The sequence below is a fragment of the Poecile atricapillus genome, chromosome Z, assembly GCF_030490865.1.
Source record: "Poecile atricapillus isolate bPoeAtr1 chromosome Z, bPoeAtr1.hap1, whole genome shotgun sequence".
Classification (NCBI taxonomy): domain Eukaryota; kingdom Metazoa; phylum Chordata; class Aves; order Passeriformes; family Paridae; genus Poecile; species Poecile atricapillus.
Window position 1 is genome coordinate 85,362,695 of NC_081289.1, and position 144,179 is coordinate 85,506,873.

Genomic DNA, 144,179 nt, shown 5'->3' on the forward strand with positions numbered 1-144,179 from the left:
GAGGTCCAGCTCTAAGAGAAATTATCTTAGGAGCCTAAACCTTACACTTAGCAAAGCAGGACATGTGTTTTCCTCACAATAGGTTTCTTCAGTCTGCACTGTGTAACTGCACTTATTACATTATCTTAACAAAATTATATATAAAAGAAAAATGTCCATGCATTCACTGCTACAAAATAGATCATGTCTTACAAGATGTGATTATCTTAAGAACCACTTAGGCTGTGTTCTTTTCTGAACATGATGTACCAGCCACCACTACCTAAGACAGCCCATCTAAAACCTTCAACATTTTATCTTTCACTTTTCCCCTGCCTCTGAGAATATATAGGCTTTATAGCTAACTTCCACTGGCTTTTTTAATGCTAGAAATTGGGCTGTTTAAGTATGTGGCTTTATGGACACCAGGAGACCACCTTTAATTTTTTTTATCCAAATGAATAAATTTTATTGAGATTTGTCTGTTGCACGTGCTATTTATTTCTTCTTTTTTTTTCCTGTTTATACTTTACTGACAGAAAAGCCTATATTTAAGTAGGCTTCATTCACAGTGGCTTCATTGCTTCTTTCTTTGCCCACTTCCCTAGCAAATAAGCAACTGCCTGTGAGAAGAGTGGGGTGAGTCAGTTTGATGCAGATTTTTGTGGGGGTTTATGGCACTAATGCACTAGGAAAGCATCTGGAAAGAAGAGATTCGCAGCTCATTAGGAGTTCCTTCATGTCATATGAAGACCTGTATGGGACAAGCCAGTTGTGTATTAAAGTGGTTGACTCCTAGAGTCCAAAACTTTCCATCATCACCAAATCTAGCAGTCTGATATTTTTCACTGTTAAATCTATTATTCAGAACTGTCCAAGATGACATTGCTTTGTCAATAAGAGACCACTTTTGAACACTCTATAGTCTATACAAAATTTTCAGTCCCATTTACTAAGAATTTTTAAACGGAGTATTTTTGAGGAATGCCAGCTGTCACTAGCATTAATTTTGATGGCTCCAGGTAACCATGCAATTCAGACAAACATCTCCTATGAACATCGATATGCTCTGTACAGAAGTTATTCATTGGAATCTGGCATTTTACTCCCTCAGGACTGCTTGCATGGTGTTACTGCTTAAACTTCCAGAAAACAGGGTTTCATCTGAAAGATGCACTTTGACTCTTCTATACTGAAAGAAAATGCACATCTTTAAAACTAATCTTTGTGTTGAGTGGTTCCTGGAATAAATTATTTTGAAGATGAGACTAGTAACAGTGGTATTCAGCCAGGAAAATGTAAAAGGAATGTGGGGATAGAAAAGAGAACATCAGTTTAGAGAAACCAGAAGTAAGTTAAATATTTAAAACTAAAGTTCTTACTGTATAAATAAGACGTCACATAATTAAACAAAAATATCTGTCTACTTTTTTGTGCTCTCTGTGAGAAATCTTGCTTCTTTAGTGCTGATGCACAAACTTTTGAATGTGTGTCATATGTGTGTGACAGTAAACTACAACCACCTGGTAAAATCCACACAAAGAGTACAGACAGATAATCACACATACATAGTAAAATATTTCCAGCCAAGATGCTGTGAAAAAAAATTATCTTGATGGTGAAAATGGTGAAAATTATGGAGAACTGGCTGAATGGTAGATGTCAAAGGCTGGTAATCAGTGGGACAGGGGAGAGTTGGAGGCCTGTGATTATAGGTATCAGTCACACTCCACTTTTGCACCCAGTGTCAATGTCTTTGATGAAGGGGCAGATGCCTCCTCAGCAAGTTCACTGATTACTCCAAGCTGGGAGAAGTGGCTGACACCCAAGTGCTTCAGAGGATCCTCAACAGGCAGGAGAGATGGGCAGAGAGGAACCTTCTGATATTCAGTGAGGGCAAATGCAGGATCCAGCATCTTGGGAGGAACTACTCCATGCACCAGGACAAGCTGGCGTGACCTGCTGGAGAGCAGCTCTGTGGAGAAGGACCTGGGGATCCTGGTGGACAACGAGCTGTCCATGAGCCAGCAGTGTGCCCTTGTGGCCAAGAGGGCCAGTGGTGTCCTGGGATACATCAGGAAGAACACTGCCAGCAGCTTGAGGGAGGTGATCCTGCCCCTCTGTTCAGCCCTGGTGAGGCTCATCTGCAGTGCTGTGTCCAGTTCTGGGCTCCTCAGCACAACAGGGACATGGAGCTCCTGGAATGGGTCCAGGGGAGCTGTACAAAGAGGATGAAGGGACCGGAGCATCTCTCTTATGAGGAAAAGCTGAGGGAGATGGGGCTGCTCAGCCTCAAGAAGAGGCACTGAGAGGGGCCTTATCAATGTCTGTAAGTAGTTGAAGGGAGGGTGCCAAGAGGATGGAGCCAGGCTTTTGTTGGGGGTGCTGAGCAAAGCAATAGGACAAAGGGGTAATGGGCAGAAACCGATGCACAGGAAGTTCCATTGGACCATAAAGGAATAGCTTGTGTAGGTGAACATCCAGTGGAACAGATTTCCCAGGGAGGCTGTGGAGTCTCCCTCACTGGAGGAAGACTGTTTAAGAACCATCTGGACACAGTCCTGTGCTGTGTGCTCTGGGATGACCCAGCCTGAGCAGGGAGATTCGACCAGGTGACCCACAGTGGTCTATTCCAGCCAGAACCATTCATGTGATTCTGTAATGCTGTGATTCTATGATGATGCTGAGTTTCATGTTCACACTTTCCCAAAATTTGTTTTCCTGATTTGCTGCAAGATTCCCATACTATTTTAGTTTTCTTGTGACTTACAAAAGATAAAACAAACTAACTCCACTCTGCATAGTGGCAGCTAGAGACAAGGCTACTTGGGTTTGTTCTGGTTTAGAAGTTGCCTGGAAGGAGTTTCCTGGTATACACTTATTTGTTGTAGTCAACTAAAAGACAAAGTGGGAATTGGATATACCATTGTTGTGCATGGCACCTGACTGTTCTGCCTTAGATTGAATTGACAACAGAAGCCTTTCTGCATTTTCATAATTGTTTTGTGTTAGAGAATGGAAATGTAAAGTCTGAAGTATTCTTGAACTTGTTCTCTCACAATGTGGAAAATGAAAGGATATGTGCCTTCATATACCTCCTGAAAGAGATGCCTCAGATATTTAAAACAATATTGTATCTACCTCCATGGACAGTTCATGTCAGGCAGGACAATCCCTCTTCCCTATTCTATCACTGCTTATAAAGGCTGTGGATTTTTCTTTAATCATATCTTTGCTTGCAACCTCTCATTCCTGTGGTATTTCAGCCATTACAGATTCATCATGACATGAATTCTTCGCAGAGCTGTTTGCTACCTCTGTACAAGGAGCTACAGTTCACAGTTTATCTGAACATCTTTGCTGTGCAAAAATGTTTCCCAAATTATCCTCCATAAGACTTATATAGCTGAAAGTTACTAGATATCTATACATTTATCCAGGAAAACAAAAATCAGTACTTAATCAATATATAGTTATTTTAAACAAGACATATAAAACTGAGGGCATTATTTTTTTGACCAAATAAAAGATTATGAAATGAAAATTTATTTTGATGAGTTTGGCGTTTGCCTTTTCTGTATATTTATAAATAATGTTTAAATCAGGCTTTTTGAACAAACATCACAAGTTGACAAATTTGTAGTGAGAGAATGATGGTTTGCTTTGGTCTGAAAAGTATCTATGGGTCAGATTATATGATTCAGCAATGTTGATTTAAAAGTAAAAATCAAAAAAACAGATTCCCAAGCAGTTACAGTACCAGTTATTATCTCTAAAAAACACATTAATACTGGAAAGGTTTTTTTCCCCTGAATTTTCCCATGCACTATTTCAGATGGCCTATCAATTTTTTATTTCTTTTAGATAGCCACAGAACAGCAAACATGTACCACTGGCATCAGCTGAAACATCATATCAGCAGACTTCTGGCACACTTCCACAAATTCCCAGTTGATCTGAAGTTATTAGCAGCCTTAATTCTGTTGACTTTTATGGGATCAAGAAGGAAGGATTTATTCTTTCCTAAGGCAATTACTCATACAGATGGTGGGAACTATATTATGTTGTTCTGACCTCTACTGGAGAGAAGACCAAGGCACATGTTATTATTATTATTAGTATTATTATTATTATTATTATTATTATTATTATTATTATTATTATTATTATCATCATCATCATCATCATCATCATCATCATCATCTTTTTTATGAGGCAAATGGAAGGAAAACAAAAATTGCTTTTTCTTCACTGTAAGCTTTAAAACCATTTCTTATTATGCATACAGGTAATAGCTTGATGCATATCTGATGGCCCATATCAATGTGAAACTAATGTTCAGTTACTCACACATCTAGATGCTCATTTATTAGTAGCTTCTAGTAAGATTTGGAGCAGTTTTGCAGTGGGAGCCTCACAAACAGATAAAAAGCCTAAGCTGCCTCAAAATGTTCACATGTAGTTCAGGACAGGATGTAGTCAGAAAATTTTACAGTGTTAAATGTTGGAAATAAAGAAGTGGCTAGGCAGATGAAGGTAATATGTTTCGGTTTTTTTAATAAAGTTAAATTCAAATTAAATTCAGCAGTTAATAAAGTGAGGACACCAGGCATCCTTCTGCAGTCAATGAATGTAAATACCGTACTATGATCTTTTTACCTTTATTTTTAAGTAATAGAGTGAATAGGGTAGAAACTAAACTAAAAGTGATGTCCACAGTTAGCTAGTAAGAAAGGCAAAAGAGCAAGACTTCAGGAGAGAGAGAAAGACAAGGAAGAATTGAGCGACAACTTCGTCAAGTTCATACACTAACAAGAAAAATGTGACAAATTTGTCCTTCAGTTAAAACTGATGAACTACTGAGACAAACTATTTCCTAGTTCAAACACTCTGGAATATAAAAATACAGAACGCATTCGCCAACCAAATTTAATTGAGGTGAGAGGCACCTTCAAATAAGGAGACAAGGTAAAGGTGGGATCCAAAGAGTTAATGAGTGTCTTTTAGAAAATGTTAGAAGTGTTAGAATGTTAGCTGTCAGGGTACCTTATAATCTTTAAAAGTAAACATAGCCAACCTGGGTTCACTCAGGCTAAATATCTAATCATCTAATCATCTGACATCTAACAATCACTAAATAACCATATGTATAACTTTTGACATCCTAGTGGTATTCTGCAAAATTGCATACGGAACTGAGTTTAGGACGAGATAGACCTATACATCAAGTAAGCAAATAAAATTTTAGCCTCTGACTTAATTAAGAGTAAAAGGAAGAGTGCTGGGACTTCTCTGATCTGTACATCAGAACAGGAAGCAAATTATGGAGCCCATGTGTAAAAGAAGAAGTCCTAGAGCCAGAAAAAGACTGCCTGGCTGGTCTGTGCTTTCAACAGCACTGGGTAAACACAGAGCCTCTCCTCCTGCCTCAGCCATGGCATGACCATCCCAACACAGTGTCTCTGGTGTAATATGCATTCCTAACACACAGGACTGCCAGTTTCACAGAAAGAGCATGGATATGTTTCATCAACTGAGAAGACAGGCAGATATGCTGTGCCTTTTCTGTCCCAGATATGGGGCATAAAGGAACAGCAGCAGCAGGTCTGGAAAAGGACGACAACCCTCTCATGCAAGCAGAGAGGGTGGCAGCTCAGGAAAAAAACAGATCCTGCTTCTGCAATGTCAGACTGGGACGTGAGACATAGATGGACCAGCTTGTCACCAGGGAAATGAAACTACAGCCACCACCACAATGCTGCACAGAAAAGGGAAAGAAAGTCACTTCCCTCTTACCAGTGTCTACTCTTCAATGATCTTGCTTCCATGGAAATGTTACTAAAAGCCTGATTCAAAGGGAAAGCAAACCAGAGACCAAGCCAAGGCTAGAGGCAGCTCTATACTGACAGTGACAGGTTTGTATTTGTGCTGAAGGAATCTGCAGGAGACAACCCAGAGATTTAAGTCCTCCTTGATTTCAGGCATTATTTAGAAGATGGGGGTGCACAGCCTATTGACCAGGATTCCGAGTGTCTTCAGCATGCTGATGTGGAGGGAATGGCTGGGATAGATGGGAAGATGCCTAAAGATGCCTTTTGCTTTTTATCTATTTTTTATGTATCTATAGTTTTATATATAACTGTATAGGTCTTAGTTCTTTCTTCCACTTTAGAATAGTAGGTTACTCCTTCTCACACATTTATGCCACCTTCCTGAAATTCTGTTCAGTCTTACTTTAAAAAAAAGAATTTCTAACAAGGAAGACCAGTCTTGCAGCAGCACTTAGAAGACATGACAAAATATGGGGTCTCTCCAATAGGGCAGGTCCAAGAGTGGGTTACCAGGACAATCTGTCTTCTATTGGATATACCTGCTAGATATACTAATTAATTAAACTCATTAAAAGCTTAAAGAAATCCAATACCGTGCATGCACAAACAGCTGTATTTTGTGCACCTGAAAGCTTTCATTAAAGAACTGCTCATTATATTACTACTTTAACGTTGTTTGGAAAGTTTATCTTGTGATTCCAGGCAACAGGACAATTGTGACAAAATCACAAGTTTTTCATTTTTTTGATCTAGGAGGCAACACTGACGAAGAAGAGGAGAGCAGATTTTTACGCATGCTTTGGGACTTAGGATATCAGCTGCTAGATGGATAGATAGATAGATAGATAGATAGATAGATAGATAGATAGATAGATAGATAGACAGATAGATATTTACTCCTAGTCTTGTCTGATGATGAGAGCAGCATCATATTATACAGGCACTAAAATTCTCTGGAAGCTGTTATTTATAGTAAATTGTCATCATGCCCTAGAGGATCTCAGTTCCAATACATGTGGTACCACTTCCCTCTGTTTCTGGAAATGACGGAATATTGGCTTTCCACTGTGCAGCAAAGTTCATTTGAGGATAGGAAACACCAAGTGCCAGATTTTGGCAGATTGTATTAGAGAGCAGAGTTTACAGAGAATGCCCATCTGCGTGAAGCACACAAGAGCAGCAGTGGCACTGACAGAACTGTCAGTCTGCTTTATGTGGCAGGATTGAGGCTGATATATTGACAGTAAGAAACTGCTTGTTAAAAAAAAAAAACAAGAAACAAACATTTATCTACTTTTATTCTAGTTGCAGCTGGATCATAGCTGATATATCACAGCTTCAGCATCATTGTTGTGTGTGGTCATCAGAGACATCAGAAGGTGCCAGAATGGTGCAATGCACTGACAACAAGAACATGCCTTTAAAAGGGTATAAGAGATTTTAGAGTCTTTCAGTGCTAGTTATTTATACATTAAGGACTTTAAAAACATGTTTTACATGTCTCAAAACACTGTCAAATCCACAGAAGGAGTGTGCCATAAGATAGACCACCACAGCAGGAACTTGGGATAAAAAATTATGACAGGAAGGTACTAATTCCAGGCCTGGGGAGGTGAGATCTAATTATCACATTATGGCTAACATATCTGGACAAAAATTCCCAGTGTGGCAGACTGTGGGAAAGGAAGCAACTGCTCATACACATACCACACCAAGTTACAAGAGCAGCATCTGCTACTACCCCACAGATACCCAAAACTTGGAATGTATAAAGGTGGCATCCCCTGAAGAACAGTTCTTGTTTCCCCACCACTGAGATGCCCAGGGTGAAGAAGAGCTGGTGGGATGCCCCTGGATCTATGGGTGGTGACTATCTTCATCCTGATCTCTCTGTCTTTCTCTCTCTCTCCCCATTTCCACCCCGACCACCTCTCTTCTATAAATTTTTATGTCTGTACCTTGTATTTAGTGTTCAATAAAGTCCATATTCTCAGCTTATTCTGTGATTCTGAGATCCTGTGATATTTCAACATATGGTCTCATTTGCGCTTTAATTGAGAAAGAGGCATCTCTCACTAGTCAGATCATAACAACCAGCTTACCAGGCTTACCAGCTTTTGGGAAAAATATTCTCAGTGTTTTAAATCCTTTAAACAAGGGAGTGTGCCTTGCAGACTTTCTAAAATTATCTTTTGTCCCAAATATCTGAACCCATGGCTCTATCTACAGAGCACATCTTAGGTGATATAATAAAAAAAGGTTTTGGAATATCACATTTATTTGCATCTAGGAAGAAATTAATCCCAAGTTAATTACAATGAAATTTTGTTACCTATTTTCACACCAGGATCAGATTGTTTCTTTATATAAGTTATGGTTTAGATTGATATCATCTTTCGAGAGGTTATTGGTATTTTGCTCAAAAACTGGCCTTCATACTTTGAGAACTTATCAAATTATTTTAGAAGATTTTGTTTCCTGTAATTATTATTGCATATCACCTTTTTATCTTTCTTCTACTAATTTTTTCAGGTCTTAAAAAAAATTATTTTTATTTATTTATGTGTAAAAACCCAAGACTCATTCCCTATCAGTGATGCAACCTAATTGTCCCAGTCTTCTGCTAGCCACTTCTGTCTCTTTTGGATAGCTCATTTAATAAAATAATTTTTAGCTTGCAGACTGATCACTTGAGATAACTGTGCAATGTTTTGTAGTCAGAAAGTTCAATATTTTAAAATGGAGTTTTGGTGGCTAAAATTGCTACTGATTGAAAACTATTGGCTCCAAGAATTATGGAAATTAAATATTTCCAATATAACTGTTATAACAGATGCAATATTTTGAGACAATTAGTTATAGCTATTATTGTCATCAAATTACAAAATGGATTTTTTTCTTATCTATTTCCAAAAAGAGATGAAAAAAATGTTCTTGATCTATTTTTTTATTAAGTTTTTCACAATGGATTAAGAATGTGAAATATTAAAACTCTCCACAACTGTGGAGAGTTGGCAAGGGCACAGAGAAAGGAGTCAAATGATAAGTGATGAACATTATTTACTGAACATATCATTAGTTGCGGATAATACCACTGCGCACATATAAGAATGGATCAAAGTGGAAAATCAACCACAGGTATTGGAAATTCTCTTTCATTTTGTAATTTCCAAACTAAATCACCAATATTTTTGAAAATTTACATACCTGTAATATTAAGAGCAGAGACTATTATGTAAAAATGCATAAAACATTTCAACAAAAAGTCAATGACCAGAAGAAGCCTCAAAGTGTGCAATGCTATTTTTTATTATTTTTCTAAAACTCCAACAGATGTGATTCATAACTTCCTATGACTATGCACTGCAAATGAGATATTATATCTCAAAAGAAAGCAAAATATTCTGATGTCATATACTAGATACCTTCTTTAAATTTTCATACTAAACAGAATAAAATAGTCCAACCTTTTAAGTGCAGATCATTACATTCAGTTGTTCCCCAAACACCTATGGAGATTATATTTATTTCTTCCTTGAATTATTAATTTGGAATATCTTTCAGCTTTTTACACTAATCTAAAACCTTCTAATAATGTAAGTACAAGCAAATACTTCACAGAGGATGTTTACATCCAAATATGACACCGGTAGTGTTTTTGCATCCTAACATTAGCAGTATTTCCATGCTGTACTGAAATCAAAGAGTCACAAAATAGAGAGATGAAATACCTCTACTTGCAAGTACCAAAGAATAAAAATAAATATCTCCTTTTCATTCACATCATCCTGATGAACAACATCTAGATTTGCTATTGTTATTCATATTGGCTATTACATGCTTATCTTGCTGAGAATCAGAGTAGTGTACAGACCTAACAGAAAACTCCCCAGGACAATTTCAGCTGGTGGATTCTTTGCTGTGTCTCTCTTCTGTTCACAATGTAAAGGAATCCCACAGAATAAATCCCACAGAATAAATCCCACTGAACTCATTAACAATGAGAAAGCCTTTAACATTAACAGAGAATTTTCACTCCTGACAGATCAAGGATTCCTTATTAAGGTCTGTATACGTGATATAAACATTGCTCTACATTTTAGGGAACTAAACTGCATCAAAAGTACTTTACAACTCTAATTTACTCCAACACTTCTTGAAAAAATCACCAAGATATAAAATATCTTTAAACTCAGTTTCTTCACCTTTCCTATAAAAAATCATTTATTTTCTGAGGAATATCCAGAATTTTCTTATTATGAAATGCTAACAAACAATGAACTAAAATCTCTGTGTAAATCAATATCTTCCTACAAGCCCAGAATGCAACATTTTTGTTGAAAGTATGAAAACATTACCATACCGGGTCCCACGCTTAGCTTCAGTAAGACAACTGACAATCTTTTGTTTCTGGGCTAGAGACACGTGCAGCTTAAAAATTAATCCTGTTGAAAATTTACTAAGTAATAAACAGTTTGAATTCATACTTTTTCCATGAGTCTGAAGTTCATAGATGAGGGAGAAAGATGAAACAACTTACGCTGAACTTCTCTGTAAGTTTTCTAACTTAAAATATAAGACTCACAGCACCCCAGCTGGAGATAAGGCTAGTGATTTAAAGACTGCTTGAGCTGAAAGTTGTATCTGGATCACTGTGGTTTATGGGGATACATAGACTATGCTGGGGGGTTTTGTGAGCTTTTTAATAAGATCCAAAATTTAATTAGGTGGAGGTTGTTTTGTGATGTCACAGATTAGTTTTTTACTAGAATAATTAAGATTTTCTAGTATACAAAATTAATCTGTTATACAGAAGGGCCTGAATGGAATTACATTTATTTTTTTGCAAGACAGTAAGTTGTTTAATTTTGTTGATATTAAGCTTGTGAGCCTTAAAATAATTATTAAGACCAATATTATGAAAAAGAAAATAAATCAGAACAAAAAAACCAACCTGTTTCATTGGATTAGGTAACATTAACTTGGCCCTGGGTTTATATCTATCCTGTGTTTCCACAAGACTTGTCAAACAAATAAACTATTACACTTTGGACTACACAGAGAATAATACAAGTATCCAGTCTTAAACTCACAGAGAAGATTGTGCAGTACATATTCTTACCCAATACGAAGTGTCTCTATATCACTAGGGCATTTAGGAGAAATAAATCAATTATTGTCTTACCTCTATTCCCCAAATAATGTTTTCCTGCACAGGAGATATTCCTTTACCGTTCTGATGTTTTAAATTTCTTTTTAGCCTTTAAGAATGTGATAAAACTATTACTTGCTGAAAGTGGTAGTGTAACAGGGGTTAAATTTTCTTCATAGTTACAGGTAAACTACTGCTTCTCTTTTTCCTTTTTAACACTTCTACAGAGACTTTAGATGGAATGGTGCAGCTTTCCCTAGTTTTGGTCCTAGCTGTCCCATGTATAGTCTGAAATCTTTGGCTAAGCACATCTGACCTGCAGAGGACAAGACATATGCAGGGTTTTACTGATTCTCATAAACTTTATACACAGCAGTGTTTTCAGTGAAATATTATTCTAAGGAAAAGGTATTAGGGACAAAATTTCAAGCGTTTAAGGAAAGTCAACTGAGTACAAATTGTTTTCCACTCTTCTAATAAGTATCCCCAATAAAAATATGCAATTTTAGCAATTTATTGATACAGACAACACATTTTCACAAAGCCTATAAACATGAGAAGGTGTATGCTATGTTTTCTTCTGAAGCTCCCATGCTGCAGAAAACTGACATGGGTAACATGTCAGTCAAAAGTAACATGGGTTACTTCCATGCAAGTGAAGATTTACAACAAACATTGGGAGGTTCTGCCTTTACAGGAGTGTGTTTGGGTTTAGGACAACGTCCTTCAGTGTCACATTATACTATTCTTAAGGCTCCTTATCTGTACATGGGAGGGCCCCTGGGCATTCCTGGATGCATCCCTGGGAGGCATGGATTTCCAGGTGGATAGCCTGGCACCCCAGGCCTCCTGGGCCCTGGTGGCCTTGTGACAGCTATGGATGGTGGAGGAAAGTTTCCTCCTCGGCTCTGTGGAGGATAGTGGCCATTCAGGACAGGGCCAGGATGCTGGAGCGTCTGAGAGGAGCTGGCTTCTTGTGGCTGGTCTTTCTTTGATCCATTGCCATCCTGTCCTTTCTTGCTGTCTGAAATGTGTTTGGAGGACAAAATTAACAAATGATCATGAAATTCCAAAGCTCTCTGACAGGGAAATCCAGCAGCTGCCTGACTGTCCTAGAGGTCAGAGTAGAAAGTCTGGGCCTCCCCTGCTCAGACCTGGGGTAATGCATCTTCATTGTGTTGTATTTTCCACCCATCTTTTCCTGTAAGTCTCCTATGACATGACAATTACATGGCTCTGGCAAAGACAGTCATCTGTCACCTGGGTTTCCCTCCTAGGCTTTTAGTGGCTGTAGGGCATGCGTGCACGATGAGGGAAAGGAAACAACCAGCAAAATCCCTTAGGACAGACTGACATCCACCTCCCCCAGCCAGGTTTTCTGATAAGAGTTGCTTACTGTGTTCCCACTACACCTTCCCTAGGTGAACCCAGCACGGGTGACAAATACTTTTCTGCTTATTTCTGGGTCAATAAAAAGCAACTGAAGGGTAAAAGATTTAGACTTTGACTGCTGAGTGATAGATAAGAGGGATTATTAACACTCAGATCAGGTTTTAATTGCATTTTTTCAGCAGGACTGTGACTTTCAGTTCATTATAGTTCAGCTTTTTACTTTGGTGCTGCCAGGTGTGGAATAATGTTGCAATATTTCTCAAACAAGCAAAAGACAGAAATGTGAACTTAGTAGCTGTGATTCAGTATTGTAAAGATGTTTCAGGACATTATAGCAGTGGAACAAGTCAAGGCAGTGAGGAAGACTAGGATCACACATACATGAATTCCTCATCATGAGACATTCAAACCAATTCTTACCTTTGTTTGGAGTGGATTCATCTTGCTTGTCTCCTTTAGGCTTTGCTGGTGGTGGTTCTGTCTCAAATGGATTTTCCTCTTGTTCATTTGATTTTTGTGCCTTTTGTTTATTTCTTCTTTTATTTTCTTCTGCTTGCTAATGATAGGGAAAGAGAAGGCATCTTTCAGTGATCCGAACAGTCTCTGTAATATTTAGTAAAATGCAAAAAATAAATAATTCTCTATTCTTACACTTTGTAACTTCTTTTTAAGTTCCAAGTTTGCTTCCTTGTAGGATTTGGATGTTGCGTTGAGATAATAAATGCTCAGGCTAAATTTAAAAAATAATAGTTTCTTGTTAGACAATTATATAAATATAAAGGCTCAGACCATTCCTTTAGCAACCATTACAGTTGTGATAATATAAGGCCTGTATCTTTTTCTCATTTAATGTGCTTAATCAGTACTAATATTTTGACAATGAACAAAGTGCTTCTTTACATTATGAAGAAGGCACTTTTATGTCGGGGGGGGGAGGAAATGAAAGAAATTGTTTTATCTATTAATATTCTACATTCAGTCTTATAATATTTAAGAAAGATGTTTCATTAAGTAGTGCTTAACTGTTAAGTGACTTCTATGGAATAAAAGTTGCATGACATACCTTTAAAATGAATAAATCATATTAATTAAAGCTTTCAAACAAATATAGTAAGCAATCTTAAATACTGTCAAGAAAACAATCAAAATAATATTCCTTTTTTTTAAATTATTACTTCCTTCTTCTACTAAGAAAAAACATAAGAAAATTTCCTTAAGTGTATAGAATTACTATTGTGACAACTCTATAAAATTAGTAATTTTCACTATCCTGATTTAATAACAAAAAATCTGCTATGAAGTCTTTAGTTGACATAAGCAGCAAATATTTAATCAGCATGTACTGTTTCCTTTGCCTTGCTTGATTTTGCCTTGCATTTTTCCTCCTTTTTTTTTTCTTCTATTAATTTCTAGTGTCCTTCTGCCCTTTATAACTAAGGGTTAAAATAGAATATGGCGTTAAGTCAACCTTGGCAAAATTTCATCTCAATATTTCATATTGCTCATATAAAATCCTTTCATAATTTCTATTGAGTTCTACAATCTTCCCTACATTTACTTGCAGTTCTGCAATGCAAAGTCAAATCCCATCTTACCTCCGTATAGAGTTAACTTTTAGTTCAGCAGTAAGCTAAATAACCCTATATAATAACCTAATCAAGCAGGTTAAAATGCATTGATAAAACAGGACTCAACACAATCTCTAAGAACAAGTATTCCAGGGTCATTTTTCTTTACCAGTTACTGAGCCACTCACAAAAACCTCTACTAGCCTTGTTTCACAAATTCTCCAAAACCATGTCTCACACTCCTGTCCCAATAATATTAAGTACGGTCTTTATCAATTAAAGGCACTGAATAGCAGATTCACTGAAAGTTACTGAGATTAACTCTGCTTCATGGTGTTCATGTTTCTAATGAACATGCTAAGGATTTATGATGTGCTGTTCTGCATACTGGACAAGCTGATCAATGTCATAGCATTACAGATTCCCTATGGGCCTTTTGTATGGTGATAGTTTTCTATCTTTCATGGCAGGAACATTTTTTAAAAGTATAACTAAACCAAAAAGAAAGCCATTGAACAAAAAAGATATCAACCTTTCTGCACACACACATTAAGTATGCTCAAAGAAAAGACTCATTAATTATTCAAGTCACTCATCACTGGACAACCAGCACTACCTTTCTCAGATATTCAGTGATGATTCAGAGTGAAAGAATCTTAGCAGATCTTAGATAGAGCAAGCATAGAGTTAAAATTCTATACGTACACCATCAGCAATATAAAGGGTAGGACAAGTCCAGGGTTAGTGGCATAACCAAATACCTTCCCAAACCAGGAAGGGAAGTCATGCTCCAGAGTTTCTGATATGACTTCAAACATTCTAGTCTTCCCACTATTAAACAGAAAAGTTGACAATGTATCACATACAAATATTATAAATATATAAGCTAATCACATCATGTCCAACCTGGAAAAAGGATAATATATGGTATGTTAACATTATTAAAACTGTACACTGAAGGGGATATTGTCTAAAGTAGTATTTATGTATTCCAAGGAGGGAAACAGACACCAAAATTCTCATTGTATGCTAATAGAATTTGCCAGGTTACCACCCAAATTACTCCTCAGTGAATCAGTGTATGAGTTGTGAACTCTATACCATCAACCAACAAATGAAGCATTATTTGTGATCTATGAATACATGGCAGGAAAATTCAATCCTGTTATTTTATGTTTGACGAGAAAAAAGTGGTCCACTTGCAATTGCATTTTGTTAAGCCAAATTCTCCTCTCTCTTTGGTGTGTATCAGTGCTACACAAGTCAGTGGTTGTGTTTCAGGATATTTTTGTTGTTGCAGCAATCTAGTCACCTCTACATGTAATTGCTCCAACTTATTTAGAAAGTTATTTTCTTCCTAGACTATTTTCCTTCAGAAGTGTATCAATAGATGTTCTAAAAACCCCTTTCTGTTTATCTTGCCTTCTGTGCCTCATGGCCCAGAAGTTTGTAATTTTTAACCGAGACAAGACTGGCAAAATGGGCCTCTGTGTATCAATTCTAATTAGCAGTTTTAATAAGCTGTAGGAATTGTCACCAAATTGCCACCTGATTGTCCAGTCATTGACATTTCCTGTCACTGCTTTTCAGTTATGGTAAAGAATTTCTTACAAATGGGTCTTTTTCTTAACTCATTGTCAATGTTTGCACCCTTTCAAGTAATACAAAAATTTTGGAGGCAGAATTCTTCAGACTTGTTCTTTCTCTCTAGTTGTCTTATCCACTCAAAATAGATGAAAAATTCCAACCTCTGCTTTCCTTATGCTCTCCAGTGCGCACAAAGTGCATATTGGATACTGCAATATTGATAATTCTGTCCCATCTTCCCCACTCCTCACAGGTCTCTGGTGAATTGTGTATGTTGCTTTAATGAATGAACTAAAATTAAACAAACAAAAACATAAAGGGGGGAACAAAAACAAACAAAAAATGAAACCCCAGAAGATTCATGAATTTCAAAAAGGATGGGACACTTTGTTGCCAAGAGGAAAATGTGTTTTTCAAACGTAGAGGCATACTCTACCAGTATTTATTCACTGGCTGTTCAAATGTAGCATTCATATTCAAATGTTACCTATGCTGCGGCTGAATGAACTTTCATCAGTCTGAAGTGCTCCCCATTGGAAGCTACATTGAAGGTTTCACTTTTTGATGAAGAACAACGTATCTCTGTACATGACAGAGAAAAAGTGGCAAACATCATCTTTCTCATTTTGAAGATCTCACCATTTAGTTAATACCCAATTCAATAACTGCTGCTACTCAGAACTGACCTCAAGTATTTCCCTCCATATGTTTTTGCTAGGATTCAAAAAAAAAAAAAATCTTCATTTATATCTCCTGTTTTGATATAAATTCTTCTGTAAATTCAAGCAATTTTCTGTCTCATCAGAATTTTTGTCATGTCATGTGAGTCTTCCTTGTATTCTACCTATGACTTCCGACTCATTCTACCTATGATTTTCGTGATGACAATCTCTGTCATTTTGCCTTTAGCCAAATTTAATGTGGAGAGACTTTTGCTCCTTTACAAACTGCACTGGGGATCATACAGATGTAGTTTTACTCACAAGAGTAATGTATTATTTAAACCCTTCAATGCAAACAGAATGTCTCTTCTACCATTCTCCTACTCTTGCATGGCTAATATTTTTGCTCAATAACAAGGGCTAGGGACTTTTAAAATTTTTAATTTCTTGTCTGTTGCTATGTGATAAAAGTCATATACTTGTATCTCATGCTACCTGGCAGGTAAAGATGATGAAAATTATCCTAGACTTTCCAGGTACTGCACACAAAAAGAGAAAGTGTGGCAAAGTCTAAACTACCTTTAGTGCAAGATGTGTTTGCAGGGCAGGCCTAGGTGTTTAGAAAAGATCAATGACTATGGAGGCCTTGAAGACTTCAGACACAAATTCAGATTCACAGTGGTAGTACAGAGACATGAAATTCTGTGAACTGGAGAGAGTCATGACATTCAAAGACTGAGCCACAGTATATTTATCACACCCTCACACATTCTGATCTGCCCTTCCTACAGGCCATATAGACATTTCCTGAAAGCAATCTCTTAAAAGCACAACTGGTCACTGCTCTACTCCTTAAAAATCATTTTTCTTTAGTGCAGCTGTAATGATATTTTTTTTTTCTATTGAATTTGACAAAAAGAAAATATTTTCTATTCTACATCTCAGATAAATCTTTCTAAAGAATCAGCCACTTGTCCAGGATTCCAGCTTTGGGAATTATCCACAATGAGAAATACATCACAATTAAACACTCAACATATCAGGTGTTAATTATAGAGGTACTTTTTCATTACTGCAACGTTCACTGTGATGTGCAGAAGCAGATCATTACAACAATTGCAAAAGATGGACGTAAAATGCAGACAACCTGAAAGGGCCACAGTCAAAAGATGGTGGGATGGAAACAATGGTGTACACAGCAGGCAGTGTGGAGAGAAAGAGGATGAAAAGCAGCATGGCCATGTAGAAGTTATTGGATCTGGAAGCCTTGAAGACCCGTTCTTGGGGGACATTGCAGCACATCACTGCCCAGCACTGCAGGTACATCGACGTGTGGAGGCGAAACACGTTGATTGCTGGGAGGCATGGAGCATAAAACGATCCCATCCTAGAAGTGAAGCAAATAAAAAAAAAATAACCACTATATTATAAAACTTCTATATTCTATAATGCCACACATTCCCTCCATCAATGTATTTTGCACACTGTGCACTCAGAAATCCATGTAGCAAACTTTATGGGTTTTTTTAACTCTTTTTTAAAAATGTTGAAGGTGTATGAAGAGAACTATCTGTATGAACTTTTTGTTTCACATTCCTCTTTCTCTGCATATTAAATGATGACTTGGTGAAAAGTTATTCACTTTCAATTTTTCCAGGTAGCATCTTGCTTGTGTTGTGTAGAATACGATAACCATAAAAGAAGTTATTACCAATTCCTACAGCTAGGTATAAACAAAATAATTTCATTCATAATTTGTTATTTTTTATTGATATTATAGCACATGTTTTAGGAAGGATATTTTTGCTTCAGTGACATTTATTTTAACTGCAGTTGCCAGGGTAATTTAGGGCTTCATGCCAACAATCTGTTTATTGTTTCTGTTATATTTAGTTTTTCCTTATTATATATGGTTACATTGTTATGACACCCAAATAGTTGGCAAGTTTTTATTTTTATCACACCTTGTTTCTTGTATCATGCTGACTGAAGAGCAGCTAAATTCATTTTCCTGGCCAAATGGTACAGAATACAAGAGATGAGGAACCTGCTTCTCTTTAATCCTTGCCCCTGTGGTCAGGTGACAAGGTGATCAAGCTAAGATGCTTTGCACCTGAGTGCCACAGACATTCTATTTAGAAACAGGAAATATATTTACATTAGTGTTGGAAAGATCTTCTGAGCACAGAAAAATTACAGGCTTTATTATATTAGTTTAGCTTCTTCCTCTTTTCGTGTATCTTAAATAAAAAGATAAAGGGCTTTACAGAAGTGATAGTTCTACCATACAAAAAGCCTGATCAGCCAAGTCATATTAAATGTAAAAATTAGGCCTTAGCAAAAACTGAGAAGTCAACAGTGCTTGTAGAGAACAGTTCCTGAGGAAGACTGAGCATCTTGAATGAGGACTCTACATGCTGGTGTTCTTTACCAGCCATGTAATGTCCAAAAAATAAATGAAAACCTTTTCTCCTCTACATCTGAGGACTAATGCTGCAACAGTAATATTGTTTACACATTCATTTAATTGCACAGATAAGGATAAATACATTTGCTTTAAGGTCTTTTTTTCAGGAACATGGGAAAAGAACAGTAAAGTATGCTGAAAGGCTAAATTTCAAAGCAAAACACTACAGCAAGAAGTCAGCATAAACCTATGCAGATTTTTACTGGTTGGTTTTACCAACTCAGTGCAAAATCCTGATGCATGTGGTCCAATAACCCCAGCCCATAATTAGTTTTGAATTTCTCCAACTGATTTCAGAGTACCACAGTTTGGTATATATTGCATATACTTCCATCAGATTAAAGAACTGGGACATGATCAGGATTTCAGAAAGGTCCTTCTCAGATGCAGATAAATCCCACCATCCTGCAGATACAACATGCTTTTCCCCACCTACCAGATCATGCCTTGGTTAAAGATCAGTCCCAGCACATTTCCACTTATATCAAACTCAGAATATGATGGCTGAAAGAAATGATATGGGTGTTCTCATTAGGTTGCACAAAGGGTTTTAAGATGAGTTAGAGTAGATGAAAACTAGTGGAGAACTACAAATCATTCTGGGTACTGGGTAAATTTAAAAGCAACAGTACAGAAAATTCCTATTTGAATGGCTAATTGATGTCAAGACATTGTGTCCTCCAGTACAGCACCAACAGTAAAATTTAATGTGATGAATGTAATTTAGTTGATTGAATACACAATTGAACTCTAGCATTATTTTTCTTTTTTTTCGTATTTTAGCTATTGCACTTTTGAAGTTTTCCTATCAACATTGATTGAGGTTGCCAATCATATTCTTTGTTTAATATGAAGATCTTATTTCTAATTTGAGTGGTTGATTCTAATTTTTCCTTTAAGATTCAGAACTTATAGAATGCCATGGAGTCTCGTTATGTCTTTGTTTGCTGAAGAAAGCCCTCTATCATACATTTTTATTTCCAGTGTAGACACATAAATACCACAAAAATTGTTTAGTCTTTTATTTCTGAACTTATAACTTGACCCTTCATTCTATTTTTTCAAATCTTTAATCACTTGCTGATCTCTTCTTTTACCTTAATTACTAGTTTATTATTTATGAACATTTCCATTTATAAACATAGAATACACTGAATTTAAGCAACAACAGAAAGGCAGCACATGCTAATTTGCGTTCATATGTACCAGATCAAAACATTCTCCTAAGAAATTGGTGATTTTAAACTACTTGTTTATACCTGAATATCTGTTTCATATATGTTATTTGTACATTTATAAATATTATTTATATATTTATACACAATAGCTGGTGTCTTGCACAATTTGCCATAATGATGGACAAAAAAACATGAATAATGCATATCTCCCAGGTAATAATTGTATCGATGAGGGCAAGAGGAACATGGGATGCAAAAATAACAATTCCCTTATGGCCAAAACAGGACAGTCATTCTACTGAAATCTTCAATTAAAGCCACAATTTTTGTACTGTGTTGTGCTTTTGGAATATTTCAAGTTCCTGCACTCTTTCTGTGCAACTTTATGCACATACACACACACACACACACACACACACACACACACACACACATATATGTATACATACATACATACATACATACATACATATATATATATATATATATATGTTTCCAGTGAATTGATATATTTTATGTCACATGTATTTATGAATCTGTTTACATAAGGGAAAAAATTAAATAGATTACTAATATTACACTTGAAAAACAGATGGCTAAAGAGATCTGTATAAGATAGAGTGTTAAAAGCAACAAAATATTAATAAGATCACACAGAATCAAATGGTGCATGACTGCTTTATGTAACATTGGTGCTAGCAATGACAGATAAAAAAAATCTGAAATGCAATTATTAAACAAATAAAAAAAGTCTTCCCACACAACATGCAAGTTAATCTCTGGAATTCTTCCCTATTTTGATCATCAAAAATATTTTTCTTGTAGCAAAAGGCTGGTAATTAATGGATATATATTCATGACCACTAACCACAGACACATAGGTATAGCTACTTCCTAAGGAATGTTTTCAGCTGAGCTGTTTCCAGAAATTTAGTGATTTCCAGTTTCAACTTCCAGCTTTTGTTTCAGGAAGTTTACTGGACCTGGGGACCGTAATTTACCAGACCATTACAGACATTCCTATATACTGCCAAATAAAAATGTCAATTATAAACTGGTTTCAGGATCTCCTACAAGCAGGTGTGTTGTTGTTAGTTTCTCTGTTCATGCTATATTCATACTGCTCCATTTGATTTTGATGTTGTATTTCTTCTTTCTTGATGTTCTTTCAAAACTGTTATTACCTGTTTGAACACAACCTGACTAACTAGTAGTGTTTGTCTCCACCCCTATACTAGTCCTGTTTGAGGCAGAATGTAAAAACTAGAAATAATGTTGAAATTTCATGGGAGTCAGCAAGACACAATGAGATTGCTGTACCAGAAACAAGAGGTTTTTAACAGAAAACCTGAAAACATTCATCTTCTCCAGAAAACTGGGATTTCCCAAAATGCAGTTCTTATCAATGCAAGACATGTCTACATGTATGAAGACAAAATTTTAATGAAAGAAGGTGAAAATAACAGCTACAATAGCTGCTTATGCAGGTGTACCCTTGATAGCCTTAAATCACATAGCTCTGTTCTGTACTTCTCAGGAAGTACAAAAGGAGTAAGTACTCAGTAAGTACTTCAGGAGCTTTACAAGCTTTAACAATACCATGACCACTACTTGAAAGATGAAAAACAGCATCACATCCCTGAAAACATAAGTAGCTGGCAAATTTAACCTGGATCAGGTGAGTGTGAGACTGGAAGTCCCAACTCCCAAGTGAAGAGCTCTGTGCCTGCTTATGTTATGGGCCTTACTAACTTCACATCAGCTAAAACAATTATATATATATGTATATGTGTGTGTGTGTGTGTGTGTGTGTACATAGTAATATTTCTAGAATAGGATTTTTCATATTTTTCTCCACATGAACTATGTGCTAGAAGACCCTATCCGATCAATGAGATTGTATTCTGTGAAATGGTCAAATAGTAAATGTGTGTTCTCACAAGAAAAATAAAATTTTCCCTTACAAAATAAAATAAATTAAAGAAGTCCTAAAGATACCAAAGCCCAAAGAAGAAGGCAAATATTAGGGCATAAGCAAAATGCGAGAAAAACTAACTTCAAGGGATTTTGAAGTTGGTGTATCTAACCTAAAGTTAACTCTGTAGCATTGAAAGCAAAATGAACATTGTTACTTACTTGTGAAGTGATGGATAGCAAAGACATTTAAAATAAGATACTTACAAATCCATACTCCAAGTCCCAGCACCAGCAGTAATTGAAAAACCTAACAAAGACAGCTCTCAAAAAATCGCCGATTAGAATTGTTATGTATGTTGTCATCATGTCAGAGACTGTCAGGCGCACAAATTCCTGTCAGAGCAATATTCTCTTTTAAGAATAAATTTAAGCAGTTAATAGTTACAATAATAATTAAACACTGTACTAGATCTGTAACTGTGCTTATCCTGCTTCAGCTTGGCCAAAATCAACCTTTCTACATTCACTGAGTCTGTAATGTGCCAGAACTACTGCCCTTTATTTTCTAGAGCTAATTCTAATTTAGAATTAAATAATAATCTAGAGTTCTAATTTGTGTTCATATTATCAGATGAAACTTCCAGAGTATGATTAAACATGATTAAACTGAGAAAGGCTTCTAGCCAAGATCACTGCTATAACAGAAATCTGTGATGATATCTTAAACTGCTTTTGATCCCTTTGATTTGAGAAGGCTATTAAGAAACAAACAAACAATGGTGAATGGCTTCTCTCAAGTAGTTTCAATGTCCAGTGGATAGAGAGGAAGGAAGAAAATCCTAATGCAAATAGTCATGACTCTACTTTTATTTTAGGCTTTTTATGTTTCACTAAAGCCTGTTATAACAGGCCTTACCCCAACAGCCCAGAAAGCTCTTACTTTCCCTGATATGAAATTAGGGGTAAAATTATTTCAGTTATGAGCTCTTGGTAGTCTCAGCATTTTATTTAGCATCAGTGAGAAGAGAGGGCTGATTTTTCTGCCTATATGCTCCCTGATGGTGGTTTATTCTTTCAGGAGGACAGATTGTCAGGGTGATGGAAGAACAACAAAATTGATTCAATATTGAAATTGTTGTCATGGACAAATCAACAGCAATGTAGTAGGATCAAATTGAGGGAAAGGGTATGTTAGAAAATTATTTGGAAACCACATTTTATGATGGTGGGTCAATAAGAATAAATGAGAATAAGAAAAATAGGAATCAAATAAAATATCTGTGCAGATTTTCCAGTAAACTTTTACTGTTCTTTTGCACTATTTTGCTTGGCTAAAGACAGAGATGCCTTCTCAAAAGCATACTGCTGTAAGAGCTGTCTTACATACATGTCCCTTCTGAGATAACACCTTTATTTTTCCAAAATAAGTAGACAAGGAAGGCAAAGATGACATCAGAAAGATAAATTAAGAGGATAGATAGAGGAAAGGAGAGGGGAAAAAGAAATGCTTTCAATTCTGTCAACTAACAGAAGAACGAATTTCCTGTTAGACAGGATTCAAAGAAAATAATTTTTTAAAAACTTTTATTCAAGAGAAAGTCACACATTTGCTTCTCCTCACACTTTCTCATGTAAATGACACTTGTTAGCCAAAATAAAGAGGATTTAGATACCATATCCTGTACGAGACTGTATGACCCATTTTCAAGTATGAGCTCCAAGCAGCTTCATTACCTGTCCTACCATTGTTTCCCAGCATGGCCCTCTGGGGACATCAGCAGGATCCACCTGTATTGGAGGAGCAGTTGAATTCTCTGGAATCGTACCATTGTACAGACTGGCTTCCCATATTGTCATGTTATATTTGACTATCTTTTCTTCTTCCAACTAAGGAAAGAAATAAATTGAGGGGGAAAAAGTCAACATGAGCCTGTTACCAACCTTTTGTCTATTCAAAAATTCCCATTGCTAGCTTAGGCATGGATGTAATTTACATCACAGAAAAAGAATGTCTTTCTCTGGTATGTCTGTGACTGGCTGGAGGTCCTCAGTGTTGTCCAGATACATGCTAAACATAGTGAAGGAAAGTAAATATCTTGCCTTGAGGTTGATTTCATCCATTAGGGCGATAATGAAAGTGTAGAGGTTGCCAAGAAAAAGAGCAAAGATTCTTCCCAGCTGCCATCTTAGAGCTATTCGAGGGTGGTAGTTTTCCAGAGAACTGATTACATCAAATAAAGTTGGGCAGAACATTCCTAAAAGTGACATAACTGTGTTCACCTGAGGAGGGGGGGGAAAATTTACAGTGAAATGTTAGAAATAAATTATTTTATTGATCTGGGTGAAAAATATATTTCCATTACTACTTTTTATTTGGCTTTTGATTTAATAAAAACCAAAATCCACTCTCAGTGTCTGTCACAAGTTGATGAAATCCACACACCATCCCCACTAATCTCCTTCTCTCCATGACACACTAAACAATTGTATCTGAACTGTGTTCAGACAGAACCAGGTACTGCTGATATGGAGAGGGAGACAAAAATTTAAACATTAAGAGAGAGAAGGAGGGTCAGAGAGAAAAAAGTTTTTTCCACAAAGTCATCAGCGGCTCTTTATTATGCCGTGAACTTCAGGAAGAGATGACAAAAAGTATATTTACCATGGATTTCTCTATCACATAATTGCATGTAAACAGTGTTCATCCCCTTAATGAATCTAGTCTAATGAAATTTTCTACAAAAGCAGCTTAATACTTTTAGGAATAATGTCAATTTTTAAATATTACTGCTTGTCTTGTAGGTAGAAGCTGCACTTTTCTTTAAGTTTTGTATTAGGTGCTGGGCATTTTTTTCTGAGCAAATCCTAAATTCATATACTAATGATGCAAACATAAGAAAATCTGACCTCCAAAATAAGAAAAATGTGTGAATTTCATTCAGAAGTCAAATATATTTGCTCAACTAAATATTAATATCCAATCGAGGGCAATTTTTTGTACTCACAAATATGTCAATTACCTGTCAATAGGAATCTTTTTTTAGCTAAATAATGTCAGTGTTGCTTTACCCACTCTCCTTTAGAGACACACTGCTCCAGATCTTAAAAGCATAGAAGCATAGACCTTAGAAGAACATTTTTATTACAGATATAAAAGTAAAATTATGAGCATAAAGACAAATGTTACCTACTTTCCAGATTATAACACAAACTTATAAAACAGCCTTTGGTAGCCCAGTTCTTATTAGTACAAATCTTATACCACACCTTTAAACTGAGAGAAAGCTCAATTCCTCCAAGCTCTGTTGTCTCAGAGCTTGTGCTGCCTTACATCAAGATGTTTTGTACACAATCTTTCCCATAAAACTAAAATGGGATAACAAGTAACTTAATTCACTCTCAACAGCCCTATTTTTCTGGATTCCAGAGGTGGATTATTTCACATTTTAATGTTACTTTCTCAGTCAGGCTTTGGTGTTGAAAATTCTGCATTTATTTTCCTTGTTCCATCATCACCATTATCAGCTGTATGAGGCTACCATATTTTTGCCTTATTTTAAGTGAGGTATGCACTTTACATTGCAGCTCAGAAGATGAGTTTGAAGTAACAAACTAGTTTTACAACATGCACAGTAGCATTTTTTGCTAAGAAAGTAAAACCTTCCCAGGCTTTCGTTTGGCACACTGACTTCAGGTGCATACTGTGCACTGTCATAGCAAACAAAACCACCATCTTCACTATACACCTCTGTCAGGCAGGCTGCATCTGCTTTTGAGGGCAGCATTAGGCACAAATTAGGCACAAACACTATGGCACAGGACTCTTGGAGAGGGCAAGTGGAGCTGGAAAGCATGAGTTTCAACCTGTTGCTACATCAGAGTTACATCAATGAGGTCCCAAATAACTTCCTCTGTGCCCAGAGAGCAACCACTCTGCTTGGGCCAGTCTCAGGAGAAAAGCAAGCAGAGAGTGGGTTCCATGAAGAGATCTCATGAAACCACAGTGTGTCTGGAAAACAATCCGAAGAGCACAGAGGAGGAAATGTAAAGGCCTCAAATGAAGCTAAATACTAAGGGATATTTGACAGAAGCAAAGAAATTTGATGAAGTAGGAATCAGAGAGACATAAGCAATTCTTTTGCTAAATATTTCCCACCCACACTCAGAGTATTTAAATTACCAGGGAAAAAAGGCAACATGCAAAGCAGAGGAACACAGTTTCAAACCACATCTATTATAGAAATGCACTAGCACGAACTTCATTTCTTTCCCACCACCCGTAGTTCTCCAGACCTTCCAAGGCAAATTTCTGGGATCTTCTGACAACAAAAAAGATGAGGTAGCCACTTCCAGCAAGTGTGCATAGGGCTAAGAAGTTAGCAAGAACCCTTAGGAATCGAGTCAAATGAATATTTTCTTCTTTTCGGCTCTCCTGCTCCTCCACAATTGCTTCCTGCGTTTGTTAGAAAGAAAAGAATATTATGAATACTTTAATGGTCAAGGCCCCACAGTGCTTCCCCAATTGTTAGAAGTCAGTTAAATAAATAACAAAGATGCAAATGGACATCTGGGGTTCATGTTTTGAGATGAATTTACATTATCTCATAAAATCTTGTTCAGGTCTTGACAGATTCTGGAGTTTTGGCTCCCCAGGGTTTCCTCAGCCTTTTTTGAGTGTGTCCCCAATGAGTCTTGTTACGCTTGTACTCATGTGTCAAAAAAAAGCTGCATGTTCCTTCAGCTTGCAAGGTGATATGAGGTTGAGTGATACAGCAGAATAAATGTGTGATTATCTGTCAGAAAAGGAAATGTCATGCTTCAAAAATGTGCATCTGTGAGAAATGAGGAAAGCATTTTACTCTGAAAGTCAGAAAAAAATTAAAAGATAGTTGAGATGTATGAATGCCAAAAAAAATTGGAACGTGAAGAGCTTCAGACTGCAGAACAAAATGTTTGCCCCACATTTACCCTTGATCATAACTGATGAATATTAAGACTCTAAGTCAACTATAAACTCCTGTTTTTACTTTTCTCAGGTGAAAGAGCTTTTGGTCTGGAATGTCTCCGTGAAAGGAAGTTTTGTTAGAGCTTCTGACTTTGGTATAGAGATCAGTTGTCCAGAGGGGAAGCTGAACTGCATTGTAATAATTGCTTTTTGCAGCTCTGCTCCTTTTACAGCATGTGTCTGTCACATAAATGACAGGAGACTGCAGCAGCTTTCAAACAAAACTTCCATGGCCTCACCCAAGTCAAGACTTCACTCTTTCTTTCTGGGGTTCCTTGCTTGTTTGCAAGGATTACAGTAAAGTTTCATAGGTTTATTTCTTGAAATTAAGCCTTTTTCTCAACTGATTTGTATTCTTCCCCAATTAGCTTTCAGCATCTGCTCTTAGGACGCAGGCAGAGAAGCTGATACAGATTCAGCACTTTCAACCCATGTCTCTCCACTATTTTTTTTTTTTTTTTTTTCTCTGTATGGCTTACACTTGAGGGCAGTTCTCTTCTATGTCTGCAGCTGAGGAGTGGGCAGGCTGAGGGGGTGTGCTGGCAGTTCCACCACTGAGGACAGGAAAGATAAAACTGAGCAGAGCAGGCAGTGTTTTGTGCTCCAGCTCCCATGGTGTCACACCTGCCAGTGTGACTGCAAGCCTAGCATCTTCTTCACTGCCTCACAACACTTCTTGGCCTGTCTATTCCCTGTACATCGAATGTTAAATCTTTCTTTGCCTGCTACACTGGTGTGTCCCAGCCACCCTAGAGCACAAACACATCCTTTAACATTCAACATACAGAATATATCCCCTTCACTGTTTTCACAGCCCTGAGTCTTAGGTCTTGTCCCAGATTCGTTACAAAATTACTCTTGAAATCAGAATTACTCTTGAAACCAACATACCCTATACACTGGAAAGAACACTGTCTTTCAAATTGGGCTATATTTTGTAATTAATTTGAAAATAAAAGCATTTTCTTACTGAAAAGTGAGTATAAACTCAAAATTCTGGGGCCAGTTCTTCTGATAAATAGCCCTATACAGATTATTCTATAACTTTGTCTTAATAATATCTCTTCTCTGCAAAAAGAAAAACTGACAATGTGAGGTTGGCAAAATGGGAGCAACATTTCAAAAAAAGGTTTTCAGACAAGCACCATAGAAACTGGAAGCCATCAGAGATGAGAAAAAGTAAAATATTATTTTTACAGTAGAATCAGTTTTCTAAAACTGGTACTGTCAGCACAGAGGATACAAAAGATGGTAATGTTATTTCTTTCAAGATTAAAAAGAAAAAAAATCTGATGGCAAAACACAGAGACCTAGAAGAGTGTACAGATGCCAGCAGGAGTATGAGCCTCAGCACATGTACTCTTGACCTTAATTTCATCTGATTCCCACCAGTGTGAAGGCCAAATCGTGGTTCCCTCTCCTTAGTAAACTCTGTTTTACCTTAAAGCTTGTTGTGATGGAGGCAAACTTGTTATCTGCTGTCTCAGGATTGCCAATCAGGTAGTCCCAGCTTGTGAACATTTTCCAGCTGAAATTAAAACTGGTGTCATCCCCGCCACCATCATCATTTGCATTCTTTGCCATTCTACAAAGACACAAAGACACAGGAAGACCTTGTTGGCAGTAGTTCTGCTTTGTGGGCATGACTTTTAAATGGCTCCTAAGTTCTAACATTTTTTCTAAAAAAAATTCTACATCATTCTTGCTGTCAATTATGCTTTACTAATTTTTTTTTCTGAAACAAGTGTATAAGATGGAGATTTTCATATTTAGGCACTTTGCGAGCTCACCATCCACATTTTGATGAGAAAGAATGAATTTACTTCATTAACCTCTCAGAGAAACCCTGCTGGATAAGAAGCTTAATAGAAAAACAATATCTAGAACATCTCTTAAATAGAAATGTGCAGGGCAACCTGAACTGTAATATACTTTATCAAAGAGTTCACAAATAGAAAAAGAAGAAAAAATCTAATAAGAAAAATATTCTAAAATAACAATAAACAAAATAAATACATAAATAAAACTAAAGAAATATAACAAAGAGTATAAGAAATATTCTAAAACAAGACAGAAGAAAACATGGTTGTAACATATAAAATAGCACTCATACAGCTATGTTCCCTATCATCTCCTATAAACATACAAAAATATTTACTACAGTGTCCAGAAACATCAGACTATTTCTTCAGAGAAGTATTTCTTCAGATTAAATTTAATCTTTAATCTTGTCTTCAAAGTTCTCTGTTTTAAAGGGATTTCATTCATGTAATAACTGTGGTATCGCTTTGCATACTTTGTCACCTAATTCAAGACATTAAACACAAGGAAAGAGTGTGCTGATAAGGTACAAATCACGTAGTCTTCAGTGTTTCTGGTCAGCAAAAAGGCAACACTTATTTTAAATCTCAATAATACAACAAAATTGTTATTAATATTAATATATTCTATGTACCACATTTTTAAAAGTCCAATAAAATGCATGCTCCGAAATCTAGGATGAGAACAGTAAGTAAATAATACAGAAAATCTTTCCGAGATGCCAAAAATCAATATCAGGGTTGTTCATATCCAGAGGAGTCAGAGATCTCAAGAGGCTCTTGGAAAAATCTGTCCTGCTTCTGGTTTATCGACTGAGACATTTCCTTCTCAAGAGTTTCTCATGAAATAATGAAGATCCTTGTGGTTAGAATATAATTTCTTTGAGATCAGAAACGTTTCAATTTTATGTTATACACTGCAGGAGCTGAAGAGACGAGACCTACATCTAAATATTTCCCCTAAATAAAATAATATTACTTATAATCCTCACAACCTCTTTCACATAGAACTTTCTCAATTCACAGTCAACAGCAGAAAAATAATAGAATCTCCTGTTAAATTGCTTTCAGTTTCTGTGCTCACTGTGCTTCTTTCTGGAAAAATAGAAAAGAATGAATGCAAGAATTCCCATATGATTACCTAAATATTGGTCATCATTAGTGTCATATGGCCAGATGGAAACTTAGAACATACAATGTATTTTTTTCTAAAGGATATTCCTTTGTTTTGGAATGTTTGGGTTTTTTTTTTGTCTGAGTGAGAGTCATTGAAATAAAATTGTCTAAGACTTTTCTAATCTTGGCAGTTGTTATTAAATTAAATATTAAAACTATTTTAAAATATAGTTTTCAACTAAATCAGTTGCTGTTTTATTGTACTAGTTTGTTTCCTCCCCAAAAATACATCTATGTGACTGAAGACTTTGGGTTTTTTTTCTCAAATGACTCTTGCCTTATGCAGGAGGCCAATTTGAAAGCAGAACATGAATTAATCTAGTGCTCATGTAAGAGAAAAATACTGGCTTCAGAACAAAACAAGGTAAATACACTTCTTTCTCTATGTTTAAAAGTGTCTTTGAATCTTGAACTGCAAGATTATTTTTTTTTGCTACCACTGCCGGAGCTGACTGTACTACTGTGTTAGGTGGTCATCTTGCTTGAACCAAAGCTATCAAAGATTTTATTACCTGGCAGCATTTACTGTGGACTGTGAGCTACATACAGAATTATTTTCCATATGCTTCTTTTTTGTGATCTTCCTTCATGAAAGAGTTTAACTCACATAAAGAACCACTAATTAATAATTATTGAATTTCTTGAATTTTAGCTGAAAATCTGCTGGATGTCAAGTATTATGAAAAGATGGGCTTACAGATCTCTTCCTTACTTCATGCATTCATTCTTAATTAAGAATTTCAGAAGTGTTTTGTTATTTCACTAAAGATTTATTCTCACTTTCACAGCACTGCAACACAGCTTCTGGTGAAGATGAATAGATAAATACAGGCTGAAGGTGTCTTACATAACTTTGACCTTGCACTTGATCTTGCATTGTCCTGTCCTTTGGATTAGTGCATTTTTTTAAAAAATACTCCAGAATAAACAGTGGAATGACCTGTCTTTCTGAATGTACTTTTTTCCAGAGCTAAGGATAACTTACGTTCGAATGACAATCATAAAGCTATAGCCAATAGACCCAACTCCAACAAGGAAATATGAAAGAGGCATCCTGAACTTGAGCCACCCAATTGTCCTCTGGTTGTTGTAATAACCATAAAAAAGTACAGAATACTGTGCAAAGCCCTGAAAAGTAAAAAAAAAAAAAGTATAATGTTACTTTTCTCAATTATGCACAGTCAGTAAATTAATCAATAGCAATGTATTAAAACATATCAGTTGCAAATATCATTAGAATAAAGCTCACAGTATATAAAATGTGTCCCTTTATTTTAAAAAGACATAGAATATTTCATAGCAACTTCAAAATCTTTTAAAACTGGTCATTAACAATCTGTCTGGAATTCAATGAATTAAAACTTCTTTATCAACATGCTTCTTGTAAAAAGAGAAATATATTGTTTTACAAAATTTATTTTTCTGTTACTTGCAGATAAAATCCCATATTTTTAACTTAATTTTCACCTTTCTAAAATGTGTTTGCCTGAATTTGATATGAAGATCTCATATGTCTTTTTTGACTAATAACAGTTGTCTGCTGTTCATCGGGTGATTGTTCAGTATATATGATAACCAATAAGTAGGGACATTTTATGGGTGATTATTAAGTATGTAGATTGTTTGCACACTTAGACTCAACTCCAAAGCTCTGTCTTTCTCAGCAATTCAAAGTCTATCTTCTTTTCTAAATGTCTTAATATGAATTACCCTCTCTTCTACTGGTCAGATAGATCATTTTTCAAAGTTATTTACTAGTACCTTATTAACTGTAAGAAATTGCTGGAATCTACATGGATCAAATAGCTAAAAGTTCCTGGTAATTCTCAGGTTAGTGCAAGAACTCATCTCCTAGAAGAAGACCAAAGCCAGAGCCTATACCAGGACAGCTCAGTGCATGCACAGAAGTGGCAAACCTCCAGCTGGATGTATGAATTCCATGTGCAATATGGAGTATTTGACTGCATCGGAGGATTGACCATACATAATTTTGACAGTAATACAATAAGATGAAGGGTTGGTGAATTAAAAAACCATTTGCCTCCTGTTTTTCAGTTGCCCACTTTCCTTAAAATCAGTAACATCTTTCTCTTACTTGTTTTTTCAAAACATGTACTTGATTTATTGAAGTTTTTACTACACATGAAGTGAGGCTTATTTGAGAAACCCGATTCACAATTCTAAGCTGAAAATCAAATATTAATATACAGCACACATAAATATTATTCAAAATATCTTGATCCACATATCTCATTTTTCTTCATCCCTAGCTAGATTTATGTGCTTATGCATAACAGATAAATATATGCTCATCTTTAATAAGGCAAGTATTCTAATAGAGCACATTTCTTGCTAAGTGAAACATCCTCACCAGTCAGGACACATTCAAATTCAATATATAACTTCAATATATAACTGTATGTATATTGCATATTTTGTTCATTAAAGCATCCTATAATTCCATTTTAGCCCAGGTTTCAATACAGCCTAATGCAGCTCTGGAGAACCTTTTGGGTCCTCAAAATTACTAAAATGTTTTTTTATTCTCTGTGTTCTGGAAGTCAGGGATAATTCCTGATCTGTGTATCAATCAGTTTTTTGATTCCACAGCATCCCACCATAAGATTAGAAATAACTTCAACTCAGTAAAAGTAGACGTGCATGGAAGATGTCTTTAACTCCTTTCTGAGTCTAACATAAAAGACTACTGATTGAATGTGCAATAAGACTTGAAACTCTAATATTTTATGACTGGATTATAATCTGAAAACTATATGTTAAAACTGAATTCCAAATAAAATATATCAAAATCCAGATGTGCTTTGCTTTCCCATGTCAATAATGTGAATACAATTTGAATACAAAAGAAAGCAGAATAGGAATGCTGTGCTCATCTTTATTTGTTTTAGAGAGTGGTGGGGCGTCATGATCCATTTATAAAGAGATGTCTCTGCTCAAAATAAGGTGACCATACTCTGAATCATCAGTATGGGTTTTATTTAACAGTGAGTGTGAGGGGAAGAGAGAGAGAGAGAGAGAGAGAGAGAGAAACGGGAGAGAGGGGCTGTAAGAGACAGAGAGAGAGAGAGATGGAGACAGAGACAGATTAAGATACTGCCAGTAGAAAGATACCACTATCACCATGAGGATTCATGTGGCATCCTGACAGCCTGGCCTTCTTCACCCCACCCCTGGGTGGGCTCCCAAGATGTTCTTCTGTGGTATCACCTTTAAACAGTCCAAATTCCAGGTATCCATCAGGATATTCCTGTAACTTGGGATGGCATGTGGATAAGCACTTGCTTACTTTCTCAGTTTTCCACAGTGGGAATTTGTCCAGGTGCCAGCCAAGCCTTCACCCCTGTTAGGCCTGGAATTAACTCTTTCCTACTGCAGCATCTCTGCTTATCTCAGATTCCATTATGTTGGCTTATTTTATGGGGACAGTGTTTCCTGCTGCATTTTTTAAGTCCTTACATAGGGCTGGGAGTTCTTTGGGTTTTGTTTAGGATAAAATATTGATTGGTGATGTGTGATTATCATTTGTTTCTAACTTATCTGGTAGCATAGCGTTGCTACCAGATGAAAGGTACTATTTACTGTGCTGTTTAAACAAAGCTGTCATTGTCTTCAGGGAATATTTGTCAATCTGACAGGCCTCAAGAAAATTATTTTTTTTTCTCACAATAGTTCTGGGGATCCATCTCTTTCACTGCCTTATTCTGTATTTATTATGTTTGCATTTGTTTCTTCTGTTAACTGCTACTTTGTTATTGTACTTTCTTCTTCACACCTGTCAGTTTCTGATAGTTGTTAAAAACTTTCCATCTTTCCACCATGCCTTCTTCCGTCTTCTCTAAAGCACATCTATTTTACAAGGTTTGTTCTTATATTCTAATGATATATATATTTTATATATAAAAGATATATACATATTTTATGAACAAAGCTCTTCTAGCCTATTCTCTTTACAAAATCTTCAAGTTACTGTAATTCCTATTTTTTCCAATATCTCCCTGATGTTTTTATCTCTCATTTTATAATTTCATTATCATTATATAACTTTCCAGCCACATGTTTACATTTATTCTGTCATTCAAATATGTAACTTTCGATACACTAGATGCAATGTCATTTCACTAAGTAGTCACTGCAAAATTTTATATACACAGGTCTTTGGAAAGATCTTCCAGTCCTTTTATTATCCAGGGAGAATCCATTGTTTGTATTGTATGTAATCAAAGGGATAAAATGTAGCTCATTATTATTTTTAATTTATTTTCTCCTTTTTTTCCCTAATTCATACTGCATTTTAAAATTCAGAATCTTAATCATATAGAAACAGAAGACCAAATTTACACTTAAGAAATGGAAATACAGTACCCCAGAATGGCAAACCAACTTTGAGATATTTCCCCATGTGTCTTTGGATTGCTATATATACTGAATACCAATGCTTGTGAATATCAAGCTTCATTATGAGTTTTGTCTGAAAGAAACATCTATACAGAGAGCTTGTGCAAAAAAAATTAAATTAATTCTCTTGTGAATTATCTCCTGAAATACTTCATATTAAATAACTTAACATTAAATATGAAGTAATTGTGGATAAAAGTCATGTAGATATGCAATATTGCAAGAGTATGCACTTACACTAAAATCCCAGAGAGTAGCAAAATTCATAGCAGTTGCTTCTTCAGCTCTTGGGACAGTTTTTCTAGGCAAAGAGCCATATGGCTTACCCATCAAAGCCTGAAACAAAAAAATGAGAGAGGTTTATATTTTAAAGCAAAATAGCAGAAAAGGAAATGGACAGTGATGTGTAATTCCTTTGAGAGACTGGTTTTATGCTCCTAAACTCCTTAATGAGAATGACCTACTTCTACAATTTCTTTCACTGCTCCTCACGTTACTGATGGAAACTATGCTTAGCATGTGCATTCAGTGTTCTAAATTTAAAGTTCCACTAGTATCAATGGATTGCCAAACTGTGCCTCTTACATTCAAAGGCAACACAGAAGTCCATCCATATTTCTCTAAAGAGGAGTGTTTACCTTACAAAGACCAAAAATATTCATTTGTCATGCATTATGGATTTTATTGGGATATTTTAAATGTACGAGAAGATGTTAGGGAATCTGTTTTTGGATTCTGACAGTTCTCATGCTGCTGGCAAGATGCTTATTCAGGCACGGTACATCTCCTCATGGGGTCCTTTCCAGGCTCACCCTGAAAACTGTTGGACATTTATTCTGTTTTGGTTTCTAAGGAAGATTACAGAATGGTAGAATATGCTGAGTTGAAAGGTACCCACAAAGATTATTGAGTCCAACTCCTGGCCCTGCAAAAGATCATCTACAAGAGTCACACCATGTGCCTGAAAGTACTGCCCAAAAACTTCTTGAATGCTGTGAGACTTGGAGCTGTGACCACTTCTCTGGGGAGCCTGTTCCAGTGCCCAACCATCCTCAGGGTGAAGAACCTTTTTTCTGATGTATAACCTGAACCTTGCCTGACATAACTTCATGCCATTCCCTTGTTCCCAGTCATTGTTCACCACAGAGAAGAGATCAGTGCCTGCCCCTCCTCTTCCCCTCATGAGGAAGTTGTAGACTGTCTGAGGTCTCTCCTCAATCTCTTCTTCTTCATGCTGAGCAGACCAAGTGACCTCAGCTGCTTCTCATACTGCTTCCTTTCAAGGCCCTTCATGGTCCTTTGAATGCTCTCTAACAGCCCAATGTCTTTATTATACTGTGGCACCCAAAACTGCCCCCGGCACTAGAGGTGAGGCTGCTCTAGAGCAGAACAGAGCAGGACAATCCCCTCCCTCCCTTGCCAGGCTGGAGATGCTGGCCCTGATGCCCTCCAGGACATGCTTGGCCCTCCTGGCTGCCAGGGCACTGCTGGCTCATGTTCAACTTGTCACTGACCAGGACCCCCAGGTCTCTTTCTGCAGCACTGCTCTCCTGTCTCTCATTCCCCAGTCTGTGTGTAGACCCAGGGTTGCCCAGTACAGCCAGGTGGGCAAATTTCAAATTTCCCCTGTTGAACTTCACATGGTTGGTGATTGCTCAGTGCTGTAATTTGCTGAGATCACCCTGCAGGGCCTCCCTGCCTTTGTGGAACTCAACAGCCCCACTCTGTGAACTCGCTTAGTATCTCTTCAAGTCCTCTCTCCAAGGCATTTATGAAGACTTTGAAGAGCACAGGGCTAAGATGGAGCCCTGGGGAACCCCAGTGGTGGCAGGTCACCAGTCTGATGTCACCCCATTCACTGTCACCCTTTGTTCCTGACCTGTGAGCTGATTGCTCACCCACCCCATGATGTGTTTATCCAGCTCTGTACTTAACATTTTATCCAGAAGGATACTGGGAGAGAGAGCATTTGCTGAAATCCAAAAAGATTACATCCACTGGTTTTCTTTGATCAACCGGTTGGTTACTTTGTTATAAAATGTTCACAGGTTTGACAAGCAAGACTTTCCTCTTATAAAGTCATGGTGGCAGTGAACCACTGCATTGCTTTTCAGGTGTTTTTCAGTACCTGACAGAAAATTCTTCCTCTTAACTTAACCAGCCATTGAAGTGAGACTGACAAGCCTGTGGTTTCTGGGGTTCTCCTTGCCCTTCTTGAGAATATGAACAACACTTGCCAGCATCCAGTCAGTTTGGACACCTCCTAATTCCTAAGAACACTCCAAAAATCGAGAGATGTTTTTGCAATGACATCAGATGATCAATATCACCAAATTCTATAGATTTGTAGGGATCAAGCTGGAGGAATCATGCTACTGATTGGGCTGAGAAGTTGTTGGAAATTCCTACCTGACTTTTTTTTATCTGCTTACTACAAAATTAGAAAGATAAGAGGAATACAGGCTATTGAAGTCAGGGAGATGGCACAATAATTTTAGTTCCATAAAAGCCCTGCATTCTCTGGTGGGTCAGAGAAACTTGGGAAGTATTACTTTTCATAGAAGTAATTTATGTCTGAGTTGAATATCTGCTCTAAGTACTTCTTAACAGAGGTGTTACACAGAGGAAAATATGAGAGATCTCTCCTGATTTTACAGCTCTGTTATGCCTTATCAGCATGTGAGTATTGGATCTGAAAGGATCCTTTCAGCCCCAGGACTGCATCTTTCTATTGTAATGCACATTAAGTAGAGACAGTCCCCCTGGCTTTTGGTTTCTCTACTCTGTTATGCACAGAAACACCAAAAAATAAAGAAACAAACAAACAAACCCACTCCTCCAGACAACAAAAAAAAACAAACCCACACCTAAGTAATCCCAGACTTCAAAAACCATTTCAGAAGATAACTCTAAATATATTTTATATTTTCCTGTCCTGTCTAATTCAAGACATATCTCTGTAGAGACAACTGTCCACCAAGGGAGCCCATCTTTACAGGCTTAGTACCATCTAATGCTTGCAAATGAAGCATAGAGAGACTAAAAACTTGTTTAAAGCTCCAGTCCTATGAAATATCACTGCAAAGACAGAAATCCACATGGCAATCCTCAAAGATAATTTAAAAGATTCCCACCTCGGGCACCATTACAAGACCAAAGGTCAATCCAAAGAGAATCATGTTTATTCCATACATCCAACGCAAGAATATGAAATAAGAAGCTACTGATGAGCCAAAGTGACCTGTAAAAACATGAGATGTGATAAAAAGTCAGATGAGTCACTTTAATGTTATTTTATCTAAGGATGCACAAAATTTATTTAAAAAAAGTAAAACCAGGAGAGGTTTTTATACATTTGATTGATTCTAATTTCAATTGATTTAAAATTCTAAATAATTTTAAATTTAATTAATTTTAATTTTTTTTCATTATCACTATAATTCTAATAATTTTTTTGCATATTGCATACTAGTATGTCTTGAGCTAGCTGAGAAAACAGAAACAAAATTATAAAAGTGTTAGTTTAATGGAGTATTTAGGGTCATATGGAAGCTGGCATATTTGCTTTTATTAAGTAATCTCTAGAAGTATGTTTCAATTATTTTGATATTTTTTTCTGTCTGTTGTGGATTTTAAGCTTTCTTGACATGCTAAGCCAGAACCAGCCCAATTTTAATAGGAAGAAGCCCAGAATTAGTCAGTTGGTAAAGTCTTTCCACAATAAAACACTTGTCAGTGCTGTTATAAGACCACTCACCAGATTTTTTCACAAGAGACAAAAAACATTATCTGCAAGTGTTTATAGCCTTTCTTTCTCTTTCTATTCTTTTTATGTGCTCTATCTGTAGCCAGGTGTGCAGGCAGTCCCATCTCTAGGTGTAGGATTTGACCTCACACACTCCAGCCCCCTGACCCAGACTTGTGCACAGATTAGAGGCTGCTGGGGAGGTACTGAGGACCAAGGGCCTGATTTGACTCACACTCTGCAAGGCAGGGCAAACAAAAATAAAAGCTCAAATTCAACCCCAGCTTGCTTCAGCATAGTTCTGCTGACTATAGGAGAGCTGCCAGTTAGAAAAGTACTAAATTTCAGACCCATTACTAGTCATTTGTGGGGGAAAAAATGACCTTTCAATATGTTTTTCACACAAAAACTAGTTTGGGAGTCTGAAGCACACTGATTGCAAATAAAAAGTAAATCTGTCTATTCAGAGAGACTTATATTGTTATTTACAAGCTCTTTTGCAGACATGTAACATGTTCTTTAGGTCTGAAATATCAAGTTAATATATCTTGTGTTATTTGGGATGTATATATTCATATTTTACTGTAACAGCACGATCAGTAGAAAATTTAATACACTTAAACATGTATAATCCCAAAGTATAAAAAGAAGCTGGTTAAGAGACACAGCTGTGCAAAGGGAGGAACAAGCCATTCTGTCAAGAATTCAGCATTTTGAATCTTCTTTATTCACCATTCAGAATTAAACCATCATTTTGAAATTTTGTGTGAAGTGGCCAACCATAGCAGTGACTGACATACTAGGAAGAGGCATAAATCAGAGACTTTGAGTTAGCCTATCTGATTGTGAGATGCAGTTATAACCAAACTACACCTTTTGGGGGATGCTATAGACCCAAAAAATACAGTGCAGGAAATTATGAATATTTCTGATTTCAGGTTACATTTGTAGACCTCTCCATGCCCCATTATTTCTTTTGCTCAAATCCTAATATCCCTATTGTATTGGGAATAACTTCTTTTCATGCACTGAGTACTTGAATCAGTTATCCTGATGAAACCTCTGCTATCCATCTGCATCCATTCGGAACATCTGCAGGGATGCAATGCATTAGCATTACCTGCACCAGAATAGTTATTGCAAGCCAATGCACAGACTGCCCATGAGCATTACCCTTTTTCACCAATCAGGCAAGAACAGACACCTCTGGTAAGTAAAAAGTTAACTGTGAATGAGGGTAATTTAGCCATGACTGTCCTCAGCTGCGTTTTCACAGTGGGCAGGTCCAAACAGGGACCTGCAATGGGGAACATGGAAAACGCCACAAATGGACTACACTAGCTGTGAACAAAACCAGTCCAAATTTCACCAGTATTTTGAAGTCATTCTGAGGTGCAACATGTTCTGTATGTGAATAAAATAGTTTTAAGTAGACTTTAGCCATCTTTTCCTGCATCCACAGCCTCGCCGCACTAGGCATTGGCATAGAGATTAGTGCACATTTTATAAATTCATCAGTGGAATAGGAGTCACCCTGTCCTGAGAGAGGTCTGTGCGATTCCCATAAAGTCCTTTTGCACAGATGATACTGAATATCTGTTCTGTAAGGAAAAGAAACATCTGTTTTCTAAATATAACTACTTCATACATGTGTCCACTTCTCTTTTAAACATCAAAGCCCCAGCATCAGATTCACCTGTTGCCAACTGAGGACGCAGCACGGCAGAACTTGATGACCTTTGCTCTGGAGTCTGTCTACCTGTGCTAGAAGGGACTTGCATCTTGAAGAAGGGAGCCTACCTGAGATATCCTGATGCTTCAAGTTGTTACCTGATTTTTCTAGACAGCTGGAGGACTGGAAGAGTCAGACTCAACTGGGAAAGGCTCTTTATGTTGCCCTGAGAAACATTTATTGTCAAGGGAGCCTAAGTGGCAGACCTTCCCTTAGGTATCCATGGACATAAATCAAATCTCCTTCAAACAAAAGGCTGTAGTTTAAAGTTGATGCTGGAATTGCAACACAAAACTGACATGTGACAGACCCCTACTGTCAAAATATACCCCAAGTATAAACTATGTACACTACATAGTACATGCTTTGTTTATATATGGGGCATCCAACACCAATACTTGCTTTCTCTTTGTTTTATTATGTGGCTGACAATGAGAGAAATACAACTTACATGAAGATCAAGATAATGAAAAAAGTGGCAGAAATAATTTCTGTATATAGTATATAGTATATTTTTTATAAAATAAATATAGACAAAATAAAGTGAAAGTGAATAAAGTCAATGACTAAATCCCAATTACACTTTTCTAGGATTAATTTCAACACTAGCTTTTTAACTGCTACCCGTAGAAGGACAAGTTTTATCTGTAAAGGATACTCTCTGAAGAAAATTTTCAACTAGTTCAATCAAGCACAACAAATATTAATGAAAAAATATATACTCACTGATTTTAAACTATGCATTGAATACAGACACATATTCTAAAGAAATTTATCACTTTGGCAGACATCAGAAATATGATACTACATCCTGTTCTTACTCACTTACTTTCAATCTCCTTAATTTTCATTTCCCAGGGTATGCAGGCTGTCTTAAAATTTTCAAAATCTCTTTGAAATTTCATCCATTTCTGAAAAGAGTCACAGAAAATAAAAAAAAAAAAACCACACCATCATCTCAGTGCCCAGATGCTCAGTTCTGCTTTGTGCTAATGTAACCCCTTAAACATCCACAAAATCCATTGGCAGAGTCCAAAAGTAATTGTTTGTGAAGAGGATTCTCCTTTTGTATTTTTTTAACATATCTTCTATTGAATTTGTGTGAAGTTCCTATTTCTATCACAATTATACCACAAGAATTATTAGCTAATCATTTGCTTTCATGCCAATCTTTTCCTCTTTTCCTCTTTTTTCTCTTTTTCAATTTTTCTTTTTTTGTTTTTTCTCTTTTTTCTCTTTTTTCTTTTTTCTATTTATCCTTTTTGCTTTTTTCTTTCTTTTTCCTTTTTTCTTTTTTCTTTCTCTTTTTCCTTTTTCTTTTTTCTTTCTTTTTTATTTTTTTTGTTTTGTTTCACTTCCTCATTTTTTCTTCTTTCTGTTTTCTTTTTTCTTCTTTCTTTTTTCTTTTTTATTCTTTCTTCTTTCTTCTTTCTTTTTTCTTTTTTCATTTTTTCTTTCTCTTTTTCATTTTTCTTATTTATTTCTCTTTTTTCTCCTTTTTTTTGTTTTTTCTTTTTTCTTTCTCTTTTTCTCTTTTCTTTTTTCTTTTTTTTCTCTTTTTCTTTTTTTTTTTTTTTTTTCCCTTCTTAGGTTTTTCTCTTTTTTCTTTTTTTCTTTCCCTTTCTCTTTCTCTTCATCTTTTGCAGAAGGATGTCTCAAGGGAAGGACTGAACTTTGGATTCAGTCCACACAAATACCTAACCTACACCAAGAGAAATTAACTTTCACAAGATACTGAACTCTTGCAAACTCCTGTAAAACAGCTGGCTTTTGTTTTGATGACAAGTTTCAAAAATCAAACTGCAAGCTTTCATTAGAAGTGTTTTCATGAAAGAATGGTGAAATAAAAGTTTAAAATCCTTAGGAAGACAAGGGACACTGCTGTGGGAGATGAGTACCCATGGCAATATTTTTCAGGTTTCCCATCAGCTTCACAGGAAGTTAGTGAAACTCAATTTACCTTCATCATCATCACTTTGTATGCATAGAATTTTTTTCCTTTTCCTTTTCCAAGAGCACCTTCAAACTTTTCAACAAAAAGCTGTGCTTCCCTAGAAAATGAGGGCAAAAGAGAGATACAGATTATGTTACAGCACATTTTACATTATCTCTATCACATTAATTTCTTTACTCCTCATAGAACTTTATAAAATCTTGTTCCCTTAGTAATTCGAGGAAAGGAAAGCTCTGAGATTTTTGATTTTGCAGAAGACTATATAGTAATATATATGTAATGCAAAAATACAAGAAACTTCAGTCACCTGACCTAATACAAATTTATTTGGAGTTCTGAGACCTGCCTATGTCCAGTCAAGGTTATCAAATATGTCCAGTCCCAGTAAGTCAGCAAACTGACTTTTGCAGTTCAGCTATTGTCAATTTATGGGATGCACAGTTACTCCTGTTATTCCAACAGTTGCTAGGACAGAAGAAAGAAGAATCTTCATAGGGTGCTGCAGATTCTTGGTAGTAATCACCTTTCTTGTTTCTCTAATCCTTCACTTTTTCCTACTCTTCTAATTTCTTCCTTTCTCTCTTCTTTGATATTGAATAAAAGTGAATTATCATTTTGATCACCAATATCTGATCTAATTTGTGTCTTGCTCTGGATATATTCAAACCTCCCTCTCTGTGTTTGCAGCTTAGGACACATTCCCAGGCTGGGAGAGATATGTGTACACTAGAGCTTTGATTCCCCTGTGCCCACCTTCTCAATACTACATTTAAATTAGCTCTTCTGAGTTTTTGCATACATCTTCTCTAGCTGTACTATTCCCAGAGTAATTTCTTTGAAATGCAGCTTCACTGGTCCCCAAAAGGCTAAAATTTTGCCAATAGAGATATATAAGTCAAACAATATAAAGATGAAAGGAAGACTTAAAATTCTTTATATGAAGAGATGAGATCAAGTGCGTACTAATACTAATGTTTCCTCCATTTAATCCAATTTCCATTTATGGTTTTCCATAATGTCTCTCCTGAGAAAATGTGTTCTAAAGGCTAAATGCCCTATACCATCGGAAAGCAGACTAAGGATTCTTAACTGCCACTGTATGCACAATGCTGTTAAATGTTTTGTTGTCACACTGGATAGCTTCAAAGCACACAATTTACAATGTAATAATAAACAAAAATTATGTTGTTTATTATTGTTTTGTATTGCACAAAGCACGTGGGAAAAGGTAGACACTTGGGGAAAGTACTAATTGTGATGCATAAGACTGTGATGCACATTTCCTTTTTTCCAGAACTGCTACAGATAAATTTACAAAGTGAAATTAACTATCATGCTCATATTTTCTGCTCCTATATTTTATACAAGAAAGGAAAAAGATAGAGTTAAACTGCAAAATCTGGCAGTGTTAATGGCAGTATAGCAGTTTAGTTGAGATAAGGGAGAATTGAAATTACATCAGAAGATGGCCATTAGCCATGTGATAACTTTTCTAATTTAATAACATTAAAAATCTCAACATCTGTGAAAGTAACTGTGTAATTTTAGTAACTGCAAAAGCTTAGGGTGATCTTCAGCCTGAAGATCTATCAAAGCCTTTCTCAAAAATTTAGCTTGCAGTACCGAGGATCCAAATAAGTGCACGTATGGGCTCAAAATTGAGTTACTGAATTCAATTTTCAGTCATTGAGAGCTTTCCTTATTTGAGAGCCTTCTGAGTACTCTCTCATTCCAAGTGTTTTCACCCAAACCCAGCTGGTGAGACATCAGGGACAGGGCAAGTTCACCTGACCTTCTCAGGACTCCTGCATGCCTTTTCTGATAATTTTAAATTATGAATGCTAATCTAAGCACTTCTTTTTTTTCCTCTTTATAGCACAAGGAGAGCAAAGATTCAGATTAGAAAGGATAGAAATACCCAGCCAGCCCCACAGCCACAGAACCCACCTATTCATCACCTCAAAAGTGTTCCCTGAGGATCAAGTCAGAGTCCTTCTAAGGGTGTAGATCCTTTGCTTCCAGTCCTGTGCTTCTGGATCACATTTGTATTCTGTATTTTTAAGTCTGATCTTTTTGTGTTTAGCTAAATATATCGACACTGACTGAGGATTCTTTATTTCCCAAGCCATCCTCAGTCTTCCAGAGATTTTACAGCACACTGCTCACATATCATTTCTTCCTTTTGATTCTCAGAAAAATCTACAATTAAATTTCAGCCCTCCCAAGTAAGTCAGACAAAATAGATTGGCTCAGCTTCAGGAAACCTGTGCCCAAGGGTTGTCTTTAAACCCAAGCCTCAGGATCCAAAATCTTGCTGCTCTGTCAACAGATATAAGGGAGTCCTGACAGCAGATGGCAGCTTCCTCCTAAATTCAGCAGTCAGTGCTGGAACAGTGCCATAAAAGCAGGTAGACTCAATAAACTGCACACCTATCCCCAGGTCAGCATACTGTATTTTACTACCAACTCTATCACTGGGTAACTCAGGCTTGTTCGGGAAAATTTTCTGAAATCAAAATCTATAGAGTAGAAAACTTGTGTTTTCAGTCACTATTTTTAAATTTCAAATTTTGAAATTTTGAAATTTTGAGGTTTTTTCAGTGAAGGGATGTTAGAAATTTAAGGACATAATATAAAAACAGCAATAAATACAATAAAAAGTCCTTGATAACATATATGAGTACATTTTGCATCTATAAGTGAAAGACTCAAGCTCCCCACAAACTTGTTCCGATATAAAATAAAGTTAAGCCAAAACAGGAAAGAATTTTCCACTCTCAAATTCCAAAAAAATATTTATCTTAAACCTTTTTTGACTTATTTTAAATTAATTTTGTAAGATTTGATACTGAGACTAGTTTTTTTTATTTTCATCTGCCTCCTGGACCCCCACCAAGCAATCTTTTAAATGTTATCAGCATCTAAGCTTTTTTTTCCAAGACAAACCAAAAAATTGCTTTATGAAGGTGGTGATCTGGGCCTACAGATTACATCCTGCTGATGCTCCTGAATGCTTCCCTGGATTCTGCTTTTCCAGTGACTGAAATTTCCTCTCACCTTTCACCCCTTCTTCCCTAAATGTTTTGTAACCTATTTTTCTGATTTAAAACCTATTTAACTGATTTTCATCCTGTTTCCCTGCACTGGACTTAAGTTCATCTTTGCATCACAATCAACCATTTCTTACTGAGTGGTTACGGGTGCAGTCAACTGAGTTGCACAGTGAAGACTGGACCAAAAAAACCCGCTGGATCCATATGTGTACAATAATTATGAAGACATTTTTATGTCTTATCAAAGAAGCATGAAGCAACTCCATTCACTTTCTTAATAAATTGCTTTCCCATAATTAAAAGTTTGTTGTATAAATCCTGAAAGAAATCAGCTAAGTCCAAATGGGGGACTTGCAGAATTATTTTCATTCTCATTTGCACTGAATTTTATTCTGATCTAATAACAATGCACTTGAAATTTTTTTTAATTAATAGAATTGCTGGCATTAATGCATTGACCATTAATGCACGCTGACCATGACAAGAAGATGTCTCAAATGTGCATTAAAAATTGTGACAATGTTTCCAATTCTTATGAATTAACAACCAAAATCATCACATAGTTAATAATCACCATATAATTAATTAAAAAAATAAAATATAGCACATGTTATATAGCCAAAAGAGTGGTAGTGAACAGCATTAAATCCATCTGTCATCCAGTCACAGTGACACTCCCCAGGCTCAGTACTGAGGACAGTCCTGCTTTATTGATGATCTGGAGGAGGGGATCAAGGCCACCCTCAGTCAGTTTGCCTCCTCAAAGGAAGTTGTAGCAAAGAGGGAGTCAGTCTCTTCTTCCAGGTAGAAGCAACAGGACAAGAAGAAGCAGTCTCAGTTTTTTCCAGGGGAGGTTTAGATTGGATGTTACAAAATATTTCTTCACCAAAATGTTTTCAAGCATTGGAACAAGCTGCCCAGGGAAGTGGCTGAATCACCATCCCTGGAGGTCTTGAAACGATGTGCAAATTTCGTGATGAAGGACTTGGACTAGAGATGGACTTGACAGTGTTGTGTTAACGGCTGGACTCAATGATCATAAGGTCCTTTTCTAATCTAAACTGTATTATTATTATTATTGTTATTGTTATTGTTATTGTATTATTATTATTGTATTATTATTATTGTATTATAATTATGCAATTGAAAGACATTTTTTTTAATAAATAAATTATTTTGTGAAAGAATAGTGGAAGTATTCGTTCAGTGTTGGAATAAAAGAAAAGTTTGTTGGAATAAAAGAACAACTTTGATGTTCTACTGTTATATCTTACATTTTGGTAATTTTACAAATAACATTCTATATAACATTTTCATATTGCTTATGATGCTGGAGCCATGAAACAGAATATGTATTCACTCTCTCCTCAGCTTTTCTTCCCCCACCAGCTCTGCACCTGGTTGGTCCACTGACTAATTACTCCACTGACTGCTTACTCCTGACCTCTGTGGTTTGTTACTTAAGTTACTTAAACCTCCTGGCCTTAAAAGTTCAGCATCAACTTGGCACCATTCAGTCAGGGACCAGGCTTGCCATGTCCTTTCCATGTCTGTGACACACATCCTTGTTGAATATAGTTCAACAGATTACTTAATTATGGTTTCTGCCTTGATGTCTAAACTAGCTAAATGAAAGACCTCTATTTGTACGTCTCTGCAGACTTCTGTCTAACTTTGTCTTTTCCTTTTGTGCCGTAAATAAAATGTGGAAACTGGAAGAATGAACAATTCTTAGGAATACTTTAGAAACCACAGCAAAAACCAAAAGAACAGATATACATATTCATGCCCACTTGGAAGTAATGAGACTTCACAAACACGAGGATGTGTCAAAAACCACGCAGACCAACAAAACCAAGCTTTGTAATCACTGGTATCATGTGTTAGAGGTAAATTATCTGTATCACAAGATAGGCCAAAGTGTGCCCTGCTAGCTAACTGTGAATTTAAAGAAGCTTTAGAGAAAGCTTATTAATTGAATTACAGATGCAAGAACTGATAAATGTTTCAGAGGCCAGGCATTATGGTCCCAGAGAAGCCTGAGTCAATTATTAATGCAAGGTGTGGAGTTACAGCTTCCAAAGTGCTGGGTGTAAGGTACCTCAGGCACTTCTGTGTTGCAGAGAGGATGCATTACAGCTCTTAGAGCTTGTTGCTAATGAATAAAATTTGGGTGGATTGATCACATTTTTCACTAACAGTTCAGGAAGGTTTCAGACCCTAAGAACTAAAAGCTCAATAAGAAAAAATGTTGACTGTCCAGGACTTTTTTAAGTCTTAGAAGATTGGCTGAAAACAGGCTCCAAATCAATTTTTTTCAGGCACAGCTCACTTGAAAAGTGGTTCAGTAATAATAGTGGGCAAATTATAGTGCTATTTAATACCCACCCAGCCTCCAAGACAACCAGTCTGGCCTCTGGGGCTGTCAGTATGTTCACAGTAAGAGAGATGAAATACTGATTGATGGGAGTACAAAGAGTGCAACAAAAGATGAGAAATTTCCACCATCTCACACATGCACCTTATACATCTTTTGGGTTGTATGCTTATAAAATATCCTATTTCCAATTCACTTGTCTTGATGGACAGTCTAAGTACTGTAATAAAATGAATTATGTTACAAAAATACTTTAAAAATCACCATAATATATTCTGTCTGTAGCATGTGATCTGCTATGAGAGAGTGACCATATCAGAGGAAAAGGGAAGCACATCAACCTGTTGGAGCTATTTCCAAAGGAGAACCACCAAGCTGCTCTTAGAGTAACTTGGTTAGAAGGATTGAGCCACCCTCCTATGAGGAAAACCTGAAGGAACTAGATTTGCTCAGCCTGGAAAAGAAAAAAATTCAATCTGACCTAATTACAGCCTTCCAGTACCTGAAGTGAGCCTGCAAGAAAGAGGAGGGACTTTCTATGGGAGGGTGTAGTGACAGGTCATGGGGGAATGGCTTTCAACTGAAATAGAATATGTTTGTATTAGATATTAGGAAGAAATTCTTTACTGTGAAGGTGGTGAAGTGCTGACACAGGTTGTCCAGAGAAGCTGTGGATGCCCTATCCCTGGACATGTTCAAGGCCAGGCTGGATGGGGCTCTGAGCAACCTGGTCTAGAGAAAGGTGTCCCTTCCAATGGCAGGTGGGTTGGAATAAGTTTAATTTTAAGGACTCTTCCAACCCAAACCATTCTATGATTCTAAGAACAGATTCTGCACTGCTCTGATTTTCCTAGGGAAAAAAAAAATGTTCTCATGTTTCTTTAGAGAGCACAGTTGGCACATCTCTGGGTTCTTGTGCTCAGTTCTCTAATTATATGGTACCTTAATAAGATTGCTGTTGGATATAAACTACCCAGTTGCTATTGGACTTTGTGTTTTTATAACACAAAATTTTGTCTATCTAAAATGCTATAAGCACTAGTAAAGGAAGTGAGATGAGTATACCAGAGGCAAACACATTTAAACCCTTCCCTTTTTTCATATTGGTGCAAAAGTCAGGCAGACAAATGCACAAACAGGGAGGCAGTTCCCAAAATCCAACACTCAGGTCTAAACTGGGATAGCTTTCCCTGAAGGTTTTCCATTTTGCAACAGCTGAAGCTCTGGCCCATTAATTTTATTTCATTTTTGTCCTTTTTCTAATCCAAAAAATCATAGAATCATAGAATGGTCAAGGTTGGAGAAACTTTTAAGAGACCTTACATGAAACCATCAACCCAGCACTACCACTGTAACCCCAAAAATACTAAACCACATCACAAGATCCAGATGCCTCTTGAATGCTTCCAGGAGTGGTGACTCCACCACCTCCTGGGCCAACCAATTCCAATGCATGACTACCCTAACAATGTCAATTTTTTCCAGTAACTAATCTGAATCTCCCTTGTCTCAGCTTCAGGCCATTTCCTCTTGTCCTCTCACTGCAGGCACCACAGCAGCCATGGGCCCCCACCTCACCACAACCTCCTTTCAGGGAGTTGTAAAAAGCAATGAGATCCCCCTGAGCCTCTTTTTTTTGAGACTAAACAGCCCCAGCTGCCTCAGTTGTCCCTCATGAGAGATGTTCTTTAGTCCTTTCGGGAGCCTTGTTGCCCTTCTCTGGACAGGCTGCAGCCCCTCAATGTCCCTTTTAAAGTGAGGGGCCAGAATGGAGTGCAGAGTTGTGGTGAGGCCTCCCCAGTGCCCAGCACAGGGGCACGATCACTGCCCTCATCCTGCTGGCCACGCTGCTCTTGACACAGGCCAGGATGCCACTGGCCTTCTTGGCCACCTGGGCACACTGCTGGCTCACTGCTGTTCACACAGCAGCCTCCAAGTTCCTTTCTGAATAACAGCTCTTGAGCCACCTCACCCCAAGGCTGTAGCACTGCACAGGGGCTGCTGCAACCCCAGTGCAAGACACAGCACTCGGCCTTGTTGAACCTCCTGCAGCTGTCCTCAGCCCATTGATTGAGCCTGTCCCTCTTCAGAGTCTTCCTGCCCTCAAGCAGGCCAACACTCCCACCCAGCTTGGTGTCATCTGCAAATTTAGTCAGAATGACTCAATTCCCGTGCCCAGACCATCAATAAAAATGTTAGACAATACTGACCCCAAAACTGGGCTGTGGGAAGCACCACTAGTGACTGGCCATCAGCTGGATTTAGCTCCATTCACCACCACTCTCAGGGCCCAGACAAACAGCTAATTTTTACCTACTGAAGAGTATACCCATCCAAGCCTGTTTTTCTGGAAGGATGCATTGTAAGAATGTGTCAAGCACTTTACTGAAGTCTAGATGGATGACATCCACAGCCTTCCCTTCATTTCAAAGTGGGGCACTTTTTCATAGAAGGTGATCAGTTTAGCCAACCACAACCTGCCTTTCTTCAGTCTGCATCAGCTGGGCTTGATCTCCTGATTGTTCTGCATAACGGCACTCAGGATAGTAATTGCCGTATTATTTCTTGCCCTGAGAACTGAGGTTAGGCTGATAGGCCTGTAGTTCCCCAGATCATCCTTCTGATCTTTCTTGTAGTTGAGTGTTACATGTCCTAATTTCTAGTCAGCTGGAACGTCTCCTGTTAACCAGGACTGCTGGTAGATGATTGAGAGTATTTTGACTCTTTCACCAGTTCCCTTATTCCTGTGGGGGGAATCCCACCAGGACACACCGTGTGCTGTGCGTGTCTAATTCGCATAGGAGGACACTAACCATCTCCTGGACTCATTTCCCTGTCACCAATTTCCTGCTGAGGGAGCTGGGTGTCATGACAACTGGTCTCGATGACTGAGACAAAGGCTTGAAGTACCTCTGCTATTCTCTCATTCCCCATCCCTACACTACCCTTCTCATTCAACAGGAGATGAAGATACTCTGACCTTCCATTGACTGCAAATGTTATTTTTACTTTATATTGTCTTTAAAAGTAGAGGCCAGTCAGGTTCTTGTAGCGTTTTGGCCATTCTAATCTTCTGCCTACATAAACTTGTGACATCCTGGTAGACCGCCCAAGTTGCCTATCCCTCCTTCCAAAAACAATAGATTCTCTTTTTTTGCTGAGATCAAGCCTAATATCTCTGTTTAACCAGGCTGGCCTTTCTCCCTTGTGAATTGTTCTCCTGCACATGGGGACACCCTGTTCCTAAATATTTAACAATTTCCATTTTAAAGAATATCTAGCCTTCCTGGACTCCTTTGCCTGTCAGGGCTGACTCCCAAGAGTCTCTGTCAATCAATCAATCAATCAATCAATCAATTTACCCCTCTCTCTAAATCTCTGTCTTGCAAGTAATAATTAATGGTCGTTATCACCTGGTGGCTCTTTAAGTAAATTTGTGCTGACCTGTGTAGTCAGTGACAAGAAGAAAGGCAATGGACAAGTTCTCATCTCGCATAGAAAAGGTGAAGCAACACTCTTCACAAACCGTGGAAACAAGTAGACGGAAAATTACTAGAACAAAAAGACTCTTCTGAATTAGAATATTTGTCTTGGAAATGATAAAAAGTCTGGACTCTAGGCACACTCATATATTCAGTAGAACAGACCAGTGTGCCCCCAGCCCACAGCCTAATAAGTCTATTGGTAGGGCCTGGGGGAGAGGGGATTCTGTTCTTTTCACCCCTCTCCATGTCTTTCCCCTCTTTTTCACAACTGCAGATCTGTGAAGATCTCACCATGATGTCTGAAGGTGAGTTTAGAGTCTGACAGTATTGATACAGCTCAACTTCAAACTGCAAAGGGACACTGTATCAGAGCAGTATCCTCATCAAGTCACAGTTCTTCAGAGAATAATCATGGGCTGCTTGACACAGGAATGTAAATTAGAAGTTAGAGTTGATCTAAATTGCCAGTGTAGTTCTATTAAGAACGCCATTTTCACAGTGAGCTCTCAGCCATGTTTTGACAGAAGGCATTTTCTGCAGAGTCATTAGTTCACATGTTCTAGAATTACTGTTCATTCATGCATTTTCCAAAGAATGAAGGAATATATTTACCATTTTACAAAGTAATCACGAGAGTTAAGTATAAATCATCTTTCCCACCCTATGCAGTTTAAACCATGAGAAAATATTCCTTTGAAAATGCTTAAACAAAATGTTTTAATGATTTTAAATGTCTTCTTTTTTTAAAAACACAAATTTCAGTGGAAGTTAAATCCTTCCCCAAAAATTGTTTGCTCTGACAACACTTTTTTGAAAAAACAATATTTAAAATTAAAAGTCCTAATTGATTCTAATATTAACCATTCAAAATAATATTAAAAAAACAGGTTTTTTGTCTTGTCTTGTCATGGATAGGAGTCTTACTGGATAGCACTTTTTTTCCATTCTTGGAAATAAAAGATGCTAATACAGAATGAACATGGAAGTGGGGGTTGGCTTATATAATTATGTAACATTTATCATAATGCTGAGAAGAAACCTCCAATGAAGTATCTCTCAGTTGTGAAAGATGGAAGAAAAAGAGCAGGCCAGTTTGCTCTCCCACCTATAAGAAGATAGTTTTGTTTTTTTCACTGCACATCCCATGATATTCTAAATCCTTCACAAGGAAAGAAGCAGGCAGTAGGGGAAAATATTTGTGTCTAACAATGGTTCACCAAGAGTTTCAAGAGCCATAAATGTTAACACAAGATTATTCAAAAGTCACATTATTGATTTAAAAGTTTAAGGCCCTTACAACCAGCATGTGTCCATTTTTCATATGTACAAGAGCAATGCATAATGCCAATCTATAAGACTAATGATTCTGTTATAAATCTTAAGAAACTTGCTAAAATACAGAACATAGATACCTTAAAATATGCTGATACTATTGTAACTGTAATAATAATAGAATTCCCATTTATAAGATAAAATTTTTACTTTAAATGGCATAAAAACCCCAGGTCTTGTCTTAGAACTTAGTTGAACTTGGGCTCCAAAGAAACGATTACAAAAGCAGAACTCTAGAAAACACACTTATAATTGCATTTTGGTACGCATGTCTTGGAATCAGAAAAGCATTAAATTATTTAGGCTGGAAAGAACCTTACAGATCACTTATTTCCAGACGCTCTGCCATCAACAGGGACACCTCTTACTAGGCCAGGTTGAACAGAACTCCACCCGGCTTGTGCTTGGACACTTCCCAGAATGGAGCATCTGCAACCTCTCTGGGCAGCTTCATCCAGTGTCTCTCTACCCTCACCACAGAGAATATCTTCCTTATATGTAGTCTGAATCTAAATTCTTTGTTTTTATTACCATTTCTCTTTAAGGTTTTATTGCCGCATCAAATTTCCACATCCTCTTGTAAAAATCTGTTCCCATTTCCTTAAAAGCCCCCTTTAAATACTGAAAGGCTGCTATAAGGTGTCTCCAGAACCTTCTCTTCTCCAGGTTGAACAACCCAATTCTCATAGCTTGTCTTTGTAGGAAAGCTGTTCCAGTCTTCTGACCATTTCTGTGGCCCTCCTCTGGACCAGCTCAAGCAGGTTCCTGCCTTTCCTGTACTGAGAACCCCAGATCTGGACACAGCACTCCAGGCAGGCTCTCACTAGAGTGGTTTAGGGGAGCAGAATCCCTTCCCTCTCCCTACTAGCCACACTGCTTTGGATGAAGACCAGGACACATTTAGTTTGCTGGCCTTCAAACCCACATTGTAAACTTTTCTTTGACTTTCCATGCATCAGCACCCTCAAGACCTCCAAAGGGCTGCTCTCCATCTGCTCCTCCCCTAGCCTGTATTGATAATGGGGGGTGCCCCAACAAAGGCAGTGCACTTGGTCCTGTTAAAGATAATGACGTTCCCAGTTTCCCACTTCTTGCGCTTGTCCATGTCCCTCTGGATGGCATCCTGTCCTTCAGGTGTGTCAACTGCACCACTCAGCTTGGTGTCATCTGCAAATTTTCTGAGGGTGCACTCAATGCACCCTCATGTCATTGAGGGTCTATGTCATTGATGAAATTCTTATTGATGAAAGTCATCATTAAATTTCACTATATGAATGACCAATATGAATGACACCATTTGTTAGTGATATCCCAGCAGATATTGACCCATTGACCAGCAACTCCCTGGGTGTGACCATTCAGACAATTTCTTAGCAACCATACAATCCACCCATTTAATCCACATCTTTACAATTTGCAGAGGATTTTCTGGGACACTATGTAGCAAAGACTTTACAGAAGCCCAGCTAAATGACATCCACAGCCCTTTCTATGTCCACTGATGTAGTAGCTTAATCACAGAAGGTTTGGTCAGACATTTCTTTCCCTGGTGAAGATATGCTTATTTTCTCAAATCACCTCTCCATCGTCCAAGAGCCTTAGCCGAGTTTCTATAGGATTTTTGTGTGAATTTTTGTATTAATAGACTGGGTATATATATGTTTCTCTAATTATCACTGCCCACAACAGGAAGTATAGAGGGAAAAACAACCTCTGCACCAGTTTTCCTAACCAGATATCCCAAGGCCCAGAAGAATCTCTTGATCATCCTTGAGCTTGAGCTACACATTGCACCATCATCACTGCCCACATGGAAAAGCAATAATGTCTAAAATAATGTCTAAAAAATAGTCTAAGGGACATACCAGATCATGGACATACCAAAGCATGAAGTTTCCTTGGATTTGCTAGGAATTATGGGATAGAAGAATGACTGTAAAAATAGAAGATTTCTCCATAGGAACACTACAAACAAATATTTAATTTATGTTTGTCTGGGGATCCTTCAGCTGTAGATTATCAAAAATTTTATTCTGCTCATTTATGTTTTATGAAATTTCTCTTACCTTCATGATACTTCTAATCTACATCTCCTAGATACTGTTCCCTTTACCTTTTTTGATTCTTTTCATTACCTCTTTGCAAGTTCACCTTCTCCAAAACTACCTTACCTTCTAAAGGACAAATCTGTAGACTTTCCACACTATATTTCATATCTGTGTTTTCTGTTCATATTAAAAACTCTCTGCAGGACAGACAATTCTTTCTCTGCTAGATATGTTTTGTTGGTGTCTTGGTATTGCTGCAGCAAATAAACTGGGGAGCATAACAGTTTTTTCAAAAGAATAAAGTTCTCTCTATTTACCCAGTTCCTGTGCTTGGTGGAACTTGAAATGTAAATGAATACTTCATTTTTGTCTTCCAAGTAAATATAGCAATAGGTTTGCTAGGGAAAAATACAATTTTCTATGTGGCATAAATAAAAATGCATGAAAATACAAATTCTGCTTTTGAAGACTTTGCTTTTTCATAAATTATTTTCTTTTCCTTTCCTAAAATTCAGACTAGGGAGAAAAATCCTCTCCTCTCTCTCTAGTAATCTTGAGGTAATCCTGCAATTGTATTATTTTTCTGAGAGATATTAATGAGATATTATTCTCACCAGCAGATAATAAAATAATGAAATATGATTTTCTTATAATCCGCATCCACATAACTGAAGAAAGAATTTTACACCAGGTTGTAGTGGAAATTACAAAAAGAAAAAGATATTAGTTTTCCATATTTGATTTCAGCTTTACTGGGACAAGAAATCATTGATCTGCAACACCATTTACCTCTGCTTACTGTGAGAATACCTCCTGGGGAAGAGAGATTAGGGGTGGTCTGAAGTTAATTTGTGAGCAGGTGCAGAACTAAAGTGAGAATTCAGAAAAACAGTGCAAAGCAGGATAGTAGATACTCATTATGGAAGTCAAACCATACTTCAGGACAGACAATTTCTTTTTCATCTTCCATGGCTTGTTTCGTAGCGTGGCAATCAGTTTCTTTTTTTCTTCTACTTCTTCTTTCAGCTTGGCCAACTCCTCTTCTGTAATTGGCTCCTCCTCAGATTCAGAATCAGAGCTTCAAACAGAAGCAGGAACAAAAAACATCAGATAGGAAAGAAATTTTCATATAACATACTTTGTGTACTTTCTGTTAAATCTGAGACTAGATAAATGCCTTCACATTTGCACAGAAGGGAAGACACACTTGTTTTAGAATTGTTATTAATTTTTGTATGAAAGACAGAGCCTCCACACAAAATGCAGAGCTGCAGGTGAACCAGCACTACACCTTCAAAATCACAGGGACAGTGAGCAGCACTCTTGGAGTAAAATCTGACAGTCACTTATTGTTTCTGCAGCTGTAATCAGCCTCCTAAGAGTCCAACTCAAAATAGTCAAGTGAGGATGCTATAACTGCAGCCATGAAACTGAACTCCTTCACCCTAGTGTGTCACAGTAGAGAGAAGAGACACCACAGCCTCAGGTAAGACAAATTTAAACACCAAATGACAGCTCATGCACTTACCAAGGCATAACATTTCATGGAAAAAATTCAAAGCCACATTGCAGCAAGACCACAAGAAAGCAGCAAGCACTCAAGGAAAGGAGGAACAATTATAATGGAATCTCCAGGTATGTTGTGTCTGTGATCTGAACTTATCCTTACATCAGTTTGCAGTATCTTTGCAAAGAATTGCTGACTTAAACAATATTCATCTCCCTAAAATCTGCAAAGATACCCTTTTCTGTGAGCAATCTTGATCACATATACTGGCAAGTAGCAATTCATTAGCAACAGATATTTCCTCTTTTTATGCCAGTGAACAGGGAAATGATAAAAAGGAAATCAATAGACTGACTTTCTGCCCTAAAAAGCTGAAAATGGCAAACTACCACTAAGTGACGTCTTGGTGATAACAGTTTGATCTATTTATGTCTGTTCTTGTGCTTTCTTTAGTTTCTTTTGTTGACTTGCTTTCGTGCTTGTCTTCTGAACATTTTAAACTGTACTGCTGGTTTGTTTGAGATTTTTAGTGGTTTTCTGGTTTGATTGGAGAAAAATTCACTCCAACTTTATCAAACGAGTAGTTTTCAGACTCTTTCATTCATACTTCACCTTTCTGAGATTTTTATATCCAAAATCTGATGTGAGAGCTGAGTGATTCACTACCTAATGTATAGGGTCTATCTCTCAAATAATTTAAAAATTATTAAACTTTTCTTCTACCAAAACAGAAAACACAGGTCATTTTAGAGATCTAAATTATATAAATGACACAAGAGTTTACCAGCAAGAATATTTATAAGATTCAAAACAAACAAATAAAATAAAAGCAAAATACTTTTTGCAACACAGAAAAATACAAATGTCTTACTGATCATCTATATATAGTCTTAATAATTTTATTTAATTATAGCAAAAAAATTAGGAGATGAGCTGAAGACTTTCAAACACACAAAAGTTAGCAAAGAAAAGAAGGAGGCTTCCATAGCTGTGGGTCACATTGCTATTAAAGGTTAAAATGTTATTTATTATCATAGATCCATAGAATGACAGAACCAATTGGGTTAGAAGGGACCTCAAAAATCATCTCTTTCCAACCCTGCCTGCCTCTCTCTCTCAACCCTCTCAAATTTAAGTATGCCATTCACTAGATCAAGCTGCTCAGGACACCATCCAGCCTGTTCTTGAACATTCCTCAGTTGTGGGGCATCCACAGCTTCCCTGAGCGATTTGATCCAGTGCTACACTGTACTCTGAGAATTTCTTCCTAACATCTAATCTAAACATGATCTCTTTCAGTTTAACACCTTTCCCCTTGTTCTGCCACTGTCTGGCCATATAAAAAGTCTTTCTTCCTCCTTTTCATAAGCTGCCTTAAGGCACTGGAAGGCCTCAGAAAGATATTCCCAGAACCTTCTCTTCTCTAGGCTGAACAATTTTAATTCTCTCAGCTTGTCCTGTAGGAGAGGTGCTCCAATCCTCTGAGCACCATTGTGGCCCATACTGAATAGACTATCACCTCAGAAAGTTGTACCCATCAGTCTTACCAATTTGGGCTTCACATGACAAAAAACAGTATCACAGAAAACTTCAAACTACATAAGGAAGAGCTGTTACTCAACAGCACATCTATTTAATGTCATACTAATATTGTGAAGAGCAGGTTGAGAATGGTATGAAAACTAAAGTCAAATGGATAAAGGAAAACAAAGTGATCTGTGCATAAAATTTTGAGGGAGAATGCAAAGAGAGTCAGGTCTTCATGAAGAACAGAAGGACTAAATGATCTGTTTTGAAAGAGCTCAGAATCCAGTGTTGTAATCAGCTGCTTGCATTTTATAAAGCGGAGTGGTGTACCTGATATTAAACATTTCCTTTGATGGAAGATTTCTGGGTTATGCAAAGTTGGAATTTGCTGGTTTTACAAAGCTGCAGTGAGAGGGTAGGAAATATGAGGGGTTTGTGTTAATGTAGTGAGCTTACTGAGAAAAGGAAGTTTAACAGAAAGCAAGAGGTCAAGCTGGGATAATATGGGCTTTGAGCCCTTTGCCAACTACTGCTTTGTTTTTATGAACGTCTCATCTTCCATTCTTCACTTTCCTTTGGAACCAGGAAAATAATAAAAAATCAAAATTTCAGAGTTTCTTTAAGAAATATGTATTTTCTAGTGTGTTTACATTATGCAGCCAAATTTGGTGGAGTAACAGCAGACTTTTCCTTTATCTCAAGTGGTGGAACACCATTTTATTCAAATCAGGAAATCAAAATTTTGTCTTCTGCAACCATAACTCATAGCCTTTCATAAAAGGTTTTTATTCACACATTTGAAAGCCAGAAGGGTTCATTGTGACCTGCAGGCTAACATAAAGCATCAAGTGTCAATAAATATCTTGACATCAAGCCTCCATCTGCCTTGGCTCAAATTCAAAACACATCTAAGTCAGTAGAGCTCTTGAAATCAAGTTACACACATAATTAACTTCTTCATTCTATTAATCTCTGGTTTTATGACCTTATTATACATCTCTATTTTGGTTTTAGTTTCATGTCCTTTTTATGGATGCAATCTACTTTTCTCATGATTTCTGTGTATAGCATTAAAAATTAGGACGTAAATGTTTTCTTTGAGCTAAGTTGTTACAGTTGTAAGACTGGTATGACTTTGAGAGTATAGCATGACAAAAAAATTTGACTGAATTTGAAATCTTTCATTCTAGTTTTTTGTGTAAATTCTATTATACAGATAATCCCCATAGCATTGCCTATCAGTAAATGATACTCAGAAAATATCAGTGTTTTAATCTGCCATCAACACTAGGCTTTCCCTGAAGTTTTATACTCTCAAGCAAACCTAATAAAAGTCAGTTTATTTACTAACAGATAGAGCTATGCAGTAGGAAGAATATGATCCCATTGCTAATTTTTTTTGCTCATGAGACTGCACAGAATTTCTAAAATCAATCAGAAAAAAACAAAACAAAGCAGTAAAGAATGAAACTGGTTTATAACCCATGAACATCTCATACCCCCACAGGGAGACTAAAGGAGAAATTTATCATTGATATTTTGGGGTTGATGATTATGAACAGTGTAGAGTAGGCCCTCCTCACACTCTCAATTACAGGTAACAATCAGCCTCATCAACAACCATTAACATCTAAGAACAGAAATTTTAAAACTCACCCAGAAAGAACTCCTTCCACCATGGCATTATCCTGGGAAACTCAGTACCACAAACTAACCAAGAGTGGAATATTAAAAAAAAAAACAAAAAAACAACTAAACTAGAAAATCAATGCAGAGTTCTTCTAGGATTCCCTTATGTCCTTGATGTAGAACAAGTAGTGCATGAAGAGGTTTTCCTGATTTAAATGAAAAGTACAGAGGGGAAAGAGGGTAATTGCCCTCTACTTTTATTGAGATTCTATTGAGTTGTCCTGTGACCTCACCAAAATGGGCAATGTTACTAGAGTTTAGCAAAAAGCCACAATGACAGCAGTAAATACAAAATTATCTCTCTATCAAAAAGTTTCACATTTCTTTTTGTTTAAGGAAATTTTTTTGTGTGTTTTCTTTCTCAACTTCTGACTTCACTCTTTTCATGATATTCCATGCTGAAACACCTTGACAATTTAAAAATTGCATCAGCAAGGTCTATGTCTAAACAGTAGAGGCCATTTGTTGTGATTAGTTGTCTCATGGACTTGCTAGACAGGCTATATTTCCATACTGCCAACCTTATTTTCCATTCTAAAGCTTTGCAAACCCTTTATCTCAATCACAGCCAAACTGATCAGCAGCCTGCTAGCCTTCATTCTTGCATTATTTTGTTTTTGTTTTGAGAATATTTTAAACTATTCTTATTCCACAATCTTTTAGCAGCTCCTGTAAGTACAAAAGTATAATATTCTTGAGTTATCTTTGAGAGTATCCTCAGTTTTTCCTCAGAAGTTGTTAGGCTTTACTACTTTAAGAACAACGTCTTGTTCCAGGTAGCAATTTCAAGTTATGTAGTCCAAAATTATGTATTTTAGTACTAAGAACTTTGGAAGATAATTAAAAACGTTGTGCCCATGTTCAATTTTCTATTTACAGTGGACTTTTTAAATTAACACTGAGTAAATGTTTACAATGAAGACAAAAGTAAGGCAAGGAACATAGGTTTACACGGTCAGGACTGCTGTTGTGTGAGTATGGGGAACTGCACACACGAGTATAACTGCCAGAGCCAGCAGAAAGAAAGATTTTAGGCCTTCTCATTGGGAAGAGAAATGAAGTAAAAATATGTATAAATGGGATCACAAAAAAATTAATATAACAGCATATCTCACTGTATTTTTTCCTTTCCATTTACTCCTGCTATGCTCTCCAGTGATGCCTCTGGGAACAAAAACATCTGTAACAAGTGCTGAATGAGGAACAGGAGTTTCTTTCCCTCTCCACTGAGACAAGTGTGCCTAGCTCCCTTTGCTCCTTTATACATTGCTCCCAGTGGTTGCTTCCTTTCAAAAGCACAAGAAAGGACAAGGAGCAAGGGAACGCTAGGATGGCAAAGAAATAGAAATGTTTTTCTGAAGTGCTCCCTGTCACTGGAGCCTTCTAAAGACCCCAGGTGGCATTAGATACGTTGGAAAGTTGAAAAGTGACATTTCAGAGGAAATGAGTGGGAGACAGATTGGAAAATCCCATCTCAGTTTTTTGTTCTGGGTTCTTGAGATTTTGGTGTTGATCTTAAAAAGCTGTCTCAAAACTGTCTGGGCAACTAGAATGTGATTTTCTGAGAAGCATCGAGATTTTAGTTCTATGCAGGAAATACAACTTGGCTTTCTTGGAGGGTTAGCAGCTTGGGGTTTGAGGCATTTTAATTTTGCAGAAAGAAAAAATCAGGGCAGATCTCACCTGTTATCACCTCCCTCTACCACTTTCTCTTCTCCTGTGTCATTTTTGCTCCCTTTCTCTAAAAAACAGCTCATAAACTTGGGATATAACTAAATACAACTTTCTGGAAAGTTTTCATTTCACTCAGCCATCATTTCCTCATTGCAGAACAAAGAATATCTTTACAGCTCTAATTTAACTGTCACAAATAAGGGAGTCATATTGACTTCTGGTATTTCACATCTATAAGTTAAAACAGGTTTCATGTAAGATAACTATGGTTTTATTATAAGAAAAAAAAAAACTTAATTACCCTGATCCTGATTTCTTTTTATCTTTTTTCTTCTTGTTGGCCTTCTCTTTTTTCCCTTTTTTATCCCCTTTCTTCTCATTTTTACCTTTCCCGCTTTTACCCCCTTTCTCATCTTCCTTTTCTTCATCATCTTCCTTGGATTTCTGATTTGCCTGATTCTTCCTGGCTTTTGCAGGTTCCATATCAGAATCACTGGCATCATTTCCAGCTGCTCGCCCTCGTCTACGGCTTCTGTGCCTGCGATGCCCAGTTCGCCTTGTCCCATCTTCATCATCCTCATCCTCCTCATCACCTTGCCTGCCTCTCCCTCTGGCATGTGCCCTTCTGGTTCTTGGAGTCGCTCTCTTCCTCTCTTTATCTGTGATTGATTAGAAGACAGGAGGGGTATATGTTAGAAGGAGACCTTTCCTCCTTTGTTCTTACTAATAATCAGAAAGCATCTGTGTCTGGCCTCAGAACAACCCACATTACTGACCTGTTCCTTTGGCAGTTTCTTCATTCTCAGCTGCGCTGCCTTCCTCATTGTCATTACTGCCATCTGTTAAGTGGGAAAAAAAGGCATGTGAAGGGTAGATCAATCATTAGGAATTCAGGGGTCTCAAGAAATTCTTGCCAATTACTGCTTTGTACCTCTTTAAAACATTTTATGAATCCAGTGTTTTGGAACATGACAAAGAGTTTTCAAGAGGTAAGATGAAGACAGAAAAACCAGTTACACGTTCCTTCAGCACTCAAATAAATAAGCCCTAAAGGTACACCAGGAAGAACTCTTCCTTATGGAAGCAATATATAGGAAAGGAGGATGCTAAAAATACCCTAAAATTTGGAGAACAAGGATGAAAATTCTTCTCAAACAGTTCTCTGAGATTTTCTTAAACATGAGATATAAATAACTGGCTTGGATTAAAAAGCTAAAATAATCATTTTCTGATTTGACTGACTGGAGGGCATGAAGGTCCAGACCCGCAGCACAGCTGAAGAGTGCAGTTTCAGAAGAAAGAGCAGACCTACTCTCAGTTCCACCAACCAAATCCCTAAGCATAGGGACAAAATTTGATCCAGCTCACTTGTATGCTCTACCACATGCAAATTCTATTCTACCACTCTACCACTTGAGATGTTTTTAACATTGAGGACTTTAGAGCGATAGTTTATTTATAGAAGATTTTAGTGTTTCTCCTTAAGAACATCTTTGGTTTAGAGTAGATATCTTGCTTAATTTTTCATTCTCAATAAGTTCAGTACAAGACAATGTCTGTGCTACCCATCAATAAGCAGAAAAATATCCACGACATTTGCCAAGTACACTTTGAAACTGCAATCACAGATTTATAGAGAATAAACTAAATAATAAAAATACTTTCACATGTATTATATCCATCATATTATCTAATTTATATCTAATTAATGTGTTCTTTGAATACACTGGGATGAACACATTACTTAACATGTAAGTATCCTGAAACTGCTTCTGAAACTGCTACTGATATTCCTTAGAAAAGTTTATTCAGAAGCAATACTTTGAAGCCAGGTTCTAATGGGCCCTTTTAAGGTATTTTTGAGCTTGTATGTTGGGAAAACATCTTAGACACATCAGCTGTATTTATAGAAATAGATGGTAGTAGGAAATTAATGAGAAGACTAACAGAGATTACCATGAGATAGTACAAGTAGGTAGCCATAATTCCATTTCTATATAATCTGCATATTCCCTGTGTTTATTGTCCAGTTCTCCCTCTGGACAGGTGATAGTTGCTGAGCCTTACAGTTGCATCTTTCTGGCAAGAAACTGCAGGTATCCTCCTTTTTCAATCATCTCTAACATTTCTGAAATTTTCTTTCTATATTTTCTTCACACATTCCCTGGTTCCCCTGTTTCTTTTATAAATTTTACTAACCACTAGCAACTCATAGAAAATTTATACACAAATTGATTCATTTAGGGACTGCTGTGGCTAACTATGAAGGGCAACTTCTTGGCTTTGCCTAGCATCAAAGAAAAGGAGTAAAATATATCAGGCTTCAAATAAGAAGGAATCCAGGGTCTTATTTCACTATGCACAGTAACAGGCAAAACGTTATTAACAAGAATTTAACTGGCATATTAAAAAGGAGTCTAACTTCGCTACACAAAACATCTAATTGTAACTAACACTTTCTACCACTTCTACAGCATCTGCACTATAAGTTTTAAGATTATGCAAAAAATATTGTCATCCGATATCATCACTGGAATGTGACAATAAGTGCTTCTTTGTTCTGCTTGGACACATGCCTTCTGCTGTTGACAGTAACAGGATCTCCTTTGATAAAGACCATTGTGCTGTTATTGAAAGCTTGCAAAGGTGAAGACAGACACCTCTAAAGAGATACTTCACATGCAACACTAGGGCACTATCTCCTATCAAAACAAATGCTTTGGCTGATCTCCTAAATCCAAACAGAAATTCTCAGAAAAGCGCTTTATTAGTTAGAGATTGGCCTCAGTGCAGCCTGATGAGCCCATATGACAAGCAAACAAATGGAAGTTTATCATACATACAGAAACATGCATCAGCAGTGAAGTCTACCAAACTTGAGCTGACATCATAGTGACATAACAATGACAGTGACAAGGGATTGTGATACACAGAGACTTACTTACACAAGGTAGAAGATAGATGCTGGAGTCTATTTAATTCTAGAAGAGTGAGGACAGCAAATTCACTACACTGAAAATTTGAGATAAAATTCTAAGCTGACTTAAAGATTTCAGAATGCTTGAAAAGAGTATTATAAACACTGTTACGGGTGAGCATATCTGAGTATTAAGTTCTCTATGTTAACAGGGTTTTTTCATCTGAATTATCAAGTACATGAGTGATAAAGAACAATTTTTTAAAAAATAAAGAAAAAGCCTAAAATCAAACAGAAATAGATATTGCCATAAAACAAACCTAGAAAGCAAGACCAGTGATTAGATGGGATTATCAGCTAGAGGTGGGTACTACAGACATGGCCAGCAAGCACCAGTGCACCTTCAAAATTTATGTCTGCAAAGATTTAAAATTGTATCACCAAACTGAACTTCATATGGAGATAAAGTGTGTTAATATGAAGACTGATCTGGTGTGTCCTTCTCATTCTGGTGTATCTACAAAATAAGAGACCTCTTCCTGGTCCTTGGGTATGACACAGATACACACAGACAGCATTTTGCTGAAGCTCAAGTAAGAACTAAAAGTTATTGATTGTGAAAAGTGTGATAGCAGTTGGTGTTGTTTAGAAGAGAAAAAAATCACTGAGGAGAGGGAATGGAAGAATTCTGACACCCCTGAAAACTGTGCTGAACCACATATATGCATGGGTTCATGTAAGCTACACAGCCATCCCACACCATACCCACATTGCAGCTACCCCTGGCAACTTGTATTTCAGACAAGCCGCATTAATAACTTTGTGTGTCTGATTGTTTTGTACTTATTATTAAAAGACCAGTGCTGATAGCTGTCTGGGTATTTGAGTGATAAAGATAAATAAACATTACTGTATCATTAACATACCATAATATTATTATAGTTGTTATTATTGTTGTTATTATTAAGCTATTTCAGATCATAAACTCCATGATACTTTTCAAAGAGGAAAGGAGCAGGCTAGGCAGCTCAAAATGCAGCAATTCAGGTGTTTGTATAAAAGCCTGTCTCAATGAATTACGAGAGAAGCACTTCAACAATATTCAAACATAAATTACTCTTCGTGATGACACTGTATCTAAATGCAGTTTAACACTTAACTTAAATGTTCTGCTGTAAACCACAACACAGACAAACAGTAGATTGCATTCCTCAGGCACTGTATCAGCAACCTCCAGGGAACCAAAATGTATTTTTTATGCTTTGGTTTGTTAAAATTAAATTGTAGTATCTGTTGCAGGAAAAATCCTCACTATATGGGAAATTCATATACTAATCTTGGGAACTTTTAAACAGATAATGTGATCACTTATCAAAAGTTCAGTGAATTTCCCTGTAAAACCAACTAAGTGTCACAAAAGCACTGTCTAGAATTACTGATTTTTCCAGAAAAGTGTTGATAGAACCCCTTATCTTCACAGTGTTAATATTCATAGGGCTAATAGCAGCCTTTGACCCAGCTAACTTGAGTTGGTGTGACCCAGGGCAAAAGCTCAACTGCTACACCTTCCAGGATACATCATCTAATCCTAAAGACAGTCTATTTGCATATGCATCATTAAGTATTTTTGAAGATATAGTCCATAACTCCATTTAGCCCAGGAAATCCAATCACTTTCTTATTTTTTTTTTCCAAGTAGTTTAAGGGAAACTTTCTCATCTTTCTAGATTAAGGGCAGTGATAGTGTAATCCAAGCAAGCTATCGTTTTACCTGAAGTCTTATTTAGACTATAGCCATAAATAAAACCACAAGACTTAAAGAAGGTGTCCTGAATATGGGCTCAGAACAACCTGCAGGTCAGACACACAAGGCAGAATATCAGACAGCTTAAGAGAGGGCTCCAAACACTGACATGTTGGCTTCTGAGGAAACTAAGGGCAGAAAAAAATGTGTAGCACCATAGTCTTTGTTCTAAGAGGTATCTACTTAGCAGATAATAAGAATTGTTTAACCCTTACCTTGTTTTTCCAAGTTGTTTGTACACCTTCTGTCAGAAGCTATTACCCAGATTTCATGCTTTGGATTTTTTTTAAACTTATTCTACACTGACATAGTCTTGTGGATCTTTCACTGTGAGAGTGGTAATAATTCTTGAAACTAACTCATAGAACATGAGCCCACTCTTGTAATATCTGTGCTCCCACTACTACTGTGAAAATCTGACTGCTGCCAAGCAATCCTGCATTTTGGTGCTACAAAAAATTCAGTGAAATGCAAAGGTAACCTGTATATCAAAAAATGCTGACTTTTTGTATATGTTATAAAATAAATTTATTAATTATTTTTTTATTAGTTGTTAATTCAACGAAATGGATCATCTGCCAACAGAGCCCTGTAAGTAATTATTGTGTTTTCCTCTGAAATGGACCATGTCTTTTCAGTGCTAGAAAAACATCAGTCTAGATAGATAACAAACTAAGTGTTCAACAAGAGGAAATGTCAGAAATGTAAGATTGTATTAGACAATAAATGTCTGGCAAATACTGGTCAAAAAAGGGAAGTGTTATGTTATACTCAGTTCTATATATTTACATACATTTCCATATTATTCTTTCTAATTGTGGATATATGAGGGTATCTCACAACACTTCTGTAACAATAAATATCACTAGAAGTAACACCTGTGAAATATACCAGAAATAATATATCAAGATATCACAGAAAGTCTTTTGGAAAAGTGAATTAGTGCAGACTTCACCATCCAAGATTTGAGACCTTAACACTAGAGACCCCATTCTCTTAATCTCTTTCCAGATGTTGGGAAGAACACCTTGGCCCACCTTGGGCACAAAAGAAGAGAGCTTGACACACAGAAACCCCAAATAAAAATTACATTTATAGAGAAACCATAACACTCAGTATTTCAGATCATGCTTTAGTTTTCCTCTGTTTTTCCCAGTAAGTGTCACAGATTTTACTTCCAATGAACAAACATAAAAATCATACAACTCAAAAAATGTATGCTGACCATCAATAGCTATGAATTTATAAAGTAAAATAATAATTACTATTCAGTTGCAGACAAAATGGATAATATATTGCTTCTTTTTCCCATCTAAATTGGAAATACCATACATACCAAAGTAGGTAGAATATTTATGCTTTAATGTCATAAAGACCTGGCTCTTTGAAAACTCAGTGTACAATGCTGTACCCTGCAGACCTGAATAGTTTCCAGAAATTGTCTCTGGGGTAATGAGTTTTCACTCTCTGCAGCAGAGAAAATTCGCCCACCTAATATTTGAGATGTTTGAGATCAATATTTGAAAACTACAGCTGGGGACCAAAGGGAGAAAATTAAATCTATTCAATCCACATCCATAAATAGCTCATTTCTTCTCCATTGGTAAGAAAAAATTAATGATGTTCTACTGAAAGGACAGACTGAGCTCACATAAGTCATGTTGACCCTGTAGCTAGCATGAAATACATCATCTGATTGCACTCTCCTCTTTCTGGTTTCCTTCTGGAAACGTACACTTGGCAAGGTTTGACAGCTGTCTCTCAGTTGGGGGGTCAGGACTTCTTCTAGGCTAATCCCCTTCAGGGATAAATAAGTTGTTTATGGCATGATTTCAGTGCAAGGATTCTAAAATCTGATATTATAGTTATAAAGATTACAAAATGTAGAGAGAGAAGACAGTTCAAGGAGAAACCCCTCAGTATTTCGCCCCCTTCAGGGAAACATGCATAAAAGTTCCCAGGCCTCAGTGCCTTGCTCCATCTCTGTGGATACACCTGTGTTCTCCTACCTGTGCCCTACCAAGATCTAACCTTGGAGTGCTTTGCCTTATCCAAGGCTAGAGAGCTAGCTAGCATGCAGGGTACATTGAGTACTGTAATAAAACAACAAGACACAACATTTGTGTTTGGTCTTCACCACACAATGGGCTAGCAGTGGGCAATTCTCCGTTTTCGTTGCAGTCTTTACTGCAAGAATGAGGATCAGAATATTTAGCATTCAGTGCACCCTGAGAAGTCAGAGACTGCAGCAAACCATACTAATCTGACCTTTTCTGGTTCTGGAATGGGATTTATTTAGCTCATTGTCATTCACTAATAATGCTGCTACAATAGAAAGAACACATGATAATATGGAGAAAAGAGTTTATATTTAAGTTAAAAATGAATGGTTCTCTGTGGATGTGAAGTCAATTGTATTTTTACTATATCATGAGGAGAAAGCTCTTTTAAGGTTGATAATTAGAGCTGACCAGCTCACCACATATTCTTTTTACTATATTTAGAGTGTAATAGGTACTTTCTAACTGCTCCCTTTTAAAAATCCACTCTGAATATTTTTGCCCCATGTTGTCTTTTCCTGTATGAGATGCCAGGAACAATGAATTCACGTTCATAAATTCAGCATAATGAACCATATATCTCCTACTATCTTAGACTTTGCAGCAGACATGCTGTGAAACAAGAATTGCAAACTAAGAATGATTTCACAAGAGATAAAGGTACCAAAAAGGAAAAATGCATTATTTGAAACTGTTGCAAGAATATTCCTCAGGACTGTCAGCAGTGATGATACAAAGCCTCCTGTAAAGAAACGGCAACTAGATTAGTTCCTGAGCCCTGTGCTATACACCTCCAGCCCATGGACTTTTCCAGTTAGTAGTGGTTTGAGAACCATGTTCTGGAAGTATCTCATAGTTACTTCTAATGGAGGTCCAGCTTTTCAAACATCCTGAAATCCTAATGCAGTCCTAAATTTACTCATCTCCAAATACACACATAACTGTCATTAAGATTGTTAGGTTTTATTGTAAATTATATATATAAGATAAACTTTTGTGGGAAAAAAAAAGTGTCAAAGAGTGATCATGATTCAGCAACAAAAATCTTTACCTTCTCCAGGTAAAAAGTGTGCAGTGTTGGCTTGCAATGGGAATGATATCCACTATAATTCAAATTAATGATAAAGTCACTGAATCACAACTCAAGACAATTCAGTCAGGTATTTTCAAATAAAAGGCAGCTGTTTATGGCAAACTTAGAACCTTGTTAGTCTTAGACTTTGTTAATTTTTTTATAAAACTCTCTCACCTTCAAAATGTTTCTTATGGAGACAAAAATTCCTTGGGAGCCATTAAGTATTTCGTTTATGCTGCATTAAATTCTGTCAGTCTCTTGTATTAAAATTAATTCTGTTAATTCCGCTTGAAAATTAAATTAGCCAGTAAAGGGTGTTGTAGAAAAAAAAGTTGAGGCAAATCAAAGAGGAGATCAGACGATAAAAGAAAAGCAAATTGGATGGACTTTGAAAATGAACTGCCTGTTACATTCTGCCAAAATGCTCAGCAGTCCCTTCTGATGTTTTCTATTGAAGTAGAACATATTTTATTGAATCTTACAACTAGGGATTAAAAATCTAGAAAACGCTGTTTAATAGTACCAGCCCTGGTACTTAGCAAGACCTAAAGAATAAGGTCCCTGGCAATTTTCTTCCATGCTGAAGAGGAAAAGCATCATGCTTGTTGCATACAATAGAGATTCTTGCCCCTTAGAAAGGGTAGCACTGCTCATGAGAACTGAGAGCACTTCCCAATTAGACTTGCCTTGCACATTGTCAGAATAAGCCATTAGGCATTATTATCCTATAAAAACATTTCTCAGACCCAGAACTGTGCAGTATTAGTATAGAAATACTGTTAATCTTACTGTGAAGAATGTTTGACATTTCATAATAAATACTGAAAGCACTAAGAAAAGGAGGCATTGTTTTTGTGCACCTTACAGAATATACAAAATAGCACTGTTTTCTTAGTCTTGCCTACAAACTGTATATAAGTCAAGTAACAGTCACAATCTTTTGATTTACTAGTCAGTGGAAAGTCACACTACCATTCTAAAACTAGCCAACTTCCAAAGAAAACACATTTCTGAACAAAAGCTAATGAATTGTGACTAACAAGATTTTATATTAAAAAGAAGTAGAAGAAAACAGAATTTTCACTCTGTTGAGCTACATGCAGAAAACAAATATGTGCATAAGTTGCATAATTATATTTGTAATTACCATTTCCTTCTGTTGACTTGTCCTGTTTAGTCATTGTGGTACTTCACAGGGCTGCTGCAGGTGCTGGATATACAGGAGAGTGCCTGAAGGCTGAGTGGCTCAAGATGAAGCATACCACAATATCTTCCTGCTTGTCACTGAACGGATGGCGCTGGTGAAGTTTCACTCACTGAAATATAAGAAGATACTAATTTCGTAAGTGATAAATCTTTCATGAATGTTTAGTTTACTAGAATTAAAAGAATCAAAGAAGTTATTCACCTTCTTTATTATTATTCCTGAAAAAGCTTTTCTGCAATGGACTTACTTATGACTAACAGTAATGTTTAAGTGCTTAAGTGCCTTACTGAGGAAAGAGTGTCTGCATGAGTATGCTCTCTTGATGTATACATATCTACAGTTCTGCAGGTGGAGGAAGTTACATAGATTATTCTTCTGTCACAAAAGTCAGATTTTACCATAGGCATGCTTAAATTCCACAGCTTTAATAGAACAGCCTGACACTGATTTAAAAAATGTTAGCAAAATGAGACAGATTCTGATATATCTGCTGGTTTACACTTGCACCTCCTTGCAGTTCTGTTAAGACTCTTGCTTCTGCATTTATATCCAGATATTACACCCTAAATTTACCAGTTTTACCCAGATTGATCTAAACTAACAGTGGAAGAAAGCCAAAATGTAGTTTACAAGTCAGGTTTGGAAGGAAAAATCTGAATGAATATTTTACAAATAAAACAACAATAAAAATACAATTCTTGCTTTAAGTACTTAATTAGATAATTTCATCGTAACTCCTCATCTGAAATTCTTTCAGTGTGACCCAGCTAAAAACGAGTGTAAGCATCTGTAGAATAGCCTACCTTCTCAGGTGCTCCTCAGTGATGTCTGGATCCTCTTACACACAGGGCTGGGAAAGCCATTTTTTTTTTTTTTCGGAACTGTCATTCATGTGTCTGAAGGAAGTTTTTCTGGATATTAATCCAGTGAGGCTGACTACCTTACCTCTTCATTTTCAAGCTTTAGCAAGGAGCTGGGTTTTTTTTGTTTTCTTTTGAAACATGTTGCTCTTTCTCTTGGGGCATTAACTTCATATGTTAGAAATATTCCTCAAGAGATTAAGTTTGCCTTTACAATTGTAAGAGTCCTGGTGCTATAAAACATGTTTTCTGAACATGTTCCCTTTTGCTGCATTCTTATATTAGTCATTGCATAATATCTTAGATCCTGTGGATATATGTACTTGAGAAAGGCTTTTAATACAAAACAAGACATTTAGGAAAGCATTCATATAATCTCTGAATATCCCTAGTTACACTATGTTTCAAGTATTCAGAAAAGTAATAATCATGTTCTAAAGATTTAGTTGGTAGATTTCTGTGCTTCTTTAATAACAGAAAAAAGAACACCTTGGGAAGAATGATGAGCATGGATTTGCAAGTACTTGCAAAAAGAAGCACTCAGAAAATTCTGACTAGGTATTTGTAACTGCAGTCAAAATGGGACCATAGCACTGGTCCTGTGAACCTTCTTCAGAATTTAAAGTTAATAATCCCTCACTTACATCTATTAGCCACATTGGAAAATATTTTACTGGATATATGAAAAGGGACAAATATTGAATGCTGGCTTATCAATCTTACCCTAAAAACCTGAAAAACATAAAAATCAGAGATGCAAAAGCAATATTTAAAAAGATACATAAATGAAAGAATTACACATGCAGTCTGAATGTTGTCGGTGGATTGATATTTGCTATGACATATGTGAATTGCACATTCAGTTTTATTTGTTTCTCAGGGTCTCCTGACTCAATCAGCAATCAGATTTCATTAAGCACTTTTATCACAGTACAACTTGTTAGTGTTTCCAGTCTGGCTTATAGTTTATATTTGTGGCTGGAGAGTTAAATATTTCTTTAAGTTTCCCTTCTTGCTGCCTTCATCAGTATGTCACTGTGAGGCTGCAGGGCAGACAGGATCACTAATCAAAGCTAATAATCAGTTTCTTAAATCAGCTTAGTGCAGTGATCCCATCCACAGCACAGTGCACAGACAATTGTATTAGCACAAGAAGAAATAGTCAAATTTTGACATGATGTGGGAAAGGGCAGCCAGGGTCAGGAGACAGGAAGAGGCTGCAAACCTTTGAAGAGAGACTTGCCACTGGAGTTAACATGGCAAGGAGATACATGCTAGATTTCCCTTTACCCTGGGAGTTTGAATGTTAGTCAGAGATTGAGAACAGTTTTCATTTATACTTGGTTCTCTTTAGAGCACACAAGGCTTGAAAGGAAAAAAACATAAACAAAAAACCATACCAAAACAAAATAAAACAAAACAACAAACTAGAACACAACCAAACAAAAAAAAAATTCTCAAACCACTTTAATTTAGCTCTATACAATAACAATTAAATCAGAGCAATACAAAATTCTATCAATAAATAAAAAATATCAAAATAGTCCCAGTGCAGACATGTTTAGAGAGCTGGCCTTAGTCCTGACTTTGTCGAACACTGTGAAAGTTTCCATTGTTGGCAAACATGTCACATTTTATTCCCTTTGTTCAAATCTGCATCTCTTGGTCAGAAACACTTACTATATATGCCAAGAGCTGAAGCATGCATGGTAGGAAAAAGCTGAGGATGGCAATTCACAACTATCTCTACCTCAGCTGAAAACTCACAATGAAGAAGCAATGGAAAATCTAGTCTGCATACCTGTCTGCACCCTGCTGAAGTGATAGCCATCTGCCAAACAGATAAAACCATCCCAGGAAAAGAGCAGTGGCACCAAAAAATGATGACTTAACCATGTTTTGTATAAACATTGATGACTCAGTAAATCTGCAAACACCAATTTTGCTTGTAAACAGCTTTTAAGTTACAGTGCCACAATCTATGCACAAAGAACCACTGTAATTTCCTTCTTCACACTTCTACATAGCATCTGAAAACCCTTTCTACAACCATGAAATGCACTGAATGTCAATTTTTGCATGTTTGAAAGTGAATTTTTCCTCCTTTTCTAAACTTAATGCAAAACATGGGGCAATAAATTATTTTCTAACAAACTTAGATAAAGGTCACTCTTTTCAGGATGGGATTTTAAAATACTATTTTGTTTAGAAGCATGCAAAATTCTGCCTGTTGAAGGACATGACAAAATCAGGGAGTTCTGGAAGTAGAAACAAAAGCAGTCTGAAGGCCCGGCACTGTCGCCATGCTAGCAGAAACGCCTTTTTCATTCTAATGTACTACTTAATGTCAATCTTGCCCTAATTCTGCATTCAAATGACTCAGATGAATCTGAACAACATAAACTCGTGAGTCTGCGCCTACTACCCTCATTATCCCACATCTTTTCACAGCTGAGTGGACGATTTTTCCAATCATCTGGGAGCAGCAGGAGGCTGATGTGGGATGGGGGTCAAAACCTCCCCTTGGGGCACCACCCTGCAGCAGCGCTGGCAGAGCAGGGAGGTGAGACAGGAAATGGGGGGTCCCTGGTAAGGGTGAAAGGCACAGTCAGATGACAAATCAGATTGATTCATTTTGTGCCAGCAACTTCCAAAAACTTACTTGCATTCTTTTAGAATATTAATTCTCAAGTCAATGAATTCAGCTGTTAAACACTGATTTGGGAATGCCATAAACAGGAACACAAGTAACATTCTCCTGATGCCTCACTGGTATTGACTGAGAAAACAGATAAAGCTTAAATCTACTTGTAGAGAGTGCTTCATTTGTGTAAAGATATGAGCCCCTTGTAGAAAGGAAATCTAGCAACTAAGAAAAACTGCAGGGAATGTCAACACACTTTTAAAATTACTGTTTCTAAAGCCATTTGTAATTTCTTTGACATTTCTGAAATACTGTACTTCACATTTTTCTAAAAAAATGGAATTTAATCTAGAAGTACAGCAGGATGTAATTTTCATTGGATTCTCATGGTAGACAAAAGAACTGGGTTGAAAGAAAAAAACAACAAAAGTCTCCCAAAGAAGCCATTAAAAAAATTCTAATCAATTGATGTGAATAAAGATGTTTGGGTGATATGATTTAGAGAAATCTATCCTAATTGGTCTTGCTCAATGAATCTCTCCTGCTCTATTAGTAATTGGAATGTCTTATTATAACCTCAAAACACACTTTAAAATCCTAAATATTCACTAAAATTCTCCTAATTTTTATTATTATTGTTGTTGTTGTTGTTGTTGTTGTTATTGTTATTATTATTATTGGAGATATTTACCAGAGTTTCTACAGATCCATATGTTCTGCTCTTTGCACCACTTCTGAAAATTTTTAGCTGGAAATGTTTGGGAATTTCATGTGAAGATATGCATATATATATTTCCTGTAATGATAATACTACTTAGAATCATAATAATTATGCTTAGAATCATATTCTTGTCTTCTAGCCAAAATTAATGGCTGAATGAATGATCATTAATAGACCTGCTTTCTTTAATAATATCCAGCAGTATGACAATTTATTTAATGTATACCAATATCCACACAACGGCAGCAGAGACTGCCTGTGTGACTGCTTACAGCACGTGCTCTGCTAACAAATGGGCACACCGCTCAAATAACTACATTTACTACTTAGTTGTGGCTGCACCCAATGGAGGAACTCCAGGTTTATTTCCATGACTGAAAAATACTACTGTGCTCAAACCCTGGACACACAGAGGCTTGAAATACGTGCTTGAAACCATAAAACCATATTATCCTCAAAATCAAAGCTATAAAGTGAAGTATTCTTAAAAGAATTATTTGCAACATAAAAGATCCTTTGAGGGAAAAAAACGCCAATAAATGTAACAGACACTAAACCCTGTCTTAAAGTTCCTATGATTTGGACAAAATTCAGATTATCAGCTAACATTCTAAAACTCTTACCGAAGACTACACCATTATGACATGCTAGTGAGCTTTTCTTCACTAGCTTTTTGCTGGAAAACAAAGGCAACACTTTTTTCCAGAATATCCTAGTCCATGTGTGTTAGCACAAAAGTATTGTGTCATCATTTAGCAACACAAGATCCTTGGGAAAAGCACCACCTCATGTTCCTGAGCACAAAGATCTCCATCACTATAGTGATAAAATGCCTCAATCAACATTTTAAATCTGTGGTGTTCCTGGTCCTCCAAGTCCTGGCTCAGCCTTCTAATTATCCCCAAGAGGAGGTGAGACAGCTATGAGCCATGGAACAAACTTTCTTTTCTTTCTAAAGTTTCTTAATGTCTTGGAGGTTTCAGTATCCGTTTTCTTTGGGAAACATGTCATGTTGCAGAGTCCTGGCCTCTCAGTCAAATTCTGGGGAAAAAAATTATAATTCTATTAGCACATACTTGTTTTCATTATGTGATGCAACACTCATTCATTAATTGAAGTTATACACACACACACATTCATGTCTCTCAAATTATGTTAATTGGCTCAATGCTCCTCATTTATGCAGAAGTGGAGAAAAATATTATTTTATTATTTCCATCACTCTTTGGCCATACATACATACATATATACATACATACATATATACAACACAGAGTCAAACCAACACAAATCTGGATTACAGTTTGGTGGGAATAACTCCAGTGAACAGATACTGGAGTAACAGAGCAACATCAGACACTGGTGGAGTCACTAGAGGGGAACTGCAGGGCTCCATCCCCGGCCCTGTGCTCTTCAAGATCTTCATTAACAACTTGCATGCAAGACTCAAGGTAATACTTGCAGATTACACTTAATTGGAAGGGCTATCAACTCCTTCAAGGGAAGAAAGACCTTGACAAACAAGAGAGCTGATCAATCTCCAACCATATGAAGTTTGGCAAGGACAAGTTCAGGATTCTGCACCTAGGATGAGACAACCCTGGCTGTACAGACACACTGGGGAAGGAGAGACAGAAGAGCAGTGCTGCAGAAAGGGACCTGGGGGTCCTGGTCAGTGACAAGTTGAACATGAGCCAGCAGTGCCCTGGCAGCCAGGAGGGCCAAGCATGTCCTGGAGGGCATCAGGCCCAGCATCTCCAGCCAGGCAAGGGAGGGGATTGTCCTGCTCTGCTCTGGGGCAGTCTCAGCTCGAGTGAGAGGGGCAGCTTTGGGTGCTGCAATACAGAACAGACACTGAGCTGTTAAAGAGCATCCAGAGGAGGGAAACGAGGATGGTGAAGGGTCTGGAGGGGAAGCCATGTGAGGAGTGGCTGAAGTGCCTTGGTCTCCTCAGTCTGGAGAGGAGGAGACTGAGGGGACACCTCATAGTGGTCTCCAACATCCTCACAGGGAGAAGTGAAGGGGCATGCACTGATCTCCTCCCTCTTGTGACCAGTGAGAGGATTCAAGGAGACAGCATGACACTGTGTTGGTGGAAGTTTAGGCTGGATACCAGGAAAAGGTTTTTTACCCAGAGTGCTGCTGGGCACTGGAACAGGCTCCCCAGGAAAGTGGTCACAACACCAAGCCTGACAGAGCTCAAGTAGTGTTTGGGCAACACTATCAGGCCCACAGCATGATTCTTAGGATACCCTGTGCAGGGCCAGGAGTTTGACTAAATTATCTGGATAGGACTCTTCCAGCTCAGCTTATTCTGTGATTCTGTGACCCCTCCTGTGGATCTGCAGTTACAGCTGTCAACAGATGGCAACACATGCAAACCAACTGCACCTTAATGCAAGGGCTCCCCTTGCATCAGAAGCTGCATCAAAGGAATATCATGGTCTCATTACTTAGGAAAACAGAGGACCACTCAACAGATGTTTTGCTTAAAAGCAGCAAAAGAGAGAGCTTGAAATTAAACTGCATTAAACCTGCATTGTGTCAGTTACTTCTGTTCTGTCCATGACTTGTTACATCTAAGTTAATCAGTTGTTTGGATGGTAGAGATAAAATACCATTCCAGGTCAATCTGTCAGTGATATAAACAATGCACTCTTTTGTTTCACTGTACGAAAATAACTTCAAAGTGATGCCCAGACAGCAGCTAACTACAGGAGATAAAGAGATATCTACTATAAGTAGATGTAACTACTGGAAACAGTCCACTTTTGCTATGACCTGCAAACCTTACTTTTTGGCTAGTGTTTCTAACAGTGCATGGATGCTTACATGCATAAATTGTACCACTCAACAAAGCAAAGGAAAACTACAGAAGAAAGCAAGGGGATCTATATGCTTTATTTCATCTGAAGATGAAATTTGAAGATTTTATTTTGAAGACTTCTATTTCATTTGAAGATTTCTATTCAACACTGTAAATATATATAAGGAAAATGCAGGAGAAGGTAGAAGTTTTGGCCCAGTCCTAGAGAAAGCACATCACTGGCAAAACCAAACCTGGTGAGATGAATCCTGTAACTGGGGTGCCTTGCTGGAGGGTTACAGCTCCCTTCAGGAGACACAGGCAGGGCAGGTAAGGTGAAGGGGTGGTGTTTTATGTAATGGATTGTTGCCACATATAGGTAAAACCTTACAAAAGAAAGGCCTTGTAAAATCAAGCCTTGTTGTTTAGTCTAAGCTAGTGAGAAGTTCCTGTGAGAAAAGAATTATAATAATGAGAATCAGTTTGCATATCAATCTATTCTTGTGAGAAGATAGATTTCCCCCACCTGAGGGGAGGAAAATTCCACCCCTGTGAAATATTTACTTCCCAGAAGACAAAAATGCAAACATTTCTAGAAAAAAAAAAAAGTTTGATGGACAAGTACACTAGCCCTTACCAACCAATGAACTGAGTTTCAATGAATTTCTGACCAAACACAGCGCTTTCTGATAATCGTATAAATATGGGCTATGTGAATAAAGATTTGGCTATTCTGCACAAAGAAACAAATGTCTTCTCCGTCTCTGTTGTGACAGATGGTCTGAAATGCCCCTCTTGCAGCTGAGGGGGCACTGTGGAGACCCTTTGTGTAAGAATGAAGGGGAAAGAAAATAAAGAGGATATAGGAAGAGCAGACTTCAGGGTGCAGAAGGAGCTATTTCGTAAGGTCCTCTGAGGATCTGCTTTTGAACTTACTTGGGTCCATGAAAGCTGGTTGCTTGTCTGACAACTCTTATGAGTGACAATTTTATAAGAGCAGGCAATTTCAAAGTGTCAGAAGTCAAGACAGCAGGGAAGAACACCAGCTTGGCTGAGTGGGGATCTGCTTCCAGAATTTAGACACTAAATGAAGGTGTACAGATGTTGAAAACAGAGACAGTACAACTACATCAATTCCCTGATGTACAGAGAAACTGTTTCTTCTGCATGCAATCAAAGTTCAGTTGGAGTTCAGACTGTTCAGAACAGAAAGGGCTTTACAAGTATTTGAAAAGGTAAAGGAGGATTAGATATAACACTGGTCTGTTGCTTGAAAAAACTGGTCATAAATAGGGACATAGACAAAGAAAAAACATTAAAGCCCTTTTCAGCTCTTGTCTTCAACACCAGTGGTGGGCCCTGATGCCCCCAGAGTGTGGTGTTGGAAGACCATGACTGGGGATATACATATGGGATACATTCTCTGTCAACTCCAAACTTGTTCAAAACTTGTTTCATCACCTGGATGCACATAAGTCACTCCAAGAGTGTTCATTCCAGGGTACTGAGAGAGCTGGCTCATGGCATCACACGATCTCTTTCCATTACTTTCAACATCTTTGGTGTCTGGAGATGTCCCAGTGGGCTGGAACTACATTTCCCCAGTTTTCAAGAAAGGCAAGAAGGACAGCTGGTAATTACAGGCCTGTCAGACTCACAGTGCCTGATGAAATTATGGAGAAGGGTAATCTGGGAGCTATTGAAAAACACTGTTTGAGGCAACAAAGTCATTGGTAACAGCCAGCATGACTTAACAAAAGGAAAAATGCTGCTTAACTAAGTCCATTTCCTTGAACCATGATAAGGTTACCCATGTAGTTTGACTAGGAGAAGCCAGGAAATGTGTGGTTTTTAATTATAGCAAAGATTTTAGTATCCTTATGGATAAATTGATAAATGGATAAATTGACCAGCACACAGCTGGATAAGTCAATGATATTTTGGGTGAGCAATTGTCTGATGGGTTGGGCTCAAAGGGTTTATTAATCAGGGTTTGGGCAGATTGGCATTTAGGGCCAGTGCTCTTTAATGCATTTTATGAATTATCTGGACACAGGAACCAAATGTAAATTCACTCAATAGTTTTGCCTACCATCTTAAACTGGGAGTAACTGTGAATTCCTTTGAGGGTAGAGAGGTTTAGAGAGAGATCTGGATAGACTAGAGAGCTGAGCTATCATGAACCATATCATGAAATTTAACAAGAACAATGCTGGATTCTGCATCTGAGATGGAAAAATCCTGGGCATATGTACAAACTGGGGGATAAGAGGCAGGGAAGCAGCCCAACAGAAAGAGACTTGGGGATTTGGATTGGTGGCAGGTTGAACTCGAATCAGCACTGTCCCTTGGTAGCCAAAAGGGCCAACCATTCCCAGCAGTATATCAAGCACAGAATCACTGGCTGGTCAAGGAATGTGATTGTCCCACTCTACACTGCTCTGGGGTGGCCTCACCTTGAATTTCATGTCAGTTCTGGGCACTTCAATACATGAACATCAAACTCTGGAGTATATTCAGAGGAGAGTGACCAAGCTGAGGGTGAAAGGACTCAAGGGCAAGACTTCAGAGGCATTGAAGTCATTTGGCTTGTGCATCTTGGAGATATGAAGGCTGAGGGGGACCCCATTGAAGTATAGCTGTGGAGGGGGAGATGCTGACCTCCCCACTCTGGGAACCAGAGCTGCTTAAGAGGAATGAACCTGCTTAAGAAGAAGTTCAGATTGGTCCTTAGGAAAAGATTCTTCACTGAAAGCATTGTCAGTCACTGAAACACGCTTTCCTGGAAAGCAGTCACAGCACAAAGTCTAACAGAGGTCATGGAGATTATGGATGATGCTCTTGTTTAGTGGTTAGTCCTGAGAGGAGCACGGAGATGCACAATGATATTTATAGCTATCTTCTGATCTGAAATATTCTATGCTTCTGTGACTCTGGGATTAACTGTTTTACCATGTGTACAGTGTTCGCATGTTTCAGTGGAGGCACTTGCGCTTCTTTCCCAAGATTCCTTCAAAGGCAGCAGAAATAGTAAGGAGAGGGAAAAAAACACTACAACAGAAGAATTAGGATGTTGAGGTATGTTTAGTGTTGGCCTGAATACCAGCATAAAGGCTTTGGAGGTCTAGGAGCTGTGTGAAAGTCTCTGGGGCTCTGGGCCCTGGATGCAGTGGGAGAAGTGAGGGGTCATCCTTGGGATGCAACTTACCTAACAGTCCTGGATACAGTAACACACACACACAAAGCTGGCACTTTTATCTACCTATTACAGAGGAAAAGAGCCAGTAGATGGCACTCCAGTATGTGTAATACTCCTCTTGGGGTTCACAAGGAATGTAACACCTGCTGCTTTACTTGCCTACAGGATGTTATGTGCTGCTTATAATTTGCAAAGGAAAATATGAATCTCTTAGTGATGTTGCAAATGCACATGCAGAAAAGAGGCATCTCCCTAGCAGTCAGCATAAGTGTTCCTGGAAGTCTTCACAGTCCCCAAGGTACTCATGGACCTTGTGGCCTCTACACTGAACCACAGAAGTTTCTTCACTTCAGCTGGACAAGCTACAGGAATCAGTTATTCAAGATGTTCATGTGAACCAGAGGCAGCAGGGACTTACAGAGAAAAGTGTTTCAGAAGAATGACAAGAGGATATCTGAGCTGCGAATGCACAGACCCTTCTCATCTTCTGACAGGATTCAACATTTTGAAGTGCTTCCTTAAGGAGTGTATTTTCACCAACATCAGTGAGTTCAAAATTACACCTGACCATTATTCTGTCCTGTGGAGCAGCGCTGTTTGGGCTGTACTGAAGTAGTTAAGAGGGCAGAGGCAATGCACTTCAGATGCAGCCTGCAGTGCCCAGCTCCACTTTCCAATAAGTTCTGATACCTTTAATGAAGAAACAGACATTAAAATGCTCATAAAAATCAAGTCTTTCTTGGTTTTTGTGCTTCATGTAGTGGATCAGTAAAAAAATTGGGGAGGGGATGAGGTTTTTTGTCAAGTATAGTGTTTCTTCTAAACTCTTTTACACAACATATCATGTCTTGTCCTTCTCCTTTTTTTATTTTAATAATGAGGTCCTTCTGAACGCTTAAATTTTCTTTACATTTTTGACTTGTTCTAATTGTAAAGAATATTTTTTATTGCCTTCATTTAATCACAAGTTATCAATTTAAGACAGAGAAACAAAGCAATGGAGTGGAATGGAATGGTGTTGCTTTAAACTAAAGTTGGCAGAAGAGGGGAACCTCAATCCATCCCATTCCCACGAGTCCCATGCCAGGACCAGCAACAGATGCTCACAATCTAGAGAGGGATCACATGTCAGCAGGAGAGCTGAGGCAGTTCGAAAGACTTCCAGCCACTGTGTTTAATAAGTCATCTTCCTAGGGAGTCATATCTTAATGCCTCCATGAAAATGCAGATGACATGGGGAGCAAACAAGAGGAGTTAGAGATATGCACATACCTGCAGGACTGAGATCCTACTGGAATCACAGAGATGCAGTGGGATAACTCCTATGATTCCAACATTGCAGTGGATGCACACAGGATGTGCAGGAAGGACAGGCAGTGGAGATGAGGAAGGGGTATCTCTCTTCATGTCAATGTCATGACGGAGTACATGGAGCTCTGCCTGGGGATTGCTGAGGGACCAGCTGCGAGCTTTTGGGTCAGGATTAAAGGGAGAGCAGGGTCAGATTGCATGACCAGTCAGACCAAGTGGACAAGGCCCTCTGCAGACAGATAGGAGCAGCCTCACACTGAGAAGCCCTGGTCCTCATGGGGGACTCCAGACACCCTGACATCTGTTGTAGGAACAGCACAGCAGGGCACAGGCAGTCCAGGAGGCCCCCAGCAAACTGACCTCTCCAAGTGAGAGAAGGACCAGCGAGCAGAGGCAAAACCCCCTTCAAGAATAGACCATGTCACGGCCAATGACTAGAGAGAACCCCTACTATTTGCTTCAAAGAGCGTTCAAATCAGACACTGGAGGTTTGTAGAAGTCTCCACACAGATGACAGGACACTACTGCAATTCACCATATCATTATTCTGGTTTTGGGTATCTAAATCCATTGAAATACCATTCTGAACCTATACAAGCTATGAAATACAGCAGAGAGAAAATCTCAGATCTTTTGTGGCAATTATTTTTTCCTTATTTTAACATTTTACTCAGACTTTATGATGAACCTAAAATATATTTCTGTCTTAACTAATTTACAGCTTAGTCTCTTATAAGAGATTTACTCCTACCATTTTCCACTTCTTTTTCTTCTCTTATAACTTAGGTTTAAAAAATGTTACACACATCACATATTTTCAAACAAAAAGATTGACTTTTGATGGGATAAGATATATTTTTATTTGTATTTGCATTTTTTGTACTAATATGCTACTTTTAATTAGTTAATTTTAAAATTAATTAATATAAAGTTAATTTTTAAAGTCAAAATGTCGCATGCTTAATTATATAATTCAGATGAGAAAAAATAACACAAAATTCAATTTTTTTATTATAATGGTTAAATACTTTGTGAATATATATAACTCAAATTTCAGCATCTGTATAAATTAGCTAGCATCATCACTTTATCTTTTTGTATTCTTTCTGTACAGCACAGAACAGAGATGGTCCTACTATTGATGACAGTTTCTCTACTCGTTGGTTTTACATTGATCATTAAGAAGTAATTTATTCATATATACACACTATTTGCAACCTGTATTCTGTGCCTGGCAGGGTAATTAAATCGTTACTGTCAGCAAGTCAATCAAACCAGGGCAGGGCACACAGGTAGTGCAAGGTTGCCAGTGATCAACACTCTGTTGTTTTTTTAGAGGGTATGCTCAAGAAACTGCTGTCTTCCTAATTGGCAGGAAGCACCAGAACAAAACCATAGCCAGGAGTTATGATTTGTGCTCTGCCTCTGGTTTCTCATAATTTAGAAAGCAAACAATCCAGCACCTAGGTTTTGTTTTGTCACAACAAATAATTTAAGCATTTTGTATCATGGCTCTCTTTATATATGTTGGTTTATTGTGAGTCAATGTAAAGAGAACAGCCATGGTAAGTAAAGTGGGCTTCAGATTAATTACCAGCTCATGACATTATGCCAGTTGCATCATTTAACTGCACTGATCACTACTAGATATGACAAGTTCACATATCCTAGTGTTTATACAGAGCCCCATAGTTTAAAAATGGAAGCTGACCTTCCTGTTTTTAACCACACTGATCTGTCATGTGAGAGCTGTGCCACTCTTGTAGAGGGTGCCAAGTGTAGCTACGTTACTCATTGCCTCATGAGGCAAGGAAATACTGTGCTGGACTGTCCATGCCCTGACAGAGACCTCACCTGAATCAATTTTAAGTGAGCGAAGGCTATGGGAACATTCTACAGACAGTTTCCATAGCAGAGTCATGTGTGAGGGCAAATAAAGTCCTATAGACACCTTTGTTTGTCTTCAGGACAGAACAGAGAGCTCAAATGAAAATATTCATTAAAATGCAGAACAGCCAGTGAGACTCACATGTTTATGTAGAGAGGCTCTTAACACCCACTGAAGCTAGTGGGACTTAATTAGAGGAAGTTTTCCAATGACACTGTCAGCTGCCGACCCAAACATGGAGCCACCCTGAATTAGTGGGCTCTCATGAAAACATTGGCACAAACAAATATTATCGCACTCCAGTGTGAATCACAATCACTAAAACATGCGTAGGGAAGGCTTCTTGAAAGCCTGAGGTCACCTCTGGAAACCATTTCACCTACATTTTTTAATTTCCTTCTATCTCACAGAATTCTTAAAAAATAATGTGTTATTCAATGTTAAGAGCCCACACAGGAATTCTGAGTTTCCCCATGACAAAGGGGGAAGTCACCCATTTGCAGTGGACAACCCCCACTGTTCCCAGCAATGTCAATATCCTTGACTGTGCATAAACATGTTACAAACATTTTAGATGAGTGAGCAGACAACAGAGAATAAAAAAAAAATTGGGAAAACAAGATCCCCTGTCATTTTTGCCATCTTCAAAAATATTCCTAGCACATTATTCAAAGTAATACTCCACTCTTCTGATGGTTTGCTATTTCAAAATCATTTTTGTACTTTTGCATAAATATAAATAAGAACAGCTCTCCTGGACTGGACCAAAGGTCCCTCCTGCCTGTGGCTATAAACTCTGTGGCCACATGAGCACTTCCAGCTGTGGAACACAGGCATGTCGGACTCTTCTCTCTTGTGCCCTCCTCACAGCCTCTCACCTTTTCCAGTTCACAGACCTCCCAAACCTGACACAGTCACTGTGCATTAGCCAGTCATCAGTAGAATTCTTTTTCATTAATTTGTCCATCAACCCATGCATGATTTAGGTGCCCTTTCACACCCTGACCCCTACCAGCCTGATGAACCAGCGGCTCTGCTTGTTGATTCCTCCCAACATTCATTTTGGAACAGACAGAAAGCAGACGTCCCTGCCTGGTACATTGCACTCATGATTTGATAGATCCCTGAGGAAAAGCCTCACTGGCTTTCTCAGATTTCTCAGCCACAGCCAGCCTCTGCTGAGCCCTGCTGCTCACCATGCCATGCATGCCATAAACAGGCCAGCTGAAGGCTTTCCACTGGGGAACTGGTGCCAGTTTTTCCTGAGTAACAGTGAGATCCTGTGGGGACACTGTAGGATAGCCCACCACAAGTTACAGTGAGACCTGCTGAAAGATGGAGCAGGGGCAGTTTGGAGCCTCGGGATCTCTCTGTAGAGATAAGTGGCATTCCCAACATAAAAGTCACACATTGCCACTTGGAATCAAGAATGTGGCTCTTGTTTGTTGCTTTTGTTTGTTTATTTATTAATTCTTGATGCCTTTATGCTTTCACTGACTGTTAGAAAGTGGGAAAAAATTAAACAAAACCAGAACCTACATAGACTAATAAACCATGTTCTTTTCTTCTACAAAAGGCAATGAGAAGTTTGGGTTTTTACATTAAAAAAAAAAAAAAAAAAAAATTAAAAAAACCCACGAAAACCTAAAACAATCTGTTTCACCCTGTGACATTCATGTGTTCAGGCAATGGGATTTTTCAAAGCTCCTTTCGAACACCCTGAGCCGGAGCATGTGCACTGGGAAAAATCCTACTTGATAGGGCCTCTGAAGTTTTCTCTTCCTCCTGTTCCCATCTCTCCACCTTGGATGGTCTCCCTGGCTGAGACTCAGTGGCAGGCTACAGAAACAAGTTCCATGTCTGTTTGCATGCATAAATGCTGTCCCTGTGTATGCCTCAGGACCACAAAACATTTTTCAGACTCCGGACAGAGAATCACTGCACCATGCAGTAAAAATCCTTGAGCCATTCCAGAGACTAACTCCACTCTCTAACACACAGTATCATGTCTCTGCTTGATCAGAGCTGGCACCTGTGGTTACCCCTCAAATCAAGTATTCAACAATTTCACAACTGATTTTAAAACCAAGTCATCATAGAAGTCAGGTGCTCAAATCTGTGTCAGAAGTTCAAAACAAATATCAAGCAACGCAAGAAATGACTCGTCCATGTTATGACAGGGTTTCTCACTGGTGCAGCTGGATGAAGTGAACAAAAACAGGAAGAGAAGCATGAGCTGCTTTCCAGTGATTTTCTTCAACTCAGACACATTAGGGGTGTCTGCTCCATCACATGTGAAGCTTCCATCAGAGTCACATCTTGTGGGATCTTCCCCACAGTAAGAAGCCATCCTTTACAGCAGACTACTTCCCCTGTCTGCTCTGGATTACACAAGAAATTCATCACATGATTATAACATTCTCAGGCTGAAAAGCCTGAGAATTTATATTGCTCTTGGAAAAAAAAAATAAAAAAGACCAGTAAATTAATTTAACAAAATAAGTTCTTCCAGTTCCTTTGACACTTTTTTATTTCTCATTTCCAGATGATATTCGGGACTTGCAAACAAAGCAATCAGGTAGCCAAGGATCTACCAGATTTCCTACCAACCTATTTTTAGAAAAGGAAATATATTTCCCTGGAGCTGATATCAGAAGATGCTCTTAATTAGTCTGCATATTAAATAAACTTGGTGGGGAGGGGGGGAATACTGAAAATATCTCCTTTCCACACACTCTTTAATTACTTGTTATGTCTTTGCTAGCAAAATACACCTTCTCATGCTCTAAATTTCTAAAGCTGAGCTCAGTGTTAGCCTGCAGAGAAGTGTGGTCACTGATGTCATCCTTCCCTTCCTCTCTAAACCAAGTCACTCTGGCTGCAGGCTCTCTGGGAGCACTGGATAGGATAAGGCAGAGGCACCAGTCACATCTCCCTGGCTTTGTATCAGGGGTGAGCATAAAACAAAGCTGGATGATGAATGCAGAGCTATCTCCAAAGCAAATTATTTGTTAGTAGATAAAAGAAGAGGAAAAGCTAAGATGTTTTACTACATGATATGGACAAGGAAAGGGATCTGATGAAGTCACTAGTCTTGGTGTGATTTAGTTTACCTGAAAAGTTAGTCCAGCTGAATTAAGCAAAACTAATTCATTTTGGGGGAGCTGAAGACTGTGCATACAATAATCTGTATTCCACTAAGCCTGGTCCTGCAGGACAGGAAACCACAGGCAACCAGGGCTCAGGCAGTAGCTCTTGTTCTCAAGATACCTGTTGGTACATTCATATAGCTTGAAAAGGCTACTATGTGAAAAGCCTAATTTCCCTCTTTTTTAAGTATTCATGCTGAATATGGCTAATACCTTTGTGGTAATATGATGCACCTTTTTCTTTTTGTGTCCTGTTCAGTATGACTCTTAGACTAACAATTTTGATTTGCCAACCTGATAGCATTTAGTAAATTTAGAAAGCCTGAAGGATGCACATTGGATTTATTCACTAGATCTTCAGCTATCTGATTTAAACACTTTCTGACAAGATAAATGAGGGATAGGAGTTTGTAACGTGTCAAATGTTATGACACAGAAAACTTCTATTAAAAATATGCCAGAGGCAAGTCTTCTAATAATGTTCTTAAAATACTGTCTAGTTTCTCTGAGATAAAGCTCTTACACCTCTTAAGCAGAAGACTGGGCGCTCAGATTTTACACTGTAGTGTGATTTGTAAGAAATCCCCACCTACACATTAGATTAAACAAGAAAAAGAAAACATTAAACAAGAAAAAGAAAAATTACAAGGATGGTGACGCTTTATTATATTGTTGGACCAATGTTGTGAAGGGAAGGATGTAAATTGAAAAAGACTGCAAAATGCCATGTGGTGCTCTAGACACAGTCATGAAGAGCACACAGATCTGTCCTAGACACCTGTGTAGTTCAGAATACATCTTATCCTTCAGATCCTTTTCCATTGTCCCTCATCAGCTGTAGGAAGACCTAAAATTTACAAAAGTAATTGACATTTCTGAGCCTGTTATATATAGAAATACATGTATATATATATATAAAGTATTGAGATTTTCACTTCACACTGTCTTCTTCTCTTTTAATAAAAGCAAGAAAATACAGAAATTATTAAGCCATACTTTTTTGCAGCTTCAAATAAGTAAATAATTCCAGTGGTAAATAGAGTTATGGTTCTGCTTTCCTTTCATTCACCCAGCCTCCTAAAGGAAATCATTATCCTTCTATTAGTAATTCTTTTTTAAAGTTGTCCTCTTTTTTGTGTCATATTGCTGAAATATTATCCATATGCAAAATTGCTCCATGCACTGACTCATGTACCACAAACCAATGTAACTTCATTTCCTTGTTTTTGTTAAGTTTGACTTTATGCAGGAGAAATTATCCCCAAATTGCAAGTCTGTTTTAAAAATGTATATATCTGCATCTCAAGAAAAGCTCCAGTGTGTACATAAAAACAACTCATCCAATTTCTCTGGATTTGATTTCACTGAAATCACAGCAATCATTAGGGCTTCATCTATTTTGTAAAGCCACACAAGGTGCACCTCACTAGGACATTAGTAGGGAAGGGAAGTGGTGCTCTGTGTGACCCTACAGCACACCAGAGCCATACTGGATAATTCCAATTTACAAAACCACATCACAGGGAAGGAAGCCTTCCACACTCTAACAGAATGTTTATTTTATATCAAAGCAGCTCATCTTTTCCCTATCATAGTGCCATTGACAAAGCAGTCACATCAAATGGGACCTAAAACTATAGATTTAACCTACCTCCATTCAAAAAATGAAACTTACTCAGAATAGAAAAAGAAAATACTATAGCCATTATTTAGAGCATGGCAATGCTTGATACGGGAACATGTAGCTGTCCTTTTAAATCGGCAGAGAAGAACAAATAAAACCACAAGGTACTGTGAATTAAGAAGCACAACACATCTCCTATCTTCTATTGTCAAGAGCCATCTGAAATGCCTTCTCGTATAGCTTCTGAGAAAAGTACATTTAGAAAGCTTTTCTCTCTAGAACAGGATCACCTCACCTGGCTAATTGGTTTCTAGTTACTGGACACTTTTTAGAGTTGCTACATTGTTGTGAGAGTAGCTATCATTTCACAGCCTTCCCGAATGAGGAGGGAAACAGCAATTCAAACTGCTAGTACCCTTTGTATTTTGGGATGTTTACAAGCTTTCATCTTACAAAAGATTATCTCATTTCTGTGTTTGGAAACACCAGACTTCCTATTTCTTGTTGATCTTCTCATCAAACTTTTCATCATCTGCTGAGAGGTCAAGTAAATCCATTTGAAGAATAAACATAAATATTTGATAAATACTGTCCAAACAGATCACAGAAAGAAAATTACAAAAGCAAGTTAATCACTCCAAAATAAAATTGCACCTTCTGAAAAGTAAATATCAGTTGGATTTTAGCTACCAAAAACCTCTCCAAAGCATGTTCATTTATGTTTGTCCATTAAAACACTGGTGGCTCCAACCACTCCTTCACTAGTTTCCCCACTTTTTAAATCCTGCCCAAAATGTAGTCAAGCTAGGGAAAGAAGGGAACACCTTAGTTCAGGCTGAAATCTGTCTCATAACTTTGCATACTGAGTTTCAATACTTGTGTACCACATGCCTTTTTCTGAGCTAGCAGAAATTCCATATTCTTATCTGCAGCCTGAAAGAAGGGGTGGACAGCACTTACTGAAGCACCTGCTCAGAAAAGTGGTGAAAATTAATATAGGTCTATTCTTCACTTGCAGAATGTTGACATTTACCTTTAATATTCTTCATTAACAAAATGAGGATAGCCATGCTATATGATATGCAGCCCAAGCCCAGCCTCCACGGTGTCCTTGTTTCGGCTCTTCAGTTGTTACAACTCATGAAGATAACTTGTCTGAAATATTTCTTTTTGTCTTTTTTCCAGCTCCAGATGAGCTCTCTAAACTGAGCCAGTGTAATCACAATCAAGTTTGTATCTTTAAAACTGAGAGTGTATGTAACTAAACTGAGCTAACCCCATTCATAAAGGCAAATTTGTCTTGGAAACTCATTTCACCTGTGACAAACGGGGAGGGGGGGAGTTAAGGCTATTCAAGTAGAGGCTGAGAATAAAAGCAAGGGGTAACAGCCTTTAACAGCAGCACCACTGCTAAAAGAAATGCTTGTTAAGTCAAAGTTTCTTTACAAAATTAAAGCTTCTATTAAACGTTATTTTTTTCCTTCTTTTCCAAAGACTAGTTAGGAAAAGTTCATTCTATGTAAATGTAGCAATGAACACCTGGCTAAAGAACTACATAATGTATTTTTATTGTTTACTGTGAGTCTGTAACAGGTGGTATTAAAAAAGAAGAACAAAACTTAAAATGTAATGTGATTACATTCTTCAAAAAAACCCAGCAGTTATAATCAGCTCGTGTCAACAAGCTGAAAAATGTTCTACCTGTCTTCTGGAAATGGGTAAGTATTTCCTCAAGTGGCAAAACTGAATAGCCTCAAGGATCTCAACAATATGACTCTCTGGGGAAAAAAAAAAAAAAAAAAACACAACTGGATGGAGTTTTTTTAAGTTGAAAAAACAGTGTAAAGTTGTTGAGAGGTTTAAGCTGCTTCTACATATCACACATAGGACAGGGACAGAAAAATAAACTCCATGTGATCAATTATTTATTTACTCTGCAGAAAAGAGAACTGCTAAATAGAAAATCAGTGAGGATCACAGTAGGAAAGCAATAAATCAATGAGTAGCTTCTTAAAAAGGAAAACACCTACACAAAGTGGCACTGCAATTTGAGGCTTTGACCTCAATTACTGTCTCTACTGATCAGAAATTAAACCTAACACCGAAGGTGCAATTGCATAGAAAATAGATGCTCCTCATAGCTAGTAACCTAGAAAATGTAACAATGTAAATGAATTGTTTTTTTCTATTGTTGGGCATCCAGTAAAATCTCCTGCAGCAGTTAAAAATGTCCCTGTGTTTTGTACCTATTTTTCTCCCTGCTGTAGAGTGGAAGTGCAGTGATGATAGTCATCAAACACATTGCCCTTCCTGTTCTAAATGAGTTATCTTTATCTTCCTCATCTTTGCTCATACTTGCAACACCAGCTCCTTCTGATGATAGACTAATTATCGGTACTATTGGGTAATGCATCTGCTTATTAGCACTGACAAGAAGAGCAGTGGTAACATAAAAGGCCTTGCTGTGTGCAAACAGAACCAATTTCTTCTGCTGTTTTTTAACCTGTCCAGACACTCAGAAAACCCAGCCTTGAGTGTGATGGTCTTTCAGTAAGTGGCTGCTTGATAAAAATATGTTTGACTACATGTGAACTTTAGCTCTTACATTTCTGTTTTCAACATTCTTCTAAGAATTCAAGAAAATAGATTATTAGCCTGTATTTAATTTACCTAAGTGTTGTTTTGGCAACCAAATACGTTGTGACTTACTTGAGCATTTTAACTCTAGATTTCATTCTCAGCTTGGCTGAATATGGCAAATGCAATTAACCATGCATAAACTGTCAGAAAGACAGTAGAAAACTCAAATTATATGGGGATAACATATATACAGAAGACTATTGTTTGGTATTCCTGGGGCACAGATAACTCAGGGAAAACAAACCAAAAAAAAAAGAAAAAGCTAATTATTCGGGTGACTAGAGAGATTCTTAGCTGGCAAATGGGTGTTCTGGTTGATGATTGGTTGTTACCATTCTCTGCCAGCCATAACCAACACTGGAAAATGGATTACAGGAGCACTCTCCTGTCCATTCAAAAATGGTTTATCCAGCCAGACAGTTTGAGTTGATCTACCTGATTTTTCCTCATGTGGATGATTCACTGCTCATGAGGCTCCTCCAAGTAGAACAACCTTTTCTTGGCTGATGGCCACAAAGCTGGCTCTTCACCTAAGAGAGAAATGTCCAGAAGTGGGTGGACCCCCTTTTAGATGATACAGAGCTTCTGGGTGTGATGGACCCCAGCAATTGCTGACCAAAGTACACTACCTACCCCAAATGCCAAGAGAAAGCACTGGTAGAATGAGAGATCCTCCCCAATAATATAAACCTACATTCTTTCAGATCTTAATAGACTTGCCAAGTCCTTAAATGAGCATCTTGGAATTAAGAGGACATTATACAGCAGACACATCCAGAGAGTCACAAATGTGTCAAGCAAATTTGGTTAGAGCATTACAATATAATACAACAATATAAAAATACAAGGAGGCAGGGTTAGCAGTTATCGTTTTTCATTACCTAGAAAATGTTATCAGTTATTGCTTTTCATTATTTTGTGAAAGACAAAGTATTTTCAATCCTTAACTCTGTGAACCTTGAATTCACTACAGAAAAGAAAAAGTTCTTCCCAGGGCAGAGTATATTTTTACAGTACCTCAGACACCTAATTCTTTAGAGAAAAAAGGTTCAATAAACTAAAAAGATATGATTATTACCAGCATTTTGATAGCATCACAAGTAAATGCTGCTCTGCCACGGCTTCTTCTGTCAAACACTGCACAGGCCATAAAATTCCTGCTTTGAGGAGACTGCAGATTAACCTCATTACTCTTGAAAGCAATTGTGATACACTATCGTTCTTTACACAGCTTAAAAAAATGTGTACCCTAATAATCAGAGTAAATAAATGGCTCATTTGACAGTCCTTCCTTGTCCAGAAAGAAAGAATAGATTTGACCATCAGGATATGCAGCTTAGAAATACAATGGGATGCACAAAAACATTACTAAGTATTTTCACATAAGTTTAAGAATCTTAATAACATTCAGTTAGTTAGAACTAGCCTTTTTTCTCACCTCATTTTCTCCTCTCACAACAACTTTATTGTTTTCATTTTTTAAAAAAAGCATTCCCTTGAGCAGAAATTTGCAATATCTGAGCACGTCTAGCAGAATCTATGATTTAAAAAAAAAAGATAAAATATGATGCTAGTTATACAGGTAGTCTGTTAACCCAGGAATCCCTTTCTGCAGCACTTTTGAAATAAGTAGAAGTAAGCTCACCATGGCAAGATGCAGCGAAGTCCCTGCAATGACTCCTCAGTAGGTCTCCCCTTTCCTCTCCTCCTCTCACCAAGGCACCAAGGGGTCTCCAGTGCATTTTTCAACCAGCACTTCTCACCCATGGACATGATCTCCACTTCCTCACCTCTGCTGCTCTCCCATGGTGGTCAGTCTTACTCAGACACCCTTGTCTGTATCTTGAGTTACTGTCTTGATCTATAGGAGGAAGGCAGACTGCTATATGGTTGCCTTTATTCTGGTTATGTCTGAAAAACAAAAGGCTCTCCTACACTCACACTGTCCTTCATCACCTTCATCACAAAAAGTTGGTTCCCTGGTTACAAATGTAACCTTGCTGTTGTATTTGTTTGAAATTTTGAGCTTTGCTGTATGATGTTCAAGTACATGCAACCCTCACCTTCTGTTCTCTCTCCAGTTTGCTTTTGTCATTTTTTTTCATTCCCTTTCATGTAGAAAAGGATTACTACTCTGACAGCTTTTCTATGATAGCCTCTTCAGGCTGCACAAAACACTTTCTCACATAGATCAGACTGCTGCAAATAGTGCTGTTGTTGTTGCTGCTGCTGCATACACTGACCAGTACCCACTTACCATGGAATCACGACAACTCATGGTGGATAAAGTGCCAGGGCTAATGGGACAGGAATAAACTTTGTTCCTGCAGCTATATTAGCCAGAAGGAATATGATCAAAGCAGTTGAACAATGAAGTGGCTCCTGCTCCATCCAGACTCCAATTCATTCTAGATAACCAAAAGTTTTTTCAAAGAGCGGTAGGAGAAGATGCAAAATGGAAGGAGGAAAAGTGGGCTGGAGACAACCACAAAGCCTTTGGAACAAATTAAGATCCTTGTCCCTGGTTGTTTGACATGAACATCTTTCCTCTATAGACAAGGTCTGAACAGAAGCACTTGTAAAGGTGAGGAAGATAGAGATGACTTATCTAGAACAGAAAGAGTGATGTGGTCAGTGAGTTGTTTATTTGGCTTCACAACTTCCCAACTTTTTTAATTGCAAGGACTCTCCAGGTCCTCCCAGGGTACCACCCACCCCTTCTCATGTCCATGCACCTTTTCTGAAGGTCATTTGCCTCTGAAAATGGAGGAATTTGGCAGCAATTTGAGTGATGCATTACTTGCACTAGTGTTCTCACTATTTCTGTACTAGTTGAGTAGGACTGAAAAAAGGAAAATGTGTCATGGCACAGAAGAAATTAATATGTAGGCTCTATGTGCTATATTTTATTTGCTATTTACCTTTGCAATGTGTCTTGCTGTTTGCTGTCCAGTTTCTCCTTGAAATTACAAGATTATTTGGGTTTGAATTTTTTTCCCCATTTTCACAATTTTTGTCTCTCTACAGTCATTGTTTCTCATGACACTCTGCTAAACAATCATTCATTTCTCTGTGACTAGCAGTTTCTCACAAAGACATTTATATACCTTTATATATATATATATATTATGTGTTCTGGTTCTTCTCCAGCCAGAACACATTAATTTCTCTACAGGCCATTATCATTTCCACTTTTAACTTTGGTTTTAATCCCCAACACCAAACAAACTACCAAGTTATTTCAGGAGTTCAGTTAATCTTGTTTTTCCCTTGTGGAGAATCTTATTTGTTTCAGTAGCAATTAGCTTTCAGTGTTCTACTTCCCTCTTCTCTGTCACTTGGTCTTCCTCCTAGATGTTACTTCATTGCACTACAAACTCTTCTGTGTGCTTGAAGAGTACTAGCATGTCATTGTCACTGTGCATTGTTGTTTCTGCTGTAAGAAAAAGGCCTCAATTTATTGTTTAGGAAATATCATGCCATGTTATTTCCTGAAATTTCTACAATCATGTGGTCACCTGAGTCTTAACCAGTCAACCCCCTATAATTCGGAGGAAATATATAAAGGACAAAATACATTTGTAGAAAGTTTAGCCAGTCAAGTAAATATCTTAGTATTGTAACCATCTGCACTTGATATAAAGACTATACCCTTTAATATTTCACTTTTAAGTGTAGGTTATCCAACAGAAAGATTTCTAAAAAATATCAATAGGTTTATAGGGACGTACACTAATCTTTCTTTTTTAATTGTATACAGATTTATTTACAAATAAGATCCAAGCAACAGCTACTAATTGTACTTCTTTAGTTGAAACAGCCTGTCAGAGGTAACTTGACTGAAGAACTCTGGCTTTAGTTTAGAGTGTTGTGAGCCCTTTATTTACTTTGAACAGAAAAGGTTTGCTGTATTCAATGGCTTGTATCATCCTTGCTGTGAACAGCTCAGGCTAATAACAGTAACATCCCAACTCCTGATTCCCTCACTTGGTGTTATTCTTCTACAGGAAATTTCTTTTAAAAAAAAAAATCATTGAAGAGCAACCTTTTTATGTGTCTGAGTAAATCAGAGTCAGTAGAATCATAGAATGGCTTTAATTGGAAGGGACATTAAAGATCATCTAATTCCAACTCACCTGCCATGGGCAGGGACACAACCACGTTTCTCAAAGCTGGATCCAGCCTGGCCTTGAACACTTCCAGGACTGGGACATCTACATCTTCTCTGAGCAACCTGTTTCAGTGCCTCACCACCCTCACAATAAAAAATTTCTTCCCAATATCTAATCTAAACCTGTTCTCTTTCAGTTTAAAATCATTACCCTTGCCCTTTCACTACATACCCTTGTACAAAGTCCCTCTCCACCTTTCTCCCAGCGGGCCCCCTTTAGGTAGCAGAGCACCCTACCACCCCTCTAAAACCTTGTCAGCCTTCCTAAGAAATCCAGCTTCTCACCAGCTGAGAGACTTCCTAGAAATCTGCTCCTAACAGGAACACGAGTCCTTTTGCTGTTTGTGTGCCCTGCTCCTGCCAGTTGAGCAGCTCATGTCTGCTGGTCTGACACGGCCCTGCATGCTCAGCAGGTCAAGCTGGACTCCTAGCTCTGGAGCAGAATACAGCACTCCCCCAGTGCCTCTGTCATTTATAACACCACATTTTTTCTGAGCTGCTCATGCAGTTTAACTGTAATTGGAAAAGACTGAAAGGATAGAGTGGAAATCCAGTAGGGAAGTCCCTACCCAGTCCACCTGGGTTTACCCAGCCCTCACACACACACTGGTGAATTTTGTCTCAAGTGTTCAGCAAAGGATTACTCACTTTTCGACTCAAATTTGATGGAATTTGGGGACTGTTTTCGTGAGGCAAACTTCATCTTTCCATGCACAAATATGTGATAACTGGAGGAAGAATGTGCTGGATAAGGACTCTAAGTATTAGCACATTGAGACCAGGCTGGGTAGATCTTAACCTTGTCACTGTGAGTGATCAACTTTTATTTTGTTTGGAGAGAGAGGTTTTGGTGGTTCTTTTTGAGTTTGGAGGGACAGGGGGGCTCTAGTTTGGGTTTGGTTTTTTAGGGTTGTTTGTTTGTTTCTTTGTTTGTTTTTTTGAAATAAATGTTTGGGAATAAAAGATAAAGAACTCCCTGAGCAATTTCTTCTTTGTCAAGTGCCATACAGGCCTGAAGCAGCATGTACTACTGTTTCTTTAGCACATTACATAGCAGAATATGTACTTCTCTGCTGTTAAACATGTGCAATTTAATGAAATATGTATTATAAAAAGATTCTATTTTAAATGTCAATTGAAACAAACAAAGATGCAGCAAAACTCTCCCCTGACAAGGAAAATGCTACAAAAATAACTACTTTCATAGCAATCTAAATCAGATGAATATCAAAAGCATCAGACAGACTTTAAAATAACTTTCAAATATAGACTGTTACCTAATCAATATCAAGGAAGATAACTTTTTTCCAAAAGCTGACATAACACTGCTACCAGCATCTAAGATTCAAACTAAGTTAGATGTGGCTGAAACCTCACTATAGTTCCTGTTTTTTGAACACTGGTTTTCAGTATGTTTTGGAGAAAGCAGCTGAAACTTTACTTGATTTTATCAATGCTTACTTATCAGATCTACAATATCTGCAAAGTAAGAACTGAAAAGTTTAGCTGAGTAGTTCTTGTCAACTGCAATGTAAAAATTGAAAGGAATTCACCTGCTCATATTTTGGAACAAGAAATGATAAAGCAGCAAGAGGAATGGTAAACAGTCTCAGTATAATTGGTTTTTGATTTTTGGATGTCAACAAGAGAAAATGAGAAAAAGTGTACCTTTTCTTAATAACCTGGATTACCATAGTCTTCAAAAGAGGTTAGGTTTTAGAAAACTGTGAGAACAATCCTTACACAAAACCAAATTATGTGCCTGAAATTCCAGCAAAGGCTTAGGACCCTTCCCAGATAACTGCCCATATTGTTATTGTCAGCCTGCTTGCACAAGACTGTGTGAGACTTATTCCATCTTCCTGCTAAGGTTCTAGACTAAGTCACTTTCTCTCACATGTCAGTAGGATTCTCCAGGTAATATTGCATCTCCCTGTAATGAAATATTAAAAAGAAGCTTTACAAAAGTCCCCTTAGTCCACTGTGCCCTCTTGCTTTTTCAGATGAATAGGTGATTTCAATACATTATTCTTTTGTGTTGAAATTAATTAACTTTTCCACATATTGTGAGCACAATATCTTGTGCATAACATTGTGGACATCCACACAATCCTGTTAATGATCATGTCTCTGAACAACTCAGCAAGATCTCAATGTCTTCTGGGGTGACACAGGACAGAAAGAACATAAATAGCCATGCACGTGCTGGCTGGAGAAAGATTCTCACTTCAGCCAAGTACAAGAATAGAGGCAGAACATAAAGTCCCAGTGACCTCTCCAGTCCCTGATCTTGAATTCCTGCTTAGATCACACTCATCGTCATACCCATCAGCCCATACCCACAGGAACCTCTCCAAGGGTTAAAGAGAGTTCCAGGGCTCCTTTGCACTTCCTCAAAGACCTCCTGCCAGCTATTAATCCCTGCCAGACCCCAACCTCCCTTTTCTGCTGGACACAGATGGGAGACACACAGATGGTCATTTTGCAGTGTCTGCAGCTTCTCTACTGTGTCTCCTTGGGGTAGCTTTCCTGCACTGCCTGCCACCAGTACACCAGAAAGAAACCAATGGTATTTAAACCAGGACTATTTATTTTTCCTACACTATAAAACTTTTAATGAAGGTGTAACACTGGTAAATCTCTGGATAAATGCTAGCCTAGACTAAGCTTATGTTTAAATGAAACAACAGAAAATGTTTGCAACTGTTCTCTCAACCGATTTACATTCACTGGCAGAAGGGTACAGTCTTCCATTTTAATATTACCATTGTTTAATCTCCTTCTCTGTTAAGTACCTGGGTGCTTATCTTGATGCCCATTACCAAAACATTTGATGTCCCACCAGATTATATTAACAATAATAAATCTCTCATCTCTCTCACCATGTAGTAGTTGGAACTTGATTAGGAATAATTTCAGGCATTGTTTCTCCTGTGTTACCCTCAGGGAACGAGCAAGCCTTGTTGACTGAAACATTAGTAAACAAGATTCTGATGAAACAAACCATCGAAGTAAAAGAGCTGGGGTGTGAAGCCCAAAGCATTTAGAGAAATGCATTAGTCATACCTTGGAAGTTAAACAAGAATTTGGGGAAGGGGGGCAGAAAGCTAGTGAGGTCAAAAGGTAGGCAGAGCTAGCTGTAAATAAGATTCCCTCAAGATAGCTGACTAACACAACGTGCATGAGACAAAACTTGTTTATTTGAACCCTGTGAACCCAGTACATATTTCTGTTGGTTAAATATCTTGGAGCTGGAGGCAGATGCAAGAGGTAAAGTTTACTCCCCAGTTACTAACACAAAGCAACCTGCTCTCCCACACCTCTCCACCGAGGGCTGGAACAGGGATGATCAAACAAAAAAACCCTTAAACCCTGGGAAATAGATTCCCCTGTGACAGATGGGAATGGTCCTGAAAAACAGCATGCACATCCACCTTCTTTACATAGCACACGTTTGGTACAGCCCAGGACTAACAAGGGAAAGGAAGGTTGGACAAGCTGCTTTGGAATTCCTCATTTATCTGTCTCAGTATCTCTTCTCCCTCTTGTTTTCCTTCTCTGCCCATGTCATTCTATCACCTTGACACTTTCTTGGTGGAAATACATATTTTGGCAAAAACTGCAGAAAAAATAGTACTGGGCACCAGTGAAACCACCCTGAATAAATGTGGGAAAAAACCCAAGCCAAAACAAAAAGCACCCTCCTATAAGGAAAGCTTTGAACAACTTCTGAAAGAGTAGGATCTTATTGCTTCATGATTCTTTTTCCAGTTAGTTTCTGAATAGTAGATATTCACACATTTTATCAATGAGATTTACTCGTCTGCAAATATTATCTACATTCTAACATGTTTTCATTGTAAATTTTAAGGAGGGAAATCCTAGAAGTGAGAACAAAGAGAAAACTATTTCACTGCATTAATAAACATCTCAGATCCCAGTACTAAAGCCAAACTGTAATGAACATGTCAAATTAAAACTTCTGTAGTGCTCTAAGCCCACCTCATGGCCTACTCCTGCTGCATCTCAAGTCACTTAAAATCAGTTTGGTGATATCTGCCTCATTTCACAACTCAGCTCAGAAGCCATCTAAAATTAAAAGCTGAATGAATATGTTTCCAGCAACCTGGGGCAGATCTTCTCTTACTGAGATCAGAATTTGTCAAAACGCCCCGATTTCACTGTTAGAGTGAAAAGATTATTCATATAGTCAAAATCATGACAAAAACTAACAGGAGGAGGATGAAGACTGTACGTAATTGCCAGCTGAAGTGAGAATAGTTTGTGAGTGAAGTTCACAGCAAGGCTGCTGCAAAACCATATTTTCACAAAACACATCTATCACTATGATAGTGCCTCCTTTCCATTACTGTCACAGTTATGTACGTTATTGAAAGGAAAGAAATGCTCCCTGATGCGCATTACTCTCTGGAAGCGGAGGAGAAAAATAATAACTTTGCCATATTTAGAGCTGATCTAAATTTCTTGCTGAAACCATCACGTATTAAGTATTTAAGTTCAATTGTCATTATCTCCAAATAAAAATACCTAATTTTTCCAGAAGAAGGGCCAAACTGACATTGTTCTTTTCAAACTGCTGTTCATATGTAATCTTTCTTGAATAATTCCAAATATCAACTTGTAGGAGTTTCAGTATAACAAAAGCAATAAAGCCAACTATAAAAAAAAAAGATGTTTCAGAAACTAAACCAGTTCTCCAACAAAATCAATTGCAAATTAACATTCATGACAAGACTGCAGCTTAGTTATTGTTATTTCAAGGGATTATATTAGAGCAATAATAGGTTAATATTTATAGTGTAGGATAATTCAATGAGCTGCTTCAGGATGAATATGATAAGGCATAAATGGGTTTTGAGCAACTCTCAACTAGGTTAATATAACATTGTGTACATGTGTGCTGTATGCATTGGATGAAACATACACTGTTATGAATGTGCCAGATCTGCAATACTGATTACTCATCTTTGCTTGCAGACAGACTGAAAGTACTTGCTGTGAAGTGTGTGTGCCAATCAAGTCACGGAATTATAGAACATCCTGTGCTGGAAGGCACCCACCAGCATCATCAAAGTACATTTTCTGATCCTGCACAGGACATCCCAAGAGCCACACAATGTGCCAGAGAGCATTGTTCAAACCATTCTGGAACTCAGACAGGCTTGGTGCTGTCACCACTTCCCTGGGGAGCCTGTTCTGGTGCCCAGCCACCCTCTGGGTGACAATCCTTTTCCAGATATCCAGCCTAAACCTCCCCTGACACAGCACCCTCATGGATTAAGTAGAGAGTATTGTCATTCAGGGTAATGGTGGTTCAAATATTGCTGCTTGGTGAATGAATTCTGTTGAGTTTTTAATAACTTTCTGTTCCCCTGTGTTATAGTTATCTTTATCATCCTAAGAAACTAGAGCATAAACTAAAAAAAAGCACGTCTACAATTTAGCTATTTTTAGCCCAGCATTACACCAGAAGAGTTCTGAGTTTCTCCTCAGTGCTTTCTGTGCAAGGTTTGCAGAACAAAAGGCTTTGACATTGAGCCCACAATTGCTCCCCCAGTTGTACTTTGTGGTGTTTATCCCATAAAGGTCAAGGGATGTCATACATCTACATTTACACTTGTTCACTGTACAGCTGTGTCATCCTCTTCTGCAGTTACTAAGCTAAGGTAAGCCCTACCTGCAGCATGCCCCTGGTCCCCCCAGTCACACACTGGTCATAGGCCAGACACAATTCCTTTCCTGGCACCACTATCGGTCAGGAGCTACAACTGGATACAGATCATTACACTCACAACTTTAAAAATGCTTTCCATTTAACTTCCACTAACAGTTTGTGGAACCACAGAAAATGGTTAATATGATGGTTTTATATTATGTGTTGCAGGGAAAATAGCCACACTTTACAATATGGTTTCAGAACAATTGGAACATTCTGTTTAGAGCAATCCTGCACTGAATGAAGGCAGCAGCCCTAAGGATCTTCACAGTGTCAGCATTAGTTGGCATTCCTCTTCCTGACAGCATTATAGGTGTGAAAAAGAGTCAGATTCTTAAAAATGTTGGCATCTACAGATGAATTAGCAGTCTAAAAGTTTTGAGACCCTCAAATTTATACCTGCAAACCAAGAGGCTGAGGAATCAAAGATACCATTCCCATGGCAGGCAGTTCCTGAATTCTGAGAGCTGCCAGAATCAGATTTCAGCGAAAGAATTTTCTTTTCTTCTGCTGACTTACACTTGGCTGAGGCAAGTCATGGTGAGAAGCAGAGGAGTTTTGGCTCCAAAGCTGCATCCCAGGAAACAGGTGATCAGTGCCTTTGGGTCCCCAGCTCTCAGACCACCTGAACATATGATCGGGATACAGTCTTGTTCAATCACTTTTACCACATTTATTTATGTAGGAAAATTGTTAGTCTAACAACTAGCAGAAGATGGCAAATAGTTCTTACCAAGCAGAAAGCTCTGTCGACTGTAAATATATTTGTTTTAAAGTAGTAAGACTTTGCTCCGATTTTCAACAGAAAAGCTTTGGGCTTGAGCAGGCTTCCAAAATATTTAGAACCTCACAGACTACTTACACTGGTTGAAAGCATCCTCTGAAAACCCAAATTTTTGTTCTGGGTGTATTCCAAAATAAGTATTCCAAATTTAAAAGTGGAAAGAAGTTACTGATTAGGTTATGTTTCAAATCTTATAATTATTTTCACTTTAAAAAAAAATTAAACCCTCAGTTCAATTTTCAAACCAAAAGGAGAGAGCTCTAGCAGTATGGGGAGATGCTGTCTTTTACTTCAGTCTGCCTGGACTTCAGATGCACAGCTGCAAAACCTGTGCTGTAGAGGACAGCCTGTAATATCACGAGCATACTTTATCATGTAAATCATCCCACTAACCTTAATGGGACAACCCATTTTCTAGGTTGATCTATATTCTCCAGTTTTCTGTTAAAAATATCTGTTGAGGGAGAAGTAAATTATTAATGAATTATCAGCCTTAATTTGCCTTCTATATTTGTCAAGCAGAGCTGTGTTTAAAGACTTAGCCTTTCACTCCACTCATGGAAAACGCAAATCCAGGACTGTAAAATGCAGGACATCTTTATACAGAAGAAGGAGAGAGGAGGAGGAAAAAACCCTCATTCTTGTAGAAAAGGAAATAACATGGATCTTAGCTAGTAATTTAATGAGAAGTTTTGTCCTTTTTGCAGTAAAGTTTCCTCATGCAATTATTTTCATTTTTATCCAGATCAGTTTAATGACAAGATCATAATTTTAAATTCATAACACCCAGATCAGTTCAGTCTGGACAGCTGGAATATTTTGGCACATGCATTTGCTTCGAGATTAACAGAAAACATATGACCATTGGGGCTTACAGAAGACTAACAGTGAAGTTTACTTCAAAACCTGAAAAGGTGGCAGATTGACGGAAGGGTGGAACACGAATCATCACCTCCTTAGAGACGCTGATTGCTGTGCTTACCTGATTGCTTTGCTTACTTTCCTGCTTGCTATTCATCCATTTAAACACCCTGTCATTGCCAGGTTATTTTGCAACAGAGGAACCTTGGATCTGCTGAGAAAGAGAACGCTGCTCAAACATGCACCATTTCTGGGTATTAACAAACCGGAATTTCTGGACATGAGTGAATGACATTGCACAGGGGAAAACAAATTATTACAGCACACTTAGCTCTGCTGTCTTTTGCCTCAAAAGGTTCAACACTACCTGTCTGGTAGCATCTTGTGGCAATAGGCCAACAAGAAAGGTGTTCATCGTGGGCTGACCTGCAGCTTAGCCACCCAGGCAGATGGGCCATGTCTCAGAGTGTCCCCTCTAATGGGACTGCATTCCCAGCTGACCCTCAAGAGCATTTCAGTCATTAGGCAGCTGTGATTAGACTCCTTATCCTATGAAATGTCATGCAGATCAGTGTGGGGCGACAATGGCTTCTCTGCTTTGAAGTGAAGTTGCAAATGTACAAGTGCCAACTAACTCCACACACTCCTGCAGACCCTCCTGTGACCTAATTCTTTCTTTCCATTTGGTCCCATCCCGTGACCTAATTCTTTCTTTCCAATCCACTGGTGGGCTCCGAGGATCCAAAATAATGCTGTTTCTTGCCATTAGCATAGGTTAAAATAATATAGACTGAAATGGTCCAAGTTCAAAACTACAATTCTATTCTGCATTTCTAAATCATGTAAAAGTATACCAGGGGTCTTGTTTTACACATAAGTAGAATTTTTGTTCATGCAGGTAAGTGAACTGCGCACCCAGAATCATGTCTGAAATAATGATGGATATTTAATTTCTTGCATATGCACTTATTACTGCAGATCCCTGATTTTCTGAAAGAGATTAGCTTTTTGTTCTGAAGAAGAAAAACTGTAATAGTGTTAACATAAAGAGTTTAAAGCTAGAACAAACATTCAAAAAACCCAAAGTATATTACAGTTGTGCTGCCACAAAAGACCTCTGTCTTTTGAATTTTAAATTCAAGAAGTCAACACTACAGGGCTGGCACAACCATTTTGCTGACAAAGGCCAGCACCACTCCTCAGAAAGGAAAACAGTGTGTTCTCAAAAAGGTGGATTTCTTTTTCCCTTAGTGCCAGTTGAGGCCCTGCTGGCTAAAATGCACCCATGTTTGAGTAAAGTGGCTCTTAGCAGGTGTGAAATAGCTGCTGAAAAACAACCTCATCTGCAAAACCACACCAATTTGGCTGCACCACATTTTCTCTCCATATACCATGTGCTGACTGATAGAGTGTGGATAACAAGAATTAAAGACAGAAAGGATCTATTAGCTCATCCATCCTTCTGCTACCAGGCCAGTCTTATTCCCTGACATGTATTCAGCACTACCGTCAAGTCCTTTTATGAAAGGTGCATGCAGACTTCCACCAATTCTTTTCCAATGCACAAGCCCGATGCTTCCCCAGTTAGAAAAACTTTTTTAAGAGTGCAGCTTTTGCTTAATTTCCTGGCATTATCTCCTTTGCCTGTCCTTGGTGTACTTTTAAGTCTCTTCCCTTTTATTTTTACTTTTGCCACATCATTGCTGTCAAACACGACAGCAAAGGAGCAGATTTGCAAAGGCAGCATTTTCTAGCATCCTCAAAAATTTTCATAGCACCTCTGTATATTACTAAATGGCTGCTATTAAAAGGAAATGCGGAATTATACAAAAGTGCAGCAACAGACTTCTGTTAGTAGAGGCATGACCAAACTATCACTGATGCACAGTGAGCTTTTCTAGATGTTACTACATCTCATGCAGTCTGTTTATGAAATATTAAGAAGAATATATTTTAAAACCCTCAATAAGTCAAAATTTGAGATTTTCTCTTGCTGCTTAAGCCTTCCTAAAATGAAAACTGAAAGACTTCTGGGCAAGTCTTCTGCATTCTTAAAATGTCAGTTTCATCCATAGGTAATTGCATGTGTTGGTTTCAAATACACAGGTAGTTTCCTGTATAATGTATTTTCTATTAAAATCTATACTTGTTGTCCAAAATGAAATTGCATGCCCTGAAAAACAATCCCACTTAGACCATGCCAGTTGCTCAGTATGCAGAAGCCCAGTGTAAGGAACCAGGGTCTAGATTTCCCTCCTACCTGAACCTCTTTCCTACAAAGGTGACAATGCCATAGAAATCTGAAGCACCTGTGTAGTTTAACTTTTGCCCTGAGGTGATTCAGCATTTGATTTAACTGAAATCTTCAGCTGCCTCCATCCTTTTCCTTCATGAAAAAGTTGCCTTACCTGACAATAAGGAAGGTAGGAAAATCTTAGTATTCAATAGTTACCTTCTAAATTACATGGTGGCCTTGGGGGGACTCTCAGAATCGCAATTGATAATTATCTGACCGTGTCAGGTCATAGTACGCCCACTAGTTCCAGGCAGCAGTCTGAGCCTGAGTAATGAACCACATTTTGTTATTACTGAATGTAGAGCTGGAAATTGGAACTGAGCACTCAAAGCTTATTTTAATAGTTTAACAGCACATGGTATCATTTCACAAAACGAGAAAAATAGAATATAGGAAAGACATTTTTGTTTGTCCAGTCTTAAGCTATCCTCTACCAACAAATTCCCTGTACATATGAAAGCAAGATAGTATTTCTATTGTGAATCTCAAGAACACTATATTACAGAATCACAGAATATTCTGAGTTGGAAGGGACCCACAAGGGATCATCATGTCCAGCTCTTCAATGAATGCCCTATACAGGGATCAAACCCACAACCCAGGCATTATTAGCACCATGCTCTGACCAGCTGAGCTATATTTTCTAGTTTGTAGCTGTCTCAAATCAGTTTCTTCCACTTTCTCTGAAGTGTTATATCTGATCTGTTACTGCCACCAGGGCTTTGTCAATGAAGCAGTCATCACTGAGCAGCGGCAGTTTTATGCAAAAAAATTCAGTTTTTTATTCTATTGAATGGCCAACAACTCAAAATTTCAAAATTCTTCAGAAAATAAATTCAAGGACCTGGGGAGAAAGGGTTGAAATGCTCAAAATATCTTAAAATATTACTGTATTGCTGTCAATACTTAAACTGCTATGTTGAATTATACATAATAAAAAATACATTGTACGCATACTTAAGAGAGAGAAGAGTACTTATTACACACTGTAACTGTTCCACTTAAATATTGATAGAGAAACTTTTGTGAGATTCAAACATTTTCCTGTTCACTTTGTTCTAGAGGGAGCCAGCCTGCAAAATTAGTTTGATTTCTTCTGAACTTTGATACTAACACACTATGGCTGCACATTTTCTAACAAAATGTTTGTCAGAAATGTTGTCTGGCACCTTTGATGTTCACTTTGCTCAGCCACAGTGAATGACATCTAGACACATGCCAAACACATTCCTATTTTGTTCCTTTCATGTATACTAAAGTATGCACAATGTACGTCCCTCAGTGGACTCCAACATGTTCTGAATGTAAGTACAAATATTTTCCAAGTCCTCAGACACACAAACACCTTCTTAACATGAATTTTACTCAAGGGAGAAAAAACTACATTGTGCTCTAGTTTAAAAACAAGGATGAGGTATGGGCAGAATTTTTTTAATAAATTTTGCATGGGAGAAGGAGGGATACTCTGCTGCCTTTCAATAGAAAGACTAGTGAAATACAATAGACTTGTGAAAAACTGCCTGAAATTTTATGGTTCTACAGAAACTTGTCACATTTCCAAGTGTTTATCACTGCTTTTGTTTTAAAATAAAGTTCCCTAAGAAACTGTGAGTACTGGTAAGGGTCACAGAAGGACTGCAGTGATAGCTTTAGAAAGTGTTCAGCCATTAGCATGACTTAAACAGTGCAGATGTAGTAGTTTAGGCTCCCTCTGTAATTGTTTTTACTTATGACATTTTTTAAGAGTCCAAGCACATGGTATGTTCCTGAGGAAATACAGAGAGTTGACTCAGAGCACAAAAATTGCTCAGGGTTTTATTTTCTCATGTTGTCAGTTCAAGGAAGGACAGTAAAGAGCCCTGAGCTTTGAAAATGTGTTCAAATTTTTAAAAATGAACAATCATTTTCAGATGCAGGGCTAAGGCTTATTATTAACCAGATATTGCAAGTTTCCAATTGCTGTATTTCTCTCCATTCCTTCAATGGAGATACTCATTACTGCAAGATCATAGTGTGCTTACACCTGCTTCCTCTTACCCAGGGAGTTACCATGAGAAAAATACATGGTGTCTTCATATTTTGCACCAATACATAACAAGGCATCAGCCTGCAATCTAGTTTACAGAAAGCTTTATGTCAAGACATCGCAGAGCAAATCTGCTAAGCTGCACCAAATAGGTCTGCCTGCAGACCTCATGCACATGAAAAACAAATTATTGCGTATTGCATTATTTTTATTCATCTGTATTTTGGTAATGAGGACAATGTACTTGGCATCTGCTCACCACACACAGAGAAAAGAGGGTTTGAACACACACATGCACACACACAGTCTTCCTTCATGCAGTTGGGGAGAGTATTCAAATTGTGGCCTTACATAATGTGGAGTGAATAAATAAGCAGCAGCTAACTGTAAGACAAAAAGTAACTTGATCTCACTTAGTCCAACTGAGTAAATATAGCTGCTCTTTATTAAATTTTGGGTTTTATTACAAAGAAAGCTGGACAATGAAATGAAGATGAGAAAAATATGAAGAGAAGAAAGGAGTTTGCTCCCCATTGTCACTATAATCTCAGTGATGTCTCTATCAGTGCCCAGAGTGGCAGACTGGTTTTATTTCCATGTCCTTAAATTAATATTTCCCTCACTTAACTACTTCTACTGGGTTTGCATGGCCAAGCTTTTGTAGCAGGGGACTACCAAGGTGGCTTCTGTGAGAAGCTCCCAGAGGCTTCCTCCATGTCAGGACGCATGAGCCAATGCCAAGCAGCTCCAAAGGCCCATATGCTTCTGGCCAAGGCTGGGCCAATTAGAAATTACAAATTACAAAAAATGTCATTGCACAGCTGTAATCCTGGCCAGAGAAGAGTGGGGTGAGAACATGTGATGGGAGCGGCCCTGCAGACACCAAGGTCAGCAGAGGAGGGGGAAGAGATGCTCCAGGCAGAGGAGTCCCCCACCAGAGCACAGGGATGCCTGAAGGGAGGCTGTGACCCCATGGGAGAGCTGTGGAGAGAGGAGCCCACACTGGAGCAGCCTATCCTTGAAGGACAGCACCCCATGGGAGAGCAACCCACACTGCAGCAGTTTGAGGGGGACTGTTGCCTGTGGGACAGACTCACATCAGAGAAGTTCATGGAGAACTGTCTCCATGAGAGGGATGCCGTGGTGAGCAGGGGAAGGACTCCTCACCCTGAGCAGTGAGAGAAACAACATGTAATGAACCCACCACAACCCCCATTCCCTGTCTCCCTGCGCTGCTGGGGGGTAGGTGGTAGAGCTGGGAAGGAGAGGGCATGGGGGGGAGGTGTTTTTAAGGTCTGTTTTACTTCTCATTATCCTGCTTTGATTCCGTTAGTAATAAATTCAATTAATATCTCTAAATCTAGCCTGTTTTGCCCATGATGGTATTTGGTGATTGATCTGTCCCAGTTCTTATCTCAACTCATGAATTTTTTGTTATATTATCTCTCCCCCGTCCACCTGCAGAGGGGAGTGAGAGAGTTGCTTTGGTGGGTGCCTGGCATCCAGCCAGGGTCAGCCCACCACCACTGATGAAGAAAAAGAATTGTGACACTTGTGAAGCAATCATGAAACAGTGAGATAAATATCCTGCATTTTCCAGCCAATTGCTTACAGATTTTCTGAATTAGTGTTCAGGAAATTGGCAGTCTGCTGACCTAGCAGCATCTCTGAGTACAGCAGTGGTGTTCAGCCAGCCTGGCAGCTCAGCCTCTAACATGCCTCTAACTCTGTCTTCATGACAATATACAAATCTTGTAACTCTCCGTAACTTGGAACAAAACTGGGAAGCCAACACAACTCATAATTAGTTTTACAACACAACTTATAAATAGTTGCAACAATTAGATTGGTAACTAATATTTTTTCTGAGATATTTTTGTAATGTTAAAGGACTTCACCACCAGCTTATAAGTGGAGTTTTGGTGCAAAAAGGCAGCACTACACTCAGGCTGCTGAATGGCTGTATAACATTATTTTCTAAAGAGAAGCTGAATTCTAGTGTCATGGTCAGAGTTTTTCTAGTTTGGGTAGCATATCAAATATGAAAACAAATTCTCTAAAAAGTGGTCAGGAGCAGTTGCAGTGAATATGTACATCTCACTTGTGCAACTCCATTTATTTCAGTGACTCCAACATAAGCCAACTGAATACAGAAAATTATTTAGAACTTTCCTGCTTTCTTTGAGTTACATCAAGATTCTGTACTTCATGATAAGCATATCATCTAAGCAGGCACACAGTGTCAGCACTCTAGCAGCTTTCACTTTACAGTGAGTTGGTGCTTTCAGAAAAATAAGTTTTCCTCTGATGGTTTCACTTGCTTATAATTCCTGGTGGCATTTCCCTAGTATTCAGATGCAGGCCATGGAGCAACTGGAAAATGCTCTGCCCCACCTTAGGACAGCACAAGAAAAATCCTGAGATGTTCTCCTGCCACCTCATATCCGACTCCCTCAAACAGCCAGTGCCAGTGGACAGCCACAGCCACCAGGAAGGCAGTCCACACTTGTCTGACAGTCAGGCAGATGCACTGCACACACGGTGCGTGCATGCTGGTCACTGCAAGCTGGCTGCAAGCCAAGCATTGTGCTAGTCAGCAGCTGTGACAGCAGCTTTAGGGGCCTGCCCTGGTTTTGGCTGGGGTAGAGCTAATTTTCTTCACAGTGGCTGGCATGGGGCTGCTTTGGATTTGTGTTGAGCGCAAGGTTGGTAATAGATGTTTTGTTCTCATTGAGCAGAGCTTACACAGAGCTTTCCGATTTTCATCCTGCCATGCTGGTGAGCAGATTGGGGATGCACGGGAAGTCACAGGTCCTTCTGTGTCCTCTGCAGCTTCACAAGAAAGAGAACAAGCATGTTACCAAGGATAGAGAAGCCTGGGTGTCTGCTTCAGCAAGGACAACACAGAATAGCTTCATTTAGAGCATTGTGGTTCTGAGAGTAGTAAAGAGTCAGCAACAGGAAGAAGAGAGCAATGAATGGCTGCAGAAGACAAAGATCTGTGAGTTTCAGCAACAGGGACATACACATAGGAGAGCTCCTGCAAGCACACAGAGTGTAGAAGTTCCTGATGCTCAGTTGGTGCCTACAGGTGTTAATTAATACAGCGCTGATAGCCTGGCAAGCAGAACTCCTATGACGAAGGTGAGCACATCCCTTGGATTACAGTTATTGCCACTGTTTTCCCCCCAGCAGTTCTCAAGACAGCTACTGACCAGCTTTATAGACATTACTGTGTATTTTCCTGTCTTCTGAATCTTCTTCTTCTTCTTCCATCTACGACAGCTGATGAAGACTTGATTACATCAGGAACTAATAGTAAACAAAACAGATGCGGGGTACCATAGAGCATCTTTTTGGGAAAAAGTGATCCTTGGTGTGTAATGTCAACCCCAGAATCCATTTTGAAGCGTTGGTTCCAGTATTGTCTGAAGCAGTTCAGGATTCATTGCAGAAAGAGAAAGACATCAATTTTCCAGGCAAGTCTCAGTGCACTAGGAGGTGCCACTTCCTAAAGGAGAATTTCTGAGGATATGATCAGGGACATCTCACACAAACATGAAGACACCCATTTGGCAAAAGAGACCTTGACTAACATATTGGGTCAGGTTTCCTGGTTCACGGGGTGTGAACCACTAGCCAAGGTCTCCTGAGAACACACTTTTGCTTCACCTTCAGTGTGCCTTATTGAAGTCACATGCCATCAATTTAAACATTTTGGCCTATTGGCTCAAAGAAAGAGATACTACTCTGTGGAATTTCTTCTCATGCCTTGTAAAATGGTATTTTCCAGCCCTTTATGAGCAGAAGCATTTGGTTTAACTGGCAAAATGACAAAATTAAATTACATTTGCACAAACAATAGCTCTCTTTTTCTTAAACTGCAACTGCTTATATGTTGTGCAAAGAGTGAGGGCTCTGCAGCAGATCTTGATTTTTTTGTAGAAAGACCTTGATTTGAAAAATCTTAATCTTTTGATTCAAGGATTTTTTACCTCATGGAACCCCCTTGGGAACTCCAGAGGCTGAAGGAATTAATAAAGCACTACCTTTACCTCAACAAGAATCAAAACAACTCAGCTTCCATGGGTCACTGTTTTCACTACAAAAGGAATCAGTAGCTGAACAATAATGACACTTCAAGGCATGCTTCTGGGAGGAGGCAGAATAATTCATGCTTGTCAAAAGGAAATTCTCTGCCCAGAAGCACCAGCCCTTGTACAGACCCTTTGCAGAGTAGCATGAAAAATCTCACCAGCCCCTAAATATGCTGAACACTTCTCAGTGCCCAGATCCCTGAAGACCATCTGTATACAGCCCTGATTTATTCTTCTCTTTGGAGTTTCTGAGTCACAGATTCTTATGGGCAGCTCCTCCTCAGGCACAGGGTTTTCAAGGCCTGCTGCTGATGTGACTTCTGGTTAAAGTACAGGCAGTCAGAAACTGAAGTGGAAGAAGGAGAGCAGCATGAAAGCATGCTTTGTTAGTTCATTTAACCATAAGATCTGCTTCTGCAATACCTTCCAATCCCCTGAATATACCAATTCCCCTTCTTCAGCGATTCCTAGGTCTTGTCTCCTTGGCCTGCTACTTTGCTGGTTGTTCTCTATGTGTTAACTCCTCTGAATACCTCTTCCATCCCTTTCAACATACTCACATAGGTTATCAAACAGTTCTTGTAGATATTGTATAATGATCAGCAGCAGTGCTCCAGGAAAGTTCTGGTGCACTTTGAATGTGAATCTTCTGATCCTTACCATTCAGATTTTTTGATAGCACAGCTGAGTACAAAAGACCCTAGCAAAATAGCTGATGGAAATCATGTTAAACTAGAGGTATTCACTGCCAAATGCAGAGCTCTATATCGATGCAGCTTGGATTACCACTAAGTAAATTCAACATGCACAGAAGTCCCTGGTTCAATTAATACTCATCCACTAAGTAATTTTTCCTTATTGTACTGCCCATTCTGCTATGACCTGGTCATGCAACATGATTTTTTTTTTTCATATTGACTGGGTTTGTTTCTTTTTCTGTGTCAACAAGGATTGCTACAAAACTTCACGTCAGGAACATGCTGGTAACTCAGAACCCAAAGAACCAAAAGGGAATATGGAACTCCAAAGACACTAAATAGAGCTTGGTGACCTAAGATTGAGGGGGAAAATGGCAAACTTCACTCTTGCACTAATTAAATGTAATCACAGCTGACAAGAAGCTCTTCCCCCTGAGGGCTTACTGAGTATGTTTTAAAGCTTTAATTCTAGATTAAATCAAAGTACAAACAGTTCCAAAAGAAATCAGAGACAGCACAACCACCACTGGAATATTAAAATATAACATCAGCTATCAAGCACAAATCAACTGATTTCTTACCAGTCTTGTTCTTGCCATGATGAAAACCCCTGTTCATCCCAGTTCAATGCCATTCTTTTCCTCTGCTGGCACTCAGTAATTTGCTCCTTTCTTTACAAGCAGCAATGAACTGTGGAGGTAGAACAATGAACTCTTTCATGGACAGAAAGACAAGAAAATAAAACCCCTTTCACTGCACATCTTTTGCTCTTGGTCTTCCTCTTTCCTGAGACTTCTGCCTACATAGTTTCAAAAGAGAGAAGGCAAAAGGAGACATTATTAAAGTTATAATGGTCCTAAAGGGTACCTTTCTCATGGCAAATCTCTTACCTACATAGTTGCAAAGTTCAAAGAGTTAGATCCTTATTGATTATATGCAGGCATCCTTTTATAAATGCTGAGAAATCTCTGAAGGCACTCATGGCTTGACACTGTCTGTCTGTACACTTGAGGCCCTCATGCCACAAGTCACTGCAGTAGGAAGGGCACATGGGGATGGCAGATGGGCTGATGCAGACCCAGGACCCTGCTATGCTGAAGCACAGTTTTGGGGAGCAGAGCCAGCACTCCTCACCTCCCTGAATGTGTGCCAAAGCCAGCACAGCCGTGTTGCATTGTGTCAAAGTGAGGTGCTGAGCAGATCACTACAGCAGTACATTGCAGCTGCTGGGCCAGGCAAAGCTCCTCCATCTGCTTGACTCATCAACCCACTCTAGTGCTGCTGCCATCATCCTGCCAATGTGCCCATGTTGATAAAACTAAATAGCAGAGACCAAGCCAAGCACTGATGCTCCCCAACACTGCCCATTATATCCCTTTTCAAGACCTTGACATCAAGCCCGGCAAGATTTAAGCACCTGAAAATTTGAATCAAAGTTTAATTTGTTAATCAGTAGCTGTGATTAAGCAATTGCACTGTGAATGTTGTATGCTTGGCTAATCTTTTGTTTTAAGGGAAATTGATGGCAACCCCAAGGTGAGTGGGGTATCTGGATGAGAGCCACCAGGGTGAAGTCAGCAGAACTGAGCAGTAACTGGGGGAAAGATAATTCCAGCATCGAGCTGTCATAGCCACTGACTCAGAACCCACCTATTCAAAACAGACCCCAGACTCAATGAAGGGAAGAGCTGTACCTGCAGACTAAGAAGCATAGGAAACGAGAGATAAAACTAATAAACAGAGGTTTGAGTATTAAAAAACAAAAGAATTATATAACTGTAACCAATGAATTCTGATTTACAAATCGTTAAAATATATGAATTGTGTGAGGTTTTGATGAGCTGGCATTTCATGGGTTACCACCATGCTCCCTATTTAGAATAAAATTTAGAATAAAAAGGTAGAAATAACTCGCTTCAGTATGTGAATCGGTGCTGTGCATCAGGTAATGAGCTCACACCTGGGACAACATCATTACCCTACTAATTAGTAAAATTAGTGGAACTTACGAAAGGTAAAGGAGTTTGCCCATGTGGAGTAACTTGTGACACTGGAGCTTTCTTCTGTCTTTCAGTGGTGCACGAGGAGGTTGAATAATGACTTCCACAAGGATTCCTGGATATTTCTTTTTAATCAGATCACAAGTTTATGGTTTTAATTACAGCTGGTGAAACTGGAGTCTGTATCCCATCCCCTCAAACACAAAGATCTTTTTCCATGAGATTTTGATTTTAAAAATATGTTCTTATTGTTTCTCTTTTCCAGTGTCTGTGTTTCTCTAAAAACAATCTCAAAGGCCTTGTTTAAGTAGTAATTTATTTTCCCCTCCAACATATTCTTTTCATTAGAAAAAATACTTTGTCATTTGCTACATGGTCTGCGTCCTCTGAGAAGTTGAGCAGCTCCCGAAAAGAGTGAGTGCTTAGCTCCTCACAAGGGAGGTCCAAGAGAGCATCCTTCAAAGAGCACTGAGAGGGAACTAGGAAAAGGCTGATTGCAATTCTCAGCCATCTTAAAAGTAGATGAATAGCTGCTGCAGGGCTAGCAAAGGCCTGTGTTCATTGGCAGAATGAACTAAAAATAATACAGTCCTATAGGCCTGGGACCTTGATTATTCTTTGAGCATCTTCACATTTAATACTCAGCCTCTCAGACTGGAAAAGGAGAGTGCTGCATGCTCGATGCACGAGGAAGAGAGGCAGTATCCCAAGTTGCATTATATGTCTGTGGTTTTATTGTTTAGTGTTTTAGGAAATTTAAGTCAATTCAGCTTCTAACACCACCAGTCACTCCTTTAATTCAAATAATGAGAAAAGTGTCAGGACTTCTTATCTCTGTTAAAGACCCATGTGAAAGGTGGTCAGGAGATCTCAAGAAGACAATTATTTTGTTTAAGGGGTGGATTCCTTTTTAAAAATCCCAAGAAATTATATCCCCACTTCTCCAGCTTTCTCCACATCTGTCATGAATGAATAATTTATATTGCTTAAAGAATCACCATAAATGTTCTTTCTTTTAAAAAAAAGATTTAATATAAATTCCCAAAAGCACAGCTTAACAAAGTTCAACGTAAAGCTCACTGTTTTAGTTATAATATGAATGGAACATACAAAAGAAAATCATACTTAAATCAATTCATGCATACATGAATACATACAAAGAAGTATGTACAGAGTATATAGGTACGGAGTATGTATGTACAGAGTATGTACAGAGGTATATACCTGTTAAAAACTCACCTCAAGTTCAGTGAAATACTCATGTTGGATGCCTTTGCACCTCCCAACAGGTGAGGGTTGAGCTTCAAAGCAGGGAGTATCAGCCCAGACCCGAATGCCAGGTTTTGGTGGCCTGAGTGGTGAAAACAGCCAAATTTCTGAGGTGTTGCAATGGGAGGGAGGTGCTGGGGCAGCTACTGTGGCCCAGCAAAACTCAAAGAGACTCATGCAGGACTGCTGCTTAGGGTAAGATGTAGCTGCCTGCCAGCCTTCCTCCTGGCCTTAACCTGGGCTGGAATTTTCCTCAGAAGTCCAGTAAATATAATACTGTTTCATCCAGGCAAGCAGCACACAAAAATGCCATTCCAAGGCATTAGACAGCAGCTGCTGGTCAGGTAGAGAATTTCCAAGGAGCACAGTCTGCTATGGGCTCAGAGGGAGCCCAATGGCCCGGCAGTCAAGGTGGAGGCCTAAAGACAACTCCTGGGATATAGAATAGCCAGAGTTAACAAAACCAAACGCTGCAAGGTTTCTTAACACTAGCACAGCAGTAGATGAAATTTTAAATAGCAAAAAATGCATGAAAAAAAATGTATTGAACAATGTAATTAAAGCTGGCAGCATAATGCCTAACCTCAGAGGGCCTGAGCTAAGGCTATCATGGCAACTTTAACTTACAAACACTGTGTTCCACAATGTTGATGTTTCTTTTTCAGAGGCTTCTGGGCTACAAAGTGTCTACTTTAAGCTTTGTGGAAAGCTTTGTTTCTGGCTGTATGGAAAGCATAATTTTTTATAAAACCTGAGCTTCAGAGACATCCTTGAAAAATACAGATTTTCTAAATATTCTAATTGATTTTTGTGGGAGAAAAAAAAAAAAAAAGAAAACAAGCAAAAACTGACATGACTATGCAAAGTTTAAAATTCAATGAAGTCTCCCTGTTCTTAAAGATAAGCGAAGTGCTACAGTGTACAGTGACCATGGAAAGATATACACTAATTAAGTATCACTTTTGAAAGCCAAAAAATAACCACAAAACCTTCTTACCAGAAAACCACATCTTAACTCCCTGTCCTTACACTGAAAACCTAACTACTGCTAACAATTGCTACTTAGGAACCGCCACATTTACAGCACAAGAACTTCTGTGACCTCTTGCCTTATCTTGCAAAGTTCTGCTGAGCTGATGAATGACGCCACTACCACTCAACAACCCTAGAAGCTCCTCAGAATGCTTTTCTACTTTCTCTTTTGAGCATACACAAGGCTCAGAAAAAGGAATCTGCTAAACTAAAGACAGGTGACTCTTTGTGACATACCATCTAAACCCATACTCACAAGCATATCTCCAGCTCTTGCTTCACCATCAGCCTGATCTGGAAAAGTGTGAAAATTAAGAAGTGCTCATGTAACCTTAGAAAAAACAGATGAAAAAAAATCTGTGTAACACCAGAGCTCCTGAGCAAAGGGACACCTGTGAAGATTGGCAATTTTCAAAAAATTCAACATTGCTATTAGCAGATGCTAAGATTCTTCAGTGGGTGATAAACACTACCTGTTAGACAGTCCCTGTTTGTTCTCCTAATCAGTAAGAATTCATCTTGTATCAGACATGAAATGATGTGTGGATTAATGGTCTTGTGATCCCTAAATTTGCAACATGCAGTAAGACTTTTCCTAAAATTTTAATTTCACTAATGCAAGTGGTATCATGTACTGAAAACCATTAAACTTTTTTTTAAAGGGAAAGAAAAGGTCATTGTTGGAGATGCAGTCATGTACTGTGACTCAGTGATGACAGACAATTTACTAATTGACTGTTGTCTGCAAAAAATTGATTCATTACCTGGTGTGCAACAAGCCAATAATTACACACTCTAGAGAGGCATTAGTTGTTTATTTTAAGGTTTCAAAAGCCTGGATGCCTGGTGGAATTCCACAAATCAAGCACCCCAACTACTAAAAGTTTTTAGTATTTACACATTTTAGCAAACAAAGGAATTAGCCACAATGTTAGATATTTGTTACATATTTCTTATTAATTAGTATCCTATCTTCTACTGGTTAATGATTTTCTTGCTAATTAGCTGCATGCTCAGTCTTTCTCTTCTTTTGAGTCAGTGGGCTTCTTGGGTTGGTGGTCTGTGAACTGGTGGTCGCAGATCCCCCCACAGGAATTACCTTTTACCCAGTCAGAGCTAATTTCAGCACAGTTGCTGAGTTGGCTTTATTAGTTTCTCCCTTATCTTGGGAGTTCTACCAGATGTCACATAAATTCTGCATTCTTTGTGTCCAATATCAGTGAACATCCTTTCTTCCCAAGCCTTGTTAAACCTCCCCCTAGATCTGAGATCATTGAAGCATGTCAAGCCCTAAACTTAAACAAGGATTTATTTTTCTGATACATGGGCATCATTTACAGTTAGCTTGTTAGCTGCTATCTGTTTTACAGATTAAATCTCCTTTCTTGTTGATTAGGCTTGAAAGTATACAAAGATCAAACATCAAAGAACATCCTTTCTTAAGAAAACTTTTACATATTCCACATGTTGCAATAAGACAGTACATCAAAGATTCATATAAACCTTTGCAGATGTTTTGTTCTTATCATTTCACCCTTTGGGGACTCAGCTAAATGCATATTTTTATAATCCTGTGTTTTCTAGTAAGATGGTCCACAGGAATATTTTTACCACCAGTTCTTGTGAGCTGCCAGGTAACTCCTTCCATGGATAGGGTGTGACCCCAGACCCTTTTGGACCTTTTTCCAGCCCTGAAGAGATTGGCTTTCCTTGTGCCCCACCTATGCACTTTGATACCCTGTTAATGTGATGTAATTTCACAGTACCCTTACTACAGGAAGGAAAAGAGAGAGGAATTTTTACAGTTAAAAGCGTAAAAAATTAGTTGTACTACAGTGGGATGGCGATGGGGCTTGATGTCCATAGATAAAGAACAGAAAAAGAAGGGATCAAAAAATCTTTCACAAAAGGTATTTTAGACCTGTCAGGATTGAGTTGCTTGTTTCCTCCAAAGTATAACAAGCAATCTATTCAAATCCTTTATTAAAAGCCAAGGTTCATGACTGTAACCTCCCCAAAGTCACTAATCCATTGGCTTAGGACAAGCACTTACAAGTATGATAACTTTTAGAGTAGAAATTATAAGAGTCATTGCACAAAGGGGAGATGAGAGCCAAAAGCATAGAAAGCCTTTCACTACACTCCTGCCCAAATCTGGACACAAGAAAAGACAGTGGCATGCAGACAAGCCAATTCTTTGTCTGCTTTTTTTCCTAGAGCACACATTAGCAAAGCTACAAAACAGCTGCAAGTTGGAAAGCAAAAATCTGTGCACCCACATTCATCTGCTCGGCAGAAGTCAAGCTAGAAATACCCACTAATTCCTGGATATTTAAAGGCACTGTCAAGGCAATTAGAGAAAAACAAAAATCAGAGGTAAGCTTGAGTGTGTGCTGGTTCTCTCTTTATAGAGAGAATGGTAAAATAAATCAATTAAGCAAATTAGTGCCAAGCTAAGTTTCAAAGCTATAAGCTATGACATATCTTTTTGGTTGGGCTTTTTAAAAATTTTTCCAATATATTTTCTAACAGCTGCAGGGCTAGTATATAGCCCAAGTACAAAGCCCTCCTACCAACATGAATGAAATGCGTGGGTTAAACGGCAGGGTTGTTGTGATTTCTGTACCACAGAAGGGGTACAGGGACAGAATCATCATGACCCTCTGCTGTGGAAGATTGGATCTTTTGTGACAGGATGAGAAAAGAGGAAAATGGGAAAGCAATGCTCTGGTCACCACATTCAAGTGGGCAAGAATCCTAGGCAGGCCCCAGCCATTATGTGAAAGCAGACAACACAGCCATGCTGTACCTCACCACTGCTTTTCCATGATCCTGTTTTCAGTAAAGTTTATGGGAAAGACATGTTAGAAAATCCTATGACAAAACATCAATGAAAACTTCCGGTATACCCCTAAACAGAGAGTTCACAAGTCACTTATGCCATTCTCAGGATCTCCACAGAAATATCATTGGTATAATCTTTAAAACTTCTCCTAACATTGCTACTGCCTAAGCACTAGACTTATAAAATCTAGGCCTGCAGGGACTGAGAGACACAGACCATGCTATGCAAGCAGACAGTTTAGTAGTAGTAGTAGTAGTAGTAGTAGTAGTAGTAGTAGTAGAATTATTTATTATTATGATGATCCCCTGTGTGACAGGCCAAGCAGGGAAAGGAAGCTAACAGACTTGTGCCCACCTCAGGAGGTATGATCAACTGGTTCTCCAAAGATGGAAGATTTATCTTTTATTCTTTTTCTGTATTTTGGTCAGCTGGCTGTCCAATGAAGGACCTGATGTTCTTGGCTGGAACCCAACCAAGGGCTGGTATCTGTGGAAACAGATCCCCTTCCCCATGTAATAAGGGGAAATGGGTCTATGCTTTTTCCACCTTCTGGGTCTTTTACGAGGACTCATGTTTTTTTCCCTGTGTCTAATATTTCTTTAGAAGAAGAAAAGTGTTTTATTATAGGAGGAACTTTGCTATCAGCATAGCAATTTGAAAAATTGAAAACATACACTGCTTTGGGTAGCTGTTCCATTGGAGTACACCCTGCATTCCCCCTTTCTGTTGAGCCAAAACGTGCTTAAGCATGGAATGAGCACATTCAATAACTGCTTATCTGGGGGGAAGGGAGGGATGCTGTGATACGAGAGATTCCCCATAGTCAAAAAAGCAGGAAAGTTATTGAGAAGTGTAAGCAAGACCATTATCAGTTTTAATTTGCTGAGGAATCCCTAAAGCTGCAAAAGCAGCCAAAAAATGGCAGCAAACATCTTTAGCAGTTTCACCTGTGTGGGATGATGCAAATAATGCATCTGAAAAAGTGTCAGTGGATGAGTGTAATAAATTATTTGTAAATAAAAATTCGTAAAGGTATAAATAAGATGTATATGTGTTAAAATAATAAAAATCCAAAGATGTACATAAACCCTTTTTCCAAGCCTGGCCGGGAGTTTTCCTCCAAAGGCAAAGGATTGCAGCCAACACCCAGATAACGAACATTAACTCGGAAAATAGACAGGACGAGAGCCATCAAGAAAACAAAAGGAACTGGCTCGGAGGAGGAACCCACCCCCGGACCTGACCAACGTCCCTGCAGATCTCTGTTGGGAAACAATCAAGGTCGACAAAGACGAGCCTCAGAAAAAGTATCCGCCGCTAGTCCTGAACGCCCCACCTGTCAGACCAGTGTTGGAGATGCAATCACTGGAAACAAAAGGGAAGACTCTGCCGAGATTTCCATCGGCACCAACCCCGGATCACACCACTTCTGCCTTGATAACCCAAAATTAAAATACATACAGAGTCTCTTTACATATGAGGAGACTCTGTCCGGACACTGGTTAGGTCTATTTTTCCAAGCCAGGAAATCCATTCACCGAACAATCAAGAACACTTGGTGAATGGAGTCTGCTTGGAATTTTAGCCTGAGGACTTAAAATCCCTATAAAACCCCAAGCCTGAGACCGCTCAGACGTGGATTTGGGAACCCTACACCTCCGGTGTAGACCCTGTCCACCCAGCGCTGCGCTGACCATTTTTATTGTGGTTTTTTTCTCTCATTGTTATTCTTTGCTGTTTATTAATACATTTCTCTTTTTGATTTTATCCCAAATTTGCCTTTGCATTTATAACATGAGGGAATATATTTGAGATGACCAAATTCAGGGTAGTGGGTGATATCAGTTTGCCATATCTAGAGGCTTCGTAGGTCATGCAGGTTAATTCCTGGTGAGCCTGTCCCAAAATTATGACAAAATTATGATGCTGGCAATCAGGGCAAGCAGCAATTATGACTTTTGCTTGTTGCCACTTTAAAGCAGATGTGCAACAAAGAGCTGCAGCATTTTGATGAAAAAAGGAATGGCTAAGTTTGGTCTGTGCAAAACAATCTGGGAGTACCTGGATAGGTGAAGTAAATCAGCCTGTTGGTTTCCTTCTGTTATAAAGCCAGGTAATGTTGTGTGAGAGTGAACATGCATAACAAAATTAGTCAAGCACCTAAAAGGAAAATTAATTGTTGTAACTTCTGGAAAAGATTGGCATTAGAAACTTCTCTTAAACAGTAGCTTCAGCTCTTTCAACAGTACCTACGATATAAGCAGAATCTGTTATTAAATTAAAAGGTGTAGGCCAGTTTTGGAAAGCACAAACAACTGCATCTAATTCCACAATTTGTAGGGAACCAGAAACTACAGTTACATCAGAGGCCGATGTACCAGTATCATTATCAGCCCAAAGTAAGAGATTTATGGGAATATCCAGAACAATCAGTATATATTGTGAGAGCTTGTAAAGGAGTTTCACTGCGCTTGGTTTTTACATAGTATTAAAGTTAGTAGCTAACAACTTATGAGGTGGTGAATGGAGAGTAATCTGATCTGAAAAGTCAGCTAGTGCAATCTGAAAAGGTCCTGACATTTGCAAAAGCCATTGCAGGTAGATGGTAGTTATAGCTATACAAATTTGTTCAAAATCATCACCTTCCAGTGTTTGTAATCTCTGTCATACTTTGATAACGAGCTGTGCAAACATTTCATGTTGAGTAACAATTGTCATTTGATGAGGAAAAAAAATCCATTCAATGATAAGCAAAGGGCTGGCTATATTAGGATCCCATTGGAAGAGCAAGGCATCTTGTTGTCCTGAAGGATTTAAAAGGATTAGCAGAAATGGGAGATCAGGTGCCCATCATGAGGCTTGCCTATGGGCCATAGCATCTGCCACCTTTTGCAAGGCCAATTGTGCTTCATGATTCAAATGTCTTGGGGAAGACAAATCTGACTCTCCTTCTAACAATGCAAAAAGAGGAGCTAAATTTGAATTTGTGATTCCCAGTGAGGGTCTCAGCCAATTAATGGTCCCTAGCAACTTTTGTGCTTCATGTAATGTAGAAATTTTGTTTCAAATTTGTAATTGCTGTGGCTGTACCATTTGAGATATAATATGGCAACCTAAATACAGCCATGGAGGCATTTGCTGAATCTTGCCCTGAGCTACTTGCAATTTTACATTTTACAGCTTCTGTGGTGTGGGCTAAGGTTTTGTTCATGTCATCCTGTTTTTCAGCTGCAATGGGAATATCATCCATATAGTGGTACAGTAGCACATGAGGTTTTACCTTTCATACTGGGCTAAGTGTCCAGGAGACAAACCACTGGCAAATTGTGGGGCTGTTTTTCATCCCCTGGGGCAAAACCAACCAGTGGAATCTTTGCAAAGGTTCCTTTATATTTAACCTGGGTACTGAAAAGGCAAATTTTGGTGCATCCTTTAGGTGAAGAGGAATTGTGAAAAAACAATCGTTCAAATCAATGATTGCTAAGTGCCAATTTCGAGAAATCATGTGAGGCCTGGCTGCAGGGCTCCAGTATCTTCCATGACTGCATTTATTTTTCTGAGATCATGGAGCAAATGCCACTTACCACTTTTTTCCTGAGTAACAAATACAGGAGAGTCCCACGGGTTTGTGGAGGGGACAATACCTCCACTTGCAGTTGTTCATTAACCAGGCTTTGTAAGACGGGAAATTTTTCAGCTTGCAGGGGTCACTGATCTACCCACAGCAGTTTGTTAGTTTTCCAGGTCAGTTTCAGTGTAACCACAAATCAGTGACGCCTATGAAAAATCAGACTAAATTCTGACTCCCATCTGTCATGAGGGTATGTCACAGCCCCCTACTATGGGAATTTACAAAACAAAAGGCTTAATAATGGCAGTGCTCCTTCAGGACTTACAATTTGGATAAAATCCTTGCTTTGAAAGCGAGTAGTGCTCCCCCAATACCTGTGAGTGTTTATGGAGTGTTTATGCAGTAAGTGGCCATCTGGGGGGCCACTTAGATTATAAAATGACCATGACATCAACTGCTGTATCAATAATGCCTGTGAGTGGGATATGCTGCCCTTGCCATGACAGCTTGCATTTACAGGTGGGACATTGAACTGTTAACTGCTGAGTCCAGAAAATTTGAGGTGTCCCTGTGGAGCCCAAACCCTCCTCCTCTCTCTTTTTGCACTGTGTTAGTAGACATTGGTGCTGTGAAAAATATTGAGATATTTTAGAACTCTGGGGTCCAGTATATGGGGGGGAATGGAGTCCAGACCATTATTTTGATTTCTCCTAAAAAGTCCGCATCTATTACTCCTGGGACCACAAACAATCCCATTAAAGTAGTTGAAGAGTGCCCCCAAAGCAACACACTCCGTCCCTGCCCTAAAGGTCCACTAACCCCTGCGGGGATCAGATGGACAGAGGAGTCTAAAACAGTTACCGTATAGGCTGCTGCCAGGTCCACCCCGGCACTTCTGGCTGTAAGGCAGCAGCACTCTTGCTGCAGAAATCCGCTGAAGAATTTGTGTCTGAGCAGGTGTCCATCCCGTGCTCTGATTCAAGTTTCCCAAGATCAGTTTGCCATCAGCATCATATTTAGAATGACACTGGTTAGCGTAGTGCCATCCTTTGCGGCATCTCAAAGTCCTGGCGGGGTTTTTGGCTTTGTTTCTTTTGGGGCGTGGCAGTTTTAAGGAGGCCTGGTTTTCCACAGCCAAAACAAGTCCGTCCCATGGGATCAGGGTATTATAAATGAAATCAGCCAAATTTTATCAGTAAGGATTTTATTGAAAAATTTGTAAAATCGAATTTTGGAACAGACAGTCAAAGTCAGCGTTGAGCTCGGGGTCAGCACTGGGTGAACTCAGAACCAGTCTATGTCATACTGGCTCCCCCAAGTTCACAAGCTGTCTTTCAGAGTGTTGAGTTTTATACAGTTTTTTCAGCCTGAGGCTATGCAGCTTCAGTTTCTTTCTCTTTCTTGTGTTGTTACATATTCATATTTCTGCTGGTGGTCTGTTGATGAGTTTTCCAAGAAGGGAAGAGAGTTTGAGTAGTTGGAACTGGACATTGAGACGTATGGTCCTGAGGAATTTGACTAGATCAGCATCAGGCGTTAATTGCTGGGTCGTTAGTGGGCTCATCTTGCTTGGGTGGACCCAACTCTTCTGGTGTTATCTCAATTGCTGTGTCGTTCTCTTGCAAATACCTGGGTTTCCAGCAGCTGCTTTTGCAATCGTTTGTGTTTTATACATAAAATATACTTTTATACTTGATCTTATATATGTACAATAAAACATAAATTATACCAACATATATTACAAGGGGACACCTTAAGCGCAGTAAAAGCAGCAGCCATCATTTCAAACTTGTATTCAACCATTCCGATACAATTACAAGCTTCAACAACTTCTATGATTGTGGGATTTTTAAGTGGCCTGAGAACCTTTTGACAGTCACTGTTTGCATTCTCTATTGCTTACTTTAAAAGAATAATATATATTACAAACTTCTTGATGAGCAACTTGCGTATCTAATGCCTCTCAAAGGCAATCCATAAATTGCATATAAGGCTCTTTTGCCCCTTGAGTTATAGATGTGAAAGCCTTTTGCATTTTGCCAGCATCGAGGGCTTTCATAAAAGTATGGTATGCATCATCTCTAATATCATCTAAAACTTCCCATGGAATTTCTCTTGCCTGAGTGTCCAGCTGTGAAAGCTGCCCTGTCTCCATGAGCTGTTCAATTGTTAAGGCAGCAACTTGCCGATTTGCATTTCCCGCATAGGTTAAAAGCCATGCTTCTAAAAACTTTTTTCATTCTGCCTCCCAGACTGTATATTGCTTTGATGAAAGCAGCAGCTGGGAAAGCGACTTTAAATCATGAGGAACCATAGCATAGGAATTGAGAACAGCAGAGAGCACATTAGTAAAATATGAAGAATTAATACCGTATTCCATCACGGTGCGCCATAATTCTTTGATGACTGAGAAAGACAGACCTTCCCATGCAGGAGGTCTTCACTGGTGGTATATAGCAGATGCAAAAATTGCTTGTAGAATTTCCAAATGACCTGCCGTTAGTGGCTGCTGCTGAAGCCACCAATTGTTATGCGAATTAGGAGGAAATAGATCAGGCTCATTCTTCATGTTAACAGATTTAGGATCAAAGGGATCGTCCTCAAATTCCAAATCCCCATTAGAGGCAGTAAATTGGATTTCAGGGGCCGTATGGGCATATTAGAAACTTGTGCTTTTGCAGAAATGGGGGGCATGGGGGATGTTAAAAGCTCCTCTGCAGAATCCTTGCCTGTTCTGGCACCCTCCTGAGCTTTAACAGTTTCTAAAAATAGCTCTCCACAGGGGTAAGAAAACAGCCACGATCTTATCACGTCTCCTCACCTGATCCCAGAGCTTGACCCCAATTCATCCCATAGCTCCACTGTGAAAGCCATGTTGGCGTTTAACCTTTTAAACGTGTGATTCCACCCAGCATAAAATCAGCATAAGAGAGTGAGAAGCAACTGATTTGCTGTGCAAATCACGTTGATTTTCTCTAAAAGTTTAGACATAAGTTTGAAAACATGTTTTTCTTCTGAGAACATATTACTGCCCATGTTCCTCACAGCTGACCTCCAAAATCTGAAGGGATTGTTGCTGGCTGGCTCCTGTTTCCTTTCAGCAGTACTTCCAGTTCCCTGGGGCTCTCTGCTGGATGGCCACGTAGGTGAATTGTTGTTCCTCACACAGGAAGACCATTTCCTGGAATTGAGAGACACGGACCATGCTATGCAAGAAAAGCCATTTTATTACATTAATTTATACCCTAACTATATTTATAGTTCCATACAAAATTTTCCACTCAGACCCCCATGCCACTGTTTCCTTAGTAACACAGTCTTTTCAGCTATCAAGTCCCTATTACATTCTTCTGTGCCAGCACTGTCCTTGTTACATCTTCTCCTGTCAGAGAGGTCAGAGCGACCAAACATGATGTCTTCACTTTTGTTTCTGCCTTGAGTTTATCCCTCCCACGGCTTCCACTGTACCAGGACCAAAAGATTGGCAGCACTACCCAGCTCAGCTTCTGTAGCTGTCTGATCTTCCACACCACAGGCCCAGTCTAGAAACCTAAAACATTATTTTCCACTCAGTGTAGCTCAGTGCGTACAGCTTAGAAGATTTGAAAGACCACTAATGTCTAAACTGAAACAAAGCCAGCTAAGCTGGTTAGGCTGTGGGTAAGTAAACACAATGAGGATTTTCTCATTATGTTGTTGAGAAAACACAGAGGAAGAAGAGTTCAGGACCTTCCCTACTGCTCCTATAATATTGTCTTGCTGCCAGTTTAAATCAGATCTCCAGCAAGTAGTCACCAAAAGAGCTGCTCTGAACTGGTTCACTCACATGATAACCACCCACGGGCACCCTCCTGCTTGTGCCCCAGCTGGCATCAGGGCCCACCTGTACCCAAGGAAAGGTCTGGCCACTCTCTCCTGTCTTTCTGCTACAGGCTGAAGTCCCAGAACCTGAATTAGTAGTAGAAGAAACCAGAAAAATTGCACATAACACTTAGCCTAATTTTGCTATGCAGAGGGAAGGGATTAATACCCCATGCTCGGTCATAAAACTAAGTGTCAGTTTGGAGGATGTGGTGATGTTTGCCAGGTGAATTCCTGTGAGAGGCTGAAACTACGAACAAGATATACAACAAGGAAATCTGTAAGCAGAATTTCTATAGATTTTTGTATTTTCCTCTCATTACCTGTTTCATTACATTATATTATTTTGGAATTTTATCAGTAATGACACTTAGACTACCTTTAAGATGTTCTGGTATAGACAGCTTCAAGTCTAGAGGGCAAACACACTCTTTTCTTTATTAACAAAACACTGGTGTTTTTCCATAAAGTATAGCAAAGAGAAACAGAGAAAGGAAAAATGTAAACTATAACCTCTTCATGGTTTAGTCGTCCTGATGTCCTGAGACTGTTAAGGTAATTTTTTATGCTCTGCCACCTGTGTAGCATTGGTACCCTCCTTGGGAAGAAATATTCATCTTGGTTATCTGTTTATCATAAAATCAGTTTCCCCAAAAGAAAACAACTGGTATTTGATACCATCCACAGGTATTTCTACAGGGTTCTGGTTAAGCTTAGTAACTGCTACAGTTTTCTGTCTTGGGCCTCATTCTGTTGTCCTAATTGCAAGTGTGCAATGCTCATATTTTTTACATTTTGCTCCTTTACAGACATTAGAGTTTCATAATCAATTAGAAAAGGACCCAGGTTACATACGTTATAAAATATTAGCGCTAATTGTGCTCTTCTGTCAGCTGTCACCTTTTATAACTACCCCTTATTCTCAGCTACATCATTTTAGCTGCTTTGAGGTAATCATTTTGAGACTGATGACAATCACAGTTATATTTCTTTTCATTCCTTGAGTTTCTCAGCCAATTTTCTAAGCGTACCTGTCATGGGTTAGCTTCACCTTTAAGACCGAGTGAAAAAAAAGAGGAAGTTGAAGCTACTGGTGACTGATGGGAGTTTTTCTTCCTGACCAATTATCAGCCATTTCCAAGAATTGACAGCAGATCTGACCATTAAAAAGTGAATTCAACTTGTAAACACCCCCTTAAGAAGTACATGCTGAGCTATCTCACTCTCTTTCTGGTTTCCGGCGTTTGAGAAGTAACAAGCTCTGTGTTGGTTTCCCCCCCCTCTCAGGCCCGGGACAAGGCCGCAGGGATGGGGGGGAGGAGGAGAGAAAAAGCCGAGCTTAACACTTTTGTTTAGTTTTCAAGGTCTGCTGTTAAACTGAAACCTGACACTATGAACTTTTGCAGCTTTCTTAAAACTTTTAATTCTTTTACTACCTGAATAAACAAACAGATTACTCCTTTTTCTTAAAAAAGACAGAGAGAGACAATTAACATGTAAAACATCATAAAACCACCAAAAACAGTGAAGATAAGAGTTAAGTTTAAATAAGAAAGAGAGAAAAGGAGATGCTTGTTGCTGAAAAGTCTTTCTGTTACAGCTATGGAGATGGACAGTAGTTTAAAGACTCCTTTAATTCATGACTAGAGTATGGGAGGAATAGAGTATTCAAAGTGTGGACTTTAGAAAAAGTAGTTGTGATAACTGTGAGTTGCTGGAACTTAGGAGTGAAGTGAAGATTTTGAAGCTTTGAAAGAGCCAGAGAGATGGCTGTTTTTCCAGGAGGGCTCACAGAGAGAAATGAAGAAGATTTCTACCTTTGAATTACTTATCCTTAAAAATGGCATCCCAGGACTTAAAATGACCCTTGCACACCTCGGAAGAGTGTACAATGGGAGGAGTAAACTCTAGAAACTCTATGGATTAGCAGAAAGAGACTTCTGTTTCTCTGCGGAGACTGATGAAAAGACTCTAAAAATTGAGACTGTTTTTGACCACCAAGATTCTAAATTTTTTGTCTCTATGTTGTTATGTGTACAAAGAAATAATTAAGTAGTGAAAAGTAAAAGGGTTCTCTGAAAGTTTATTTTGGTATTCTTATTCTAGTAGTTTGTTAATAAACTGTCTTTGTTCCTTTTAAGTTTTAAGCCTGTTTTGCTCTTATTTTAATCCATATCTCTAGCAAGAAATAAGTAGTTTTTGTTACTAGCTTAAAACCACGACAGTACCATTTCCTCACCCCTGGCTTTGATCCTATCAAGAGTTTGCTTCAATTCCACTTTCCTTAATATGGGTCCAATATTGCTGAGTATGCAGGTCAACAAACTGGGCTATGCACTTTATACCACAAGTGACAAGGAATGCTAAGTTGAATCCCGGATCTCAGCATTATCCCAGTTTGTACCTGACAAGCAGTCCTGTGGAAGAAACAGAAAGTGGAAGACATGACCTCTTATGTTGATGTTGGAGACAGAAGTGGCAAGCACACAACAGGTTCACACAGCAACAGTCTGAGTTTATTGTGGGGCAGCCCCCTTCTGTAGGGTTTTCAAATTTCCTGCACTTACAGATAGGATTGGTCAAGGGTCTCAACTCCACCCAGCTCACTGGTAGAGTTATGGGTGCATCTGTGCTTCAAAGGGAATGGCTGAGGTTTGGAATTGAATCCGACCTATCGTTTTCATGTCCGGAAACTTGTTTCTTTCAATCAGCTAGGTTGGTCAAGCTGGTATCTGTGAAGCCAGATTATCTGTGCAGTCTATAGACCAGCTATAGCTGTCACAGCTCCTCCTTCTGGTTTTATTAAAAATGCAAAGTGCTCCTTTTCATCCCCTGTGTAGACAAAATGACAAGACAGCACAACAACACAGATGATTCTACCTAACTTGACAGGCCTGGCCTCTCCCAGACAGTGAGGCATCCCACATATTACTGAAGAGGCTACATTCATTTCCAGGAGTTGTCAAACAATACAAGTTACTAACAATAAAAGTTTTCAGATTAGCACACCTCAGGCTTGTTACTTGAAGTTACAAAATTGTAACTTAACACTACAAAGAAGAAACAATTCAACTCAAAATTATTTCTATTGAAAACACACATCCTTCTGATCTACTGATGTTTCCCAGTGTTTGAGTTTTGGTGTTTGAGTAGGGTGATGGGCAGATTAGCTTACTATTGACAATCTTCTGCTTCGAACAAGCTGTTGGCTTGCCAGGTTATGCTGTGAAATTGTTGAAAAATACGAGAAAAGCATGAGAACGTGAGAGCACCCAAGACTTTCGAGAGGGGTGTAAATCCACCCCTCTTCTCCCCCTTTCTTTGTTTAAGCAGCTCTAATAGAAAAAGAGATTTTTTTTTTTTAACAAAATTAATGAGGTGAAACTTAAACTGCCTAAATGCTATATACAATTCTTTGGAAAGCACCATTTACCTCCTTGTCAAACAAACCAATTCAAAACCACCAAAGGAAAACATCTTCCTATCTCAGCTAAGTTTTTCAGGTCATATTGTGGTACATGACCAAAAGTGATATGTCCTTGTGCTAGCAATGTCTTTAAAGTATTTGATTTTTGAGGTTTTTTGTAAAGTCATAAGTAAATTGTCACTCCAAGGGTCCCCTAGAAGCTCCTGAAACTCTCCTGTGAAAGCATCTTCACTTGGTTGTGATCCTTGTGTGCTAGTTATGGACTAAAACATTCCTCTGTATAAATCAAATTATATTTTAAGGAAATGAGTATCTTAAGAGTTATATACTGAAATGAAATGAAAAATGTTACTGCTAACCCTGCTGTCTGAAATACCTTTGAAATAAAGTTAACAAGACCCTTAGACAAGTCAAGTTTCAGAAATCCAAATCTTGTCAAAGAAAACTCCATGAAGCAGTGAAAGGTGTGTGCACATTTTCCTTACAACCTTGGGATTTCACTCCCTAAAAGTAACCGAGTCTCCATACTGACAGGGTAGAATGCTTTTATATTAAAGGGCAGTATCTCTGCAGCACAGCTTCATTCTGGTGGAATTCTGATGATAGAGAAAATATATTTTGAAAAAGCACTGTAAATGCTCTGGTACTACCACTGCTGTGACCATGAGGACACAGACAGATGGACAAGAAAGGACTTCAAATTCCACTGAACTAAGAATCCAAAGCTCCAAGAATTCAGTCCAATATGAACACTTTCAGTAAACTCCCTCATGGCTACCTAACTTAAAAATCTGCATTAGTCATAAACTAAGAGATTTAAGAAAAAAATGCGATGTTGAAACCAGAGGACAATAGACAGGTTATCAAAAATGGAAACATATCAGAAAAGATAATGCTAAAAGTTAAAAAGTGTTTAAAACAAATAAATTAAGACCAGGTACTGAAAATCTAACAGGATGAAAAGATATATAGGATATACAGCATGCTTACACATACTGGAAAAAGAAGCAAGAAAAGACAACAAATGTCCAAAGAATTAATACTTCTTTAAGAGTTCTGATAATTTACATATTTTCCCAGATTAAGAAATGTTAATAACATTATTGTATTGCATTACATTGCATTGCATTGCATTGCATTGTATTTTTTGAATGCTTATTTTATTAAAGGACTATTATAGGAATTTTCAGGCCTATGGTGACTGAGTTTGCAAGACCACTGGTGAGCCCCAATGAATGAGGTCTAGGGAGGTATCCCTGGTGTTGCTCATGATAGGCCTCGAAACCTCCTTTAGTACCTTCACATTGAGTGCCAGCTCTCAGCAGAGATTCTCCCTGCCTCTGCAGCCTTCAACCTCCAGATTATGAAGAAAACAAACTAAACTGGCCAATTCCAGTAATCTGATGCCATAGGGAGACATTCATATCAGTACATTTGTTTCTCAGACTGTATGTCTAGAAACAGGTTTACTGAGTCTGTGAACTAGCATGGCAGGCTGGGATAATATTTAACAAGGAGGAGTACTGAGAGCACTGATGTAGTCTCCAAAGGATTAAACAAATGGCAAGGCACCAAAGATCCCTTGATCCTCCCACTGTCATCACACATGCTCTTGTCCCAGTCTATTAGACAAACACGTTCAAAAGTTAGTACATAAATCCACATGAAGGTATTGACCTGATTTCTAGAAAGGTTCAGTGTAATTCCCACTTTGATCCCAGTACAGCAGGCTCTCTTTGTCCCAGGAGAGAAATGCATCATTTGCTAAGAGTGGGTGCTTTATTAAAGAAGCAGTAAATGTAATGAGATCATCGGCAGGAAAATGCTACATGTTTTATATATCAGTATTATAGATCAATATTTTAATCACTGAATTTTTGCATTTTAATTCAGGTTAAAATGTCGGGGGGCATGAAGCATTACCCAAAATGGCAAGACACTCTTGCAAGTGCACCTGTATAGACAGCTCTCCCTGCTGCCATCTGTGTTCCCTTCTGTATCACCATTACCCTATATTCTAGGTAACCTTCATTCTTTAATAAATTATTTTTAAAATATTTATTTGTTTGTTTGTTTGTTTAGTAAGATTATCAAAGGGACAAGCAGAAGCTAGAAACTGGTGCCATCAGGTATCTGGAAATGGGTCAGGAATGCACAAAGAAATCTTCAAGTGCTTAGAAATGAATAAGCAGGTAACAAAAAGGCTTGCGGTGACTTTGGAGGGCCAGGAAGTAAATGCTTTCTCAGAGTTGTTAATGCTGCATATTCTTTATGTTTCAAACTGCATTCTCAGCAGTGGCAGTGTGTTTTTTCCAAACATATCTTACTTCTGGATATGACACATGAATATAAAACTACCATATTAATGAAAATTATCTGAATTTGTTTACATTTACAAGGGTTTTTGAAATACACTAAATTACAGAGAGTTTAAAGACTTGTCAAACCAAGAACATGGACAGTTCTGAAGAGTCTGATGCAAATGTCTTATGAAAAAAAGTTCTTCATGAACATTTTTACATTCACAAATTAAGGAAACACATCTGAGACTGCCACAGCAAGAATTCTGGGCTGGCATGCAGAATTCCTTTGCAGAAGTCCAAACTGGCCACTACATGAAACCAGTCATTGAGGAAATCAGAATAACACACATCTTGGCTTTCTTGAGTTACTACATACCTCTTAAAAGTCACTGAAATCAAGATGTTCAAAAGCTTTTAAGAATTTTAGGTAAATGGATCTCTAGGTGTTGTAACTTGGACACCTTGAAGGACACATTAGGTTTATGTTCAGGGTGGAGCTTACAGGAACTTTGCCAAAGCATCTTCTTTAAAGACTGTCTCAGTCTGGCTATGTGTCAGACAGCTGGCTTCTCATTGTTTTAACTTTCGTGTGAGTGACAGCAGAATTACTAGGGGATATAGTGCAGACATTTCAAATTTCTGGTATGCTTGCAAATTTGGTGTTATCAGTTAATGAAATTCTGCTAATGAGTACCTACGGAGAAGTGTCTTTAAGTCATTTTAAATTGCAGTAGCTGCCACGATGCCCCTTCAGGGACATGCATACACTACAGCACACTGAAATATGTAACTCCATCTTCCACAGGCCACTAAACATTTAAAAAAATCCAGAAAATAAGCAAGACCTCAGAACCACATTAGAATTTTAGTTAGAAGGGGGGCTTGGATGCTTCACCAAGGAACTTGTACTGTCTGAAGGTGATATGCTTTATATAATAGAGACCAAATTTTCCAAATAGGACCAGTAAATCCTTATTGTCCTAGAAGAACATTTTAACATAAACCACCCTAAATCTGCAGAAAGAAATTATTTGTGTACTGATCCCTTTTTATCCAGTTTTGCAGGCATGCATGTATTTGTGGACACCCCTGAGAATTGAACCAAAGTTCAAACAAATTGCTTTTAGGTTTCCAGTACTCAGAGGTAGTCTCTCCTCAGAGCAAAGATGTAAAAATGACAAAGGGTGTATCAGAATGGAAAATCTGCCCTTCTATTTAAATGTATGTCCATCTAAAGAATCAGAACATATTTCTTGTAATGTGTTTATCTTCCTTTGAAATCAAACTGTATTTAATAGCCTTCTTTGAAATAATGATTACTATTTCCTATAGTCACAAATTGCATGGACTGTTAAGTATCCATATGTGGCCATGAAATCCAAATAAAACTATAAATAACATATAATACACAATATAAGTAATGCCACAAAACAATACAATAATATAAATAAATATTAGAATAAGGGGCTATCAATCAGTTTTTCCACAAAAGGCATCTTTCAGCGAGAAGTTAGCATAATCACTACTGCTCAGTTAAGGCCTGATGAAAATGTAAACAGGAAGAAAATTTTCAAAGACCAGTAACTCTGAGTAATACTTCATATTAGCTCTAGCCTTCTGAAGCCAGCAGTACTTTCTCTTACTCCTGTTGCTGAGAAACGTTTTTGTCCTGATATGCAAGTTTCAGTTATGCCTTTAAAATTACATCCTTTAAAATGTTCCATACTTGTCATAAAATAATTTTGGCTTCTTTACACCTAATACCCTATAAACCTATTCATTACAATGTTGCTAGTACTGCATGAGTCTCCATATGGCAGCAGATGTTAAGTTTATTCCTTTCTATGTCCTTGATCCAGTCTTAGCGCCAAGGCATAATTCCTTGGACTCTTTTGTATGAAGGACCTAAGCAGCTTAAAAAGGTAAATATCTTTTTTGGTTGCATCAATTCATAATTTTAATTCTCGGAGGAAATTTATTATAGGTTGGCTTTGACACAACTCAAACATTTATGGGGTTCCCACAGAGGACCACATGAAAGTGTTGGGGTACAGGGAAGGGAGATAAGACCTATTCCTGAGGAAATTGAAAAAAGAGTATTATCCTGAAAACTGTGTGAGGAAAGAGTTAAACTTATGTTGTTTTTGGGGATTGGTGGTAGGGGGTGGGTGTTTTTCCATAGACCTAGTGAGGGCATTCATAAACCACTACCGACAATATCTTGCCAAATATTTACATACCTGTGGTAAGCAAATTATAATTCACATATACAAATTAGCTCAAAGGAATCCCACTTTGAAAAGACAGAAAGGTGAACTGCTCCAAGTGAAGTTGTAGGAATGTTTTTATGTCACGCAGAAATCTAAATAATTGCGGTGCCCTGACAAATTTATTTGTATGACATTAATCCTAGTATCAGTCAAAAACCCCTAGTTTACAATTACATCAGTCATAAGGAAAGGTATTAAGAAAGGCACACTCTGTCCACAGGTAGAACTGGGTAGCTTAGCAGGGTCTGTACAGATAGACAGACAAAAAAATGTTGCCACCACCATGAGTATTATGTGAATGAGAACTCTGTTCACGTGTATTGAACAAACAGGTGCTGCAGATTCACCTGCTTTCGTATTGCAGCTTCTCTGCTCATCCCTCTGACCTCTTTACCGATCAACACTACAGCTACAACACCCACCTCAAAATACTCGTCTCTTTTGTGAAAAATTAAAACATACTTGTTGATTCTCCAGGACTGGCCATGTTTCAGGCTCTCTGTATCAGGGTGTGTGGTCATACCACAACACAAATACAGTTTGGTCTTTGCTTAGGAGATGCACAAAAATACAGAAAAATCCAACAAGCCAAATTAAGGCAATGTTTTAATAGTTAGATACAAAAAATAAAGTCCTAGAGTGGGTAGAAATTTCCTGCAGCCTAAATGAGTCTATCTGACTCCTATTTAATAGAAGAAAAAAAATATTAAAATAAAAAAAAAATCTATCAGGATTTCTCAAGAGAAGTAGATATACATTACTAGTACAGCAATTTTTCTCAGGAAAATAATTGAGAGGAAGATACATGGACAAATAAAGCAAATAATTATCTTCTCATTGCATTAAAAACAAAACAAAACAAAATAAACAACAAAAACCTGGCATAATTTAGATCAGTGGTCTCCAGTGATAAATTTTTCAGGGCACTTCGATTTCTGTGGGACATAAAAATATTTCTATAACTTCACTTTTTTGATGCATCCCTATAGTAAAGCATTTTTGAGCACACACACCAAGTGTGCATGTATTTATTTTATCAGTTGTATACATACATTACTGAAGTTCTAGTATCTTCTTCCAGTACCCCATTATATTATCTCATGTATCCCACTCTGGACACTACTGACTCAGATCATCTAAGTATCTTAAACAACTGCAGCGCTTTGGATGACAGAAACATGCAAACATGGGCTTCTTCCTTGAATGTTGCAGAAAAGAGTTGGATGGAGAGATCTGTAATACCTATGGACAGACATAGCTTTCCAGCCACAAGTACAGACTATCAAACCACGGATTATATTCTGTGCATTGATTTTGGTTTTAAAGTAACGCAGTCACTAGAGAAATTAAACTAGTACATGTGCCAGCCACTGTTGATGCAAAACTATTTAAAGCACTATCAGAAAACAAGGTACAAAATTATTAAAGTATCATATATTAAAAAGAGGTCTTGAGGGTTGAAAATGAAAGATATGAGAGCAGAATGGGAGGATTTGCACAAAGAGAATACCATGCAGAATAGTCCGTCAACACAGAATAGTCCTGACACAACTTTTGGGAGCACAGTAAACTCTGAAAATCAAAATAAGTCTGGATAAGCCTGATGTGTCATTGGCACAACAAGGAGAGGAAATTGAGAAGCACTGGCCAGGATCAACACAGCCAGTTTCACTGAAGCACTCGTTCACCACAGTCACAGAGATTCACAACTCAGCATGCCTTAAATTATACCATAGTAATAATAATTCTAATATTTTAATAATATGTATAATTATAATAATAATTAACTATTATCTTGTTGCACCTTGAAATAGGAGTTCACAATACTTTCAGTAAAAGAAAGTAAACAGAAAAACAAAGACCCTGTAGTCTAGTCATCCTCTACATTTCTTTTAATCCCCACAACAGAGGTGAGATACTCAAATGTCTGCATCACAGAAGAAAGTAGCAGGGAGAAAGTACTGGCAGTCTTCTACTATCCTTCTTAGGTTAAAGCTTAAATTATATGCCATAAAGTAGTCCAACACATTTTAGAGAAGAATCTGTGGGAAAGATGGTCACTCATCCCTCCGCTGGACTGCACACCATGTACATCTAAAAACAATGTATCTCCATCAAAACATTTCAGGAATGCTATGGTTCAAGTCTTCTCAGAGGACAGATGCCCATCATCAGGAGGTGAGCTTACAGTCTTTCAAAGGAGTGTCTGGAATCCTGGACAGATTCCCAAGCCACTTATTTCCTGCTTGCCTCATCTGCCAAGTTCTAGGTACCCACATTCTTGAAGAATTCACAACATACAACCAGAAACAACAAGCGTAGGACAATTGAAGCAGTATGATTCCGATCTACAATGAGTGCGCTCATCAAAGAAGACTTCCTTAAAAGTGCATCCTTGAACCAGTCACCCACTTCCTCAGAAGGCAGCTTGCTTGTGTTGCTGCTAAGCAAACAACAGAAGGTCCAAAATCACCGTCATCTGCTGAAGCTGTGGCTTCTAAGGATACACATATTCTCTTGCTCCTTGTGGTAAAATCCTAGGCTTACCCGGGAGCGTCCTCCTTCTATGGGTCCCTGACCTTCCAAACATCACAAAAACGGTCTCCAAGGCAGTATTTGCAAGGTACTAACCATTTGAGTATAAGATTCTGTCCAAAATAGCAAGTAGCATTAGCTCATTATCATTGGATTAAGTAAAATGTACAGTTACTTCATTATTCTTTTTTTTTTTGTGTGTGTGTACCTCTGCTTTTCAGAGCAGTGAAAGGACTATGTTATCAGACAAATTGAATTGAAATTTATAATCAGAAATTATTATTTAAATTGGAAGTTCTCTTCCGTTCCGGGGCAATGCTCCTGCATTTTTACTTTTCATCCCACAAGACGCCTGGATCTTGTAGGCAAATTTAGGTCAAACAAAAAGAAAGAAATACCCAAGAAAACGCTATTTTTTAGGCAATCTACGCTCCCTAGGACTCGACGTGCCGCGGTGTGCCGGGTGTCCCTCGGACACCTAGCGGTAAGCAGTAGCCGCCCGGGGCTGCCGTGCTCCGTGACGTGTCCCCGGGAGAGAACGGCCGGCGCTGCCCCGGGCCCGCACCGCCCCACAGCGGCAACGGGCGGAGCGCGGGCCGACAGCACGCATGCACCGGCGGGCCGGCAGGGGGAGGAGCCGCGTCCGCCGGGCGGACTGGGCTCCTCCCTCCTCCTCCTCCTCCTCTTCCTCCTCCTCTTCCTCCTCCTCCTCCTGGTCGCTGTCTTCTTCTTCCCCCTCCCCACCCACCCGCCGCCAGCGCTTTCCCGCCGCCCGCCTTCCACGCTCGGCGGGTCCCGCCTCGCGTCGCTGCCGACACGGCCGCCGCTGCCGCTGCGGGAACAAAGAAGCGAAGCGGCGGCGGCGCGGCCGCCAGCCCGGCGCGCCCCGCAACCCCCGCTCTCCCCACGACCGCCCGGAGCTATCGGCGGCTCCTTCTCCGGCGGCCGCCGCGGGGTTTGTGGCCCCCGCCGGGAACAGGTGGGTGAGATGTGGCAGGCTGGGCTCGGCTTCGCGGGGCCTTCACCGCGGCGAGGTGTGCCCGGGCCTCCTCTTGGGCGGCCTCGTTGCGTTCGTCCTTCGGCGGGGCCGGTGCGGGGCAGCGCAGGCGGCGAGACAATGAGGTTCCTGTGTCTGGCGGCGGCGTGGGGCCTGCCGGCGGCGGGGCCGACCGTGACTCAGGCGGTTGCGAGGAGCGGCCCGGCCGGCCACCTCCCCGCCCGCTGCCACCGCTCCTGCCCGGCAGTCTCGCGGGTCTTTTGTGTCCGGGTGTCGGAGGAGGCGGAGGGGGTGGGCGACGCAGCTAAGACGCGCGGTACTGCGGGCGCTTGGCAGGGCCCCCCGCTTTTGTCTGAGTCAGCCACCGGACTGCACCCGCCTGGGGAGCGCCCTGCGCCAGTTCGGTTCCCCCGTACCGACGCGGGGCTCTGCCTCGCCCGAGCGCGGCCGTGACGACGAGTGACCCGCGCAGCCCTTGCGCATCCTCCTTTTGTTTTGTTCATGTGTTTCTCGTGTTTATCGTGACCCCTCTTCGGGAGGAGGATGTTTAGGCAATCCGGTATTTAGGTCAGTGAGCCCGTTGCTAACGCAGTGCCCGGGTTTTGTGGCTGGTTTCAGCGCGTGTTGGGGCCCTCGTTTTTGTCGTTACGCCGGCGGTGTGGGATTGCCCGGCGGGACGGCGGCAGCCCGGCCATGGCCTCGGGGCCGAAGTGGTAACTGAGGTGCGCGGCCGGGGTCGCTAACGGGATTTATCCTTCTCCGAGTTGGGTTGGTGACGGCGGGGGTGCTGGTGGAAGGAGACCTTTTCTCAATTATCTTTATCCCTCTTCTCGAAGAGGAGCGGTTGGGTGTAATCCTACCCGCCCCGGGTTGCGGGGCGCATTCGTGGAGAGATGGTTGCCCCGGGGCGCCGATCGCGGGAGGCGGCGGGCTGATGATGCCGCATTTTCTGGGCTGCAGGTCAGCACCCTCTATCCCCACTCCTCTTTGGAAGGAAAGGGCAGTCGGATTTCGCCGGCGCCTCCTCCCACCGGAGCCGGCGGCCTGCAGGAGATATAAATAGAGACTGACTTCAGCGGGCGGCGGGGGCGGCCGGGCGGCCCGGGCCCGTCACACCGCCGCCTGACAGGCGGAAGCGCAGGCGCTCGTCCGCCCATGTGACCGACCCAGCGCGGCGGCAGCGGCACCGGCACCGCCGAGCGGGCACTGCCCGGCGCAGAGCTGCGGTAAGCGGTGGACAGGGGTGCCTGTGCCGCTGTCGGGAGGCTCCTTGAAAATAAACGCGGGTGAAGCGCCGGTCGCCTCCCGGAGCCTGGAAAAGCACGGCTTGTTCTGCGTTGGGTAGCAACGACTTGGTCGTTCCGTTAGGAGTAGGTATTGCAAGTGGAAGACTCTGCAGACCAAAGGAGCAGCTGAGTGTCTAGTTTGTACTAGAATATTAGAGTTGGCACCTAAAGCAACATTTAGTAAGTGGTGAAATTTGTTTTAGTGCGTTAACTTGGAAATTAAGCAAGTCGGTTGATGTTGGCAGTGCGTTTGGCGTTTGATCTTAGCTGGTTGGTAACCAAAGGCCAGAAGAAGCTTTTTTGTATTATATAGGCATAGGTTTACATCTTGTCGAAGATGGCAAATTTTTTTTAGATTTCCTCTACGTGATTCAGGCTTTCTTCTAGCTCCCTTGACTGGTGTGTTTGGCTGTAAAACTGTATCAGAATAAGTGTGAAGCCGTGTTGTAGCCAGAAAGGACGCTATTTTTACCTGGTAGGTGTTACAAAGCTATAAAGAGTACAGCTATTTATACCTGGAAGATTAGGTCCTATGACCACCAGCAGACAAGATGAGTTTTACTTGTTTACTTTCTCCTGGTTTTGGTTTACTGTGATCCAAGAAGTTTAGTTTAGCTAAAGGTACCTGTCAGTTGCAGTTGCAGTACTAGGGAAGCATAAATTTACTACTTGAATTGCAAGCTCTGTTAATTAGAAGCATTTTTATTTACACTGTAACAAATTCACTTTTGGCATATTTGACTTCTAGCAAGTGTCAGCCGTCAAATATCTCTTACTGAGACAGTTTCTGAGCAGAAAAACAGCAATCCAAAGTCTTCAGATGACATATGCACATTTCTACTAAATTTAAATTTTAATGCAATATTATTACATGTCCTCAATTTGTAGCAAATGTATGATTACTGTGTTCCAGTTTTATTGCCCTTGGGAATCCAGGATTTGGCAGCTCTACAGTTTTCTACTAACCTTGCTTTGCAGAGGTTAACAGGCAGTGAAGGTGAAAATCTTATTTCTAACATGTTTGGCACTGACTGCCTCTGGGAAGCTTAGAAGTCTTGACACAACTTGATTAGAGAAGTTTGGTTTTTTTCTCTTGTAAATGTGTAAGTTATGTAATAGAATATACTCAACAGTTTGGAGTTGTTAATGTTATCTCCCTTGAAAGAGTGTTATGAGAGTAAGTACTGCTAGTATGGAATTAGCCTCAAAATGATGTGAGATAAGCACTGAAAAAGCAGGGCTTTTCTGCTGTAGTCTCTTGGCTCTGCTGGAGTCCTGCAAAAATAAGCTATGTTGTTTGCCAAAACTGTTTTGTGGGTATGAATTTAGTCTTACTTATTCTTCATGTCCCTATTAGTGCTTAGAAGGTAGTAGTTAAGGAGGTTTTTTTGGCTGTCAAATTAAATTAACCTTCACATGTAGTTCAGTGCTCAGTAAGTATATTATTTCTCAGTATTAGTATGATGACACTAGTCTTAAAGGTTCATAATGATGTTACTTAGCAATAAATTGTGGTCTAGCATGGTATATTAATGTTCATATAACCCTCTTTTACCATGGTGATATCACTTGGTGGGGCAGGGTGAACAGACTTACAATTCTTTTAATTCTTAATACTTTTAACCCTGTAATTGATTTTGGTGATATGCCAGCTCCTAATGCAGTTTATTGTTTTATTTACAGCATCGAGATGACTCAGGAGACAAACCAGACCCCAGGGCCTATGCTGTGTAGTACAGGATGTGGATTTTATGGAAATCCTAGGACAAATGGGATGTGTTCTGTTTGCTACAAAGAACATCTTCAGCGACAGCAGAATAGTGGTAGAATCAGCCCAATGGGTAAGGGTGTGGGGAATTGTTGGGGGTTTCTTTATTTCTTTTGAAATAAGATACACAGAGGATTACAAGGAATACTAGAACATTTTTTAGGATAACTTCTGAAAAATAAACTGGAAGAGTTTCAGTTCAATTCAGTTTGAATATTCAAAGAGAATACTACTTTAATGCACAATAAAGATAAAAATAATTTCTGTGTAACGTGTTGTGGTTTGCTTTCCACGTATACTTTCCACAACCATAACTTGCTTTCCCATTTAGCCACTTATGTTAGAATTTTCTTATGTAATCTGTAGTTTGGTTATTAAGTAAAAAGTGTCTCTAAGTAAAAAGTAACAAGCAGTTGCATTGAATATGGTGTGCAGGCAGTTCGTAGCTGTATAGGAGACTATTTGATTAATGTGTTTTCTGCAATTTGTTCATAACTTGTCAAATTCTTGTTACATAGGAACAACCAGTGGTCCAAACAGTCCTACCTCAGACTCTGCATCTGTACAGAGAGCAGACACTAGCTTAAACAACTGTGAAGGTGCTGCTGGCAGCACATCTGAAAAAACAAGGTAAAATTAAGGTTGTATTGTGATGGCTGAATGAGCTGTGAGTGTGCGGGGAGGCCTTCAGCAGTCCTGCTCTGTTGCAGTGAGTGTCTGCAGAGGAAAAAGGACCTGACAGGGCTTTGTGAATCCATGTAAAGTGAAAAATCAGTCAGGTATTTGGTGTAGTGCTGCAGTATAAAGAATGGTTTTTGTTTATGTACAGAACTAATTTGTTACAGGCTTGCCTGTTTTCTTCTAGGGAAACTAAAATAGAATAAAGAAGTGTATTTTGAAGGTGGTAGAAACATAGGTCAGGATAGCATATTTGTAATGACTGAACCAGTAGTTCATTAATGGTCTGGACAGTTCAAGGTTTTATTATGAATGCAAAGCTGATGTAAATTATGTGTTTCACTGTGCTTAAACAGAAACGTGCCTGTTGCTGCTTTGCCTGTAACACAGCAAATGACAGAAATGAGCATTTCAAGAGAAGAAGAATTGACACCAAAAACAGAGACTGAGCCAGGTATGTTATCAGATTGACACTGGGCACAACCAGGGACTTAACACAAGTGGAGGGTTTGTTTACTTTCTGAGTAGCCGTCTCCTGTTACGGTCTTAAGAAATATGTTTAAGATGCATTTGAGTACTGTCTCCTCAGAATCAAGAATCCGGCAAATCAAGAATCTCTGCAGAATCAAGAAGAAGAACTACTAGCCGTAGTTCCACAAAAGCTTTAAAATATATGCTGTTGGTAAAATAACTGACACTCGTGAGGGTTTTTAGATCCCTGACAGTTTTTAGAAGTGAGACACTCTAAAATTGTGTTAGGGTAAGGTGTTCGGTTTTGAAGTCAAACTGTTGGGATACGCTATAATATCTAGCAGAACAGTTCCAGCTGACTCAAAATGTCTTGTTGTGTTTGGAGAAGGGTGCTTAATAAATTCCATTCTACAGAGGAGTGAGGCTGTGGGGGAAGGGAGAGTATGTGGTTTAGAAAAACGAACAGAAGTTGCTTAGGGTTCTTGAACTAATTGAGTCGTCCCTAGATATAACCAGTGCATTGTTTCAGCGATGCAGGTAGTTGCAGCTTTAATTGTGTGTGAATTGTCCATTTAACAGTTTTATTCTCATGCTGGATAGTTGTAGCTGGAGTAGTGAAACTTCAGTGTGTAAACTAATTCTGGGAGTGAGGCAGAGAGGGAGAGGCAGCTTGCTTAACCTAACTGGTGAACAACTGAATTCATACCAGTTTGTTCAAATGGGTATCTTAACATACTTGTTTTGTACTGTAACAAATCCAGACTTTATTTTATTTATCAGCTCTGAAACAGTTCTAAAAACTAAAAGCTGATGTAGTAGGAAGCCTTGTTTACTCAAACAGAAGATAAAATCTATTTTTTTCAGTTTTGAAGTCATTGAGATGAAAATGGCATCAGAAAGATGCTACTAAGCACTGTATCAAAGTGATTTTTATGTAATTCTATCTTTGCCAACAAAGACTGGTCTGATGCTTGATGTTTAATTGTTCAGTATTTGTACAGAGGGTTTTACCATTTTCATAAGTCTTGCTGAGTCAAGGTTCTGTGACATGAACTAAAGTACAATTATACAATATATTGGGGTTTTTTCATTATTTACGGACTAAAAGGGAATTTTTGCAGTTATAAACTTTCTGTAGCTGATGTCATCTGAAAAGGCTTTTGTTATGTGACTGAAAAGTAATTTTGACTTTGCAACAGTATTCATTAACCCGTTGTGCTAGGAAATTCCACTGGAATGTGTCAAGAAGGAAATAGGAATATATAAAACAGTAGTAGTGCAGCAGTAATAGGTGATTTTACTTTTCTTAGGACAGTTGTCATTTTGCCAGCCATAAAGAAGGTCTTTAGTTATTGTTGATACATAACCTGCTTTTCAGGTACTGTGGGTCAGCTGTATGATAGGTCACACAACTGACTATCGATGAGAACAAGGGAAAAAATCCAGAGCAGCTCAGAGATACTTAGGAATTGTAGTAAATGATATCACAGGTTGAAACCAGTAAAAGCTGTCACAGGTTTGTGTAGAGATGATTGGAAGTACTACCAGAGAATTTAAATACTTGTGGAAAAAACGTGAAGAACTAACTGCCTCCTGAGAGACCATACCTGTAAATTCATGAGGCAGCTTCAGCTGCTCTAATGCCCAAGTTCCCTTTTAAGTATTATTGTTTGGCACAGATCCTAGACAGCATAAGATAATGTCCTTATATACTATTCTTAGGATTTGTTGGACATCTTAAATTAGCAGTGTTGACTATATTTAGTGGTGCATTACTGTGTGTCTTGCAGGCACAAGAGAAACTGTCCTAGACTTTTTATAAAAAATATTCCTGGTGTATCTGGACTAGGCAGATTTTTTTCCATTTTGTGTTGGTCTCTCAGGGACAAACTAGAACAACAGTAAATAATTCTCATCACCTAGAGCAACAAAAGTTAATACTTTCTTTGAGGTGTGATTCTCTAAGATAATGCAGTCACGGAGTTGTTAATGAAATACAGTGTAGCTGATAGCATATCCTGACACTAGGGACAATTTCATAACCAGATGGTAATAGATCATGAGCTGTATCTTCAAGAGTATGAAGTCACATTCTCTTCTGCCAGATGTTCATTAACAAAAGAAATTCTGTATGCTTCCCTTATGAATCAGAAGGTTTAAAAGAAGGATTTCATCTAGTAACTGCTTATTTTTTTGCAGTCTTGTAGCATAAAACTATACTTTTTTGCTTTTGGAACTGAAACAACTGACAAGAACGTAGAGAAATTAAGAAAAAATTAAGCTATGAAGCTTGACAAGCTTGTTTCTTTTGATTTTGTTGGGATTTTGGTTTTTTTGTTCTTTGCTCAGGTTGAGGTTGCAACCTGGATTCACCTTCAGAACAAATCCAATGCCAAGACAATTAATTGTACACTAACATCTGAAGAAAGGCATAGTGGATAGTAACTTGGTTGTAGCTCTCATGGTTGTTTTCTTTAACTTGTAGTGGACTGTGTCTGACTGGATGCCAGGCACCCACCAAATCCTCTCTATCACTCCCCTCCATCGCTGGACAGGGAAGAGAAAATAAAATCAGGGGTTAATGGGTTGAGATAAGGGTAGGGAGAGATCACCGAATACCATCATGGGCAAAACAGACTGATAGTTTATTGTTAAAAAGATCAGAATAGGATAATGAGAAATAAAAACAGACCTTAAAACCTTTCCCCCACGCCCGCTTTACGCACCCCCTAGCTCTGTACCTCCTACCCCAGTGGGGCCAGGGAATAAATGGGGGTTGTGGTCAGTTTATCACCTGAGGCTCCTACTGCTCACAGAGAGGCGTTATTGCACCTTGCTGCACCAAGGAGTCCCTCCCACTGAAGAGAGTTCTTCCATTAACTTCTTCAGCATGAGTCAATGTCATGAGCAGCAGCTCCCTGAGAACTGCTGCAACACGAGCCCATCCCATGGGCAATGGCACCCCTCAAACTGCCACAGTGTGGGTCGCTTTTCCATGGGGTGCAGTCCTTCAAGGAC

General features: G+C 38.6%; 2 protein-coding genes across 6 annotated transcripts in view; one reads left to right on the forward strand and one right to left on the reverse strand.

Annotated features, from left to right (window-relative positions):
- Positions 1-11,720: 11,720 nt before the first annotated feature.
- On the reverse strand, positions 11,721-94,415 carry TMC1 (transmembrane channel like 1). Its single transcript, XM_058826701.1, has 21 exons — positions 94,315-94,415; positions 69,277-69,445; positions 61,050-61,112; positions 60,575-60,932; positions 54,814-54,954; positions 41,588-41,678; positions 40,457-40,538; positions 37,285-37,391; positions 34,388-34,486; positions 30,720-30,862; positions 28,179-28,323; positions 25,992-26,186; positions 23,834-24,013; positions 23,468-23,620; positions 21,998-22,126; positions 19,075-19,142; positions 17,319-17,558; positions 14,628-14,753; positions 13,006-13,084; positions 12,775-12,910; positions 11,721-11,986 (listed from the first exon to the last, which is right to left on the reverse strand). The coding sequence occupies exons 2-21, from the start codon at positions 69,308-69,310 to the stop codon at positions 11,721-11,723; spliced, it is 2,835 nt and encodes a 944-aa protein (XP_058682684.1). The 5' UTR covers positions 69,311-69,445; positions 94,315-94,415.
- A 42,284-nt stretch (positions 94,416-136,699) lies between these two features.
- The window catches only part of ZFAND5 (zinc finger AN1-type containing 5), a 16,438-nt gene continuing 8,958 nt past the window's right edge, over positions 136,700-144,179 (forward strand). Inside the window, exons 1-4 of one of the 5 annotated variants that reach the window (XM_058864975.1) lie at positions 136,700-136,940; positions 139,928-140,085; positions 140,531-140,642; positions 141,047-141,144. In XM_058864975.1, coding sequence (XP_058720958.1) covers positions 139,935-140,085; positions 140,531-140,642; positions 141,047-141,144 — 361 coding nt within the window. In that variant the 5' untranslated portion in view covers positions 136,700-136,940; positions 139,928-139,934. The other 4 variants (XM_058864977.1, XM_058864978.1, XM_058864979.1 and 1 more) reach the window with 4 other exon arrangements.

What these genes read in the sequence shown, in the direction of transcription:
- TMC1 (XM_058826701.1), bottom strand. Translation starts at nt 69,310, where the DNA reads ATGACTAAACAGGACAAGTCAACAGAAGGAAATG. An exon ending in CAAGTCAACAGAAGGAAATG is followed by an intron (nt 61,113 to 69,276) that starts GTAATTACAAAT and finishes CCCACTTAACAG; the next exon opens with ATGGCAGTAATGACAATGAG. An exon ending in TTAAAAAGAAGTTACAAAGT is followed by an intron (nt 12,911 to 13,005) that starts GTAAGAATAGAG and finishes CCCTATCATTAG; the next exon opens with CAAGCAGAAGAAAATAAAAG.